We start from the raw sequence: 144,179 nt of genomic DNA, 5'->3' as shown, positions 1-144,179 counted from the left end.
TGCTATTTGCTAGATGGCAATAGCCAGGTAGAAATATTGTGAAAGGGCACTAGTTAACTAAGAATATTTGATCAAAATTTGCTATTGAAGAATATTTTTTATGGGTGGGGTTTTATCTGCGGCTTGTTAATAGCTTCTGCTGTGAACGTTTTTTGGACCTTCAGCCATTAAGTCCTGGACACAATTGTGCTTCATTAATGATTCTGCTACAGCTTTATTATCAAAAGGAAGAGGAAAATGAAGAAGTGCAGAAGGGTCAGAGGAAGTTGTGACTCAATTTTAGGAAGCAGTTACACAGGAAAACCTGCTGCTGGTGGCCTTCCATCTGCTGTAAGAAGAAATTTGAAGTCTCTATGGACTCAATGTTTAATGGTTAAAGCTGATTTAATATTGGTTAACAGTTATGATTTTATTGAAGCATAAATGAGACTTAATACATTACAGAACTTGAGCAGCAGTTTACAATGAACAATTGAGAGTTATGTTATCCATTATTGCCCTTTAAGTCATAGTTGTGGCCCATTCCTCATCCCTTCTACTCACATATGCATCTATATCTGTCCGGATCAGTACCTTTGCTGGCCCACTGCACTGAGAATGACCCAAACCTCCCAAGATATACCGCAAAAACTGGAACTACAAAAAATCCACCCAATCATGTATCTTCCATAGCCTCCATTCTACCCAGTCATGGTTCTGGCATGTTCTTTGTCCAGGCACAGGTCTTGGATAACTCTCATCTGCTTTTGATCCTTAGCACAAACATTCTCTCTTTCCATGGTAATGTCGCAGTCAAGGACGTTGAGGACCTTAAATTTGAATCAATTTTTTAATCTGCTTTTCCCCAATTCTAACCGAGGGAAAATAAGACTAACTTAATAAAGCTGTACTAACTGAAAATTTTTAGCTGGCAGAAACTACTGTCGATTTGCCAGAGAGTGTTGCTGCACTTTCACAGACAGGGAAGAGTTTTAGGTGACCTGCCCACACAAAGGCTGCAGCAGTATGGGGGCCGCAGAGGCAGTGTCTTTGGGTCTGCAGGACAATAGGGAGATGGAGTAGATACTGCGGACTGGTCAAACTTAGAGTTGGCCTCCTCCATTCTCCTTGACAGTGACAGGAGGTTGTCTGGCATGACTCCGGTATCTCGGTGTGCATACCAACCAATGCTCTCCTGTATGCCACTTGATCGAAATTCTCATCTGAGTTCTCTTTCGCAGAACTCATCTCTGATCTCGCCCTCTGGGGATATGGCAAATGAACCATGCTTAATCATTGTAGAGAGATACAGTTCACATTTCCGATCGATGACCTTTTATCAGAACTGGGAAAAGTTAGAGATGTAATAGATTTTAAACAAATGAAAGGTGTGGAGGGTGGTGGGAAAAATAACAATAGGGAAGGTCTGTACTAGGGTGGATAGCAGGAGAAATTAAATGACAAAATGTTTGGTGATACAAAGTCAAAGGGAGAGATAATGAGACAAGTAATGAAACAAAATATGTACTGAAAATCTATTGCATCTCTAACTTTTCCCAGTTCCGATAAAAGGTCATCAACCTGAAATGTTAACTCTTTTACTCTCTCAGAAGCTGCCAGTGAATTTTATGGGCCCCTCTGAGGCGGGTTTTGAGTTGGAGGGACCATCGCCTTCCCATCACCACGGAATTTTGTCAGGGATGGGATAGGCCGAAGACAGCCTTCCTGCCGGAAGCCAATTGAGGCCCTGAAGAAACCTATTAATGGGCACTTATGGGCCTCTTCAACCTGCCTCTCGCATTAAACTTGTGGCAGGAAGTGCCTCCGCCATCTGATTGGTAGAGGTGTTGCCATTGCGAATGCACCAGTTAACGGTGACTGATAGCTATTTCACCTCTGCCCCACCTTAGCTCTTCTGCGGCTGAGACTCTCATTCATGCCTTTATTACCTCCAGAATAGTCAGCATGGATTTGCAAAAGGCAGATCATGATTGACTAATCTAATTGAATTTGTTGATGCAGTAATGGAGAAGGTTGATGACCAGAATGTGGTGGATGTTGTTTACATGGATTTTAAGAAAGTATTTGAGAAGATGCCACATAAAAGGCTGGTTAAGAAAATTGAAGCTTATGGAATAGGCGAATCCGTGTCCAATTGGATAAAAAATTGCCTTATGGACAGATAACAGTGCATTGCAGTAAATGGTTGCTTTTCAGACTGAAGGATGGTAGACAGGAAAGCATAGGGTCTACCAGATATGTACAAGGGAACTTATGCTTGGATGCAGAATATGTGGGCAGCGTTCTTATAATAGAATAGAACATTACAGTACAGTACAGGCCCTTTGGCCCTCGATGTTGCGCCGCCGACCTGTGAAACCATCTGACCTACACTATTCCATTTTCCTCCATATGTCTATCCAATGACCACTTAAATGCCCTTAAAGTTGGCGAGTCTACTACTGTTGCAGGCAGGGCGTTCCACGCCCCTACTACTCTCTGAGTAAAGAAACTACCTCTAACATCTGTCCTATGTCTATCACCCCTCAACTTAAAGCTATGTCCCCTCGTGTTTGCCATCACCATCCGAGGAAAAAGACTCTCACTATCCACCCTATCTAACCCTCTGATTATCTTATCTGTCTCTATTAAGTCACCTCTCCTCCTCCTTCTCTCCAACGAAAACAACCTCAAGTCCCTCAGCCTTTCCTCAGTCTTTCCTCGTAAGACCTTCCCTCCATACCAGGCAACATCCTAGTAAATCTCCTCTGCACCCTTTCCAAAGCTTCCACATCCTTCCTATAATGCGGTGACCAGAACTGCACACAATACTCCAGGTGCGGCCTCACCAGAGTTTTGTACAGCTGCAGCATGACCTCGTGGCTCCGAAACTCGATCCCCCTACTAATAAAAGCTAAGACACCATATGCCTTCTTAACAGTCCTATTAACCTGGGTAGCAACTTTCAGGGATTTATGTACCTGGACACCAAGATCTCTCTGCTCATCTACACTACCAAGAATCTTCCCATAAGCCCAGTACTCTGCATTCCTGTTACTCCTTCCAAAGTGAATCACCTCGCACTTTTCCGCATTATACTCCATTTGCCATCTCTCAGCCCAGCTCTGCAACCTATCTATGTTCCTCTGTACCCTACAACATCCTTCGGCACTATCCACAACTCCACCGACCTTCGTGTCATCCGCAAATTTACTAACACACCCTTCTACACCCTCTGCCAGGTCCTTAATAAAAATGACAAACAGCAGTGGCCCCAAAACAGATCCTTGCGGTACACCACTAGTAACTAAACTCCAGCATGAACATTTGCCATCAACCACCACCCTTTGTCTTCTTTCAGCTAGCCAATTTCTGATCCAAAGCTCTAAATCACCTTCAACCCCATACTTCCGTATTTTCTGCAATAGCCTACCATGGGGAACCTTATCAAACGCCTTACTGAAATCCATATACACCACATCCACTGCTTTACCCTCATCCACCTGTTTGGTCACCTTCTCGAAAAACTCAATAAGGTTTGTGAGGCACGACCTACCCTTCACAAAACCGTGCTGACTATCTCTAATGAACTTATTCTTTTCGAGATGATTATAAATCCTATCTCTTATAACCTTTTCCAACATTTTACCCACAACCGAAGTAAGGCTCACAGGTCTATAATTACCAGGGCTGTCTCTACTCCCCTTCTTGAACAAGGGGACAACATTTGCTATCCTCCAGTCTTCCGGCACTATTCCTGTTGACAATGACGACATAAAGATCAAGGACAAAGGCTCTGTAATCTCTGGCTTCCCAGAGAATCCTAGGATAAATCCCATCTGGCCCAGGGGACTTATCTATTTTCACACTTTCCAAAATTGCTAACACCTCCTCCTTGTGAACCTCAATCCCATCTAGCCTAGTAGTCTGAATCTCAGTATTCTCCTTGACAACATTTTCTTTCTCTACTGTAAATACTGACGAAAAATATTCATTTAACGCTTCCCCTATCTCCTCTGATTGCACACACAACTTCCCACTACTATCCTTGATTGGCCCTAATCTAACTCTGGTCATTCTTTTATTCCTGATATACCTATAGAAAGCCTTAGGGTTTTCCTTGATCCTATCCGCCAATGACTTCTCGTGTCCTCTCCTTGCTCTTCTTAGCTCTCCCTTTGGATCCTTCCTGGCTAGCTTGTAACTCTCAAGCGCCCTAACTGAGCCTTCACTTCTCATCCTCACATAAGCCTTCTTCTTCCTCTCGACAAGCGCTTCAACTTCTTTCGTAAACCACGGCTCCCTCGCTCGACAAATTCCTCCCTGCCTGACAGGTACATACTTATCAAGGACACGCAGTAGCTGCTCCTTGAATAAGCTCCACATTTCGATTGTGCCCATCCCCTGCAGTTTCCTTCCCCATCCTACGCATCCTAAATCTTGCCCAATCGGATCATAATTTCCTTTCCCCCAGCTATAATTCTTGCCCTGTGGTATATACCTGTCCCTGCCCATCGCTAAGGTAAACCTAACCGAATTGTGATCACTATCACCAAAGTGCTCACCTACATCTAAATTTAACACCTGGCCGGGTTCATTACCCAGTACCAAATCCAATGTGGCATCGCCCCTGGTTGGCCTGTCTACATACTGTGTCAGAAAACCCTCCTGCACACACTGGACAAAAACTGACCCATCTAAAGTACTCGAACTATAGTATTTCCAGTCAATATTTGGAAAGTTAATGTCCCCATAACAACTACCCTGTTACTCTCGCTCCCATCTAGAATCATCTTCGCTATCCTTTCCTCTACATCTCTGGAACTATTCGGAGGTCTATAGAAAACTCCCAACAGGGTGACCTCTCCTCTCCTGTTTCTAACCTCGGCCCATACTACCTCAGTAGACGAGTCCTCAAACGTCCTTTCTGCCGCTGTAATACTCTCCTTGATTAACAATGCCACACCCCCCCCTCTTTTACCATCTTCTCTGTTCTTACTGAAACATCTAAATCCCGGAACCTGCAACATCCATTCCTGCCCCTGCTCTCCCATGTCTCCGAAATGGCCGCAACATCGAGATCCCAGGTACCAGCCCATGCTGCAAGCTCACCCACCTTATTCCGGATGCTCCTGGCGTTGAAGTAGACACACTTTAAACCAAGTTCTTGCTTGCCAGTGCCCTCTTGCGTCCTTGTAACCTTATCCCTGCCCTCACTACTCTCAACATCCTGTACACTGGAACTACAATTTAGGTTCCCACTCCCTTGCTGAATTAGTTTAAACCCCCCCGAAGAGCACTTGCAAATCTCCCCCCCAGGATATTGGTACCCTTCTGGTTCAGGTGAAGACCATCCTGTTTGTAGAGGTCCCACCTACCCCAGAGAGAGCCCCAATTATCCAGGAAACCAAAACCCTCCCTCCTACACCATCCCTGCAGCCACGTGTTCAACTCCTCTCTCTCCCTATTCCTCGCTTCGCTAGCATGTGGCACGGGCAACAACCCAGAGATAACAACTCTGTTTGTTCTCACTCTAAGCTTCCACCCTAGCTCCCTGAATTTCTGCCTTAAATCCCCATCTCTCTTCCTACCTATGTCGTTGGTGCCTATGTGGACCACGACTTGGGGCTGCTCCCCCTCCCCCTTAAGGATCCCAAAAACACGATCCGAGACATCACGAACCCTAGCACCTGGGAGGCAACACACCAACTGTGAGTGTCTCTTGTTCCCACAGAACCTCCTATCTGTTCCCCTAACTATGGAGTCCCCAATGACGAATGCTCTGCTCCTCTTCCCCCTTCCCTTCTGAGCAACAGAAAGGTCTTAATTGGTTTTTCTTCTGTCTTCAGAAAGGAGAGGGTTGATGCAGACATTGTAGTTGAAGAGGAGGAGTGTGAAATATTAGATGCGATAAGCATAATGAGAGAGGAGGTACTAGAGGGTCTGATGTCCTTTAAAGTGGATAAATCACCAGGGCTGGATGGATTGCATCCCTGGTTGTTAAAGGAACCCAGGGAGGAAATAGCGGATGCGCTGAGGATCATCTTCAAATCCTCACTGGATACGGGCGAGGTGCCAGAGGATTGGAGATCTGCGAACGTTATGCTATTGTTTTAAAAAGATGTGAGGGATAGGCCAAGTAATTATAGGCCAGTCAGTATGACCTTGGTTGTGGGTTAATTATGAGGATCAATTCTGAGAGACAGGATAAACTGCCACTTAGAAAGGCACGGATTAATCAGGGATAGCCAGCATGGATTTGTTAAGGGAAGGTCATGTCTTACTAACATGATTGAGCTATTTGAAGAAGAAACAATGAGGATTGATAAAGCTAATGCAGTGGATGTGGTCTGCATGGATTTTAGTGAGGCATTTGACAAGGTCCTGCATGGCAGACTGGTCAGTAAAATGAAAGCCCATGGGATCCAAAATTGGCTCAGTGACAGGAAACAAAGGGTAGTAGTCGACGGATGTTTTGTGAATGGAATGCAGGGCTGAGTGTTGGGTTCCTTCCTGTTTGTGGTATATGTTAATGATCTGTACTTAAATGTGGGAGGCATGATTGGGACATTTGCTGATGACACAAAAATTGACGGTGTAGTTGATAGTGAAGAGGATAGCTGCAGACTCCAGAATTATATCAATGGTTTGGTTGAGTGGGTGGAAAAGTGACTAATGAAATTCAATCCAGGGCGGCACAGTGGCGCAGTGGTTAGCACCGCAGCCTCACAGCTGCAGCTACCCAGGTTCAATTCTGGGTACTGCCTGTGTGGAGTTTGCAAGTTCTGCCTGTGTCTACGTGGGTTTCCTCCGGGTGCTCCAGTTTCCTCCCACAGCCAAAAGACTTGCAGGTTGATAGGTAAATTGGCCATTATAAATTGCCCCTAGTATAGGTAGGTGGTAGGGGAAGGGACAGGTGAGGATGTGGTAGGAATATGGGATTAGTGTAGGGTTAGTATAAATGTGTGGTTAATGCTCGGCACAGACACAGTGGGCCGAAGGGCCTGTTTCAGTGCTGTACCTCTAAATCTAAATCTAAATCTAAGTGTGAGGTAATGCATTTGGGGAGGTAAAACAAAGTGAGGGAATACACAATAAACAGGAGGATATTGGGAGGGGTAAAAGAAGTAGGGACCTGAAGATGGCAGGACAGGTAGATAGAGCGGTAAAGAAGGCATATGGAATGCGTTCCTTTATTGGCTGAGGTATGGAATACAAAAGCAGGGACGTAATGCTGGAACTGTATAATATGCTGGTTAGGCAACAGCTGGAGTATTATGTACAGTTTTGGTCACCACATTACAGGAAGGACATAATTGCTCTGAAGAGAGTACAGAGGAGATTCGCAAGAATGTTGTCAGGGCTTCCAAGTTGCAGCTATGAGGAAGGATTGGATAGGCTAGGATAAAAACAAGAAATGCTGTAAATACTCAGCAGGTCTGGCAGCATCTGTGGAGAGAGAAGCAGAGTTAAAGTTTCAGGTCAGCGAGGGGAACGGCCACAGGGGATCCCTGCACTGTGCGCCTATTCCCTTTCCCTCCCCTGACGGTTACTCAGCTACCTTTATCCTGTAACTTAGGTGTCACTACTTCCCTATAACTGCTCTCTATCACCCCCTCATCCTCCTGAATGATCCAAAGTTCATCCAGCTCCAGTTCCCTAATTGAGATGCGCAAAATTATAAGGGGCCTAGATAGAATAGACAGGAAGGACCTGTTTCCCCTGGCGGAGAGGTCAATTACCGGGGGCACAGATTTAAGGCGATTGGTAGAAGGATTAGAAGGGACGTGAGGAAAAACTTTTTCACCCAGAGGGTGGTGTCTGGAATTCACTGCCAGGAATGGTGGTGGAGGCAGAAACTCTCAACTCATTTAAAAGGTACCTGGACGTGCACCTGAAGTGCTGTAACCTGTAAGGCTATGGACCAGGTGCTGGAAGGTGGGATTAGATTGGGTGGCTAGTTTTTCCGGCCAGCATGGACATATTGGGCTGAATGGTCTCCTTCTGTGCTGTAATTTTTCTATGGTTCTACAGTGGTGTTCACCAAGGATCAATGTGGGATCACTACTTTTCTTGTGTGTGTATATATATATATATATACATATAAATGTAATACAAAATAGAATATCAAAATTTGCTGATGACACCAAACATAGAGGTGTGGCAAACTGTGAGTATGATATGAACTCCCTGCAATAGGGCATAGGTCGACTAGCAGAATGGGCAGACTGGTGGCCGATGGAGTTGAATATTGACAAGTGTGAGGTGATGCATTTTGGCAGAAGGAGTAGGGAGAGGCAATTTATACTTAATAGGCCTGTTCTACTTAGTGTGCAAAACAGTGGGACCTGGGCGTGCGTGTGCATAGATCTTCAAAGATGGCAGATCATATTGAGAGAGTGGTTAACAATGCGTATGGATCTTGGCTTCATAAATAGAGGCATTGAGTACAAAAGCAAGGAAGTTATGCTGGACTTTTAGAAAGCTCTGGTTAGGTCTCAACTGGAATATTGTTCCAGTCTGGTCACCACACTTCAGAAGGATGTGAGGGCCCTTGAGAGAGTGCAGAGGAGATTTACCAGAATGTTTCTAGGGATGGAGGATTTTAGTTACAAGGTTAGGTTGGAAAAACAGTGTTTGTTCTCCTTCGAACAAAGGAGATTGAGGGGAGATTTAATAGAAGTGAACAAGATTATGACAGGCTTAGATAAGTTAGACAAGGAAAAGCTGTTACTATTAACAAGTGTTTCAAGGATTTGGAGTCACTGATTGAAATTTTTGGGCAAAAGGTGTAGGGGGAATATGAGGAAGCACTTTTTTACGCAGTGAGTGTTAATAACCTAGAACAGGCTGCCCATAAGGGTGGTAGAAACGGAGACGATCAATGAATTTGAAAGGAAGTCAGATGGCCAGCTGGGCTACAGGGATCGAGTTGGTGAGGGGGACTGACTGCATAGCTCTGTGGAGAGCCAGCATGGATGGGCTGAATGGCCTCCTTCTGTGCTGTACATGACTCTACGACTCTATGAGTTGACTATTATAATGCATTTCTGGCTGGCCTCCCACATTCTACCCTCCGTAAACTTGAGGTCATCCAAACTTCTATCCTGACTCCCACCAAAACTCATTCACCTATCACCCCTGTGCTCACTGCCTACAGTGGCTCTCGGTTAAAGAACAACTCAATTTTAAAATGCTCCTCCTTGTTTTTAATCCCTCCATGGTCTGGCCTCTCACTGGCTCTGTAATCGTTTCCAGCACGACAACCCTCCCAGACATCTGCACTTCTATATCTCCAATCTCTTGAGCATCCCTGATTTAATAATTGGTGGCCTTTCCTTCAGCTGCCTCAGCCCTAAGCTCTGGAATTCCCTCCCTAACCTCTCCACCTCTCTATCTCTCATCCTTTCAGACACTCCAAGAAACCTACCTTTTTGGCCAAGTTTTTGGTCATGTGCCCTAGGTGGTTCGGTATCATATTTTGCCTTATAATGATTCTCTGAAGCGCCATGGGACGTTTTATTACATTAAAACATTATATAAATAGAAGCTTTTGTTGTATTATATCAGTACTTTGCATTGGTGTTTTTCAAGAAAGAGGACTTTGCCAATTGACGTTTGGGCAATAAATTCTGGCCTTACTAGTGACGCGCACATCCTATGATGTATAAAAAATACTATGGTCAATTAGGAGCTTGCCATGATACTGTATGAGATAAAAATAGATAAATACAAGGTACTAGAAAGGCTGGTAGTACTTGAAGTGATTAAATCACTCAGTTGGGATGCATCCCAGGTTGCTGAGGGAAGTAAGAGTAGAGATTGTGGAGGCACTGACCACAATCTTCCAAACATTCTTAGATCCAGGGGTGATGTAATAGGACTGGAGGAGTGCAAATGTTCCATCCTTGTTCAAAAATTAAGTGAAAAATAAACCTAGCAATTGCAGAGTTTAATGTCAGTGGTGGGAAAGGTTTTAGAAAAAATAAACTGGGAGAAAATTAACAGTCACATGGACAAAAATGGACTAATAAAGGAGAACTAGTCCATATTTGTTAAAGGTAAATCTTGTCTGACTAACGATTGACTTTTATTTGAGGTAACAGGGTGGATGAAGGCAGTACAGTTGTATATATGGGCTTTCAAAAGCAGTTTGATAAAGTGCCACTTATTAGGCTTGTTAGAAAAATTGAAGCCATGGGATAAAAAGGGAGAAGCAGAATTGACGAAGGGACAGAAAATGGAGAGTTGTCGTAAATGTCTATTTTTCAGCTCAGAAGTTCAGTACTCGAACCATTGCTGTCTTTGATGTACATGTATGGCTTTGTTTTGGAGATACAGGTATTTTTATGACCGAGGCAGGAGAAGTGCACTGTTAATTCAGCCCCACGTCTCCACAGGGCACAGCATATCAATACATTTTCCCACTTACTGAAACTTACTGAAGGCAACAGGAACCACACTTGACACAGGATTTGCTTTTCAAGAGAAAGAAGGGCTGGCTGAATATCCTGAACTCTGGCAGTTCAATAAGGAAACTTCTCAGAACTCCTGGCAGTTCCATATCAAATTCCAAGTTCCTGCTTTAGTCCAAATCCGCTGGCTCTTAATAGTTCAAAATGATACCAACTGTTCAGTATCAATCCTGCAACAGTCATAATTGTCTTGTCAATGAGCACAAAACCCCTTGTGGTGTTTGCTTGAAATCACTTAGTTTCTAGTATTTGTTTACTGGTCAGAACTAGGAGCCTCTTGTTGACCTTGTTTTTTGAAAAAAATCCAGAAAGTTCAGCTATCTCCAGATGTTTCAATGTCCATGAAACCCTTTTTTAGTTAAAAAAAAATATAGATTCCCATGTTTTAACAAAAAATGGAACTCTCGTAACACCTCTGTCCTTGGCAAAATGAAATGCATTTTTGAATGCCTTTCATTACAATGTAATAAAAGCAGAAATTGAAGGCCTTTTTAAACACTTTTTCCACACTCATGCCCTCCCCATTCATTCTACTTGTAGTGAATACAATTTTGCTTTGTACCATCTTTACTCATAACTCAATAAATCCACATAATCCACAACAAAGCTTCGGCAATAACATTTTTTCCCGAAATGAGGGCAGTTTTTAAGTGATATGATTGTAACTGTAAACTCCATTGGAATATTCTGGCATTCTGCATTTTAAACATTTCCACCAAGGTTAATGGGTTATAAATTGGCTACGTGGCAGGAGGCAGAGGGTGATGGTCGAGAGTTTGATTTTGCGAGTGAAAGCCTGTGACCAGGGATCGGTGCCGGGACGCTTGCTGTTTGTAAATCATTAATGATTTAGATGTGGATATAGGAGGTATGATCAGTAAGTTTGCAGATGACACGAAAATTCGTGGTGTCGTAAATAATGAGGAGGAAAGCCTTAGATTACAGGACGATATCGATGGGCAGGTAAGATGGGCGGAGCAGTGGCAAATGGAATTTAATCCTGAGAAGTGTGAGGTGATGCATTTTGGGAGGACTAACAAGGCAAGGGAATATTCAATGGATGGTAGGACCGTAGGAAGTACAGAGGGACCTTGGTATACCTGCCCAAAGATCACTGAAGGCAGCAGCACAAGTAAATAAAGTGGTTAGGAAGGCATATGGGATACTTGCCTTTATTAGCCAAGGCATAGAATATAAGAGCAGGGTGGTTATGATGGAGCTGTATAAAATGCTAGTTAGGCCACAGCTGGAATACTATATACAGTTCTGGTCACCGCACTATAGGAAGTTTGTGATTGCACTGGAGAAGATGCAGAGGAGATTCACCAGGATGTTGCCAGGGCTGGAGCATTTCAGCTATGTAGAGAGACTGGATAGGCTGGGTCACTGACCCGAAACGTTAACTCTGCTTCTCTTTCCACAGATGCTGCCAGACCTGCTGAGTGGTTCCAGCATTTCTTGTTTTTATTTCAGATTTCCAGCATCCGCAGTATTTTGCTTTTATTATACTGGATAGGCTGAGGTTGTTTTCCTTATTTGTGAGCTCCAGTTGCTTTGACTAGGTTCAATTGTTTTCCAGCAAGTATTGGATTTCTACTTTTACTTGTGCCGGTTTGTCTGGATTTAAGTGATAAGGATGCTGTTTTATAGGAACAGTTTCCCCTACATACACATCATCAGTGGCGAAGGTTGTACATCTTGGCTTATCCCTATAGCCTCTTTTAAATGCTTTGTTAGGTCTTCTCATTGTTCTGCATTTGAATATGAAAGCATGGTATCCAATCTTGCTGTCAATTCCGTATTAGCTAACTGGATAGTAGGAGGTTCAATTTGAATATTGTCTCGGCCTCCTTCTGCCTCATCCTCACTATCCGCTTGAGTCTTAATGGGCCCGATTACCTGCCATACCTGTGCTTGCTTATCCTCCTCCCTGTAATAATATTGTTTAAGCATATTGATATGACAGTCAATTCTTTTTCTGTTGATCTGGGGTGTCAGTCAAATAATTTACCTTACCAATTCTTTTAACCACTTTATATGGCCCTCTGAACCGTGCTTTTAATGGTTCACCCTGTAAAGGTAATATTACTAATACCTCATCACCTGGTTGAAATGTTCAGGTCTTTGCATGCTTGTCTGTCAATTTTTCATAATGGTTTGGGATATGTTAAGATGTTCCTGAGCCACATTGCAAGCTTTTGTGAGCCATTCCCAGAACACGGATACAGAGCCTAGTGCAGAATATTCATCCCTCTGTTCGAAAAACTTTTCTTCAATTAGTGTTATGTCCATAAATGAATTCAAAAGGACTGAAACCTGTAGACTCATTTGATAATTCTCTAGTGGCAAATAAAAGAAAGTCCAACCCTCTATCCCAATCATGGGGATATTCATGACAGTATGCTCTGATCATTGTTTTGAGAGTCTGATGGTACCTTTCTTAAGCTACCTTGTCTGTGGGTGATATGCTGAAGACTTTAACTGTGTTATAGCCAAATTACCCGTAACTTTTTGAAATACCTGAGACATAAAATTGGAACCTTGATTCGACTGAACTTCAATTGGTAATCAATATCTCGCAAAGAATTCGGTTAGCTTCTTTACTACCTTAGCAGTAATTGGCCTCAAGGGAATGGCCTCTGGCACTCGAGTAGTCATATCCATGTGTCATGCAAGCCCCAACCTGCCAAGATTGAGGCACACATTATTTTGCCACATGTACATTAAAACTTAAAATTGGTGCTGGGAAGAAAAGAGGGCCTATCATAAGGAATTGCCAGGCCCCTCGCCAGAAAGATCTTTTCTGCATACTAGCAGACAGTGTTGGAACAAAGGAACCACTTCCTGCTTTTCCAATATACAGAAGAAGTGGTCAGACTAACTGACTGTTGGAGGTTTTTGAATTTGAACTTGCAACAGAATTGGAACTCAGAAAGCTGTTTGCTCCTGGACTGAGAATATCTCTCTCCTGTCTGCTCTCATGGAACTGAAGACCCATTAAAGACACATGAACCCTAATAGAGAAAAGCCTCCTAGAGTGAACAAGGTTTAAGAAGCATACTGGGACCCAACGAAAAGCAAGACTACTTACAAAAGCACAGTAGCAAGAAATTCTTCTGATATTGCCTCAAACCTCCCTACTTTATTTTTTCTTCTGCTCTTTTCTGTCTCTATTCGCATGTGCATATCATGTTTGCATGCTAGTGTGGGGCACGGCATGTATCCATAGGCGTTAACCGAATTAGAGTTTAAGTTTTAATAAATTTCACTTTTCTTCTTTAAACCTGAGAAAACCTGGTTGTGCTCATTTCTTTGCCTTATAGTTGGAAAGCAGTGAATAAAGATTCACCAAGGGGGAGCTCAAAACAGTGTGTTTAGAATTAAACCCTGTAACAATAAGACCAGGTAAAGACAGTAAAAGACCCCTTGACACCTTTCTCACCTGGTCATAACACATAATAGTGAATATATATTGGTAACCTGCTTTTGTTTTTGGCAAGGGTCCCACGCAGTCTACCAGCACCCTACTAAATTGTCCTCCAATAACTGGTATGGGAACTAAAGGTGCCAATTTTATGGCAGGTTGCAGTTTTCCCACAATCTGGCATGTGTGGCATGTTTTACAAAACTGCACCATGTCCTTGGTAAGACCTGGCCAGTAATAATGTTGACATATATGTGATTTGGTTTTCCAGATCCCCATATGTCCTGCTATAGGAATTTCATGCACGAACCTTAATAATTCCCGGCGACACTTAGGTGGTACCACTATTTGTCGAACAACCTTCCATTCTTCGTCTGCAGGTGGTGTCCGTTTCCTCATCTGAACCCCATCTTCAATATAATAGCCTTCTGGAACTAATTTTACCTCAGCTTCTGTCAGAGCTGATTGTGATTAGAGAAGATTTATTAAACATTTCATTTGGATTATCTAAATGCCGAAAGAAAGTATCAGATACTAAGCTAACTGTCTGTGGTGCCAACTTTACCTCTGATAATGGAACTTGTTTAGCCATTGCTCGGGTTACTACACACGAAGGAAAAATTCCTGGAACTTTTTTCTGTAACTGTTCTGTTTCTTCAACTTCATTTGGTTTCTTGGTGACTACAGGAGAAACTTATTACTTTTGCTTTGGCGAAATCATTCCCTAGGAGTAGGTCATTCCATCTACCAGCAAAGTATTGACAACTCCTATAGTTACTGTCCTAGATATTAGGTCACACTCCAGGTGCACTCAATACCAAGGTACGGGTATATACTCCCCACCAACACCATTCACTAGAACCTTAGCATTCAGTGAGCTTTTTGGTGGAAAAGTTATACCTTTCTCCAGGAAAAGTGTTTGGGTTGCTCTGTATTGCTAAGTATAATGATAAGTTTGCCTGCCTCACTTAAAGGATAAGGAGTTACTTTTCCTTTCGACAAGAATTCCCCATAACTTTCAGGTATCTTATTCTTAACCCCGACACTCATATTGGTTTTTGTGTCTGATTTTACAGCCGCTATCAAAGCTACAGCCTGATCTGCTGTACTCTCAGTCAGAATCCCTTTCTCTGCATTAACTTTGTTTATGCCATAGGTCCCAGGGGTTTACCTCGCAACTTCTAGCATTCTGAACGAAGATGTCCACCTTGTGACAATGATAAAACTTCAGCTTTTGGATCTCACTTGCACCCTATTTTCTGTCCAGAGGAGGGGATCCTGGGGCATTCTCAGCTGTCCCTTCTTGTCCCCGGCTACTTGCCTTCCTTTCACTCGCCCACCATCTATTCTTCTCGGGTTTGTGAGGGTGACTGACAAAGGGTTTGGGCTTATACAAAAACTCCAAATTATCATCGATTTCCACTGCTTGTTTAGCTCTTGAAACTTTCTGGTTCTCTACAGGAGTTCTCACAACTGGAGGGATTGAGTTTTTAAACCCTTCCAGGAGAATCAGTTCTCTAAGGTTCTCATATGTGCCGTCCATTTTTCATGCCCATATCCAATGATCAAATTTATTTGCTTTACCCTCTCAAATTCTACATAAGTCTGCCCAATCAATCTCTGGAATTTCCAGAACTTTTGTCGGTAAGCTTCTGGGACTAACTCATACAATAACATTTTTTGCCATCTCATAATCTGCAGAACCCTCTTCAAAAAGCATGGCATAAACCTCATAAACTCTGTCTATCAACATGCTTTGCATAAGCAGTGTCCAGCTTTCCTTTGGCCATTTCATTTGTTTGGCTATCTTTTCAAAAGAAATGAAAAATGCCTCTACGTCCCTTTCCTCAAACTTCGGGAGAGCTTGTATAAATTTAAACAGCTTTTCGTTGGGTCCTGAGCTGGATTCAGATCTTCCTGACCAGAACTTTCCCTGGGCTCAAGAACCCCCCCCCCCCCCCTTTGTCTTACTTCATCTTTCTTAATTCGAATTCCCTTCCTTCTTTTTCACTGAATCATTGAGATTCAAATCTAAGTCTTTACTATTCTATTTCCTTTTCTTTTCACCTGTTGAAGCTCAGGTTTTTCCAATTTTACTGCTGTTTCTTTTTCCTTCTCAAGTTTTCTTATTGCTATTTCTTTTTCTGTTTCCTGTTGAAGCTGAAGTTTTCCCATTTCTTGTTCCTGCTCAAGTTTTTTCAGTTGTAATTGAATTTTAGCTAATTCTACCACATTACCCTCTGACTTACTGGCCTGAATTTTATGAGCGTGCCGCAAATCGCGGCGGCGCGCTGTGATCTTGGTGGTCTTCCGGCACTGATGCGCTGTTACTGAGCCCTGCAATATTTTGCGCGGAGGCTCATTTAAATGGAGGAGGCAGAGGGCTGATATAGAGAGGGTGGCCACTACATCCACTGCAACGGCATCTGGCCACACCTCACAGGCCCTAGCACTATTTTTAAAAGGCTTCAAGCCTTTTGAATTCATTTGAATTCAGTGACATTTGAATTTTTAAAGGCATATCATTGTGAATGTGATTTAAAAGTTTGAATAAAAGCTGGAGTCCCTTTCAACTCCCCCCCCCCCCTTCCGATATTTGTTTTGGGACCACCAATCATTAAACTTTATTGCCAACGCAAACATCCCCCCCCCCAACCTCATTACCTTTGCCCTTCAATGCCTTTCCACCATCCCCACAGCCAATACAAAGTGTTTTCCCTGCTCCGTCCCCGCTCCCGCCCTGATAATTTCATTCCTCTCCCCTCCCCACCAGTGTCACGCCGCGACCCTTTGATTGGAGTTCTGAAGGCACAGGAGTTCCGGCCAGTGGCTGGAATACCGTCGTGGGACGACCGCCGGGACAAGGTGAGTTGATTTGCATCTTTTAAATTTGATTTTAATATTGAAATGAAGGCCCCACCGCCGAGCGGCGGGGGGAGCCACACTGAGACTTTGCCTCTGCCAGTAAAAAGTGGTGAGGCATCGGGGGTCATGGAGTGCCAATCCTGGAAGAATCTTCCAGGTCTCCCCGCCACGAACCCTGAATTCAGCCCACTCTCTTCTTCCGTTTCAAGTGTTGGGTTATTACTTCAATTAAGTCTGTTTTTTTTAGGTCTGTATTTCAGTTCTAACCCCAATTGTGCCGCCAAATCCTTCAGTTTAGCCTGGGTTAAATTTTTCAAGTCACTGACGGATATTTCCTCCTTCCCCCAAAAAAGTCACAACAATTGCTAAAGCCATTCCGATGGTCTAGTCTTTACCCTATTATACAAGAAACCTGGTTCTTTTATTTTCCTTTTTCAATTATTATTACTCCACTTACAATTAAACATAATCAGCGTTGTGTTTAATCCCAACAAGAGGCCCCAATTAATATGTTAAGATCGAGACGGGAGGAGTGCACTGTTAATTCAGTCCCATTTCTCCATAGGTCACAGCATATCAATAAATTTTTCCACTTACCAAAACAGGCAATTAGCTACTCTATTTGTCCCGAGAATAAAGCACACCAACCAGGTTTAGAACCATAGAAAAATTACAGCATGGAAGGAGGCCATTCAGCCTGTCATGTCCATGCCAGCCGAAAAAACTAGCCACCCAATCTAATCCCACCTTCCAGCACCTGGTCCATAGCCTTGCTGGTTACAGCACTTCAGGTGCATGTCCAGGTAACTTGGAAAAGAATTGAGGGTTTCGGCCTCCACCACCATTCCTGAATTCCAGAAACCCACCAACCTCTGGGTGAAAAGGCTTTCCCTCATGTCCCCTCTAATTCTTCTACCAATCATCTTAAATCTGTGCCCCCTGGTAATTGACCTCTTTGCTTGGGGAAACAGGTCCTTCCTGTCGACTCTACCTAGGCCCCTCATAATTGTGTACTCCTCTAATAAATCACCCCTCAGCCTCCTCTGTTCTAAGGAAAACAACCCTACAACTTTCAAGCCCTGGCAACGTTCTTGTAAATCTCCTGTGTACTCTGTCCAGAGGAATTATGTCCTTTCTATAATGTGGTGACCAGAACTGTATGCAGTACTCCAGCTGTGGCCTAACCAGCATTTTATACAGTTCCAGCATTACATCTCTGCTTTTGAATTCTATTCCTCGGCCAAAAAAAGAAAGTATTCCATATGCCTTCTTCACCACTGTATCTACCTGTCCTGCTGCCTTCATGGACCTGCGGACATACACTCCAAGGTCTCTCACTTTTTCCACCCCTCTCAATATCCTCCTGTTTATTGTGTATTCCCTCACTTTATTTGCCCTCTCCAAATGCATTACCTCACACTTCTCTGGATTGAATTCCATTTGTCACTTCTCCACCCACTTAACCAAACCATTGATATCTTTCTGGAGTCTACAGCTATCCTCTTCACTATTACTCCACGGCCAATTTTTATGTCATCAGCAAATATCCCAATCATGCCTCCCACATTTAAGTCCAAATCATTAATAAATACCGCAAACAGCAAGGGACCCAACACTGAGCCCTGTGGAATGCCGCTGGAAACAACATTCCATTGGCAAAAACATCCGTTGACTACTACCCTTTGTCTCCTGGCTCTGAGCCAATTCGGGATCCAACCTGCCACATTTCCCTGTATCCCATGGGCTTTCATTTTACTGGCCAGTCTTCCATGTGGGACTTTGTCAAATGCCTTACTAAAATCCATGAGACCACATCCACTGCACTACCCTCATCAATCCTTCTTGCTACTTCCTCAAAAACTCAATTATTGTATCTTTAATAAACAAGATTATCTGTTTAATATAAAACCAAGTCTTAACCAATAATGAAGTAAAAAAATACACAAAGCAAAATATTAAAGCGCCATCTTATTTATATCCTAGCCCTCACACACATCCCATTCATCCAAAAAATGGTTAACCATGAAAAAAATGATTTTTTGTTTACAGCCATTTCAAAGGAATAAAAAAAAATCTTTTACCGAGAAGATATAGAAGGAAGTCCTTTGGTTTGGTGAGGTGTCCCAAAGTTGGCGGCCACTTGGAGTGTTTCCAGGCAAGGTTGATGAACAGTCTGTTTTGGATAGACACTCAAAGATATTCAACTTCAGAAGCTTCACATAGGTCTTCCATCAGTTATCAGCAACAAGGGTCTTCTTAGGTCTTACAACAACAGTAAAGCAGTAAAAGGTTTATTCAAATACAGAAGGCAACAGGAACAACACTTGACAAGGCATTTGCTTTTCAAGAGAAAGACCGGCTGGCTGAATCTCCCGAATCCTGGCAGATCAGTGAGCTGTTACGACCAGGTGAGAAAGGTGTCGAGGGGTCTTTTTCTGTCTTTACCTGGTCTTATTGTAACAGGGTTTAATTTTAAACACACTGTATTTTGAGCTACCCATTTTGTGAATCATTGTTCACAATTTTGAATTACAAGGCAAAGAAATGAGCACAAACAGGCTTTCTTTGGTTTAAAGCAGAAAGATGAAATTTATTAAACCTTAAACTCAAACTCTAATGTGGTTAACACCTATGGATATACGACACAACCACGCTAGCATGCACATGCTTTACACACATACAAATAGGGACTGAAAAGAGCTGAAGAAAAGATAAGTAGAACAGTTTGAGGCAATACCTTGTTACTGTTTCTCAGGCTCGCTGCAGTCCTTGATTGAAGATATGGTCTTGTATTTCGTTGGGACCCAGTATCCTTCGTCAACCTTGTTCACGTAGGAGATTTTTCTCTCTCTGAGTTCATGTGTCTTCAATGGTTTCAGTTCCCTGAGAGATGAGCAGGCAGAGAGGAGAGGTCTTCGCAAACCAGGATCCAGGAGGTTTCTGAGTTCGAATCCTTTGTTGGAAGTTCAAATCGCAACAGCCAGTTAGTCGTGTGACTAAACCTGGTCTGACCACTTCTTCGGCATACTGGGGAAGCAACGACTGGGTCCCTTTTGTTCCAACACTGCAAGTACTATGCAAATATCCTTCCAGTCAGGGTCTTGCAATTTTAAGTTTCAATGTTCATGTGGCGAAATAATGTGTGCCTCAGTCTTGGCAGGTGGGGAGCTTGCCTGACAAAGCAAACTTCTTTTGAACACTTGGCAGTTCCATATCAAGTTTCAAATGTCTGCTTTAGTCCAAACTTTTTAATAGTTCAAAATGAAGCTGACTGTTCAGCATCAATCCTGTGACAGTCATCAATTGTCTTGTCAATAAGCAACTGGCTCTTGAGGTCAAAACCCCCTGTGGTGTTTGCTTGAAATCACATGGTTTCTAGTATTTGTTTCCTGGTCAAAACCAGGAACTTATTGTTGACCTTTTTTTAAAAAAAAAATCCATAAAGTTCAGCTTTCTCCCGATGTTTTAATGTCCATGAATTTTTTTTTTTAGCTTTAAAAAATATAGAATCCCAAGTTTTAACAAAAAATGGAACTCCTGGAACACCGGGCACAATTGGGCGGCACAGTGGTGCAGTGGTTAACACCGCAGCCTCACAGCTCCAGCGACCTGGGTTCAATTCTGGGTACTGCCTGTGTGGAGTTTGCAAGTTCTCCCTGTGTCTGCGTGGGTTTTTGCCAGGCGCTCTGGTTTCCTCCCACAGCCAAAGACTTGCAGGTTGATAGGTAAATTGGCCATTCTAAATTGCCTATAGTATAGGTAGGTGGTAGGGGAATATAGGGACAGGTGGGGATGTGGTAAGAATATGGGATTAGTATAAATGGGTGGTTAATGGTCAGCACAGACTTGGTGGGCTGAAGGGCCTGTTTCAGTGCTGTATCTCTAAATAAATAAATAAATTTGCAAATGGCATGAAACTTGGAATCGTCATTAACAGTGGGGAGGATAGGGACACATTTCAAGAGGACGTAGACAGGCATTGGGCACACACATGGCAGATGAAGTTCAATGTAGAAGAGTGTAGGAGGAATAAATGGTAGAATTTTTGAAAGAGGTGCAAGAATAGAGAGATGTGGAGTTGTGTGTTCACAAATCTTTGAAGGTGGCAGGACAGGTTAACAAAATTATTAATAAAGCATATGGGTTCCTAGGCTTTGCAAATAAAGGCACAGAGTGCAAAAGCCAGGAAGTTATACTAAACCTATATTTAACACTGGTTAGGCCCCAGCCGAAGCATTGTATCCAGGTCTGGGCTCCACACTTTAGCAAAGACGTGAAAGCTTTGTCGAGAATATAGAAGAGATTGACGAGAGTGGTTCCTGGGATGAGGGATGACAGTTATGTGGATAAACTGGAGAAGCTGGGTTTATTTTCCTTAAAGCAGAAAATGCTAAGAGATTTGAAAGAGATGTTTAAAATCATGAAGGGTTTTGTTAAAGGAAATAAAGAGAAATAGTTTCCAATGACTGAAGGGTCGCTCACCAGAGATTTAAGGTGATTGGCAAAAGAGCCAGTGGTGACATAAGGAAAAGCTTTATTATGCAACAAGTGGTTAGAATTTGGAATGCACTATCTGAGAGGGTGGCAAGTACAGATTAAATTGTAGCCTTCAAAAGAAAAAAAATTGCATAAATACTTGAAAGAGAAAAAAGTTGCAGCATTATGTGAAAAGAGCAGAGGAGTGGTCCAGCTGGATTGCTGTTTGGAAGAGCCAGCACAGATGCAATAGGCCAAGTGGTCTCCTTCTGTGCTGATCCATGAAATTTTCAATGAATAACCCCAGTCCTTGCCTCAAAATGGTGAAAAGGTGAGTGATGAAGCAGTTGAAGATGATTAGGCCAAAGATACCGCCCTTAAGAAATACTGCAATGATGTCCTGGGGCTTCGCTGATGGGTTATCTGCAACTACAATCATTCCTGTGCATCTGGTATGAGTCTAGCTAGTGGATGGTTTTCCTGTGACCTCCCCACAAACCATCCCACCCCCCAACCCCGCCAATTAATCTCAGTCTTGCAATTGCTTGATAGCACTATCGTTGACTCCTTCCATCACACTTCTTAGAATTAGAGGTCAATACCCAGGGAACCTAGATTTAAAGAAATTAGTATAAGGATTAGAGGGCAGTTAAGTAGAACTGTTTTCACCAAGAGGGTGGTGAGGGTCTGAACGCATTGTCTGAAAGGATGGTAGAGGCAGAAAACATCACATTTAAAAAATACTCGGCTATACATTTGTAGTGCCATAACCTACAAGCCTACGAATCAAGTTCTGCTTTGGCCGACACAGACATGATGGTCTAAATGGCTTCCTTCAGTGGTGTGCATTTCTATGATTCTATGTTTAAGAGGAGACTTATGGAGTAGTAATTCACCATGTTGTGTTTGATGAGAGATACGTGGGAAAATATTCAGTTACTGCTAGCATTGATTCTGCATTTGAACAATTCTGTTGGGACCTTGTCATTAAGAACCAGCATAGTGTGAGCTAGAGTTACATACAGGCTAAACTTTGTAAAGGTAGCATTAGTGAACCATATATGTTTTTCTGACCATCAGAAGCTTTCATGTCATTTTCCAGGTGTTAGCCAATATTTATCAGAATTTGTACTTAAGACCTCTATAGTGTTATCATGGCCCTCCTTTGGCAATTACATCAACTATTTTTTGTTGCTTTTTAGCACTGTTCCACATCTATCAATTCTCCCATTTGGAATACTTTTTGCCAGCAATTCCCCCTCTTTTCACAAATGATTCTGCACTTATCCCAACTTTGCTAAAAAAATTGTTGGAAAATAAATCTGTTGGTCGGCCTTCCTACTGTTTCTTTTTTGACAGCCTGACCCCCTTATTGTTTCCAATGTTGTGTCCTTTCTGACCTAACCTCTTGCCTCTCCTTAATTACACCCAGTGGAAAGAGATTCTAAAGTGACTGACTAATGCTTTTCAGCGTTTGCTTTAGGGTATTAAATTAACACTCATGTGTTATTGCCTTTGGACTGTTTTCTCCTTTAAAAAGAAAAGGTGGACTCTTATCATCATAACATAAACATTTCTTAGGGTGATTACTTGTGCAGAAAATGAGATAATGTATATCTTGATCTTTACAAATCCTGCAAGGAAAAAGAGATGGAGTTTACAAGGATGAATATCAGAAGTTGTAGAACTTCGATAAAAGGGGTATAACAGGAGCAGTCTGAGAACAAGTCACCACTGCAGATGTAAGTCAGAGAAGATGTGAGAATCAGAAAAATTACAAGTGGATTGAAACTGGAGAACAAATATAAAATAGTTAGCTTACTGAACAATTATTTCCTTCAACTTCACAAAGCAAACTATGAGCAAAGTGTCCTCCTCAAACAATTAACCCAGACAAACATAATTACTTTGATATAAATCAGATATACTGGATGAAATGCTTTCAGAACTCAATAACAATCTGGGGGCAATTTTAACCTAACTCGCCCATCAGGAAACTGATGGGAGTGGGTTCAATGCTGGTTTAACAACAGATGTGAATGGAGAGTAATCATAGATTCATAGTTTATGGCACAGAAAGAGGCCACTTGGCCCATCGTGTCTGTGCTGGGTAATATTGGACAGAGTGTAAAACTGGTGTTCCACACAATCCCCTGGGTTTCCCTCCCACTGGTTAGGTTAAAATTACAAAGAACAAAGAACAGTACAGCACAGGAACAGGTCATTCGGCCCTCCAAGCCTGCGCCGATCTTGATACCTGCCGAAACTAACACCTTCTGCACTTCCGGGGCCCATATCCCTCTATTCCCTTCCTATTCATATTACACTCAATATGTATTTAAAAGTCCGTGCTGCTTTGGCAATTTTCCAAGCAAAATTGGGTTTTTTTCCCCTGGTCAGCAAAATGGGACAGAAATAGTTCCGTTTTTCTTTTCTATTCCAATATCAATCCATTCCCACAATTTACCAAATGTTATTTGATCTTTCCCATGATTCTCCCAATATGACCCCAGTTATCTAATTTAAGTATAGTTAAATGTATGGTGCTGTAGGCGAATTTTCTGTTTTAACTCTTGTAATGTACCTGAAGTAAGAAAGAGGGGAGAAATATAAAATGCAATTGTTGTCAGGATCAACTGACACTGGTGAGGTTTTTGATCCTGGAGGTAACTGAAGAAAGATTACTAAAATTGAAAATAACTTGCTTCTCCCTGCTTCTTAGTATGAGACGTCAGATTTCTATTCCCGCCCCATCATGACCACAACCTAATTTACAGTGAGGGCTTCACAGAAGCAGGTATGCACTTCTAATGAGCATATTGTATATCAATCATAAAAAGTTTAAGGCATGGACAGAGGCCACTTGGCCCATTATGTCTGCGCTGGCCGAAAAACGATGCACCTATTCTAATCCCACCTTCCAGACTATGGCCCATAGCCCTGCAGCTTACGGCACTTGAGGTGCATATCCAGACTCCATTTGAATAAGTTTAGGGTCTCTGCCTCAACTACCCTTTCAGACAGTGAGATCCAGACCCCCACCACCCTCTAGTTTTTCTATCAATCACTTTAAATCTATGCCCCCTAGTCACTGACATCTCTGCTAATGTGAATAGACCCTTCACTTCCACTCTATTCAGGCTCCTCAAAATTTTGTATATTTCAATTAGATCTCCCTTCAACCTTCTCTGATCCAAGGAGAACAACCTCAGCCTATCCAATCTTTCCTCATTGTTGCATTTTTCCAGTCCTGGCAACATCCTCATAAATCTCCTCTGTACCCTCTCTAGTGCAGTTACATCCTTTCCGTAATGAGCTGACCAGAACTGCACACAGTACCCAATTTGTGCCCTAACCAATGAGTTATACAATTCCAGCATAACCTCCCTGCTCTTGTATTCTATACCTCAGCTAATAAAGGAAAGGATTCCATATGCCTTCTTAACCACCTTAACGACCTGTCCTGTTACTTTCAGGGATCTGTGGACTGAGACTCCAAGGTTCCTCACTTCCTCTACACGTCTCAGTATTTTCCCATTTATCGTGTATTCATTGCCTTGTTTGACCTCCCCAAATGCATCACCTCACACTTCTCCAAGTTAAATTCCATTTGCCACTTTACTGCCCATCTGACCAGACCATCAATATCTACCTGCAGCATACAGCTATCCTCCTCGCTATTTACCATACAGCCAATCTTTGTTTCGTCCACAAACTTCTTGATCATGCCCCCTACATTTACGTCCAAATCATTAATATACACCATAATATATATTGTTAATATACACCACAAAAAGCAGGGGAACCAGTACTGAGCCCTGACCTGAACCACTGGAAACAGCCCTCCAGTTGCTAAAACAGCCATCAACAATTACCCTTTGCTTCCTGCCACTGAGCCAATTTTGTATCCACCTTGCTGCATTCCCTGGATTCCATAGGATTTTTTTTTTAACCAGTCTGCCACGTGGGACCTTGTCAAAAGCCTTGCTAAAATCCATGTAGATCACATCAACTGCATTACCCTCATCTATCTTCTTTGTTACTTCTTCAAAAATTTCAATCAATTGGTGAAACAAGATCTTCCCTTGACAAATTCATGCTGACTATGCTTGATTAACCTGTGTCTTTCTAAGTGACAGTTTATCCTGTCGCTCAGAATAGATTCCAATAATTTGCTCACTACTGAGGTTAGACTGACTGGCCTGTAGTTATTTGGTCTATCCCACGCTCCCTTTTTAAACAGAGGTAGAATATTAGCAATTCCTTAATCCTCCGGCACCACATCTGTATCCAGTGGGGACTGGAAAATGATGGTCAGACTCTCTGCTCTTTCCTCTCTTGCTTTCTTTAGCAGCCTACGATACATTTCATCTGGCCCTGGTGATTTATCAACTTTTAAGGATGCTAATCCCTTTAATACTTCCTCTCTCCCTATGTTTATAACATTCAATGCTTCACACTTTTCCTCCTTAACAACTACAATATCTGCATCATCCCTCTCTTTTGTGAAGACAGACCCAAAGAATTAATTAAGAACCATACTAATATCTACCGCTCCTACACATAGGTTACCTTTTTGATCGTTTATGGGCTCTACTCTCTCCTTAGTTATCCTCTTATTCTTAATGTATTGATAAAACATCTTTGGGTGCACCTTGATTTCGCTTGCCAATATTCTTTCATGACCTCTTTTTGCTTTCTTAATTTACTTTTTGATTTCACTCCTCCACTTTCTATACTCCTCTTGGCTTTCTGGAGTATTGAGTTCTCTTTGTCGGGCAGAAGCTTTCCTTTTCTACCTTATCTTACCCTGTAGGCTCCTTGACTTCCATGGGGCTCTAGATTTGGCCATCTCACCCTTTTTCTTTGTGGGAACATGTTAACTCTGAACCCCTTGAATCTCCCCTTTGAATGCCTCCCAGTGTTCTGTTTCCAGTTTCCAGTCAACTTTCGCTAAATCACTCCTCAGTTTAGTAAAATTGGCCTTGCCCCAATTGAGAATCTAACTCCTTTTCTATCTCTGTCCTTTTCAATAATTATGTTAAAATTGACTAAAATATGATCACTGCCACCAAAATGCTCTCCCACTGCCACTCCTTCCACCTGCCCAGCTTCATTTCCTAAAACTAAGTCTAAAACTGCACCCTCTCTTGTTGGACTTGCTACATACTGGGCAAAAAAGTTTACCTGAACGCACCTCAAGAATTTTGCTCCCTCAATTCCTTTCAGTTAATACTGGGGTAGTTAAAATCCCCTACTATTACTACCCTATTGTTCTTGCACTTCTCAGAGATTTGCCTACATATCTGCTCTTCTATGTCCCTCTTACTGTTTGGGGGTCTATAGTAGACTCCCAGCAGTGTGATTGCCCCTTTTTTGTTCATTAGCTCAATCCATATGGCCTCATTTGATGAACCTTCCAACATACCATCCCTCCTCACAATTGTAATAGGTTCCTTGACCAAAATTGCCACTCCTCCCCTTTCTTATTTCCCTCCTTATTGCAGCTGAACACCCTGTAACCAGGACGATTGAGCTGCCATTCCTGTCCTTCCTTAAGCTATGTTTCTGTAATAGCTATGATATCATACTGCCACATGTCTATCTGTGCCCTGAGTTCATCTGCTTTATTTGCTATACTCCCTGCATTGAAATAGATACCCTTGAGCACTGCCAAACTCATTTTTAAAAATTTCTAACCCTCATTTCCTCCGTCTTCCACACTCATCCATTATTTTTCGCCTTCCATTTTAATTCCTGATTTTGACCTAACTGAGTCTACCCTCAGGTCCTCATTCCCCTGCCAAACTAGTTTAAATCCTCCACAACAGCACTAGCAAAACGTCCCGTAAGGAACTCAGCCCTGGCTCTGTTCAGGTGCAACCCGTCCGGCCTGTACATTTCCCATCTCCCCCAGAGCCGGTTCCAATGTCCCAGGAATCTGAAGTTCTTCCTCCTGCACCATCTTTCCAGGCATGCATTCGTCTGTCTTAGCTTTCTATTTCTATACTCACTTGCATGTGGCACTGGGAATAATCTGGAGATTACTACTTTTCAGGTCCTGCTTGCTAATTTCTTACCTAGCTCTCTAAATTCAGACTGCAAGACCACATTCTTCTTTCTACCAATGTTGTTGGTTTTGATGTGGACCATGTTGGTTCTGCTGTTCATCCTCCCCCTTCAGCGTGCTCTGCATTCGCTCAGTGACAACCTTGACCCTGGCACCAGGGAGGCAACATGTCATCCTGGATTCATGTCTGCTGCCACAGAAACACCAGTCTGTTCCCCTGACTATTGAATCACCTACCACTATGGCTCTTCCAGTCTTCCCTGTACTCCACTGTGCAGCTGAGCCACCTGTGGTGCCATGGACTTGGCTCTGGCTGCACTTCTCAGGTGAAGCATTACTTTCCTCCGTATTCGGAACTGAATACCTGTTGGAGAGTGAGATGCGCTCAGGGGTCTCCTGCACTACCTGCCTGATTTGTTTTGACTGCCTAGTGGTCACCCACTCCCTCTATCTCAGCATACTTTTAAGCTGTGGGGTGATCACATCTATAAATGTGCTATCCACATAGCTCTCATCCTCATGAATGCACCGCAGTGTCGCCAGCTGCCGCTCAAGTTCCAAAACCCGGAGCTCAAGCTGCTTTAATTGATGACACTTCCTGCACAATGGTTATCAGGATACGAGAAGAATTCTGGAGTTCCCACATACCACAGGAGGAGCACTCTTGAGGTTGAAGCAACCATGCCATACCTTTATTTATTAGTTGACCCTTTGCTACTGCTATAAAAACCTTACCAATACTACAACAGCTTAGAATTATTAATAAAACCGTACTAGTACTGATAAATCCTGCTAAAAATCAATACAGTTCACCAGTTAAAATAAACCTTACTCAAAAAAAAAGCTACTCACTTGTTCCTTATTATTAAGCTATTTACAAACGCACCCTCACAGCTATTTACTGATACTCCCTAACAGCAGTTACTCACCAACAAATCAACTTACACCTTTCCTGTGATGTCACTGTTCACTTTGTTTTCAAACTCCGGCATGCCTGCACTCCTCTCCACTGCTCACCTGGAAGATAAGTGCTGTATGCCGCGATCCTCAGGCTGTATTTATTGGCTCCCCGCTTCCATGTTCTTCCTGCAGGTCCGCTCCTCTCCGCTGCTCTCGTGGAAGGTAAATGCTGTAGCCTGTGATCCTCGGACTGTATTTATCAGCTTCCCGCTCCGTGTTCTCCCCACAGGTCCGCTCCTCTCTGTTGCTCTCTTGGAAGGTGAGTACTGTAGGCTGCGATCCTCAGGCTGTATTTATTGGCTTCCCGCTTCCATGTTCTTCCTGCAGATCTGCTCCTCTCCGCTGTTCTCTTGGAAGGTAAATGCTGTAGGCCGCGATCCTCGGGCTGTATTTTTTGGCTTCCTGCTCCGTGTTCTCCCCGCAGGTCCGCTGTTCTCCTGGAAAGTAAGTGTATTGTATGCCATTATCAAGGATGAGGAGCATGAGGAAATAGAATGGGAGGAGTGAGGCAGGATCTCACCAGATATTACCTCCCACCCCTAAATGATCCAAGTAACACACATCCAACGGGTTGGATTTTTTGGGCTGCCCTGAGGCAGGGTCGGAGGTGGGGGCTCATAGAATCACAATGGGTTGCGGGGCTTGAGGGCCCAATGCCGCCCCATTGCCAAGTGATTTTTCCAGGGGCAGGATAGACCAACAACGGCCTTCCCACCCAGAGGCCAATTAAGGTCTCTTCCTACCGCTGCTGGTATCTAACCAGTGGTGGGAGCTGCCTCCGCTACATGGGGAGGGTGCCTTGTAAATTGAGGTGCCCCCCCACCCCCTTTATGGGATTGATGAGAGAGGGGTTCCTCCTTCGTGGACACTCTAACTCATGGAGGACCCTGTCACCTCCCTGGACTCCCCCCCCCCCCCAAGAATTCATGTCCATCCTCTCACGTCCCCTCGCCAAGACCTTGTGGACTTGTCCTGGTGACCCCGCCCCACTTACTAAGGTCCAAGTTTCCAGTGCTGAGCTTGGGTCAAAGGTCTCTGCAGTGGTGGCGCTGCCGATACTCCTGAGCTGCCAACTGTGTGACCGGCAGCTCTTGGACGCTGGATCCCTGTCTTTAAAGGGACAGACATCCTGGCGCAGAACACTTAGGCGGCAAAACGACAGAGGATCACTGCGGAATGGGTGGTGGGTGGAGGGGGCACAAAAAGGCCAAGGTGGAGTTTCCCTTGCCTTTTCAGTCTGGTGCTGGAAGTCCCACCTTGTCTACAAAATCCAGCCCAATGAGATGCCAGTAAGAAGATGCCCAGAGAAAGCATGCAATTCATCAATGATACAGTCAGGGAGCTCTGCCAAATACTGTACTTCCAGCCCCAGTCATCTGCCCAAACACGTCTGCCTGTGGCTACTGCACTCAACTTCTTTGGCATGGGGAATCTCTGTAATATCAGCTGGGTGTAGTATAGGTCGGCATCCGTTAGGTGATGACAGAAGTACTTTATGCGAAACCTAAGGAATTCATTAACTTTGACCTCACAGCAAGACAGCAAAGAAATAGAACTATCCAATTTTTAGAGGTTTTTGGCTTTCCTAATTTCCCAAGGTGCAATGGAAGGCTCCCAAATTCTTTTTAAGCTCCTCCAGTCAACTCTCAACTTCCTCTACAGGAAAGGCTTCTGTTCCCTATATCCCCAGATTGTGTGAGACAACATACAAAGAATCCTTCCTGCATATTAACACAAGATATGTTGGTAGTTGTCATAGTGCATTCATCCCATTAAATTCAGACCAACTTGCCCTCTTCAGGGAAGAACATTATCAGTAAATAACATGTGAGTGATCAGTGGTGTCCCCTGCTTCTATGTATATTGATCCCACAAAGAACTGTCTGGACAGTAACAGAGGAGTGCAGATGCCTTCCACAGTGGTCATCAAAAGGCTAATTGAGACAGCACAGAAATTATAGAATATGTAGGACAAACCAGATAAGCAACAGCAAATGGCAGATGAAATTTAATACAGATAAATGTAAAATTTTTCATAAAGGAAGGAAAAATGAGCAACACACGTACTCCATGAATAGTGTTCAAATATCTAAGAAGGAAGTTGGAAAAGACCATAATAGACTCAACACTTAACATGTCCAACTAATACAGAACAACAATCAACAATAAATGTTAACTACATAACTAAAACAATAGAATGAAACTGTAGATGTACATTGGCCAGATCATATCCTGAATGTTATGGCCATTTTTGTTTCTTGACATATACAGGAGACATTCAAGCATTGGAGAGGGTACAGAGAACAGCCATAAGTTAATCACTGGCTCTAGAAATCTGAGTTATGAAGAAAGGCTGGAGAAATGTAAGCTTTTCATTCTGGAAAGGAGATATATGTGAGGTGATCTAATCTTGGTATCTAAGATTTCAACAGTTTGGAAAAGATATATCTGGAGAATTGCATTAAATTAAACTACAGGATTCGGGCAAGGAGCCATGGGTTCAAACAAGTAAACGTAAAATTTAGGCCTGATATCAGGAAGTTTTTATTCAGATTAGGAGAGGTCAACACGTTGAATGGACTCCTGGATAAAGAAGTGAAGGTCAAAAGCCTGAAATCATTGAAGAACCAATGGATGCTGAAATGGGAGGAATTTAGGAACATGGATAGATAAACAAAGACCAAGTAGTCCGGAATGGGGTGTAGAGAATTGTGGTAAATTCTTATTGCTGCTAAGTTGTAGTTGATGTTCAATGTGATGAGGGCAAGGTGTCTACAACTGGGAAATGCTTATTTCTGTATATTGTTACTAATATAACTGCATGCCATGAGCTTGACCACCCTGGAAAGGACAGTTAACTTCTTGCAGGGCTTTTGGAAATAGCACATGTGACAAGGTCATTTTATACCATTATGTTTGTATCTTATTGAAACATATAAGATCCTGAGGGGACTTGACAGGGTGGGCGTTGAAAGGATGTTTCCCTAGTGGGATAGACTAAAATGAAGGGTCACAGTTTAAGAGTAAGAAATCTCCTATTTAAGATAGAGAAGAGGAGAATTTTTTTCTCTCAGAGGGTCGTGAGCCTGTGAAACTCTCTTCCCTGGAGAACGGTGAAAGCAGGGTTGTTGAATGTTTTTAAGGCAGAAGTAGACAGATTCTTGACAAACAAGGGAATCAAAATATATCAGGGTAGGCAGGAAAATGGACTTGTGTCCACAAACAGATCAGGCATAATCTTATAGAATGGCAAAGCAGGCTGAAGGGGCTGAACAGCCCATTCCTGCTCCTAGCTTGTATGTTAAATGTATGCTCATATGACTAAGAATTCTACTGAATAGTCTGCAAATGTGGCAAGTCAATGCTCTTAAGAAGCAGCAACTCAGAAATTGCAATGAGCCACATTATTAGAGACATGAAATGGCTCTTTCAGCTGCTGCAGTCTATTTAATGCTACAGTAGCACTAGATTTTGCTCCTGCCTGCCAATTCCCCACAAAGGTAGGCCCATAGTTGAAAGTGCAAATAGCACGATAAACTTGCCCTCAATATTTAATTAAAGATCAATGGTGTTGTAGTAGGATCACAACAGTGGAGGGGTCACACTTCCATCAGTAAACCCACCGTGGAAGAAAGTCTAGCCCATAGAGTTCAGTCACAACCATAATTGTGATGAACAAAAAGAAAATACTGCAGGTGCTGGAAATTTTGTTTTTATTGTGATGAACACTTGGTTTAACAATTTTACCAGATACATACCAGCTACAAAGATACATAAAGGACTAAAAGACTTAAGTTGCACAATAAACCTGCCCAGCCAAATCATGCCACTAACAATTAGCAAAGACATTACAGGAACACTGTCCAAAGAGCATATCCAATCCATTCCTGTCAGTTGCTTGTTTATCCTCAGGTTGCTAGTGACCTACTGAGCCATTTTTTGGCAATGTTCTCAACTTTACAACTGAATTCTCACCTCTAGGAACAACATTGTGCTAGTTCTAATCTTTTGTCTGTTTTGCAAAGACGAACAGTGAAGAAGATAAAAGAGAGCAGGAGCCACTGGGGGAAGAGGGAAGAGGGAAGAGGGCGCTGCACAAGAGCCCTTTTCCAAAGTGGGACTTCTCTATCAACTTCACCATGGAGCAATGTGTGAAGTGCCTACACTTCACTAACTCCAAGCTCTATCACCTGCTGTAGCCATAACTATAGACCTAAACAAGGCCATGGAGAGGACTGCCTATGGTTGTCAAGGTCCAAGGTGGCCCATAACTTTTATGCCATGGAGGTTGTTTGATGTTGCAAAAGGTGACATCAATGATATATTACAGTTTTCTGTGCATCATTGTATCAGGGCAGTCACTGAGGATCGCAGCCTACAGGAATGCTTACCTCTCTTGTCCTATGGACAGAGCAAAGAAAAACAAAGGAGCAGTAGGCTTTGCCTGCACTGCAGGCTTTCTCAGGTGTCATAGACTGCACCTTGTGATAGAATCCTTATGTGTGTACTGTGTCCTGTGCAGCTGACATGTTGGATGCTGTGACTTTGGATTCAAAGCATGTTTTTTGAGACAGACCCTGATTTGAAAATGAAACTAAAAGCTTTAATGTTGGGGGAGATCAGAATCAGGTTAACAGAGCAAAGTTTTTTTTTACCAGAGACATGTGATTGGGGCTTAGGTGTCAGTTTTCACACGAAAACCCTGGAGGGCGGAGGCCACCTGCAAAGCTGGGGTTGTTTTTAAAAGTTTGCCAGAGCTGCTGAATTGAAACAAGCTGGGAACTGTTGGTTTATGAAAACAGGGAAGATCTTTGAATTGGAACCTTTTTCCTGGGATTGGACCCTTGGAAAATATAAGCTGCTACCGTTGTTTTTGGTGCCTTAAAAAGTTACATAAGGTGGGACCAGTGAAGCTACACCACCAGGACTGCTGTGCACAAAACCATGGAAATTCTGGAAGGCTGTGCAGTTTTGGTGGAGATGGTATCTATGGCGTTCAGATTGCAGAGAAACTCCCATCGAGTGGAAACCTGTGTTTGCAACTTGGGAAACGAGAATCTGGAGATCTATTTGAAAAGTTAAAAGACCTGAAAGACTTTGTGATGGTTCGGCATCATCCTGCTGATAGGACTGCCAAAAGACTTGTGAGATATATCCTTACTGCATCTAATAGTTAATGTGTAGCCTTTAACATATACACACATCGAATGTGGTTTAAGTGTTAGTTCATTCTTCATTTTGTTGGTATCAGTTTGAATGCTCAAGTAAAACTTCTAAAAATGAAATCTTGTCTGGTTTTTATTTGCTAAATTGGGATCAGTCAGTGGATTCAATTCTTCTGGTTTGTTGGTGGTCTCTGGGAGGATCATAACAAAATACATTGCCTTACGTCATGTAGATCTCCGTCCTATTTTATGGCAGTAGTTCTCTATGTTTTTTTTACTCCAACCAGACCATCAGGTGACAAGCTGGCTACTGGCAACGTGGAATGTACCTTCCAGATAGGGCTCATTTCTCCTGCCAGGAACCCAGCCGCAGTTGTAAAGCTGAACGCCAACAAGGGTCATGCTACAACCAAATATATAATTGATCATACAGTCAGTGTGCTCAAACAATATATCTAATGCCTGGACCATTTGGGCGGAAATCTGCAGTATAGCCTTGACCCGGTTTCTAGACTTGTGGTCAAATGTTATTCCCTTGTTCAAGAAAGGGAATAGGGATAACCCTGGAAATTACAGACCAGTCAGTCTGACATTGGTGGTGGGCAAATTATTGGAGAGGATTCTGAGAGACAGGATTTATGATTATTTGGAAAAGCATAGTTTGATTAGAGATAGTCAGCATGGCTTTGTGAGGGGCAGGTCATGCCTCACAAGCCTTATTGAATTCTTTGAGGATGTGACAAAACACATTGATGAATGAATGTGGTGTATATGCATTTTAGCAAGGCGTTTGATAAGATTCCTCATGGTAGGCTCATTCAGAAAGTAAGGAAGCATGGGATACAGGGAAATTTGGCTATCTGGATACAGAATTGGCTGGCCCATAGAAGACAGCGGGTGGTAATAGATGGAAAGTATTCAGCCTGGAGCTCGATGATCAGTGGTGTTCTGCAGGGATCTGTTCTGGGACCTCTGCTCTTTGTGATTTTTATAAATGACTTGGATAAGGAAGTGGAAGGCTGGGTTAGTAAGTTTGCCAATGACGCGAAGGTTGCTGGAGTTGTGAATAGTGTGGAAGGCTGTTGTAGGTTGCAACGGGATATTGACAGGATGCAGAGCTGGGCTGAGAAGTGGCAGATGGAGTTCAACCTGGAAAAGTGTGAAGTGATTCATTTTGGAAGGTCGAATTTGAATGCAGAATACAGGCTTAAAGATGGGATTCTTGGCAGTGTGGAGGAACAGAGGGATCTTGGGGTCCACGTCCATAGATCCCTCAAAGTTGCCACCCAAGTTGATAGGGTTGTTAAGAAGGCATATGGGGTGTTGGCTTTCATTAACAAGGGGATTGAGTTTAAGAGCCGCGAGGTTATGCTGCAGCTCTATAAAGCCCTGGTTAGACCACACTTGGAATATTGTGTTCAGTTCTGGTCGCCTCATTATAGGAAGGATGTGGAAGCTTTAGAGAGGGTGCAGAGGAGATTTACCAGGATGCTGCCTGAACTGGAGGTCATGTCTTATGAAGAAAGGTTGAGGGAGCTAGGGCTTTTCTCATTGGAGCGAAGAAGAATGAGAGGTGACTTGATAGAGGTGTACAAGATGATGAGAGGCATAGATAGAGTGGATAGCCAGAGACTTTTTCCCAGGGCGGAAAGGGCTATCACCACGGCATAATTTTAAGGTGATTGGAGGAAGGTTTAGGGGACATGTCAGAGGTAGGTTCTTTACACAGAGAGTGGTGGGTGCGTGGAATGCACTGCCAACGGTGGTAGTAGAAGCAGATACATTAGGGGCATTTAAGCGACTATTGGATAGGTACATGGATGATAGTAGAATGAAGGGTATGTAGGTAGTTTGATCTTAGAGTAGGTTAAAGGGTTGGCACAGCATCATGGACCGAAGGGCCTGTACTGTGCTGTACTGTTCTATGTTCTATGTTCTATGCTGCATACAGTGTAACTGCGATACTGAGGGTTGGGCTCTTACCATCACTTGGGCAGTACGAATTGGAGAAGGAGGAGAAGTAGGAAGAACAGCACAAAGGGCAGGAGCAGCATAATCCATCAATGCCTGTAGCTGCCAGAGCTCTCAGAGGAACTCATCCAAGAGCGCTTCACCTAAAACATCTCTCCCATCCCCCATACACCAACAGTGCCACAATCCTTATCACGATTATCCGATTGCTTTCCAGTCCAGTCTATGTGTCTTGCTGACACTTGTAGTAATAAGTATTAATACCAACACCAAATTCAGCAAAAAACTTGAACAACTCTATTCCACATGTATATAATAGTTAACAGGAATGATTAAAAGTCACCCTTGTGCAACGCTTGTGCTTGACTTCTGTGATTATTTACCTATATTACTGCTCCTATGGAATGCATCCCCAGTGGCCACCGCTTGCGAGGTAAAAGGCTGTAGAGTTTCCATTGGGCACGCTTCAGGTAGCCATGGTGGTAATCTTGAGCCTCTCTGGGTCTTGAGGACTTGGCTGCAGACTCGCTGCAATGCCCGAGTGGTCCAGCCCCCCATTGGTGTGTGGTACTGGCAACAGCACTGACTAAGTGGGTCATGGGAACACACTCCTGCTGTTGTTTTGAAAGAGGACAGCAAGTGACTCTCCTGTGAAGTCAAGGCCACTTTCCTGGGACCTCACCTCATTCTTCCTAGCACTCTGCCTGTGAACAAAGTGCAGGATTGCTGAGATGTTTCCAGAACCAAGATGGTAGACATCTGAGCTTCCATGGCAGTACAATGAACTGCCATAATAGCTGTCAGCAGAGACTCCATAATGGTGAGTGCCACTACCATGCTGTTGAAGGTGATTTTTCAGTCCATGTTGGACAGAATGGTCTCCATACTCTGAACAAATCCTTGAGACAAAATGCAGCTGCACTCTTCTGTGCTCTGTGACATTGTGCATATCTCGCTGGAAGGCTGCTCAGTGCGCCTAGTATTTTTTCATATATGCCCATCAGCCTTCTTTGGTAACCTGGGTTCAAGAACTCAGCAGCTCAGTGCTCTGCAGCAAAACTACTATATGACCTCACCGCTTCAGCAAGCTACATCTGTTGTATCCTAACTTCCTCTCTTAGCTTCTCCACGTAAATGCCCATTGATTCGGCCTCTCGATATGCATGGTGCTAGTATCTGAGCTGGTGCTTGAGTGGGTGAGATCTAGTGACAGTGTTCCTAACAAAAGGCTAGCCTTCTCTTCCTCAGTTGGCATAGAAGTTACATATTTCAGCACTTAAAATGAAAGAAAGGAACATGGGTTAGCTTGCAGTGTGAAGGGTGAGCAGGGAGAGCAAAGTTGGTGGTGAAAGCATCTGAAGCTTGTCTTGCAGAGTGTGTGAAGTAAGCTAGAAGTCAAAAGGGATAGTTATGAAGAAACCCGATGTGACATCTCCTCCAGCACTGCTATTTGCGATAACTATGATTCTCCTCCTCCCCATCATGGCTGACAATGTTCTAGGTGATAAGCCCCTGGCATTGACATGCTCTGCGATCCCCTCCCACTCTCGGTGGAGTTGATGCCTGAAGGGCTTCCTGTAGAGGGTGTCCCACTTCCTGCCCTTTTCTGGGCTCACCTGCATATGCAAGTATCTTTCAAAATGATGTCTGATGTGAGAAAATCTAATTTTCTCTTTTTTTTGTTTCGGTTTAAGTAGCAGTCTTAATTACCCTACTCAACTAAAAGCTAATGGTCTAGAAGTCTGATCTTGCCTGGAAATACTTGTGCTGGGAGTGCATGCACCTGTTATTTTATTGGTGCTGCCTGGTCATTTTGGTTGATATGCGCTGTTAAATGGTTGCATACCCATATAGGATCAATTTAACTGAACGGAGCCCCAAGTCGCGCTGGTTACTTCAGGCTAAACCAGTCTTGGAAAGGGAACTTAAACAGGTGTTAAAACCCTTATCTGCATATGCAAAGGGTCTAACAGCTGCTTCAGTCATGGGTAGCGGATAACTCTTGTCTGTCCTTACCCATATGGTACCAATACATTTCCAGCTGCAAGTGTCTGTGTGCTTCCTGCCCATCATTTTATGGATTTAGTAGGTCACTTAGCACTTAAAAATGGACTCAACACAGCCCAATATCTAGGCTATGAAGTGCAATAAGGATATTTTACATAGCATTACATAGAATTACATAGAATGTACAGCACAGAAACACGCCATTCACCCAAGCAGCCCAACTGGTTTGTCCGTGTTTCAGCTCCACATGAGCCTTCCACCTTATGTCATCTCACCCAATCAGTATATCCTTCTATTCCTTTTTCACTAATGTACTTATCTAGCTTCCTCTGAAATGCAACTATGCTATTCCTTATGTTACCATGGGAGTGCAATTGTCACTTGCACTGATGATCAGGTTAGTCTGTTTGCGCTGAATATCTCATTGTTCCACCTGCTCCTTCCCTCTTAAACTTAGCAAACAGCTGGAACATCAGGGTAGATACTTAACTCCCTAAAATAAACTATTTTTCCAGAGAAGTTAAACTTTTTTTTACAGTTGCATAGGTGTACAACAATGACTCATTAAGAAATGCAGTTCATGACCTACAAATTTAAGGATGCTACACCTGATTTTTGTCTGCAAAACAGGTGCCTAAGCCTCCAAAAAGGCAGGCAGGATGCATGCACACATTACACGCCAGGAGGCTGCTTCCTGCCATGTTGGTACAGGCATAAAAATTAGACGTCAGTGCCCACGCCTGAAACAGGCATGTGCAATTAGTGGTCCACTTGTTGAATTAGGCTACCCTGAACACAATCAGGGTCAGGCAGACTGCATTCAGAAAAAGGGGGCTGCCTGCAGCCTATCCAGCCATTCTTAAATAGACTGTTGTAGACCAGAAGGGCAAGTTTTTAAAAAATAAAAACTTACCTGAATGTGCAGCTGGGAGGTACAGGATTTATTCTTCTGGATCGGGGACTGTTTCTGGCCTTCACTCAGCCCCATACCCAGTAAGTCCCTCCTCCTCTTGACTGCTGCCTCTTCCCCTTCTAATTGCCCCTCTCCATCTCTTGATTACTGCTTTTTCTCTTACACCCGATTCCTGTCACCCCTACTCTTGAACTCCTCCCCCCTCCCAATTTGCTGCTGCGGTCTTCCTCCTGATTGCATCCTCCTCTCCTGGTTTCCTCCCCTTCCTCTTGATTGCATTTCCCTCTTAAGGCCGATGCCCTCTCCCCCCTCTACCTTCTGAATACATTCCATCCTCTTCCAGTTGCACCCTCTTTCTCACATTCAAATAGATCTCCCCCTCATTCAGTTACCTCTTCCTGATCATATCCAACCCCCGCTCCAATTACCTAGCCTTCTCTTTTAAGGACCTACCTGAGGACTGCTGCTTGCCGCAACGGTGACTTGAAATTCAAACCCTCTTTGCCATTGAGGTGCTAAGGGATTCCAGCTGGTGTCCGTGGCTTGCTTGTCTCATTTAAAGGATAAACATTTGATAGGATATTGGAAGAACTCCCCTGCTCTTCTTTGAATAATGTTTTGGATGCAGATGGGGCTTCGGTTTAAAGTTTTATTGGAAATGCTGACAGTGCAGCACTCAGTAACTCCATAGAAGTTTGAAACAAAAGCTCTGTATTTCTTGACACAAGTTGTTCTACTTTAGTTGAATTTTTAAAATTATCTTTTAGATTTTGAATAATATGTCAATTTAAAGAAATGAAGTTAAATTAAATGCACTCTATTTTGTTTTGTTCTTTATTTGTAGATGAAGATCAAAGGAAACTAATATGGAAATCTCTGAATGAGATTAGTTCCTTAACATGCCTGAAGTTTTATTATAAGCGAAGTAATGAACCTGGCTATATTTCTATTCAGTCAGCAGGCGGGTAAGTTGAAAAATTCAGGAATAAAAACAGAAAGTGCTGGAAATATTCAGTAGGTCTGGCAGCACCTGTGGAGAGAGAAGCAGAGTTAACATTTCAGGTCAGTGACCTTTCATCAGAACATAAAGTACATAAACTGTTGCTGGGTATATTATGTATATTGAACTTAAGCATCATCACAGGATGTGATGTCACAAATCTGAACCTTATGTTGCTCAGGGTTAATGTCGATACCTTAGAGATAAGACTGCTCTAAATAAACTCCTGTTACTTTGACTCAAAGTCTACTCTCATTTAATATTAATGGCACACTGACCAACATAGTGCATAAAGCAGGGCTAGATTATATCAAGGGAAAATAAAATTACACAGAGGTAATTTATTTGCTGATACCCAGTGAATTAGTGCCTCCTTTCAACAGGGAATGGGTATATCAAATACCAAGAAATCTGGATATATTGGAAGGGTGAATGGATGAATGACAAACGCATTTTAATGTGGACATATGCTAAGAAATGAGACTAAGGAAGAGAAATAAATAGCGGGAATCTAAACAAAATGACATAGGCTGCGAGACACACACACCATGGAGTGATCTGAGAATATTAGTGAAAAGTTCAACAACAACAGACCAATAACATTGCATCACATTAATAAGAAAAAACTAGCCAAGTTTTGGGATGTCTAGCCAGAGGAATAGAGAACAAATCCTAGAAGATGATAAAGGGGGTAATGTTAACATTTGCAATCGTGCAAAACAGATGATAGCGAATTGGCAACCCATTTTACATCTGTAACGACCAGGTGAGAAATATGTCTGGGGGTCTGTTACTATCTTCACCTGGTCTAATTGTAACAGGGTTTAATTTTAAACACACTGTTTTGAGCTCCCCTTTTTGTGAATCCTTGTTCACAGTTTTCCAATTCTAAGACAAATAAACCAATTCACACAGGCTTTCTCAGGTTTAAAGAAGAAAGATGAATTTTTATTGAAACTCAAAACTCAAACTCTAATACGGTTCATGCCTATGGATATACAATGCACCCACGCTAGCATGCACACGTGATACACACATGCAAATAGGGACAGAAAAGAGAAGAACAGATAAGGTGGAACAGTTTGAGGCAACATCTTGTTACGGTGCTTCGCGCTCACTGTAGTCTTTTTGTAAGTAGTCTTGCTTTTTGCTGGGGCCCAGAAGTCTTCTTAAAACCTTATTCACATAGGAAATCTTTCTGTCTTTGAGTTTCACATGTTTTCACAAGATTCAGTTCTGTGGGAAGGAGATGGAAGCAGGCAGGAGAGAGGTCTTCTTGCTTCAATTCCAGGAGAGATCTTTATTCCATGAGCACATGGCTTTGTCTCTTCAAAATCTCTTTTTTCTGGTTTAAAACTCCCCTAGTTGGCCAGTAGGTGGTCATGTGACTGACTGGTTTGGCCAGGTCTCTTCTGTGTATTGGGGCGGGAACTGGTTCAACATTGTCTGGTACTATGCAAATGTCATTCCAGTCAGGGCTTGCAAATTTAGTGTGGCGAAATAATGTGTGCCTCAGTCTTGGCAGGTGGGGGGGGGCTAGCCTGTCACATCCCTTACCTCCATGGTCAAATGACAAGGTTCAACTTAAGCCAATGGAAATAAAAATTTGGAGATGTAACTGCAATGAGTCTGCCAATAAGGCTACACTTAGAGTTATGGGTATAATTCTACAGCAAAAATGACCAGACATTAGAGGTAAAGCCCGGGCTACCCGATCCGAACCCAACTAGACTCGACTACGTTTCGAGTTTGGGTCGGGTCGGGTCAAAATTCCGAGGCCAGCATTTGGGCTAGGGTCGGGTCGGGCTGGACGCTGCTTCCGGGAAGTCATGGGATCAGGCTTACCCATGATTCCCCACAATTCCAGTTGCAGGAATCGCCTGCTGCCAGAACAGATGAAGGAGATTCCTGTTGGGTCGAGTCGGGTTGGGCGCGAAAAACAATTAAAGGGCGCGGGTTCGGATTGGCTGTGGTCGGGTCAGGCCCAGGTCGGGTTTTAATTTTATACCCGAGCCAGGCTTTAATTGGAGGCATTGCAGAAAGGAACGAAGATACTGATGCCTTTTTTAAAATTCTTTCATGGAATGTCAGTATTACTGGCAAGACCACCATTTGTTGCCCATCCCTAATTGGCCTTGAGAAGCTGGTGGCTTGCCACTGATTTAGTTTAGTTTAGTGATACAGCACTGAAACAGGCCCTTTGGCCCACCGAGTCTGTGCCGACCATCAACCACCCATTTTATACTAATCCTACACTAATTCCACATTCCTACCACACCCCCACTTGTGCCTATATTTCCCTACCACCTACCTATACTAGGGACAATTTATAAAGGCCAATTTACCTATCAACCAGCAAGTCTTTGGCATGTGGGAGGAAACCGGAGCACCTGGAAGAAACCCACGCAGACACAGGGAGAATTTGCAAACTCCACACAGGCAGTACCCAGAATTGAACCCGGGTCGCTGGAGCTGTGAGGCTGCAGTGCTAACCAATGTGCCACTGTGCCGCCCTGTCTTGAAACACTGCAGTCCATCTGGTGTAAGTACACCCACAGTACTGTTAGGAAGTGAGATCCAGATTTTTGACCCAGTAACAGTGAAGGAACGGCAATATAGTTCCAACTCAGGCTGGTGTAAGGCTTTGAGGGGAACTTGCAAGGTGTTCCGTGCATCTGCTGCCCTTGTCCTGCTAGGTGATAGAGGTTGTGGGTTTGGGAGGTGCTGTCGAGTTGCCGCAGTGCATCTTGTAGATGGTACACACTGCTGTCAATGTGTGCTGGTGGTGGAGACAGTGAACGTTTAAGGTGCTGGATGGGGAACTGATCAAGCGGGCTGCTTTGTCCTGGATGGTGTTGAGTTTCTTGAGTGTTGTTGGAGCTGCACTCATCCAGGCAAGTGAACAGTATACACAAGGCCACACCTGGAGTGCTATGTGCAGTATGGTATCCTTACCTAAGCAAGGATCTACTTGCCCGAAAGGGACTGCAACGAAGGTTCACTAGACTGGTTCCTGGGATGATGGGATTGTCCCATGAAGCGAGATTGAACAGACTAGGCCTATATTGCCTGTAGTTTGGTGATCCACTGCAACCACATCTGCAGTTAAGTTTCTGCAACTCGAAGAACTTTGGCTCAGAGTTGATGAGCTGAAGTCCAAGTTTCGGACATGGTGATGCATATGAGAGGGAGAAAGTTATCTGGACACTGTTCCAGGAGGCAGTCTCACCCCTTAAGTGAGGTACTTCAGATTTGGTCCATGCTCAGGGACAGGAGGCTGTGACTAGGAGTAAGGCATGTATGAGGATCCGGAAGGTACCCCTGGAGGAGCCTCAGCCCTTGCACTTGTCCAACTGGTTTGAGGTTCTTGCAGCCTGACGAGAGCAGGGGCTGCAGGCAGGATGAGTAAATTGACCACAGCACCGTGGCATGGAGGTCATTCAAGTGGAGAGAGAAAATAAGGATGCAGTAGTAGTAGGGGACAGTATAGTTAGGAGATAGGTACTGTTCTCTGCAGCCTAGAATGTGAGTCCCGAAGGCTATGTTGCCTTCCTGGTGCCAAGGTTAAGGATATCTTCTCGGGGCTGAAAAGGAGCTTGGAGTGGGAGGAGAAGAACCCAGTTGTTGTGGTCCACATAGTTACTAATGACATAGGTAGGACTATGAATGTGGTTTTGCTAAGGGAGTATGAGCAGCTAGGGGCTAAATTAAAAAGCATAACCACAAAGGTAATAATCTCTGGACACTACATGAGCCATGAGCAAATTGTCATAGATCAGAGAGTTGAATACGTGACTCAAAAATTGGTGTGGGAGTAATGGATTTTGATTCATGAGGCACTGGCACCAGTACTGGGGAAAAAAGGAGCTGTACCATTGTGATGAGCTTCACTTGAATCGTGCTGGGACCAGTGTCGTGGCACATAATATAAATAGGGCTGTAGTGAGGGCATCAAACTAAATTGTGGGAGAGAGGGTTCATGTGAGAGGAGACTTAGAGAGTTAATGAGAAAGGACAATGCAGTAGTGCAGGGTAGCGATACAGGTAATGATAACCAGAGTGTGACAGGAAGGGACAAAGCGTACAAACATAAGAGTGCACCAACAAATAGGATCAGACAATGGAAACATGGTAAGAAGACAGAATTAAAGGCTTTTTATCCCAATGCGTGCAGCATTGGTAACAGGATGGATGAATTGATAGCCTAAATAGAAATAAATGGGTATGATATAACAGCTGTTACAGAGACATGGGACTGACTTTTACGCCACCCCAACGGGCGGGACAGTGGTGGAGGGGTGGTGTAAAGCGGAGCGGGAGGCTCCGGGAGGTCTTCCCGACCCGATCCCGCCTCTGCCGCCACCTTATGTAGGGCGGCGGAAATGATAAACGGCCCACCATCCCCAGGCCAATCAAGGCCCTTGAGTGGCCACATAACGGCTACTTAAGTGCCTTCGCCCACATTCACGTGAACTTTACGTGCGGCTGGTCAGGTGGCTGAGGACCGACAGAAGGTTTGTGATAGGGCATACCGGTGGGGGGGGGGGGGGGCCTTAATGTTCGGGCACCCTGTACCTGATGGAGGGCCACTCTCACTACCCCAACCACCCCCAATACGCCCCCCCTTCCCCCCAACCGACCATCCGTACCTCACTGGGACCCAACCGATTACCCCCAGTGAGGCAACCAAAACTTACCTTTCTTCCTGGCTCCATGTCATCTTCTGCGCACATTGGGCTGCAGTCCCAGCAGCGGCCACCGCTCCCGGTGACGCTGCTGGGACTAAGAGCTTCTGGCCTGCTGATTGGCCGACAGCTCAATGAGGCGGGATTTCCTACCTCAAGGGGTTGGAAGTCCTGCCTCAGAACACTTAAACCCTGGGGTCAGGTTCCCAGGCGAGTCAGAAGCAGGTTCACCACCGACTTTTGCGTCATTGGCCGGCTCCCGTCCACCCACCTTTAAATCCTGGCCATGATTGCAGATTGCAGAGGGAACTGAATACACAAGGGTATCTGAAATTTTGGAAGGATAGGAAGAAAGGAAAAGTATATGGGGTAGTTCTGTTACTAAAGGATGGGATCAATACACTCATGGGAAATGATCTTGGCTCAGAAGATCAAGATGTAGAATCAGTTTGGGTGGAAAGAAGAAATAGCAAGGGAAGGAAGTCACTGATGGAAGTAGTTTATAGGCCACCTAACAGTAGTCACATTGTGGGATGGGGTATAGATCAAGAAATAGTGAGAGTTTGTAAGAAAGGTACTGCAATTATTGTGGGCGATTTTCATCTTCATATCGATTGTCAAATTAAATTAGCAAAGGTAGCTTGAAGATGAGTTCACGAAGTGTAATTGGGACAGTTTCTTAGAACAATCCAATTTGGAACCAACCAGGGAATAGGCTATTTTAGACCTGGTAATGTATAATGAGACAAGAATAATTAATGATCTCATAGTAAGGGATCCTCTAGACAAGAATGATCATAACATGATAAAATTTCACATTTAGTTTCAGGGTGAGAAATCTGGGTCTGAAACTAGTGTCCTAAGCATAAATAAAGGCAATTACAAAGGTGTGAACTCAGAGTTGAATACAATGGACTGGGAAAATAGGTTAAAAGGTAAGACCATAAATAAGCAGTGGCAGACATTAGAATTAGAATTAGAACATTACAGCGCAGTACAGGCCCTTCGGCCCTCGATGTTGCACCGACCTGTGAAACCATCTGACCTACACTATTCCATTTTCATCCATATGTCTATCCAATGACCACTTAAATGCCCTTAAAGTTGGCGAGTCTACTACTGTTGCAGGCAGGGCGTTCCACGCCCCTACTACTCTCTGAGTAAAGAAACTACCTCTAACAACTGTCCTATATCTATCACCATTCAACTTAAAGCTATGTCCCCTCGTGTTTGCCATCACCATCCGAGGAAAAAGACTCTCACTATCCACCCTATCTAACCCTCTGATTATCTTATATGTCTCTATTAAGCCACCTTTCCTCCTCCTTCTCTCCAATGAAAACAACCTCAAGTCCCTCAGCCTTTCCTCGTAAGACCTTCCCTCCATACCAGGCAACATCCTAGTAAATCTCCTCTGCACCCTTTCCAAAGCTTCCACATCCTTCCTATAATGCGGTGACCAGAACTGCACGCAATACTCCAGGTGCGGCCTCACCAGAGTTTTGTACAGCTGCAGCATGACCTCGGCCCATACTACCTCAGTAGACGAGTCCTCAAACGTCCTTTCTGCCGCTGTAATACTCTCCTTGATTAACAATGCCATACCCCCCCCCCCTCTTTTACCATCTTCTCTGTTCTTACTGAAACATCTAAATGGTTAGAACTCTGGTTCAGGTGAAGACCATCCTGTTTGTAGAGGTCCCACCTACCCCAGAAAGAGCCCCAATTATCCAGGAAACCAAAACCCTCCCTCCATTTAAGGAGATATTTCATAACTCTCAACAAAGATATATACCATTGAGAAAGAAAGACTATGAGAAGGATGCACCACCCTTGGCTAACAAAGGAAGTTAAAGACGCTGTCAAATTGACAGAAAAGGCATAAGATGCTGGGAAGATTAGTGATGGGCAAAAAGTTGGGAACATTTTAGAAACCAACAAAAAAGGGAAAAATTAGAATATGAGAGTAAATTAGCAAGAAATATAAAAACAGTTAGACCTTCTACAAGTATATAAAACTGAAGGGAGTAGCTAAAGTAAATGTTGGTCCCTTAGAGAATGAGACTGGGGAGTTAATAATGGGAAACAAGGAAATGGCAGAGACTGAACAAGTATTTTGCATCTGTCTTCATGGAAGAAGGCACAAAAAAGATCCCAATAATCATAGAAAATCAAGGGCAAAAGACAGGGAAGAAACTTAAAACAATCAGTCATTAGAGAAAAAGTACAAGGCAACCTAATGGGATTAAAAGCTGACAAATGCCCTGGACCTGATGGCCTGCATCCTAGAATCATAAAAGAAGTGGCTGCAGAGATAGTGAATGAATTGGTTGCAATCTTCCAAAGTTCCCTAGATTCTAGAAAGGTCCCAGTGATTTGGAAAACCACAAATGTAATACCTCAATTCAAGAAAGGAGAGAGACAGAAATCAGGAAACGCAGGAACTATAGGCCAGTTAGCCTAACATCTGTCATTGAGAAAACGCTGAATCTATTCTTAAGGAAGTAGTAGCAGAACATTTAGAAATTTATAATACAATCAAGCTGAGTCAACATGGCTTTCTGAAAGGAAAACTGTGTTTGACAAATTTATTAGAGTTCCTTGACGATGTAGCAAGCAGGGTAGATAAAGGGGAACCAGTTGATGTAGAGTATTGGATTTCAAAAGGCATTTGATAAGGTGTCACATAAAAGATTAGTGCACAGGAGAAGAAGAACTCAAGGTATTGGGGTAATATATTAGCAATAGATAGAGGACTGGCTAACTAACAGGAAACAGAGAGTCTGGACAAAGGATCATTTCCAGTTTGGCAAATTGTAACAGGTGGGGTGCTACCCAGATCATTGCTGGGGCCACACTATTTACAATCAATATTAATGACTTGGATGAGGGGATTCTTTGTTGAGAGTTATGAAATATCTCCTTAAATGTTTGCCACTGCTTGTTTATGGTCTTATCTTTTAACCTATTTTGCCAGTCCACTGGAGCCAACTCTGTCTTCATACCTTTGCAATTGTATGTGTCTTGTCGATAAATTTGCTGACGAAACCAAGATAGGTAGGAAAGCAAGTTGTGAGGAGATCACAAAGAGTCTGCAAAAGAATATATTTAGGTTATAGGAGCAGGCACAAATTTGACAGATGAAGTATAATGTGGGAAATGTGAGGTTGTCCACTTGGTGGGAAGAATAGAAAATTAGAATATTATTTAAATGGAGAGATAGTAGAATACTGCAGTACGGAGGGATCTGGGTGTGAATCAAAAACCGTTAGCATGCAGGTACAGCAAGTAATTCAGAAGTGTTATGACCAAGGTGGGAGTAATGCACTGTTAATTCAGTCCCACTACTCCACAGGTCACAACTAATCAAGATACTTTCCCACCTACCAAAGAATAGCCAAATTAGACACTCGATTTGTCCCCGAGAATAAAGCACACCAAACCAGGTTTCTTTAAACAAAACCAACATTAACTATTTATTAGGGAAGAAAAAAATAAATGTTAATTACTAACAAGATAAATCTGTATGTATGAAAAACTCCTTACTTCCTTAACCCTCATGCACACACACATACATTTAAAAAAAAGTGAACCGGGAAAAAGGATTTTTTTGGTTTACAGATGTTTCCTAGGAATAAAAGGGAAAAAATAAAATGATTGAGTTTATCACATTCTGGTAGGATGTTTTCGGTACGGTGAGGTGTCCCGGAGTTGAATAGTCAGATGCCACTTGAAGTCTCTCCAGATGAGGTTGATGAACAGTCTGTGATGGACAGGCATTCAAGGCAATTTGTCTGCAGCAGGCATCACACAGGTCTTCCAGCAAAGATCACAGTAATAGGTCTGCTTGGGTTTTAAAAAGGAGCATTCCAGCAGTAGAAGCTTTCCTGAGATTTCAGGATCTCCCAAAACACAGGAGGCAACAGGAATCTCACTGGATGCAGGACTTGATCAGATACAGGAGGCAACAGGAATATGCTACCTCTGACATATAGGGGTTTCTTCTCTGAAAAGCATTCTTCCTCTACAGAGAGAAGTGACGTTTTTTTCTGGGTCTTTTTTCTCTGGTCTCCAGGGGGATCACTGCCAGATTTCAATTGCCTGCTCCTTTTCCAGCTCACTGGTCTTTTCAAAATCCAAAAGTGAAACTAACTTCAACAATTAAGTCACATGACAATCATAACTCTTGACCTGTCATTCCACTGCTGAGTTGTTTGGAAACAGGTGCCTTGCAGTCTGTGTATTTCACTCAGTTCCAACCTACCTAGATTCTGTAATCAATATCCACAAAGAAAAATCCTTTCCTCAGTATTTAAAAACCCACTGAATGCTAAGCTTTCAGTACTAAAACAAAACTCTTGTAACAGAAGGCAAATGGAATGTTTTCCTTTACTGCAAGGGGGATGGAGTACTAAAGTAGGGATGTCTTACAACAAATGTACAGGGTATTGGTGAGACCATTGTCACAAGAGTTTTAAAATAAAAACAAGAAATGCTGGAAATACTCAGCAGGTCTGGCAGCATCTATGGAGAGAGAAGCAGAGTTAACGTTTCAGGTGAGTGACCTTTCACCAGAACTGGCAAAGGTTAGAAATGTAATAGGTTTAAGCAAATAAAGTGGGGGTGGGGCAAGAGATAACAAAAAGATGTTGATAGGACAGGGTCACAGAGAATAACTGACCAGAAGGTCATGAAGCAAAAGCAAATGGTATGTTACTGGTGTGCTGAAAGACAAAGCATTAGTGCAGAGAGGGTGTTAATTGACAGAAAATTGAACAGCCCTGGCCCAAAGCACAAACATGAAAAAAAGTGATAAACAAAAATGAATGATGAAACAAACTAAAATTAAATGCCCATGGCACAGTGGCACAGTGGTTAGCACCGCAGCCTCACAGCTCCAGGGACCCGAGTTCAATTCTAGGTACTGCCTGTGCAGAGTTTGCAAGTTCTCCCTGTGACCACGTGGGTTTTCGCCGGGTGCTCCGGTTTCCTCCCACTACCAAACTTGCAGGTGATAGGTAAATTGGCCATTGTAAATTGCCCCTAGTGGTGGTAGGGAATATGGGATTAGTGTAGGGTTAGTATAAATGGGTGGTTCTTGGTCGGCACAGACTTGGTGGGCCGAAGGGCCTGTTTCAGTGCTGTATCTCTAAATTAAAAAAAACAAATAAAAAAGAAAAAATAGCTAAAATAAAAAGAGGGGCCTGTCATGCTCTGAAATTATTGAACTCAATGTTCAGTCCGGCTGGCTGTTGTGTGCCTAAACGGTAAATGAGATGCTGTTCCTCAAGCTTGCATTGATGTTTACTGGAACACTGCAGCAAGCCCAGGACAGATATGTGGGCATGAGAGCAGGGGGGATTGTTGAAACAGCAAGCAACTGGGAGCTCGGGCTCAGACTGAGTGGAAGTTTTCCACAAAGTCACAAGCTTTTTGTTTATTGAAAGCTGAGAGTTCGGTGTACTTTTAAAAGAATGAGAAAAAAGGATTTTCTCTGAGAACAATGAATTCTGAACTGGGTTAGACAGAGACTGCAAGGCTATTTGTAACCAAGCAACTCAGCAAAGGAAAATATATGACTCTCTTGTGACCTCACTGTTGAAAAGGTAGTTTCCCTTTTGGGTTCTGTTGTTGTTGCTAGAGACTGGGCAGAAAGACAGCCCGGAAATTCTTTCTCTTGAAAATAATTCCTGTATCAAGTGAAATTCTAATTTCTTCATGAAGTTAAAAGAACTTTGTAGGAGTTGCAAATCTAATGAATGGGAGCTAAACCCCCTGTTGCTGTTTATGCCTGAAGACAGAGAAAAGACCCAAAAAAGAGAAGTTGCTATACTCTGTGGAGGAATACTGCTTTGCAGAGACAAAGCCCCTTGCAGTTTAAAGGTAACAGATTTCTACTGCCTCCAGTCTCTCAAGAATCCCTACCTCAAGAGTGAGTCCTGTTGCCTTTTGTGTTTTTGAAAGATCCTGAAATCTCAAGGCAGTTTCTACTGTTAGGCTGCTACTTAAAAATCCAAGTATACTTGTTGCTACACTTCTGCTGAAAGATCTGTGTGACACCTGCTGCAGATGAATTGCCTTGAATGCCTACACATCACAGACTGTTCTTTAATTTCACCTGGAGAGACTTTGAATGGCATCCAACTATTCAACTCTGGGACACTTCACCAATCCAGAATATCCTACCAGACTGTGACAACCAATTATTTCATTATTCCTAAGAAACTGTTACAACTCAAAGCACCCATTTTCCCCAGTTATCCGATTTTTGAATGGATGTGTGTGTGCATGAGGGTTAGGAAGAATAAGTTAAGGAAGAATGAGTAATAAAATCTTTTCATATATATAGATTTATCCCATTATTGTTTAACATTTTATTTTATGATTGAATAGTTAATTTTGTTCTTGTTTAAAGAAACCTGGTTTGGTGTGTTTTATTCTGGGAGATAAATAAAGTGTTTAATTTGGCTAGTCTCTAGCAGGTGGGGAACTTTATTGATATTCTGTGACCTGTAGAGCAGTGGGACTGAATTAACAGTGCATTACTCCCACCTTGGTCGTAATACCATACCTACAGTACTGTATTCAGTTTTGGTCCACTTAATTAAAGGGCTGAATTTTACACCCCCCCCCCACCCCGTCCCACAAAGAGTGGCATGGTGGCGGGGTGGGGTGAGTGGTGTAAAATGGAGCAGGAGGCTCTGGGAGCCCTTCCTGACCTGTTCTCGTCCCTGCCACCACTTTATGCAGGGCAGCGGCAGCTAAAAATGGCCTGCCCGCCCCAGGCCAATCAAGGCCCTTAAGTGGCCATAGGTCCTTAAGTGGCCACTTAACCAGTCTCTTCAGGGCCTTTGCCCGCCTCCACAGGGATTTTACCCATGGCTACTTGGGAGGCCGAGGCCCAAGAGAAGCCGTCTGACAAAAGCAGTCTGCTCTCTGATGTCCCGGCGGAGGGCCCTCATGATTGGGCACCCTATGCCCGATTGAGGGCTTCCCCTGCTACCCTAGGTACCCCCAATACCCAATATGCCACCCCCCCACCCCATCCTGTCCTCCCAATTGACCACCCTTGCTTCGCCGGGGCCCGACCGATTACCCCTGGTGAGGCCACCAAAACTTACCTTTGCTCCAGGCTCCCCGACATCTTCTTCTGTAGGTTGGGCTGTAGTCTCAGCAGTGGCCACCGCTCCCGGTAGCACTGCTGGGATAGTGAGCTGCCGGCCAGTTCGCGGGCCAGTGAAAGTGCTGCCTCACACCAATTAAAGCCCAGCGACTCGCAAAACTGGTCGGCTCCCCAGGGGAGGTGGAAGCTGGTTTGCCACCAATTTTTTAATTGGTGGCCAGCTCGCATCCGCCGAGGGTAAAATCCTGGCCAAACAGGTAGATGTTTGCATTGGAGGCAGTTGAGAGAAGTTCGCTAGCTTGGTTCCTGGAATGAAGGGGTTGCCTTTTGAGGAAAGGTTAAGCAGGTTGCACCTATACTCTTTGGAGTTTAGAAGAATGAGAGGTGATCCTATTGAAACATATAAGATTCTAAGGGGCTTGACAGGGTAGATGCTGAGAGGATGTTTCCCCTTGTGGGGGAATCTAGAATGAGGGGACAGTGTTTCAAAATAAAGGGTCCCCCTTTTAACATATAGATGAGGAGGAACTTCCTCCCTCAAGAGGTTGTTAATCTTTGGAATTCTTTGCCCCAAAGAGCAGTGGAGGTTGGGTCATTGAATTTATTCAAGGCTCAGCTATACAGTTTTTGATCTACAAGGGAGTAAAGGGTTATGGAGGGGGCGGGGGGTGGCGTGGGGTGGGGGCAGGCAGGAAAGTGGTGTTAAGGCCACAATCAGATCATCCATGATCTTATTGATGGCAGAGCAGGCTCGAGGGGCCAAATAACCTACACCTGCTCCAATTTCTTATGCATTTATGTTTTGTTCCTAATTGAAAGAAATAAAATTCTTAAGGGGCTTGACAGGGCAGTTGCTGAGAAAATGTTTTCCCTAGCTGAGGAATCTAGAACACCAAGTCACAGTCTCAGATTAAGCAGTCAGTGATTTTGGATAAAGATGCAGAGAAATTTCTTCACTCAGTGGGTTGTGAATCTTTGGAATTTTCCACCCCTGAGAGCCGTGGATACTGAGTCATTCAGTCAAGAGAGAGGTCAATATATTTTTGGGTATTAATGGAAATAAGAGATGTGAGGATAGAGCGGGAAGGTGGAGTTGAGATAGAAGCTCATCCATAATGTTGTTGAATGGGCAAAATTGCCTACTCTCGCTCCTACTTCTGATGTTCAGGAAGGCTGCTTACTACCACCTTCCCATGGACAGTTAGGAATGGGCAATAAATCGTGACCTTTCCAGTGATGGCCCATTTATGTGAATGAATGAAAAAAAACAAAAGTATGCTCATTATGTGCATCGGAGTAAGAGAGCAGCAGAAGCAATGGCGTGACGAAGAACCTGCAGAGGCCACCAAGAAGATAGTAACTGAGGGAGTATGCTCACAGAAGGCCTTACCCACCTTACAGGGCCTACAAGCAGAGGCTTACTTGCTTTATATTTCTGAGGAGAAGCACTTCAGGAGGCTCAGCTAGTCAAGGTTGGCCTTTGCCATCTCTTTGAAGAAGGCAACCCGCTTGCTTTACCGGGAGGCCATGCCATGCCAGTGGCAGTGAAAGTGACCAGTACTCTCAACCGTTAAGCATCTGAATAATTCCAGGCTGTCAGAGCAAATATACAAATCTTTCCAAGTCAGCCATTGGTTGGATCTGCACAAGTTCACAGCGGAACAGGTACAGCAGAGGTGAGTCATGGAGCTGGCCATTGGGGTGGTTAAGTTGAGGTTCAGGTACCTTAATCAGTTTAGAGGTTCATTGCTATACACGCCAGCCAGAGTCCAGAATAATTCCAGCCTGCTGCATTCTGAATAATATCACTCAACAAAGAAGAGTTAAGGAGGAAGAAGACTTGTAGGACTCACCATCTGATGAGGAAAGGGATAGTGAGGAGTAAGATAGATGTAAGATATGACGCACAGTGTGAGGAGCACCTTGAGTTCCCAGATGCAAGGGCTACTCTCGTAGCTCAGTGCTTCACATAGACATCTGTTGCTCCTACCACTCTTTCCTGACCAGGTCCCCTTACATGAATAGCCCTACCATCTTCACACAAAAGGTACCTGTACAGACTCACGTGTTCCTGTGCCTCAAGTATTCACCCTTTTGTGGCTGGCCCCCTTAGGCATGCATCTCTGTCCTGCTTTGCAGAGTTTGAAGGGGGCGGCAACCTCCGGAACATATTCTCAGCTGTCCCGACCACTGCTGTTGGCTCCTGCTTACTTGTGCTGTGAAACTGAATCGGTGCCAGCCTAACTATCTTGCTAAAATGTCCATTCGATGTGCCAGTTTCTTCACTGATTTCCTGCAGTGCATTTAATCATGAAGATATGTCCTCCAGAGGGATGAATTCCTCCGAGGAGTCTTCTTCCTCTGAGGGCTGGGGTTCATGATGTTCATGTGAGGTCCTTCGAGTAATGAGGAAATGGTAAAGATTTAGTTGTGGTAATGAGAAAACCTAAATGTCCATATGAAGCACTTAACCATACTGGTTGACATGTTGAGTGAATGTAAGATGAAGGACTGTGGTATGTGTGCCCTCAAAGATGTGTGTTTCTTTTGAATGTGAAGTTTGTATTGTTTTCATCTCTAGTGTAGGAAAATTCAATTATGTTTTTAACTTTTTACTTTCTTAGGTGTTATTCATATGTAGGATACGCAAGAAGAGAGCGAATGATATCACTGCAAATACCAGGTTGCGTACATTTCGGTGTGATAGCACATGAATTTCTACATGCAATTGGTTTTCAGCATGAGCATTGCAGGAGTGACCGTGACAAATATCTCAGGATCGCGTGGGAAAATGTTCCAGATGGTAAGAAAATTGAAAAGCTGTAGCAATTCAATACTGGGAGCTGCTTCCTGGTTGGCTGCCTGTGACAATTTTACTTTATAAATTTGTATTGAGTTGTGAGAAATCAATCTCAAACTGCATGAGGTCAGGAGAGAGTGTGGAGTTTAGTCTTGGCGAGAATTCAGGATTAGAGGAAGTTCAGGCTTGAAGTGCAGTTAGACAGGATTTTTTTGATATTTAATATTCTTATGGAGTAAGTGAGCAGAATTTGATTCCTGTGAGATTTTGAAGTGGGAGTTCAGGGGAATACTAGACATATATTTTAAGTATAATATGTAGAAATGGCAGTGTAGGGAATCTTCTTGATGTGCATAGTATATGAAGGCCATAATGGATATGCAGCGCATCCAGGATCACAGTGCTTAAGGAGTAAATGACTGCACGCTGCAGCATTAGAAAAAATGAGGGTTTCTGAATCATATTTTCTGAAATGTCATCACTCCAGAGACAGTACTATATAGTTCAGGGCATAGGGCTAATATAAAGCGAGAGAGAGGTGGGTGACAATCCGCAAGGGCAGCAGAGGGCGACAGGCCTCATTGGTGCAGAGGGCTGCTTAGTTACTGGAACAATCCAATGGATGAATAGTATTGGATAACTATACGGTGGAGAGTAACACTTACCCAAAGGAGGGTGCTTCTGAGCAACAGTGTGACATTGTGAAGTAAATAAACTACCCAGAGGAGTGAGAGGCAGGTACAGCAAAAGTATAGGAAAATGTACTGGTGCCAGATTCTATAGCCAGGTAAGAGAGACTTACTTGCAATCATGACTGGGGCACCTGCATTGTATGTTGCTTCACTGATGCCGCGATTTGGAATATAATCGGACAAATTGGAACATTACTGGAAAGCAAAAAAAAAAGAACGACTTGGATTTATATAATGTCTTTCATGACCTCAGGATGTCCCAAAGCACTTTAAAGGCAATGAAGTACTTTTGAAGATTGCAGCCAAAAGTAGTTGGAACCAATGAAAGATTTGAGATCTTGAAAAGTGAGGAGTGAGGCAATCGCGGCTGAATTTTGTTCATAGCCCGATGTCGCGTTTCATGGCGATGGGGGGGGGAGCCATGAATCAGAGCAGCAGAGGACACTACAGCGCCGATGCCAGAATTGCTGGGCCGAATCTTTGCAGTGGCGGTGTGGCTTCATGGCGGCACCTTCACAGGTCTGTGATGGGACCCTGCGTTCCAAATGGTAATTACCTCGTTGCATTCATTTAAATGTAATCTTCAGCGCTCTTACTTTCAGTTCCCTGCATGATTAAGTGCATGGGGGGAAGGGTCCTGAACTCAAGTTCAATCTTGAGTTCATCATGCAGTACGCACGCACGTTCACTTTCCCATCCAGGAGAAGGTTGCCCAACTGCGGTGGGGAAGGGGACAACAGTGCATGATTTAGTGTCTGAGGGAAGGGGGCAAGTAGGTATGATTTAGTGTATGGGGGAAGGGGGCAACTCTGCATGATTTAGTGTATGGGGATGAAGGGGAACCTCTGTATGATTTAGTACATGGGGGCAAGGGGGCAACTCTGCATGATTTAATGAATGGGGGGGGGGAAAGTCAGTATGATATAATGTATTGTGGGAGGGGGGGAAAGTCAGCATGATTTGCTGTATGGGGGAAGGGGGCAACACTGCTTGATTTAGTGTATGAGGGCAGGGGGCAAGACGGTATGAGTTAGTGTATGGGGGAAGGGGGCAACTGTGCATGATTTAATGTATGGCGGGAGGGGGGAAAGTCAGCATGATTCAGTGTATGGAGGGAGGGGGGAAAGTCAGCATGATTCAGTGTATGGTGGAGGGGTGAAATTCGGCATGATTCAGTGTATGGGGGAGGGGGGAAAGTCAGCATGATTTAGTGTATGAGGGGAGGGGGCAACTGTGCATGATTTAATGTATGGCGGGAGGGGGGAAAGTCAGCATGATTCAGTGTATGGGGGAGGGGGGAAAGTCAGCATGATTTAGAGTGTGGGGGGAAGGGAGCAACACTCTATGATTTAGTGTTTGGGGATGAAGGGGGAACCTCTGCATGATTCAGTGTATGGGGGGAGGGGGCAAGTCAGTATGCTTTAGTGTATGGGGGAAGTGGACAACTCTTTATGAATTAATGTACGGGAGGAAGGGGGCAACTATTTATGATTTATTGTATGGGGATGAAGGGGAACCTCTGCATGATTAAGTGCATGGGGGGAAGGGTGCAATTCTGCATGATTTAGTGTATGGGGAAGGGGGGAAGTTGGCATGATCTAGTGTATGGGGGAAGGGGGCAACGGTGCATGATTTAGTGTTTGGGGAGAAGGGGGAAACTTTGCATGCTTTAATGTATGGCGGGAGGGGGGAAAGTCAGCATGATTTAGTGTATGGGGGAGGGGTGAAATTCGTCATGATTTAGTGTATGGGGGAGGGGGAAAAGTCGTCATGATTTAGAGTATGGGGAGAAGGGGGAAACTCTTTCTGAATTAATGTACGGGGGGAAGGGAGCAACTCTTTCTGATTTAGTGTTTGGGGATGAAGGGGGAACCTCTGCATGATTCAGTGTATGGGGGAGGGGGCAAGTCGGTATGATTTAGTGTATGGGGAGAAGGGGCAAACTCTTTATGAATTAATGTACGGGGGTATGGGGGCAACTATTTATGGTTTATTGTATGGGGATGAAAGGAGAACCTCTGCATGATTTAGTGTATGGGGGGAATGGGGCAACTCTGCATGATATAATGTATGGGGATGAAGGGGGAACCTCTGCATGATTAAGTGCATGGGGGGGAAGCGGGCAACTCTGCATGATATAGTGCATGGGAGAGGGGGGAAAGTCGGCATTATTTAGTGAATGGGGGATGGGAGAAAGCCTGCATGATAGTGTATGGGGGAGGGGGAAAGTCGGCATGATTTAGTGCATCGGGGAAGGGGGAAAGTTGTCTTGATTTAGTCTATGGGGAGGGGGGAAAGTCAGCATGATTTAGTGTATGGGGGGGAATTTGGCAAAATCTAGTGTATGGGGGACGGGGCAAGTCATTTTGATTCAGTGTATGGGGGAAGGGGGCAACTCTTTATGACTTAGTGTATGGGGATGAAAGGGGAAACTCTGCATGATTTAGTGTATGGGGGAAGGGGGAACCTCTGCATGATTTAGTGCAGGGAGCAGGGGGCAAGTCGGTACGATTTAGTGTTTGGGGAGAAGGAGGAAATTGTGCATGATTTAATGTATCGGGAAGGGGGGAATGTCGGCATGATTTAGTGAATGGGGGGAAGGGGGAAAGCCAGCATGATATAATGTATGGGGATGAAGGGGGAACCTCTGCATGATTAAGTGCGTGGGGGGAGGGGGCAAGTCGGTATGATTTAGTGCATGGGGGAAAGCGGCAACTCGACACGATATAGCGTTTGGGGAGAAGAGGGAAATTCTGCATGAATTAATGTATCGGGGAGGGGGAGATTGATTGGGGAGAACGGGTAAAGTCTGCATGATTTAGTGTATGGGGGCAGGGGGGAAGTCAGCATGATTTAGTGTATGGGGGAGGGGGAAGGTTGGCATGATTTAGTGTATGGGGGAGAGGGGAAAGTCGCAAGATTTAGTGCATGGGGAAGTGGGAAACTGCATGATTTAGTGTATGGGGATGAAGGGGGAATCTCTGCACGATTTAGTGCATGGGGGAGGGGGCAAGTTGGTATGATTTAGTGCATGGGGGAAGGCGGCAACTCATCATGATTTACTCTTTGGGGAGAAGGGGGAAATTCTGCATGATTTAGTGCATGGGGGGGAGGGGGGAAGTCGGCATGATTCAGTGAATGGGGGAAGGGGGAAATACTGCATGATTTAGTGTATGGGGAGGGGGGAAAGCCGGCATGATTTAGTGTATGCGGAGGGGGAAAGTCGGCATGATTTAGTGTAGGGGGGAGGGGGAAATGTCGGCATGATTTAGAGCACGGGGGAGGAGGGAACGTCGGCAAGATTTAGTGTATGGGGGAGGGGGCAAGTCGGCATGATTTAACGTATGCGGGAGGGGGGAAAGTCTGCATGATTTAATGAATGGGGGAAGGGGGAAATTCTGCATGATTTCGTGGAAGCGGAGGGGGAAAGTCGGCATGATTTAGTGTAAGGGGGAAGGGGGAAATTCAGCATGATTTAGTATATGGGGAGAGGGAAAGTCGGCATAATTTAGGGTAGGGGGGAAGGAGAAAAGTTGGCATGATTTAGAGCACGGGGGAGGGGGGAAAGTCGGCAGGAATTAGTGTATGGGGCGAGGGGGCATGTCGTTATGACTTAATGTATGGGGAAAGGGGGCAACTATATATGACTTAGTATATGGGAATGAAAGGGGAACCTCAGCATGATTTAGTGGATGGGGATGCAGGGAAAATCTCTGCATGATTTAGTGTATGGGGATGAAGGGGGAATCTCTGCATGATTTAGTGTATGGGCGGAGGGGGCAAGTTGGTCTGATTTAGTGCATGGAGGAAGGCGGCAACTCGGCATGATATTGGGTTTGGGGAGAAGGGGGAAATTCTGCATGATTTAGTGCATGGGGGGAGGGGGAAAGACGGCATGATTTAACGTATGGGGGAGGGGGGAAAGTCAGCATGATTTAGTGTATGGGGAGGGGGAAAGCCGGCATGATTTAGTGTATGCGGAGGGGAAAAAGTCGGCATGATTTAGTGTAGGGGGGAGGGGGAAAAGTCGGCATGATTTAGAGCACGGGGGAGGGGGGAAAGTCGGCAAGATTTAGTGTATGGGAGGAGGGGGCAAGTCGGCATGATTTAACATATGGGGGGTGGGGGGAAAGTCTGCATGATTTAATGAATGGGGGGAAGGGGCAAATTCTGCATGATTTCGTGTAGGGGGAAGGAGAAAAGTCGACATGATTTAGAGCACGGGATGGGGGGAAAGTCGGCAGGAATTAGTGTATGGGGCGAGGGTGCATGTAGTTATGACTTAATGTGTGGGGAAAGGGGGCAACTATATATGACTTAGTATATGGGAATGAAAGGAGGACCTCAGCATGAGTTAGTGGATGCGGAAGCGGGAAAATCTGCATGATTTAATGTATGGGGATGCAGGGAAAATCTCTGCATGATTGAGTGTATGGGCGGAGGGGGCAAGTCGGTATGATTTAGTGCATGGGGGAAGGCGGCAACTCATCATGATTTACTGTTTGGGGAGAAGGGGGAAATTCTGCATGATTTAATGTATCGGGGGAGGGGGGAATGTCAGCATGATTGAGTGAATGTGGGGGAGGGGGTAAAGTCGGCATGATTTAATATATGCGGGGAATGGGAAAGTCAGCATGATTCAGTGAATGGGGGAAGGGGGAAATTCTGCATGATCTAGTGTATGCGGAGGGGGAAAGTCGGCATGATTTAGTGTTTGGGGGAAGGGGGAAAGTCGGCATGATTTAGTGTTTGGGGGAAGGGGGAAAGCCGGCAAGATTTAGTATATGGGGGGAGGGGGCAAATCTGCATCATTTAACGTATGGGGGGAGGGGGGAATGTTTGCATGATTTAATGAATGGGGTAAGGGGGAAATTCTGCATGAGTTAGTGTATGGGGAGGGGGGAAAGTCGGCATGATTTAGTGTATGGGGGATGGGGAATGCTGGCAAGATTTAGTGTATGGGGGAGGGGGAACGTCGGCATGATTTAGTGAATGGGGGGGGGAGCAAGTCGTTATTATTTAGTGTATGGGTGAGGGGGCAAGTCAGTATGATTTACTGCATGGGGGAAGGTGGCAACTCTGCATGATTTAATGTTTGGGGAGAAGGGGGAAATTCTGCATGAATTAATGTATCCGGGAGGGGGGATGTCGGCATGATTTAGTGTATGGGGGAGGGGGAAAGTTGGCATGATTGAGTGTATGGTGATGAATTTGGAATCTCTGCAGGATTTAGTGTATGGGGGGAGGGAGCAAGTTGGTATGATTTAGTGCATGGGGGGAGGGGGGAAAGTCGGCATGATTTGGTGAATGTGTGAAGGGGGAATTTCTACATGAGTTAGTGTATGGGGAGGGGGGAAAGTCGGCATGATTTAGTGTATTGGGGATGGGGGAAAGCCAGCAAGATTTAGTGTATGGGGGGAGGGGGCAAGCTGTTATTATTTAGTGTATAGGGAATGGGGCAACTATGACTTAGTGTAGGGGGATGAAAGGGGAACCACTACATGATTTAGTGTATGGGGGAAGGGGGAAACTGCATCATTTAGTGTATGGGTGAGGGGGCAAGTCAGTATGATTTAATGCATGCGGGAAGGTGGCAACTCGGTATGATTTAATGTTTGGGGAAAAGGTGGAAATTCTGCATGATTTAATGTATCGGGGGAGGGGGGAAAGTCGGCATGATTTAGTGCATGGAAGGATGGGGGAAAGTCGCAATGAGTACCTGATGGGGGAGGGGAGAGGGTGGCATGATTTAGTGTATGGGTGGAGGGTGCAAGTCGTTATGATTTAGTGTATGGGGAAGGGGACAACTTTTTATGACTAAGTGTATGGGGATGAATGGGGAACTTTTGCATGATTTAGTGTTTGGGGGAAGGGTGAAACTCTGCATGATTTAATGTGCAGGGGGAAGGGGGAAACTCTGCATGATTTAGTGTATAGGGAGGGGGAAAGTCGGCATGATTTTGTGCTTGGGCGAGGGGCAAAGCCGGCAGGATTTAGTGTATGGGGTGAGGGGGCAATTTGTTATTATTTTGTGTATGGGGAAGGGGGAAACTCTTTATGACTTAGTGTATGGGGATGAACGGGGAATCGCTGCATGATTTAGTGTATGGGGGAAGAGTGCAACTCTTTATGACTTCAAGTATGGGGGGGACAGTCAGCATGATTTAGTGTATGGGGAGGTGGAAACGCGGCATAATTTAGTGTGTGGGGGAAGGGGAAAGTCAGCATGATTTAATGCATGGGTGAGGGGGAAAGTCGGCATGATTTAATATATGGGGGAGGGGGTAAGTTGGCATGATTTAATGTATGGGGGAAGGGGGAAGTCGGCAAGATTTAATAGATGGGGGAGGGGGAAGTCCGCATGATATAATATATCGGGGAGGGGGAAAGTCGACATAATTTAATGTATGGGGGAGGGGGAAAGTCGGCAATATTTAATATATGGGGAGGGGAAAAGTTGGCATGATTTAATGTATGGGGGAGGGGGAAGTCAGCAAAATTTAATACATGGGGGAGGGGAAGTCGGCATGATTAAATATATGGGGGAGGGGTAAGTCGGCATGATTTAATGTATGGGGGAGGGGGAAGTCGTCATGATTTAATGTATGGGGGAGGGGGAAAGACGGCATGATTTAATATATGGGGAGGAGGAAAGGCGGCATGATTTAATGTATGGGGGAGGGGGAAGTCGTCATGATTTAATGTATGGGGGAGGGGGAAGTCCGCATGATTTAATATATGGGGGAGGGGGAAAGTCGGCATGATTTAATGTATGGGGGAGGGGGAAGTCGTCATGATTTAATATATGGGGAGGGGGAAAGTCGGCATAATTTAATGTATGGGGGAGGGGGAAAGTCGGCAATATTTAATATATGGGGAGGGGAAAAGTTGGCATGATTTAATGTATGGGGGAGGGGGAAGTCAGCAAAATTTAATACATGGGGGAGGGGAAGTCGGCATGATTAAATATATGGGGGAGGGGTAAGTCGGCATGATTTAATGTATGGGGGAGGGGGAAGTCGTCATGATTTAATGTATGGGGGAGGGGGAAAGACGGCATGATTTAATATATGGGGAGGAGGAAAGGCGGCATGATTTAATGTATGGGGGAGGGGGAAGTCGTCATGATTTAATGTATGGGGGAGGGGGAAGTCCGCATGATTTAATATATGGGGGAGGGGGAAAGTCGGCATGATTTAATGTATGGGGGAGGGGGAAGTCGTCATGATTTAATATATGGGGAGGGGGAAAGTCGGCATAATTTAATGTATGGGGGAGGGGGAAAGTCGTCATGATTTAATATATGGGGAGGGGGAAGTCCGCATGATTTAATATATGGGGAGGGGGATGTCGGCATGATTTAGTATATGGGGGAGGGGGAAATTCGGAATGATTTAATGTATGCTGGAAGGGGAAATCGGCATGATTTAATATAAACAGATAGCAAAAGTTTCTATGAATATATAAAACGAAAAAGAGTGGCTAAAGTAAACGTTGGTGCTTTAGAGGATGAGAAGGGGAATTTAGTTATGGGATATGATGAAATGGCCGAGGCATTGAACAGGTATTTTGTATCAGTCTTCACAGTGGAGGACATTAATAACTTGCCAGTAATTGACAAAGAGACGCACTTAGGTGAGGACCTGGAAACAATCATTATTATGGAAGAGGTAGCGTTGGGTAAGCTAATGGAGCTAAGGATTGATATGTCTCCTGGCCCTGATGGAATGCATCCCAGGGTACTAAAAGAGATGGCGGGAGAAATAGCAGGTGCACTGGCAGTAATTTTCCAAAATTCGCTGGACTCTGGGGTAGTCCCAGCTGATTGGAAAACAGCAGAGGTGACACCACTGTTTAAATAGAGAGGTAGACAAAAGATGGGGAATTATAGACCGGTTAGCTTAACCTCTGTAGTGGGGAAGATGCTTGAGTCTATTATCAAGGAAGAAATAGCAGGGCATCTCGATAGAAATTGTCCCTTTGGGCAGACGCAGCATGGGTTCATGAAGGGCAGTCCATGCTTGACAAATCTTTTGGAATTCTATGATGACATTACGAGCAAGGTGGACAATGGGGACCCAGTGGATGTGGTGTACCTAGATTTCCAAAAGGCCTTCGACAAGGTGCCGCACAAGAGGCTGCTGCATAAGATAAGGATGAATGGCGTTAGGGGTAAAGTATTAGCATGGATAGAGGATTGGTTGACTAACAGGAAGCAGAGTAGGGATAAATGAGTGCTATTCTGGTTGGCAATCAGTCACTAGTGGTGTGCCTCAGGGATCGGTGTTGGGACCGCAATTGTTGACAATTTATATAGATGATTTGGAGTTGGGGACCACGTGTAGGATGTCAAAGTTTGCAGATGACACTAAGATGAGTGGCAGAGCAAAGTGTGCAGATGACTCTGAAACTTTGCAGAGGAACATAGATACATTGAGTGAGTGGGCAAAGGTCTGGCAGATGGAATACAATGTTAATAAATGTCAAGTCATTCATTTTGGTAGGAGTAACAGTAAAAAGGACTATTACTTGAATGGTAAAAAGTTACAGCATGCTGCTATGCAGAGGGACCTGGGTGTCCTTGTGCATGAATCGCAGAAGGTTGGTCTGCAGGTACAGCAAGTAATTAGGAAGGCAAATGGAATTTTGTCCTTCATTGCTAAAGGGATTGAGTTTAAAAGCAGAGAGGGTATGTTGCAGCTGTACAAGGTACTGGTGAGGCCGCACCTGGAGTACTGTGTGCAGTTTTGGTCTCCTTACTTGAGAAAGGATATACTGGCACTGGAGAGGGTGCAGAAGAGGTTCACTAGGTTGATTCCGGAGTTGAGGGGGTTGGCTTATGAGGAGAGACTGAGAAGATTGGGATTATATTCATTGGAGTTCAGAAGAATGAGGGGGGATCTTATAGAAACATATAAAATCATGAAGGGAATAGATAAGATACAAGTAGAGAGGATGTTTCCACTGGCAGGTGAAGCTAGGACAAGGGGACATAGCCTCAAGATTAGAGGGAGCAGATTTAGGACTGAATTAAGAAGGAACTTCTTCACCCAGAGGGTTGTTAATCTATGGAATTCCTTGCCCAGTGAAGCAGATGACGCTTCTTCAGTAAACATTTTTAAAGCTAAGGTACATATCTTTTTGAACAATAAAGGAATTAAGGGATACGGTGAGAGGGCGGGTAAGTTGATCTGAGTCCACAAAAAGATCAGCCATGATCTTATTGAATGACGGAGCAGGCTTGAGGGGCTGGACGGTCTACTCCTGCTCCTAGTTCTTATGATCTTATGAATATATGGGGGAGGGGGAAAGTGAGCATGATTTAATGTTTGGGGCAGGGGGAAAGTTGGCATGATTTAATATATGGGGGAGGGGGAAGTCAGCATGATTTAATGTATGGGGTACGGGGAAGACAGCATGATTTAATATATCGGGGATGGGGAAAATGAGCATGATTTTATATATGGGGAGGGGGAAAGTCAGCATTATTTAATGTATGGGGAGGGGGAAAGTGAGCATGATTTAATATTTGGGGAGGGGGAAAGTCAGCATGATTTACTGTATGGGAAAAGGGGAAAAGTTGGCATGATTTAGTGTATGGATGAAGGGGGTAAGTCAGCATGATTTAGCGTATGGGGAAGGGGGAAAGTCGCACTGATTTGGTGTATGGGGGAGGGGGATAGTCGGCATGATTTAGTGTATATGTGAAGGGGGAAAGTCGGCATGATTTAGTGTATGGGGAGGGGGAAAGTCGGCATGATTTAGTGTATGGGTGAAGGGGAAAGGTCGGCATGATTTAGTGTATTGGAGAGGGGAAAATCGGCATGATTAAGTGTATGGGAGAGGGGAAAATCGGCATGATTTGGTGTATAGGGGCAGGGGGAATGTCGGCATGATTTAATGTATGGTGGAAGGGGAAATCAACTTGATTTAGTGTATGGGGGAGGTGGGAATGTGGACATGACTTAGTGTTTGGGTTTTGGGGTACATTCGGCATGATTTAAAATATGGGGGAGGGGAAAGTCGGCATAACTGAATATATGGGTAGGGGGAAAGTCGACATGATTTAATGTATGGGGGAGGGGGTATTCGGCATGATTTAATGTATGGGGGAGGGGGATGTCGGCATGATTTAATATATGGGGGAGGGGAAAGTAGGCATGACTGAATATATGGGTAGGGGGAAAGTCGGCATGATTTAATGTATGGGGGAGGGGAAGTCGGCATGACATAATATATGGGGGAGGGGGAAAGTCGGCATGATTTAATGTATGGGGGAGGGGGAATTTGCCATGATTTAATGTATGGGGTAAGGGGGAAGTCGGCATGATTTAATATATGGGGAAGTGGGAAAGTCAGCATAATTTAATGTATGGGCGAGGGGGAAGTCGGCATGATTTAATATATGGGGGAGGGGTAAAGTCAGCATGATTTAATGTACGGGGGAGGGGGAAGTTGGCAAGATTTAATATAAGGGGGAGGGGCAAAGGCGGCATGATTCAATGTATGGGGGGGAAGTCGGCATCATTTAATATATGGGGGAGAGGGAAAGTTGGCATGATTTAATGTATGGGGGAGGGGGAAAGTTGGCATGATTTAATGTATGGGGGAGGGGGGAAAGTGGGCATGATTTAGTGTATGGTGGGAGGGGGTCAAACTCTGCATGATTTAGTATATGTGCGGTGGGGGAAAGTCAGCATGATTTAATGTATGGGGTGGGGGGAAAGTAGGCATGATTTAATGTATGGGGGAGGGGGGAAAGTAGGCATGATGTAATGTATGGGGGAGGGGGGAAAGTGGGCATAATTTAGTGTATGGTGGGAGGGGGTCAAACTCTGCATGATTTCGTGTATGTGCGGTGGGGGAAAGTCGGAATGATTTAATGTATGGGGAAGGGGGAAAGTTGGCATGATTTAATGTATGAGGGAGGGGGGAAAATGGGCATGATTTAGTGTATGGTGGGAGGGGGTCAAACTCTGCATGATTTAGTGTATGTGCGGTGGGGGAAAGTCAGCATGATTTAATGTATGGGGTGGGGGGAAAGTAGGCATGATTTAATGTATGGGGGAGGGGGGAAAGTAGGCATGATTTAATGTATGGGGGAGGGGGGTAAGTGGGCATGATTTAGTGTATGGTGGGAGGGGGTCAAACTCTGCATGATTTAGTGTATGTGCGGTGGGGGAAAGTCGGCATGATTTAATGTATGGGGGGGGGAGAAAGTGGGCATGATTTAGTGTGTGGGGTTGGGGGAAATTCGGCATGATTTAGTGTATGGGGTGGGGGGAATGTTGGCATGATTTAATGTATGGGGGACGGCGGGGGAAGTTCTGCATTTTTTTAATTCTTTCATGGGATGTTGGCATCACTGGCTATGCCAGTATTTATTCCCCATTCCTAATTGCATTTGAGAAGGTACTGGGGAGCTGCCTTCTTGAAATGCTGCAGTCCATGTGAGGTAGGTGCACTCACAGTGCTGTTAGGAAGGGAGTTCCAGGATTTTGTCCCAGCGACAGTGATGGAACGGCAATATAGTTCCAAGTCAGGATGGTGTGTGACTTGGATAGGAATTTGCAGGTGGTGATGTTCCCATGCATCTGCTGCTCTTGTCTTCGAGGTGGTAGAAGTTGCGGGTTTGGAAGGTGCTCTCTAAGGAGCCTTGGTGCGTTGCTGCAGTGAAGCTTGTGGATGGTACACACTGCTGCAACTGTACGTCGGTGGTGGAAGGAGTAAATGTTTGTTAACAGGGTGCCAGTCAAGCGGGCTGCTTCGCTCTGGATGGTGTCGTGCTTCTTGCGTGTTGTTGGAGCTGCATCCATCCAGGCAAGTGGAGAGTATTCCATCACACTCCGGACTTGTGCCTTGTAGCTGGTGGACAGGCTTTAGGGAGTCTGGAGGTGAGTAACTCGCCTCAAGTTTCCAAGCCTCTGGCCTGCTCTTGCAGCCATGGTATTTATATGGCTACTCCAGTTCAGTTTCTGGTCAATGGTAGCCCCTAGGATGTTGATTGTGGAGGATTCAGCGATGGCAATGCCATTGAATGTCAAGGGGACACGGTCATTGCCTGGCAGTTGTGTGGCGCAAAGGTTATTTACCACTTATCTGCCCAAGCCTGGATATTGTCCAGGTCTTGCTGCATTTCTACACGGACTGCTTCAGTATTTGAGGAGTCATGAATGGTGCTGACTATTATGCAATCATCAGCGACATCCCCACTTCTGACCTTATGATTGAAGGAAGGTCATTGATGAAGCAGCTGAAGATAGTTGGGCCTAGGACACGACCCTGAGGAACTCCTGCAGTGATATCCTGGAGCTGAGATGATTGACCTCCAACAACCACAGCCTTTGCACTAGGTTCCAACTAGCAGAGATTTTTTACCCCCTGATTCTCTTGACTCCAGTTTTGCTAGGGCTCCTTAATGCCATACTCGGTCAAATGCTGCCTTGATGTCAAGGGCAGTCACTCTCACCTCACCTCTTGAGTTCAGCTCTTTTGTCCATGTTTGAACCAAGGCTGTAATGAGGTCAGGAGCTGAGTGGCCCTGACGGAACCCAAACTGAGCATCACTGAGCAGGTTATTGCTAAGCAAGTGCTGCTTGATGGTACTGTTGATGACACCTTCCATCACTTTACTGATGATTTAGAGTATAGACTGATGGGGCGGTAATTGGCCGGGTTGGACTTGTCCTGCTTTTTGTGTAGAGGACATACCTGGGCAATTTCCACATTGCAGGGTAGATGCCAGTGTTGTAGCTATACTGGAACAGCTTGGCTAGGGGTGCAGCAAGTTCTGGAGCACAGGTCTTCAGTACTATTGCCAGAATATTGTCAGGACCCATAGCCTTTGCAGTATCCAGTGCCTTCAGTCGTTTCTTGATATCACGCGGAGTGAATTGAATTGGTTAAAGTCTGGGATCTGTAATGATGGGACTTCAGGAGGGGGCCGAGATGGATCATCAACTCTACACCTCTGGCTGAAGATTGTTGCAAATGCTTCAGCCTTATCTTTCGCACTGGTGTGCTGGGCTCCCCCATCATTGAGGATGTGGATATTTGTGCAGCCACCTCCTCCAGTTAGTTGTTTAATTGTCCACCACCATTCACAACTGGATGTGGCAGGACTGCAGAGCATAGTTCTGATCCGTTGGTCATGGGATTGCTTAGCTCTGTCTGTTGCATGCTGCTTATGCCGTTTGGCATGCATGTAGTCCTGTGTTGTCGCTTCACCAGGTTGACACCTCATTTTGAGTTATGCCTGGTGCTGCTCCTGGCATGCCCTCCTGCACTCTTCCCTGAACCAGGGTTGGTCTCCTGGCTTGATGGTAATGGTAGAGTGGGGGATATGGCGGGCCAGGAGGTTACAGATTCTGGTTGAGTAGAATTCTGCTGCTGCTGATGGCCCACAGTGCCTCATGGATGCCCAGTTTTGCATTGCTAGATCTGTTAGAAATCTATCCCATTTAGCACGGTGATAGTGCCACACAACAAGATGGACGGTATCCTCAATGTGAAGGAGGGACTTCGTCTCCACAGGACAGTGTGGTGGTCACTCCTACCAATAGAGTCATGGACAGAAGCATCTGCAGCAGGCAGATTGGTGAGGACAAGGTCAAGAATGTTTTTCCCTTATGTTGGTTCCCCCACCACCTGCCGCAGACCTAGTCTAGTAGCTACTTGGCCAGCACGGTCAGCAATGGTGCTACTGAGCCACTCTTGGTGACGGACATTGAAGTCCCTCACCCAGAGTACATTTTGTGCCATTGCCACCCTCAGTGCTTCCTCCAAGTGGTGTTCAACATGGAGGAGTACTGTCTCATCAGCTGAGGGAGGGCGGTAGATGGTAATCAGTAGGAGGTTACCTTGCCCATGTTTGACCTGATGCCATGAGACTTCATGGGGTCCAGAGTCGATGTTGAGGACTCCCAGGGCAACTCCCTCCCTACTGTAGACCACTGTCCCGCCACCTCTGCTGTGTCTGTCCTGCCAGTGGGACAGGACATACCAGAGATAGTGATTGCTGTGTCTGGAACATTGTCTGTCAGGTATGATTCCGTGAGTATGACTATGTCAGGCTGTTGCTTGACTGGTCTCCCAACTTTGGCACAAGCCCCCAGATGTTAGTATGGAAGACTTTGCAGGGTCGACAGGGCTGGGTTTGCCGTTGTCGTTTCCGGTGCCTAGGTCGATGCCGGGTGGTCCGTCAGGTTTCATTTCTTTTTATTGACTTTGTAGCAGTTCGGTACAACTGAGTGGCTTGCTCGGACATTTCAGACAGCATCTAAGAGTTAACCACATTGCTGTGAGTCTGGAGTCACATGTCGGACAGAACAGGTATGGACAGCAGATTTTCTTCCCTCAAGGATATTCGTGAACCAGATGTTTTTTTTTACAACATTTGACAATGATTTCATGGCCATCATTAGACTAGCTTTCAATTCCAGATTTATTAATTAAATTCAAATTCCACCTTCTGCTGTGGTGGGATTCGAACGCATGTCTCCAGATCAATACACTGGGTCTCTGGATTATTAGTCCAGTGACAATACCACGACGTCACCGCCTACCCTGATTTAATGTATGGGGGAGGGGAGAAAGTCGGCATGATTTCGTGTATTGGGGAAGGGGGGAAGTCGGCATGATTTAATGTATGGGGGAAGTGGAAAAGTCTGCATGGTTTATTCTATGGGGAAAGCGGGGAAACTGAGTTGATGTATGCCGGGGAGGGGGGAAACTCTGTATTATGTTGTAATGTGTGCAGAGCTGACAATCTTTTAAAAATGCCACCAGCACCGGCTCCTGCATCAGGTGACTCCGTGAACAGCGCCAGCAATTCCACCCCTATCACGAGATTGAGGGGGATGGCTGCCATCAATATTTAAGTGGCTGCCTGTCGCATGGGTCCCGTGAGGATTGGCCGCCATGTTCTGCGCCCGCCACCACTCCTGGCAGCGGAACAGAAAAATCCAGCCGAAGGCCAAAATTGATTCTTATGCCATGTGCCGGACAGGTTAAGGGGAAGAACTTGATGAAGGTCAATGTGTTGATGCAGAATTCACATTCTTCAAGTTTTAGAGTGAGGGAACAAGGGAAGATGATACTGAAACACAAATCTGATCCTGGATGGAACTGGCAGCAATAGCATTGCAGAGAAGTTAAATAGAGCAGTGGGAAGGATGTAAACTAACACAACAAAGATGTGGAAATCTAAGTTTGAAGTGACAGGAGCAAGATTAATAAAGCTATTCAAGTAGAAGTAAATAATTTAGATGAAATATTGAGAAAAAGTGAGAAACATCAAAGGAAAAAGAGAAAGCAAGAGTCTGTGAGGTGGTGTCAGGCAAGCCCCCACTGAGGCACATATTAGTTTGCCAAATGAACATTAAAACTTAAAATTGCAAGCCCCTGACTGGAAAGAATTTGCATAGTAACAGACAATGTTGGAACAATGACGAACCAGTCCCTGCCCCTGTATGCAGAAGAGATCTGGTCAAACCAGTTGGTGACATGACCACCTGCTGGCCAACTCGGGGAGTTTTAAATTGGTATAACAGAATTTGAACTCAGAAAGCCGTGTACTCCTGGAACTGAAGCAGAATCCTCGCCTGTCTGCCTGTTCATCCCTCGGGGAACTGGGTCTTGTGAAAATACGTGAACCTCAAAGAGAGAAATGTCTCCTACAGTGAACAAGGTATAATAATACTGTGCCTCAATGAAAAGCAAGATTACTTACTAAAGGACTACAGTGAGCTCAAAGCACAGCAAACCAGTACTCTTCTGAAATTGCCTCAAACTTCTCCATTTTATTTTTCTTCTCTTTTCTGTTCCTATTTGCATGTATGTATCGCAGGTGCATGCTAGTGTGGGCACATCGTATATCCCTAGGCCTTAACCATATTAGAGTTTAAATTTAACATTTAATAAATTTCATTTTTTCTTCTTTAAAGCTAATGAAAACCTGGTGTGCTCATTTCTTTGCTTTGTAATTGGAAAGCTGTGAACAAGGATTCACAAAGGGAGAGCTCAAAACACAGTGTGCTTAAAATTAAACCCGGTCACAATATGAACAGGTGAAGACAGCAAAAGACCCGTAGTCAAATTTCTCACCTGGTCGTAACAGAAAATTGGGTGCTAGCATCTGGATTTTTACCCACAGATGAATGAGAGAAATTGGAATTGGGAAGCCAAATTGTTCCCAATTAGAAACAGGAAGTTTTCAATACAGATTTTCTTGTGGTTGTGTGTGATTGAATACTATCATGTCTGCAACTGAAACAAGTAGCACTCCAAGCCAGGGCGATGTAACTTGGGATAAGTTAAAAGCATTGTCTATGGAGGATTGGGAAAAATGGCTGAGCACTGTGGGATCATTGTTTGTGGCAAGACTAGGAAGTCCGAACTCCTAAGGCTAGTGACCAACCATTTCTCCCTTGAATCAGAAGAAGCAGAAGCAGTAGAAGCAGTGTTAGAAACAGAATCTGACAGGGTATTGTTAGCAAAGATATAATTGGAACAAAGGAAAACTTCAATTTGAGGAAACAGAGAAGGAGAAAGAAAGAGCCTTCCAGCTAGAATTTGAAGAAAAACAAAGACAGAAGAGAGAGAAAGAATTTTCCAGAAAGAATCTGTAGAGCGAGAGCTGAAGCTGCGTGAGTTGGCGACAGAGTAACCCTAGTGAAAACATGGCCAATGTAGAGGAGCAGAATTCAGGACTGGGTACAAGATTGCTAAAACTCACTCAATTAATTCCAAAATCCAATGAGGAAGATGTGGAAACGTTTTTCGTGTCCTTCGAGAAACTGGCAAGGCAGCTAAAATGGTCAGCCTAGACCTGGTCTCTTTTACTGCAAAGCAAACTAACTGGAAAAGCCCATGAAGTTTATTCCTGGCTGCCAGATGAAAGTTCATCAAATTATTAACAAACCAAAAATGTTATCCTCGGGGCATATGAATTAGTACCCACAGCCTACCACCAAAAGTTTAGAATCTGCAAAAAGCAGGCCAATCAAACTTATCTGGAGTTTGAAAGAAGTAAGCAGTTGGCTTTTCACCAGTGACTGAGTGCTTTAAAAATACAGCTCAGCTATGAGACACTCAGAGAAGTAATCCTGTTAGAGGAAATCAAAAACTCTCTCCCATTCTCAATAAAAACTCATGTGGAGGAGCAGTGGGCTCAGGGAGCCCAGCAAGCAGCTGTTTGGCCGATGAATTTGCTTTAATTTATAAGTCGGTTTCCCAGGGGAATACTTTTCCTAATCACCCCCACAAACCCGAAAAGGACAAAGAATGGGAAGGTAATAGAACCCAGGCAGTCCTGGAAGAGAAAGGGAAGCAGGGGACACAGGGGGACCTCTTGCAGTCAAAAAGGAAGGTGCTGTGAGCAAGAGTGAGACCCAGAGACCTGTGTGTTTCCATTGCACTAAAGCAGGGCATTTCAAAGCTGACTGCTGGAAACTAAAGGGGAAACCGGTAGGGTTAATCAGGGCACACCCACTCAGTGCAGACAGGACCCTGACGGAAAACACAGAACAAGCCATGGCTTTAACGGCAGTAAGAATGCAACCCAGGAAGATTACGGCCAGTGCAGGAAGAGTTAATAGGATTCCTGAAGGTTATCAGGGGTTTTGTATTTGCAGGGAAAGTAGCCCCACATCCCTCGAGTGGTGCAGGCAAGCTCATAGTGAATCTCAGGGACAAAGGGGCGACAAATCCCTTTTACTGGAAAATGCCTGATCTTTCCCCCAGAGAGTGCAGTGAACACCAAAATGGTGGTGGATGGCATTTGAGGGCAGTGTATGCCTGTACTGGTACACCGGCTGCACCTGGAGTGCGACCTAGTTTCGGGACTGGTGACTGTAGGGGTTGTCCCTTGTTTGCCTGTGGATGGGGTTGACCTGTTCCGAAGAAATAACCTGGCAGGGGTGAAGGTGGAAGGCCCCCCAGTGGTGAAAGAAAGACAACAGGAGGTCAGAGAGACAGGGCGGTGGCAGGGGACAGTCTCCTGCAGAGTCACTGAATGTGTAATGAATGAGGCCATGATCAAACGAGTTCCCCCAGAGGAGACTGCATTGACACTGCAGGCAAATGACCATGAGGTCTGCCTGTCCGAGACTTTCTTTGGAAAGTTAGGAAACCCAGGGAATTAATTAAATGGATTTTCCCTAGGTGAGGCTCAGCAAGCCGACCCAGTATTGAAAGAGTTAGCACAGGCTGCCCAGTCTGAAGGTGAAGCAGAGGGAGTCTTGCTACTATTTAAAGAATGTGGTACTGATGAGGAAATGGAGTTCTTCTTGCAGATCTGAGGGGAAGAAGTAGACAATAGTTCACTTGTTAGTGGTGCTGTAGAGGTACCCAGGAGAAATATTAAGAGGGGCCCACGAGACTACAGTAGCTGTATGTGCCACTATATGAAAGACCAAAGCCCGTATAAGACAGCAGTTTGACTGGCCAAAACTCCACAAGGATGTGGTGGAGTACTGCAGGAGCTGCCACATGTGCCAGGTTGAGGGGAAACCTCAACCTACAATGAAACCTGCACCCCTAAGTCCTGTACCGGTATTAGGAGGACTCTCCAGCAGAAGGCTGATGAACTGTAAGGGTCCCCTGCCGAGAACAAAGGTGTCAGGCAGGCACACAGCTGGCAAAAATTTCGAAAGAGAAGGGGAAATAGTGACCAGGAAGGCAGGTTAAAAGAAGTCCAGGAAGAATCCCTGATGAAAACCCCGAAAAATGTGAAAAGTTAGACCCCACATCCTCCTATGTAAATGCAGACTCTAGGGGCACCCCACCAGAGTTGCTAACAGCATTTACAGGAACCTGCAGAAACAAAGAGAGACCTCTAGGGAACACAGAAACCACGAGGGTGATGCCTCACCTAGTGGGAGTGTCACAGTAAAATGCTGTTAAGTCTGCACAAATACCTGCTGGTAGGAGTGTCCCAGAGAACAAAGGGAAGAGTAACAAAGACTCCTCTCCCACAATCAGAGGAAAAGGCAACCACCCATCCCCTGAAGCCAAAAGTCTTGCATGAATCAGGTAGTTCAGGATAGACCACCCCCCCTGCCCCACCCCCACCACCCCGCTAACTCTCCTGAGAAAAAAATAAAGAAAATTAAAGCAGCCCTGGCACCCAGAAAAGATAATTTTTTTTAATAGGTTTTAAGATTGGTGAATGAATGGAAATGAATGAGAGAAATGCTTGGCTTTTTTTCTGTATCTTATATTTCTCTCAAACTCTGTAATGAAATGTGCTGTTTTTCTTCAAATCGCATTTCATTCCCCTGCGTGTGGAGGTATCAGGCAAACTCCCTATCTGCCAAGACTGAGGCGCACATTATTTTGCCAAATGGACATTAAAACTCAAAATTGCAAGACCCTGACTGGAAGGGCATTTGCATAGTATTAGCAGTGTTGGAACAAAAGAAGTCATTGCTTCCCCAATACGCGAGGAAGTGTTCAGACCAGTTTTAGTCACATGACTAGCTGGCTGTTGAGATTTGGACTTCCAACAAAGAATTCAAACTCAGAAACCTCCTGGCTCCTGGTCTGAGATGACCTCTTCTCTCCTGCCTGCTCATCTCTCAGGGAACTGAAACCATTGAAGACACATGAACTCAGAGAGAGAAAAATCTCCTACGTGAACAAGGTTTACGAAGGATACTGGGTCCCAACGAAATACAAGACCATATCTTCAATCAAGGACTACAGCGAGCTTGAGAAACAGTAGCAAGATATTGCCTCAAACTGTTCTGCTTATCTTTTCTTCTCCTTTCTGTCCCTATTTGCATGTGTGTATTGTGTGTGCATGCTAGCATGGGTGCATTGTATATCCGTAGGTGTTAACGGTATTAGAGTTTACGTTTAAAGTTTAATAAATTTCATCTTTCTTCTTTAAACCAAAGAAAGCCTGTTTGTGCTCATTTTTTGCCTTATAATTGGAAACTGTGAACAAGGATTCCCAAAAAGGGGAGCTCAAAATACAGTGTGTTTAAAATTAAACCGTGTTACAATAAGATCAGGTAAAGACAGCAAAAGACTCCTGGACACCTTTCTCACCTGGTCGTAATAGCTTATTGATCTGCCAGGATTCAGGAGATTCAGCCAGCCGGTCTTTCTCTTGAAAAGCAAATGCCATGTCAAGTGTGGTTCCTGTTGCCTTCTGTATTTGAATAAACCTTTTACTGCTGTTGTAAGACCTAAGAAAATCCTTGTTGCTGATAACTGATGGAAGACCTATGTGAAGCTTCTGCAGCTGAATATCTTTGAACATCTATCCAAAACAAATTGTTCATCAACCCTGCCTGGAAACACTCCAAGTGGCATCCAACCATTCGACTTTGGGATACCTCGCCAAACCAAAGGACTTCCTTCTATATCTTCTCAGTAAAAGTTTTTTTTTATTCCTTTCATATGGCTGTAAACAAAAATAATTTTTTTCACAGTTAACCGGTTTTTGGATGAATGTGAGTGTGTGTGAGAGCTAGGATATAAATAATACGGAGCTTTAATATTTTATTTCGCGTATTTGTTTACTCCATTATTGGTTAAGTCTTGGTTTTGTAAGAAACAGATAATTTTGTTCTTTATTAAAGAAACAATAATTGAGTTTTTGAGGAAGTAACAAGAAGGATTGATGAGGGTAGTGCAGTGGATGTGGTCCACATGGATTTTAGTAAGGCATTTGACAAGGTCCCACATGGCAGACTGGTCAGAAAAATGAAAGCCCATGGGATACAGGGGAAGTGGCAGGTTGGATCCCGAATTGGCTCAGGGACAGGAAACACAGGGTAGTAGTTGACAGAAGTTTTTTGTGAATGGAAAACTGTTTCCCATGGCATTCCACAGGGTCTCTTGCTGTTTGTGGTATCTATTAATGATTTGGATTCAAATGTGGGAGGCATTATTGGGAAATTTGCTGATGACACAAAAATTGGCCTTGGAGCTGAAAATGAAGAGGATAGCCATAGACTTCAGAAAGCTATCAATGGTTTGGTTGAGTGGATGGAAAAGTGGCAAATGGAATTCAATCCAGAGAAGTGTAAGGTAATGCATTTGGGGTGGGCAAATAAAGCAAGGGAAAACACATTAAACAGGAGGATATTGAGAGGGGTAGAAAAAGTGAGAGAGCTTGGTGTGCATGTCCACAGGTCCATGAAGGTGGCAGGACAGGTAGATAGAGTGGTGAAGAAGGCATACGGAATGCTTTCCTTTACTGGCCAAGGTATAGAATACAAAAGCAGGGATGTAATGCTGGAACTGTATTAAATGCTGGTCGGCCACAGTTGGAGTTTTGCGTACAGTTCTGGTCACTACATTACAGAAAGGACATAATTGCTTTGGAGAGAGTACAGAGGAGATTTTCAAGAAATTTGCCAGTGCTGGAAAGTTGCAGCTATGAGGAAAGATTGGATAGGCTGGGGTTGTTTTCCCTGCAACAGAGGAGGCTGAGGGGCGACTTAATAGAGATGTACACAATTATGAAGGGCCTGTTTCCCCTAGCGAAGAGGTCAGTTACCAGGGGGCTTAGATTTAAGGTGATTGGTAAAAGGATTAGAGGGGACATGAGGAAAAACGTTTTCACCCAGAGGGTCGTGGGTGTCTTGAATTGACTGTCAGGAATGGTGGTGGAGGCAGAATCCCTCAACTCATTTAAAAGGTACCTGGATGTGTACCTGAAGTGCTGTAACCTGTAAGGCTGTAGACCAGGTACTGGAAGGTGGAAATGACTTGGATCTTGGAATACAAAGTAGAATCTCAAAATTTGCTGATGACACCAAACTTAGAGGTGTGGCAAACTGTGAGGATGATATGAACGACCTGCAATAGGACATAGGTAGACTAGCAGTACGGGCAGACTGGTGGCCGATGGAGTTGAATACTGACAAGTGTAAGGTGATGCATTTTGGCAGAAGGAATAGGGAGAGGCAATTTATACTTAATAGGCCTGTTCTAATTAGTGTGCAAAACAGTGGGACCTGGGCGTGCGTGTGCATAGATCTTCAAAGATGGCAGGACATATTGAGAGAGTGATTAGCAAAGCATATGGATCTTGGCTTCATAATTAGAGGCATTGAGTACAAAAGCAAGGAAGTTATGTTGACCTTTATAAATCTCTGGTTAGGCCCCAACTGGAATATTGTGTCCAGTCTGGTCACCACACTTCAGAAAGAATGTTTGTGTCCTTGAGAGGGTGCAGAGGAGATTTACCAGAATGTTTCTAGGGATGGAGGATTTTAGTTACAAGGTTAGGTTGGAAAAACTGTTTGTTCTCCTTAGAACAAAGGAGATTGAGGGGAGATTTAATAGAAATGAACAAAATTATGACAGGCTTAGATAAGTTAGACAAGGAAAGGCTGTTACTATTAACACGTGGTTCAAGGATTAGGAGTCACTGATTGGAACCTTTGGACAAAAGGTTCAGGGGGAATATGAGGAAGCACTTTTTTACGCAGCGGGTGTTAATGAGCTGGATCAGGCTGCCCATAAGGGTGGTGGAAGCGGAGACGATCAATGAATTTGAGAGGAAGTCGGATGGCCAGCTGAGAGAAATATACTTGCAGGGCTACAAGGATTAAGTTGGTGAGTGGGACTAAATGCATAGCTCTGTGGAGAGCCGCCATGGATTCGGTGGGGTGAATGGCCTCCTTCTGTGCTATAAATGCCTCTATGACTTGACTGTTATAATGCATTTCTGGCTGGCATCCCATATTGCAGGCCAGTGGGTTTAACGTCAGTGGTGGGAAAGGTTTTAGAAAAAGTAATCTGGGAGAAAATTAAGAGCCACATGGACAAGAATGGACTAATAAAGTAGAACTAATCCATATTTGTGAAAGGTAACTCTTATTTGACTAACGATTGACTTTTTGATGAGGTAACAAACGGGGTGGATGAAGGCAGTACAGTTGTATATATGGGCTTTCAAAAGCTGTTTGATTAAGTATTAGTATTATCACTTATTAGGCTTGTTAGAAAAATTGAAGCCTTGGAATAAAAAGGGGAGAAGCCGTATGGATACAGAATTGACTAAGGGACAGAAAATGGAGAGTTGGCTATTTTTCAGACCAGAAGTTCAGTACTAGAACCATTGCTGTTTTTGATATACATGTATGGCTTTGTTTTGGAGGTACAGGTATAATGACCGAGGCAGGAGAAGTGCACTGTTAATTAAGTCCCACTTCTCCACAGGGCACAGCATATTAATAAATTTTCCCATTTACCGAAACAGCCAATTAGATACTGTATTGGCTCCCAGAAAAAAGAACACCAACCAGGTTTCTTTAACAAACAACAAAATTATCCGTTTATTATAAAATCAAGTCTTAACCAATAATGAAATAAACATATACGCAAATCAAAATATTAAATCCCTGTATTATTTATATCTCGCCCTCATGCATACTCACATTCATCCAAAAAACATTTAACCAGGAAAAGATGATTTTTTGTTTACAGCCATTTCAAAGGAATAAAAAAAAACTTTTACTGAAAAGATACAGAAGGAAGTCCTTTGGTTTGGCCAGGCGCCCCGAAGATGAATAGTTGGATGCCACTTAGAGTTGATGAACCGTCCGCTTTGGATAGGCGGTCAAAGATATACAACTGCAGAAACTTCACATAGGTCTTCCATCAGGTCTCAGCAACAAGGATCTTTTTAGATCTTATAGTCGCAGTAAAGCAGTAAAAGCTTTATTGAAATACAGAAGGTAACAGGAATCACACAGGGCGGCACAGTGGCGCAGTGGTTAGCACCGCAGCCTCACAGCTCCAGTGACCCGGGTTCAATTCTGGGTACTGCCTGTGTGGAGTTTGCAAGTTCTCCCTGTGTCTGCGTGGGTGTCCTCTGGGTGCTCCGGTTTCCTCCCACAAGCCAAAAGACTTGCAGGTTGATAGGTTAATTGGCCATTATAAATTGCCCCTAGTATAGGTAGGTGGTAGGGAAATATAGGGACAGGTGGGGATGTGGTAGGAATATGGAATTATTATAGGATTAGTATAAATGGGTGGTTGATGGTCGGCATGGGCTGAAGGGCCTGTTTCAGTGCTGTATCTCTAAACTAAACTTGACACAGGATTTGCTTTTCAAGAGAAAGAAGGGCTGGCTGAATATCCTGAATCCTGGCAAGTCAATAAGCAAACTTCTCTGAACTCCTGGCAATTCAATATCAAATTCCAAGTTCCTGCTTTAGTCCAAAACCGCTGGCTTTTAATAGTTCAAAATGAAACTAACTGTTCAGCAACAATCCTGCAACAGTCATAAATTGTTTTATCAATAAGTCACTTGTTCTTGAGGTCAAAACCCCCTGTGGTGTGTGCTTGAAATCACTTAGTTTCTAGTATTTGTTTACTAGTCAAAATTAGGAGCCTCTTGTTGACCTTTTTTTAAAAAAAAATCCATGAAGTTCAGCTATCTCCAGATGTTTCAATGTCCATGAAAACTTTTTTTTAGTTTTTAAAAATAGATTTCCAAGTTTTAACAAAAAATGGAACTCTCGTACCACCTCTGTCCTTGGCAAAATGAAATGCATTTTTGAATGCCTTTCATTACGATGTAATAAAAGCAGAAGTTGAAAACATTTTTAAACACTTTTTCCACACTCATGCCCTCCCCATTCATTCTACTTGTAGTTAATACACTTTTACTTTGTACCATCTTTACTCATATAACTCATTAAAGTTATATCTGCAACAAAGCGTCGGCAATAACATTATTTTTTCCAGAAATGCGGGCAATTTTAAAGTGATATGATTGTAACTGTAAACTCCATTGGAATATTCTGGCGTTCTGAGTTTTAAACATTTCCACCAAGGTTAATGGGTTAGGATCTGTATATATCAGTGTTTCACTGTTGTCGTAGCAGACATATACTTCAAAGATGTTAAAGTGCCAATAATAGATCTAATGTTTCTTTTTCCACGGTGGAATATCTATTTTAGCGATTTAATTTTTTGAAAAGTATCCCACTGGTCTTTAGAACCATAGCACCATAAAAAAATTATAGCACAGAAGGAGGCTTTTCAGCCCATCGTGTGTGGTCTTTCTATGCCGAGTTAATCATCTTGTATCAGGACAGCACCAACGCCCAGCCACAAGCATCAATCACTACCTTGAAGGGCTTAGTGAAATTTGAAGCAGCCAACACTGGTTCTTTAGTCAAAATGGCATTCAGCTTTTCAAAAGATGCCTGACACTCCCCTGACTACACAACCGAGGTTTTCTTTTTCTGCAGCAAATCTTAGTGGAGCAGCTATGGTGCTGAAATTTGGTACAAACTTTCTGTAGAAACCACACATCCCCAACAACCTCATGATTTCCTGCTTAGTCTTTGGATAGGAAATTCCACCAAGGCTTGTACTTTCGCTGTTCTTTGCAACATGTGTCCTTGCCCCACTATATGACTAAGGCACGTCACTCTCACTTTTGTACCTTTTGTACAGATGTAATCAGTTTTGAGCAAGTGAAAGAGGGAGGAGGGAAGAAGAACAAAAGGAAAAATGTGTGATAGGGCAGAGGGCAGGGGAGATTAAATGACAGAGATGTCACGGAACAAAAGGCAAAGGGAGTGGTAATAGTTGTAGTAAAAGTCAAAGCATTAATCCAGAGAGAGTGCTAATGGCAGAATAATGAACAGCTGCATCCAAAAGCAAAAACACAGAAAACAAGTTTAACAGAGGCACATAGTTAAAAAATAAAGAGAAGTTTGTGTTGAAAGATATGATCAGAACATCACTGAGTTCTCATGGTACTATCAAGTCCCTGTGACATCGCCAGGCCTGTGATCTCATTTCACCACCATGTTGTCATATACTGCCTAATTTAAAGTCAACAAACTAGCTTCTGATATCCATTGTCATGCTCATGTTATCTCTATACTTCTGGGAGTCCTTCAGATGCTCATTAGAGGTAGAAACCCTTGGCAATTACCAGAGATAAATGACCTGCATCTGCAGTCTGTGTGACATTGAGCACACTGGACTGGCAAAGTCTTTTCTTGCACGTATATTTCTGTTCTCCCTGTAACCCCATGAACCCTGTTACAAGCACTCTGATCTGTAACAAATGGGAGCCACTTAGTTGTGTAGGTGATGGACTGCCTGATCCTGAACTAGGAAGTTCTAGAATATACAGGTTTTGCTTACTATATCAAGTATGCCAGCTGTGATTCATAGGAACACAGGAGCTGGAGTAGGCCATTCAGCCCATCAAGCCCGCCCCACCATTCAATACGATCATGGCTGATCATCCACTTCAATGCCTTTTTCTCACACTATTCTCATATCCCCTTATGTCATTTGTATTTAGAAATCTGTCAATCTCTGCTTTAAACATACTCAATGACTGAGCTTTCACAGCCCTCTGGGATAGAGAATTCCAGAGAGTCACAACCCTCTGAGTAAAGAAATTTCTCCTCATCCCTGTGTCTGCGTGGGTTTTCTCCGGGTGCTCCGGTTTCCTCCCACAAGCCAGAAGACTTGCAGGTTGATAGGTAAATTGGCCGTTATAAATTGTCACTAGTATAGGTAGGTGGTAGGGAAATATAGGAACAGGTGGGGATGTTTGGTAGGAATTTGGGATTAGTGTGGGATTAGTGTACGATTAGTATAAATGGGTGGTTGATGTTCGGCACAGACTCGGTGGGCCGAAGGGCCTGTTTCAGTGCTGTATCTCTAATCTAATCTAATCTAATCTCTGTCCTAAGTGGCTTCCCCCTTATTTTGAAATTGTGTCCCCTGGTTCTAGATTCCCCAACCAGGGGAAACATTTTACCTGCATCTACCCTGTCTATCCCTTTAAGTATTTTGTAGGTTTCAATGTGATCACCTCTCATTCTTCAAAACTCTAGAGAATACATGCCCAGTTTCCCCAATCTCTCTTCGTAGGACAGTTCCGCCATCCTGGGAACAAGTCTGGTGAACTGCCATTACATTCCATCTATGGCAATTATATCCTTCCAAAGGTAAGAGGACCAAAACTGCACCCAGTACTCCAGGTGTGGTCCAACCAAGGTTCTATACAGTTGAAGCAAGACTTCACTGCTCCTGTACTTAAATCCTCTTGCTATAAAGGCTAACATACCATTCGCCTTCCTGATTGCTTGCTGCACCTACATGTTAGCTTTTAATGACTTATTGACAAGGACACCCAGGCCTTTGTACATCTACACTTTCTAGTCTTTCATTCAGTGGGAGGACACTTGCCTCTGAGTTAGAATTTGTGGCTTCAAGTCCCATTCTAGAGACTTGAGCACAAAATCTACACAGACATTTCAGTGTTGTTCTGAGGGAGTGTTGCACTGTCACGTAAACAAAGGGCTAGATTTTATAAGACAGCCGCCAAAATCGGCAGCAGGTGAGAAAAATGGCGGCCAGCTCATGCAGGCCGCACGCCAACTAGCCACCGTGATTCCAAGTGCGGCTGCTCATTTAAATAGTCAGGGTGGGCCGGCCTCCGATCACGTGGCTGTCCGTCCCCAGCAGTAGTGTTAGCTGTCTGTGTGCAGGTGCTGATGCCATTTTTAAAGGTTTGCCAGCCCTACTGGTAAATTTAAATATTTAAAGGAAAATGGAATTAAAATAAATAAATACATTTTGCCCTTCTCCTACCCCCCCCAATGACAGTTAAATTAGTTATTTGCCCTTCCCCCCAAAACATTTACCTTTACCATCTGATTCCCCCCAAACTAAACAAACTTTCAACTACAACAGTTCCCACCATCCCTACACCCATGATGCTAATTTGACCCCGTTTTGCTCCGCCCCCGCACTGATAAATTACCTCCCCCACCCCCCTCTTCTCTGCGAATGTTCTACTTTGTTTCCCCAGACCGGGATCCGAAGGCGCGGCAGTGCCAGCTGCCGGGGTGAAGATGGTGGCGGGTCATCAGGAGGTGACGTGAGATTAATTAATTCACTTATTTAAATTTATTTAAATATTTAAATTGCTGTCCCATCGTCGAGCGGCGGGGGGACCGCCACAAGGCCTCACTGCCGCTGGTCATATTGGGTTGGGCCCTGCCGGCATCGAGGTCCATTGCGGGGCTCATCCAGGGCCATCTTCAGGCACCCCATCCCCCCCACCACCACCCCCCCAGACCCCCACAACGGATTTCGATATCAAGGGCTCCTTAAAATTCAGCCCAAATTGTCTGCTTATAACGATCACATTGCTGTTTGTGGGACCTTGCTGTGCACAAATTGGCTGCTGTGTTCCCTATCCCCAACAGAGACTACACTTCAAGAATAGTGAAGAACAGGCTGTATATTGTGCCTTTCTGATGTCGTGAAAGATGCTGTATTAATACAAGTTCTTATTAGTTCTGATCCCAGGAATAGACCTGGACCCTGATATACTTTTAAGGTGTTACAATGTAGGGGAATCAGTCAGCAATGTGGATAGATTAGGATATTTTACCAATTAGTGAGAAACAAAAAAATGGCTCAATTTGTATGTCTGTTGATCTTATCTTATTTTCTGTTTTGAGGTGTCCAATTGCCTTTCCATTTTTGCTAATTTCACCATTTGGTGTACTGTCTAAATACTCTAGTGTCTTCTAGTGACAGAATCTGGTACTGCACAACTGTTTTACAGTGAAGGTGTGTAGGAGTCCAGGGTGATTTTAGTTTGTGGGTATATATGAAGCATAATATGCTGTGGGGTGATGTTAGGTTTCAAATTGTATTTTGTTCAGAATGTCTAAGTGAAGATGGCAGTGAATAACTGGCCTTTAATCTCTGCAGTTATTTCATTTAAAAATGTGTGATTTAACAGTTCCCAACGTAATAATATTTCACATTGCTGGGGAAGAAGATCAAGACAATGTGCAGGTCAGTAGTATGCCTCTCACTCCAGGTGCACTCATGAGGATGATGCAAGAGATGATGACTGGCAAAGAGTGAAAGAGAGAGAGCTGCTCCCCTGGTGTAGACCAGCACAAGCTGACCTTTATAGCCACCATCCTGTTTGTTTCACAGGTGGAGCTACTGCAGGGTTGGTTTCAGTCCCCCAAACAAAACTCCTCCCTCTCATTTGTTGGACACAATGAGTTGAACTTTTTGTAGATTAGTGGTGTGAGCGATTAGACACAAACAGCATAGAAATGTCAAGAACCAGCATCATCACGCTAGGAGAATCAGTATTTTTAAAGAGACAGGCCTCCTTGTCAACACAGTGGTTTGGGCAGGACAATTCACCCCAAATAGCTTGGTCAGAGTTGTATCATTGAAGCTGTTGTCCTCTGTCACCAGTCAGCATGGAGCCCTTGCAGACTGCACCTGCAGCCCACAGAATGATACACTGGTTTTGCACACTTGACAGCTGTTGTTTCTTTTTATAAAGCTCTTAATTTGTGCTGAGTTTACCGCCGACAGCACTGGAACTGCTGATTTAAAGGTTGGCAGTTCTCGAGCAATTGGCCCGTGAATCAGGATTGTTATTCAAACCACTGTACTATGTCCTTGTACTCTTTGCTGTTTAACCTACTCCCTCTGATTGAATATATTCCATATGTTCAGGAATCAATCACTGGATATATTCTGTAGGTACAGGAATCAATCCTTTTTTATTCATTCACGAGATATGAGCATTGCTGGTAAGAGACAGGCCCCCTTGTCAACACAGTCGTGGCTTGAGCAGGGCAACTCACCCCAAATAGCTTGGTCAGGGTTGTTTTGTTGAAGCATTTATTGCCCATTGCTAACTGCCCTTGAGAAGGTGGTGGTGAGTCACCTTCTTGAATGAAACTGAGTGAGTGGCTTGCTAGGCCATTTCAGAGGGCAGTTAAGAGTCTGTGGGTCTGGGGTAACATGTAGGCCAGACCAGACAAGGACAGCAGATTTCCTTCCCTAAAGGACAATAGTGAACTATATATATATATATATATATACATGAGCACAGAGGAGTCCCCAGTTAATACCCACCACCTGAATACAATTATTGATATACAATTAGCTCCCTTAGAGTCCAAAAATTTATTGATCTCTTTCTTGAATATATTTAATGATTGAAGAAATTTCTCTTCATCTCAGTTCTAAATGATTGACCCCTTACTCTAAGACTATATCCCCTAGTTCTAGACTCTCCAGCCAGGGGAAACAACCTCTCAGTACCTACTCTGTCAAGCCCTCTCGGAATCATATATGTTTCAATGAGATCACCTCTCATTCTTCTAAACTCCAGAGAGTATAGGCCCAATTTACTCAATTTCCTATCATAGGACAATCCTCATGCCATGAATCAATCTAGTGAACCTTTGTTGAATCCCCTCTAAGGCAAGTATATCCTTAGGTAAGGAGACCAAAACTGTGCATAGCACTCAGGTGTGGTCTCACCAAAACCTTGTACAATTTCAGCAAGACTTCTTCACTGTTGTGCTCTTTGACGGGTTAATGAAGCAGATGGGATCCTGGCCTTTATAAATAGAGGCATAGAGTACAAAAGCTCGGAATTTATGGTAAACCTTTATTAAATACTAGTTTGGTACCAGTTGGGGTATTGTGTCCAATTCTGGGCACCACAATTTAGGAAGAACACAAAGGCTTTTGAGATGGTACAGAGCAGATTTACTGGAATGGAAGCAGGGATGACGTTAGTACAGTTTTCTGGATAGACTAAACAAACGAGGGTTGTTCTCCTTAGAGCAGAGAAGGCTAAAAGGAGATTTGATAGAGGTGTTTAAAATCATGAAGGGTTTAGATAGAATTAATAAAGAGAAACTGTTTGCAATGACTGAAAGGTTGATAACTCGAGAGCGCACAGATTTAAGGTGATCGGCAAAAGAACCAGAAGGGACAGAAGGAAAACCTTTTTTCTTTAAATGCAACAGTTGCATAGGATTTGAAATGCACTACCTGATAGGCTAGTGGGTACAGCTTCATCAGGAATCTTTAAAAGGGGGTTGGATAAATCATTGCAAGAGAAACAATTTCAGGGATTTGGGGAAAGAATGAATGGGACTAACTGGATGTGTCTTTGAGAGAGCCAGTGCAGACTCAATAAACTGAACCTACTCCACTGTTCCATTCAAGATTCTATTGCAACTCCTTTGCAATAAAGACCAACAGACCATTTGCCTTCCTGATTGCTTACTGTGCCTGCATGTTAACTTTCTGTGTTCCGTGCACAAGGGCACCAAAATCCCTCTGACCACCAACATTTAATAATTTCTCACCATTGAAAAACAATTCTGTTTATCTATTCTTTCTACCAAAGTGAATAACCTCACATTTCCCCACATTATACTCCATCTGCCACCCTCTTACTCTCTCACTCAACTTAGCTATACTGCTTTGCAGACTCTTTGTGTCTTCCTCACAGTTACTTTTCCACCTAGCTTTGTATCATCAGCAAACCTGGACACATTACACTCAGTCCCTTCATCTGAGTCATTAATATAGATTATAAATAGCTGAGGCCTCAGCAATCATCCTTACGTCACCCACCAATAATAGCTTGCCAACCTGAAAATGACCCATTTATTCCTGTTCTCTGTTTTCTGTCATTTAACCAATCCTCTGTCCATTCTAATCGATTACCCCCAATCCCTTAATGATCCCTTATCTCATGTTGGTTTGTTGACATCCTTCCATTTACGAAAGATGATGGACATGCAGCAAACAATCCATTTCAGTGGGGTGTCTTCTCTTGGTGCACCTTTGCTGATGGGTGTGAAGGCCAATCCTTAAGAGACAGGTTCTACCACATATGAAGCTGTCAGGTGACGCTGTGAGTTGCTGTTTTCAGCATTGGCGCCAGTTGTAATGGTAGTGCACACCAGTCCACAGGATATGTCACCATTTCCCTCTTTCACCAGCTAGTGACTCCCAGGTGTAATAGTCGACATTTAGGGCCTTCATGTCACGCTTGCAAGCATCCTTGAAGTGGAGCTTTGGACACTCCACTGGTCGTTTCGCCCTGGCTCCCTCACCGTAAAGAAGGTCCTTGGGTATGCGACCATCTTCCATCGTGCGGACATGTCTGACCGCCAAATCTGCCTCTGCTTGATTAGTGCCAACACACTTGGGAGCTCTGCCTTAGAGAGGACTGCTACATTTGTAATTTTGTCCTGCCAGGATGTACCCATAATGTGCCGCAGACAGTGAAGATGGAAATTATTGAGCTTCTTTTCCTGGTAGATGTAAGTCACCCATGTTTCACAGCCATACAGCAAGGTGCTGAGAACACAGGCCTTATAAACCAGCAGCTTGATCCTAAGGGCCAGTTCAGTGTTATCCATGTGCCTTTTGCAAGTCGGCCAAAGGTGGTAGCTGATTTCCCTATGCGTGTATCGAGCTCTGCATCAAGGGACAGATTGTCTGTCACCATGGACCCATGGTAGCAGGATTTTCTAACCACTTCCAGTGGTGTGTTATTTAGTGTGAGTGGGGCGGAGATGACCACAGTTTTCTTGACGCTTATTGTCAAGGAGAACAAGTTACAGGCAGGGGAGAGACAGTCCATGAGTCTTTGTAGCTGGGTTTCCATGTGAGCGACTAGCACAGCATCATCAGCACAGAGGAGTTCTCTGATCAGGACGTGATGTGTTTTTATCTTCGCTTTCAGCCTTGATCGATTGTAGAGCTTGCCGTCTGACCTAGTGTGCAAGTAGACTCCTATTGGAAAATCCAAGTATACTACATCCACTGATTCCCCTTTATTTACCCGCTAGTTACATCCTCAAAAAAACTTCAATAAATTTGTCGAACACAATTTCCTTTTTGTAAAACCAGGTTGACTCTGCCTAATTATACTATGATTTTCTAAGTGGACTGTTACCACTTCCTTAATAATGGATTCCTGCAATTTCCTGACAACTGTCAGGCTAACTGGTCTGTAGTTCCCTGTTTTCTCTTTCTGCTCTTTCTAGAATAGCAGTGTTACATTTGCTACCTTTCAATGCACAAGGGCAGTTCCAGAATCTAGGGAATTTTGGAAGATCACGACCACTATATCTGCACTCAACTCTTTTTTACAACCCTGGGATATAGGCCATCAGGTCCAGAGGATTTGTTGGCTTTTAGTCCTATTAAATTCTCCAGCACGTTTGCTTTACTTTTGTACAACTGTAGCATAACCTCTGTGTCTTTTTACTTCAATCCTCTAGATATAAAGGCTAGCATTCCATTAGCCTTTTTGATTATTTTCTGCACTAGCTCGTGGCATTAAAGATCTATACACCTGAACCACCCCCCCACCCAAGACTTTTTGGACGTCCACAGTACTTAACCTGTTCACATTTAGAAAGTACCCTGCTCTATCCTTTTCTGGTCCAAAATGGATAATCTCACACTGCCCACATTGAAATCCATCTGCCACAGTTTTGCCCACTCACCTAGTCTGTCAATATCTCTTTGCAATTTTATGCTATCATCGGGACTGTCTACAATGCCGCCTAACTTTGTATCATCAGCAAATTTGGATATATGACTGACTATGCCATCATCCAAGTTGTTAATGAATAATGTGAATAATTGAGGCCCCAACACAGATCCCTGTGGGACACTACTACTACTAGTCACATCCTGCCAATCGGAGTACTTACCCATTATCCCCACTCTCTGTCGCCTACCACTCAACCAACTTCCTAACCATGTCAATAATTTGCCCTCAACTCCATGGGCTTCTACCTTAGTTAACAGTCTCTTATATGGGACTTTATCAAATGCCTTCTGGAAGTCCATATAAATAACATACATAGACATTCCCCCTGTCCACTACCTTAGTCACCTCTTCAAAAAATTCAGTGAGATTTGTCAGGCATGACCTTCCTGTCATGAATCCATGATGGCTGTCCCTGATTAACTGACATTTTTCGATATCAGGTCACTCATAGGTAGTGGATTGGCAGAATGATTTAAAATGCTTATTTTTTGTGATCACCCCATTTGCAGCTGTATGAATCAAACTTTACTAAGTTACCACACTGAAATATATCAAGGTTTTAAAACACTGCCCAATTGGGCTGGTTAGTGGAAGATTTTTTGTTCAGTAATATGTAAATGAGTTTGTGCGGAATCCTGGGAAAATCATCATTTTTGAAAACAGATGCAACATTGGACATGATTTGCGGCAAAATTGTCGACTGTGTCCAAAGCGGAAACTCTAGCCCATAAAGTACAAAATCCTGGAAATAATCTAAATTTGTAGTTTGGTCCCAGCTGGAGTATTGCGTCCAATCCTGTGCTCCACTCTTTCAGAAGGAAGTGAAAGCTTTGGAGAGGATACAGAAGAGGTTTACTAGAATGGTCCCAAGGATGAGGGATTACATTTACTGGGTAAACTGGAGAAGCTAGGGTTGTTCTCCATAGAGCAGAGAAGGTTAAGATGAGATTATTAGGAGTATTTAAAATCATGAACGATTTAGATACAGTAAATAAAGAGAAATGGATTATGGTGGTTGAGGGGACGATAACGAGACAGCACAGATTAAAGGTGATTGACAAAAGAAGCGGATGTGACATGAGAAAACACTTTGATACGCAATGAGGACTTCGAATTCGGAATGCATTGCCTGATTGGGTGGTAGCTATAGATTCAATGGTAGCCTTCAAAAGGATATTGGATAAATACTTGAAGGAAAAAAAAGCCTTAGGGATAAGGGGAAAGAGCGGGGGAGTAGGTTTAACTAGATTTCTCTTCAAAAGACCTGACAAAGAGAATATGGGTCGAGTAGCTTCCTTCTGTGCTGTAAGATTCGATGATTCTATGACTCTAAGTTATGTATTGTATGGACATATGAACTGTGTCAGGCAAACCCCCCACCTGCCAAGACTGAGGCACACCTGATTTTGCCACATGAGCATTAAAACATAAAATTGCAAGCTTCTGACTGGAAGGACATTTGCATAGTACCAGACAGTGTTGAAACAAAGGAACCAGTCCCCGCCCCAATACACAGAAGAGACCAGATCAAACCAGTCAGTCACATGACCACCTGCTGGCTAACTAGAGGAGTTTTGAACTAGTAAAACAGAATTTGAACTCAGAACGCTGTGTGCTCCTGGAACTGAAGCAGAACTCTCTCCTGTCTCCCTGCCTCCATCTCTTACCCGCAGAACTGAATCTTGAACCTCAAAGAAAGAAAAGTCAGCGACATGGACAAGGTTTAAGAACATTGGGCCCCGACGAAAGCAAGACTACTTACAAAAGGACTACAGTGAGCTCGAAGCACACTAAACCAGAAACTCTTCTAATATTGCCTCAAAAAGTCTCTAATATATTTTCCTCTCCTTTATTCTGTCCCTATCTGCATGTGTATACCGTGTATGTATGCTAGCATGGGCATGTCACATATATGTAGGCGTGAATCATGTTAGAGTTTAAGCTTAAAGTTTAATAAATTTCATCTTCCTCCTTTAAACCTGAAAAAACCTGATGTGTTAGATTCTTTGCCTTATAATTGGAAAGTTGTGAACAGGATTCACAAAAGTAGGGAGCTAAAAGCACAGTGTGTTTAAATAATAAAACCCTGATAAAATAAGACCAGGTAAAGACCACAAAAGGCCCCTAGACACATTTCTCAGATGGTCATAACAAAAATTTGTGTGCTAGCTTCCATCTTCATACCCACAGATGAACGAGTGAAATTGAAAGTGGGAAGCCAAATTGTTCCCAATCAAAAAGAGGAAATAAATACAGGTTTTCTTGTGGTTGTGTATGATTGAATATTAACATGTCTGCAACTGAAGCGAGTAGCTCTCCAAGCCAGAGTGAAGTAACTTGGGATAAGTTAAAAGCACTGTCTATGGAGGAGTTGAGAAAAATGGCTGAACAGTGTGGAATCACTGTACATGGCAAGGCTAGGAAGTCTGAACTCCTAAGGCTAATGGCCAACCATTTTTCCCTTGAATCTAACAAAGCAGAGGCAGTGTTAGAAGTAGACCCAAGAGGGTACTGCTAGAAAATTGGAACAAAGGACATTTGAATTAGAAGAGAGGGAGAGAGAGCCTTCCAAAAGGAACATGAAGAAAATGAAAGGCAGGAGAGAGAAAGACCGGAGAAGGAACGAGAGAGAGAGAGGGGAGAGAGAGAAAGAATATTCCAGAGGGAATGCAAAGAAAGAGAGTTAAGGTGGCTAGGGGGTCATAGATAACCCCAGTGAAAGCATGGCCAATATGGAGGAGCACAATTCGGGGCTGGGTACAAGATTGCTAAAACTCGCTCAATTAATTCCAAAATTCAATGAGGAAGATGTGTAAGTGTTTTTTGTGTCTTTTGAGAAACTGGCAAGACAGCTAAAATGGCTACTCGAGACCTGGTCTCTCTTATTGCAAAGCAAACTAACCGGAAAAGCCAATGAGGTTTATTCCTTGTTGCCTGATTAAGAGTTCATCAAATTATGAACTGACCAAAAATGCTATCCTCGTGGCATATGAATTAGTACCCGAAGCCTATCGTCAAAAGTTTAGAATCCTCAAAAAGCAAGCCAATCAAACTTATCTGGAGTTTGAAAGAAGCAAGCTGCTGGCTTTTGATCAGTGGCTGAGGGCTTTAAAAATAAAACTCAGCTATCAGACTCTCTGAGAATTAATCCTGTCAGAGGAATTTAAAAAACTCTCTCCCATTCTCAATAAAAACCCATGTCGAGGAGCAGCGGGTTCAGGGAGCCCAGCAAGCGGCCGTTCTGGGCGTTGAGTTTGCTTTAATTTATAAGTCAGTTTCCCAGGGGAGAACCTTTCCTAATCACCCCCACAAATCCAAAAAGGACAAAGGGTGGGAAGGTGATCGAAGCCCAGAAAGAGAAAGGAAAGCAGAGGACACAGGGGGCCCTCCTACAGCCAAAAAGGAATGGTGCTGTGAGCAAGAGTGAGACCCGTGTGCTTCCATTGTAATAAGGCAGGGCATTTAAAAGCTGACAGCTGGAAACTGACGGGAAACTGGTAGGGTAAAACAGGGCAACCCGCTCAGTGAAGACGAGGTCCTGATGGAAAACATAGAACAAGCTGTGCCTTTAACGTCAGTAAGAGTGCAACCCAGGAAGATTACTACAGCCAGTGCAGGAAAAGTTAATAGGATTCCTGAAGGTTATCAGGGTTTTGTTTTTAAAGGGAAAGTAACCTCATATCCCTCGAGTGGGATAAGCAAGCCCATAGTGATTCTTAGGGACACAGGGGACACCAGATCTCTTTTACTGGGCAAAGGCTTGACCTTTCCCCCAGAGATTGCAGTGAATACCAGAATGGTAGTGAATGGTATTGCAGGGCAGTGTGTGCCTGTAAATGTACATCGGGTGCACCTGGAGTGTGACCTAGTTTCGGGACCAGTGATTGTAGGGATTGTCCCGAGTTTGCCTGTGGACGGGGTAACCTGCTCCTCGGTAATGATATGGCAGGAATGAAGGTGGTAGCCACCCCCCCACCCCCCAGTAGTAAAAGAAAGAACGCAGGCCGTCAGAGACAGGGCAGTGGCAGGAGACGGTCCACTGCAGTGTCCCTGAATGTGTAGTGGGTCAGGCCATGATCAAGCCAGCTCCCCCAGAGGAGACTGAATTGGCACTGCAGGCAAATGACCATGAGGTCTGCCTGTCTGAGACATTCTTTGCAAAGTTAGGAGACTCAGGGAATGAATTAAATGGATTTTCCCTAGCTGAGGCTCAGCGAGCCTACCCAGTATTGCAAGAGTTAGCACTGGCTGCCAGTCTGAAAGTGAAGCAGAGGGAGTCCCTGATTGCTACTATTTAAAGAATAAGGTACTGATGAGGAAATGGAGTTCTCCTCACAGACCTGAGGGAAAGGGGTGGACAGTAGTTCACCAGTTAGTGGTCACAAAGGGACAGGGGAGAAATATTAAGAAGGGCCCATGAGTTTACAGTAGATGTACATGTCAGTATACAAAAGACCAAAACCTGTATAAGACAGCAGTTTGACTGGCCAAAACTCCACAAAGATGTGGTGGAGTACTGCAGGAGTTGCCACATGTGCCAGGTTGAGGGGAAACCCCAACCTACAGTGAAACTTGCACCCCTAAGTCTTGTACTGGTGTTAGGAGGACCCTCCAGCAGAGAGCTGGTGAACTGTAAGGGACCCCCACCGAGAACAAAAAGGGACAGGCAGGCACACAGCTGGCAAAAGGTTCGTAAGAGAAGGGGAAAGAGTGACCAAGAGGGCAAGTTACAGGAAGTCCTGGGAGAACCCCAGATGAAAATACCTGCTGTCTAGTCAATCAACCCCGAAAAATGTGAAGTTAGATCCCACATCCTCCTGTGAATGCAGACTCTAGAAGCACCCCACCAGACTGGCTAACAGCATTTACAGGAACATACAGAGACAAAGCCAGACCTCTATGATGCACAGAAACTGTGAGGGTGATGGCTCACCTCATTGAAGTGTCACAGGAGAAGATAGTTAGGCTTGCACAAATATCTGCAGGCAGTAGTGTCCCAGAGAACAAAGAGGAGAGTAACAAAGACTCTTCCCCCACTGTCAGCGGAAATGTCTTTGCATGACTCAGAGTTCAGGATCGATCCGCCCCCTACCAACACCCCTGAGAAATAAAAAAGGAAAATTAATCAGCCCTGGCACCCAGAACAGACCATTTTTAATAAGCTTTAAGACTGGTGGATGAATGGAAATGAATGAGAAAAATACATGGTTTTTTCTTTCTGTATCTTATATTTCTCTCAAACTCTGTAATGAAATGCACCATTTTTCTTAAAATCACATTTCATTCCCCTGGATGTGGAGGTGTCAGGCAAACCACGCCCACCACCTGCCAAGACTGAGGCAATCATGATTTTGCCACATGAACATTAAAATTTAAAATTGCAAGCCCCTGACTGGAAGGACATTTTCATAGTACCAGACAGAGTTGAAACAAAGGAACCAGTCTCCGCCCCAAAACACAGAATAGACGGGGTCGAACCAATCAGTCACATGACCACCTGCTGGCCAACTAGGGGAGTTTTAAACTGGAAAAACAGAATTTGAACTCAGAATGCCATGTGCTCCTGGAACTGAAGCAGATCCCTCTCCTTTCTGCCTGTCTCCATCTCTTTCCCACGGAACTGAATCTTGTGAAAACATGTGAGCCTCAAAGAGAGAAAAATCTCCCACATGAACAAAGTTTAAGAAGAATAATGGGCCACAATGAAAGCAAGACTACTTATAAAAGGACTACAGTGAGCTCAAAGAAACTCTTCTGATATTGCCTCAAACCCCTCTCTACTATATTTTCCTCTCCTCTTTTCTGTCCCTATCTGCATGTGCATATCGTGTGTGCATGCTAGCATGGGCATGTCATATACCCATAGGCATGAACCATATTAGAGTTTAAGCTTAAGGTTTAATAAATTTCATCTTTCTCCTTTAAGCCTGAAAAAACCTGGTGTGTTGGTTTCTTTGCCTTATAATTGGAAGTTGTGAACAAGGATTCACAAAATGGGGGAGCTCAAAACACAGTGTGCTTAAAAAATAAAACCCTGTTATATAATACGACCAAGCAAAGACCACAAAAGACCCGAGACACATTTCACACCTGGTTGTAACAATTGCTGGACAGAAGGAGACCAAGGTCCATGTAATTTGCATGATACAATGATGACAGAGTTGTTGTCTAATCATAGCAATCAATATCTCTAAATTAGTTGACAAGAGACACAGACATGAAGCAAAGAAAATCCTAGTGCTGGAGAGCTTTGGGAACCATGGCCACAAAATTCACCAGTGGTGCAGGTGCATAGGAAACTGAAACTTCAAAAATGCCAACTGAACCTCTTCCAGACATTCTAGTCTGGCCTGCATAGGCTGAGGACATTCTTCATTGTGCTGTGTGGCCTTACCACCGTGCTAAATGGAATAGATTCAGAACAAATCAAGCAGCTCAAAACTGGGCATCCACAAGGCACTGTAGACCATCAATGGAAGTAAAACTGTACTCAACCACAATCTGCAACCTCATGGCACAGTACATCCTTCACTCAACTATTATCATGAAGCCAAGGGACAAAGCCGGTTCAAGGAGAAGTGCAGCAGAGCATGCCAGGAATAGCACCAGGCAAACCTAAAAGTGAGAGGCCAACTTGGTGAAGCGACAAAACAGGGCTACATCTATGTTAAACAGCAGGAGCAGCATGCTATAGACAGAGCTAAGCGACCCCACAACCGAAAGATCAGATCAAAACTCTGCAGTCCTGCCATGAATGGTGGTGGATAATTCAACAACTAACTGGAGGGGGAGGCTCGACGAACATTCCCATCCTCACGGATGGAGGTGGCCAGCATTTCAGTACAATATACAAGGCTGAAGCATTTTCAACCATCTTCAGCAGGAAGTGTTGAGCCAATGATCCATCTTGGCCTCCTCCTAAGGTTCTCGGCATCACAGATGCAAGTCATCAATCGATTTGACTCATTCCACATGATACCAAGAAACATCAGAATATGCTGCATACAGCAAAGGCTACAGGTCCTGATAACATCCCAGCTGTGGTACTGAAGACTTGTGCTGCAGAACTAGCTGTACCCCTAGTTAAGCTATAACATTGGCATCTGCCCAACAATGTAGAAAATTGCGCAGGTATGTTCTATCCACAAAAGCAGGACAAATCCAATCCAGTCAATTCCCACCCCATCGGTCTACTCAATCATCAAAGTGATGGAAGGTGTCATCAACAGTGCTATCAAGCAGCACTTAATCAGCAACAACCTGCTCACCGATGCATAGTTTGGGTTCCACCAGGACTATACGGCTCGAGACATCATTACAGCCTTGATACAAACATGGAAAAGAGCTGAATTGCAGAGTTGAGGTGAGAGTGACTTCCCTTGATATCAAGGCAGCATTTGACCAAGTGCGGCATTAAGGAACCCTAGGAAAATTGAAGACAATGGGAATTGGGGGGAAACTCTCCACCGGTTGGAGTCATACCTATCAGAAAAAAAGATGGTTCTGATTGGTGAAGGCCAATCAGTTCAGCCCCAGGACATCGCTGCAGGAGTTCTTCAGGGTAGTGTCCTAACATATTCAGCAGTTTCTCAATGATTTCCTTTCCAACATAAGGTCAGAAGTGGGGATGTTCACTGATGGTTGCACAGTGTTCAGTACAATTTGAAACTCCTTGGATACTGAAGCAGTCTGTGCCTGCATGCAGCAAAACCTGGACAACATTCAGGCTTGGGCTGATAAGTGGCAAGTAATATTTGCACCACAATAGTGCCAGGCAATGACCATCTCCTATACAAGATAATCTAACCATCTCCCCTTAATCTTCAACAGCATTACTAACGCTGAATCACCCACCATTAACACCTTGGGGATTAAGATTGACCAGAAACTTAACTGGACTGTCCCTACGACTACTGTGGCTACAAAAGCAGGTCAGAGGCTGGAAATTCTGCATTGAGTAACTCACCTCCTGACTCCACAAAGCCTGTTCACCATCTACAAGGCACAAGTCAGGAATGTGATGGAATATTCTCCATTTGTCTGGATGAGTACAACTCCAACAGCATTCAAGAATCTAACCATCTCCCCTTAACCTTCAACAGCATTACTAATGCTGAATCCCCCACCATTAACATCCTGGGGATTAAGATTGACCAGACACTTAACTGGACTGGCCCTATGAATACTCAAAACCATCCAAGAGAAAGCAACCCACTTGATTGGCACCCCATCCACCACCTTAAACATTCACTCAATCCACCACCAGTGCACAGTGGCAGCAGTGTGTACCATCTACAAGATGCATTGTAGAAAGTCACCAAGGCTCCTTTGACAGCACCTTTCAATCCCATGCCCTTTACCACCTAGACGGTAAAGGGCAGTAGATGTATGGGAACAGCACCACCACCTGCAAGTTTCCTTCCAAGTCACACAACATCCTGACTTTGGAAATATATCACCTTTCCTTCATTGTCACTGTGTCAAAATTCTGGAACGCCCCTCCCTAACAGCACTGTGGGCACACCTATACCACACAGACTGCAACAGTTTAAGAAGGCTGCTCACCCCCACCTTCTCAAGGGCAATTAAGGATTGGCAATAATTTCTGGCTTGACAGCGATACCCACATCCCATAAATGAATTTTTAAAAAGGTGATGTTGGGCATTTGACTTTTAGGCATGAGTCCTGATTCCTAATGAGAGTGTAGTGCATTTGAGCAGTGTGAGAGCTTAGTGGTGCAGTGGGTAGGAGATATAATATGAAGACGCATTCATTGATTAACCTTGACCACAATGCAAGGTCGTTGAACTTTTTCCAGCACTACAGTCAAGCCCTCAGGGTCAGACTCTGGGAATTGACCCCACGGCCACCTGTGGAAACATCACCTCTCTCCTCTTCTCCCTCCTCCTCCTCACTCAGGCCTCTAGCACTGCAACCAAGAACCTGGGAGCTCTCTTTCTGGCCTGTTGCTCCATTTCCAGTCTTCTTCCTTCCATCAAAGCCTTTCTGAGATTGTTGCACAAGCTGCTGTAGCCTCAGTGCACCTCCCCTATAAGAGGGAAAGGCTACCTTTAAAAAGTACAGGCTAGCTGTACATGTGCTAGTCATACACATTGTTGGGCTCCCTACTGAAAGTTCAGCCAGTCAACAGGGTGTTTCACATTGGGCCACATTCCACATTCTTGTTGATGAACAGGCTGCACAAAATTAGCATGCCGCCTGCCTCAAAGGGACCAGACTCGGGGTAACCCCACATCGTATTTCCTGCTGCAGAAAATGGGCCTTATAGAATTTACTACCCCGCACCCCCTACCTCTGCCTTCCAGGTCCAAAGTCACCTGTTCTTCACAAGCATGATAAACCTTATTACATGTCATATCTCAAGTTACTCATGCACCATATCAGAAAATGTAATGTTCTTAAAGAAATCTGTGGAATATGCATTTGAATGACTCAATATTAACTGTTTTCCTCAGCCTCCCTATGGCATTTGTTCCTCAAATTGACCATTGACTTTCTAAAATATTATTTCCACAGATTCGTTTTGAACTTACATTCCTTCACATCAGGTTGTATAGAGTCCGGCCATCCAGCACTCAACTATTCTAATCCCATATTCCTGCACTTGGCCCATAGCCTTGTATGCTATGGTGTTTCAAGTTCTCATCTAAATACTTTTTAAATGTTGTGAGGGTTCCTGCCTCCACCACCTCTTCATACAGTGCGTTCCAGATTCCAACCACCTTCTGGGTGAAAATATTTTTCCTCAAATCCCCCCTAAACCTCCTGCCCCTTACTTTAAATCTATGCTCCCTGGTTATTGACCCCTCAGCTAAGGGAAAAAAAATTCTTCCTATCTAACCTATCAATGCCTCTCATAATCTTGTACACTTCAATCATGTCCCCCCTCAGCCTTCTCTGCTTCAAGGAAAACAACCCTAGCCTTTTCAGTCTCTCTTCATAGCTGAAATGCTCCAGCCCAGGCAACATCCTGGTGAATCTTCTCTGCACCCTCTCCTGTGCAATCATATCCTCTGGTTCTACTGTTCTGGAAAAAGCGAAATAGCTTGACATGGTCTACATTATCTAGTCCTTTCAGAATTCTAGTAGTAGTAATCATATCACCTCTCAAAATTCTCTTTTCCAGTGACCGCGCCTAATTTACATGATTGCTCCTTAATCCAATCCCTCCATCCCCTATGTCATTCTGGTTTCTTTCTTGTGTAGCCTTTCAGTTGCTGCAATATTCTTTTTTTACTATGGTGACCAGTACTGTACACAGTATTCTAAGTGTGGTCACAACAGTGATTTATAAAGTGACAGAATTCCCCAACTATATTGGCTTAATTCGGCAACTTTTTTTTAAAACATAGGTGTAACATCTGCCTTTCTCCAGTCCTCAGGCACCACTTCAATATTCAGTGATTTCTGGAAGATGCTTGCCACAGTTAGAATCACAGATTTATACAGCACATGAAGGAGGCCATTTTTTCAGTTCCTGCAATTTCTTCCCTTATTTCTTTAAGAATCCTTGCATGCATCATACCTGGGCCCTGTGATTTATTCACCTAAAGTTTGCACAGCTGTTCAGTAACCAAGCTGGTAGTTATCTGAATAATGGCAAAACTCTCTGCAACACGCTCTAGTATTTTTTCCAGATCAAATGTCACTTGTCTCCTCCTAGAGGGACCTAAATAGAGGATGCCCAGGTTTTCCAATATGGAAATGGTTGGATTAGATGTTTTGTAGCGTGTCGCGGCATTGCAGAGAAAGTTATTGACTCCGGTAACTGTTAACTAACAACTCTATTATTTACAGTAACTACATATAAACATACTCCTCAAGCTGAACAGAAAGTGCCTGAAATACTCAGCAGGTGTGGCAGCATCTGCGGAGAGGGAAAAACAGAGTTAATGATTAAGGTTTGCGACCCTTCAACAGAACTGGCAAAGTTAGAAATGTAACACTTTGAGCAAGTGAGAGGAGGAGGGTGGAGAACAAGAAGGAAGGACTATGATAGGACAGAGAGGGGAGAAGTTAAATGACCGATGTCACGGAACAGAATGTAAATGGAGTGCTAAATAGTTATAGTGAAAGACAAAGCATGAGTCCAGAGAGAGTGCCAATAGCAGAATAATGAACAGATCTGTACAAAAGCAAAGGCATGAAAAATACGTTTCAGATTTGCACATGGTGAAAAAAGCACATGGTTTGGCATGGATCATAGCTATGCCTGTTCTTTTGTGGGATATGTCGAACGTTCCTTGTTTCGGTCCGACTTAGGCTCCCTTCCCCAACTCTTTTTCCGGTGAGGCCCAACCAGTCTCCATCCACCCCACTCTGTTCCGTCTGGCTGAACTTGTTCTCATATTGAACAACTTCTCCTTCAACTCCACTCACTTCCTCTAAATAAAAGATGTTGCTAGAGGTAGCTGCATGGGTCCTAGCTATTCCTGTCTTTTTGTGGGATATGTTTAACATTCCTTGTTCTCGTCCTACTCAGGCCCCCTTCCCGTGTTTTACCAGTACATTGATGATTATATCAATGCTGCTTCCTGCTCTCGCCCTGAACAGGAGAACTTCATTAACTTTGCTTCCCATTTCCACCCTTCTCTCACCTTCACATGGTTCATCTCTGACACTCCCTTTCTCTTCCTCGACTTATCTGTCTCCATCTCTGGGGATCAGCTGTCCACTAGTATTTATAAGCCCACTGACTCCCACGGCTACCTTGACTAAACTTTCTCACACCTAGCCTCCTGTAAATGATTACATTCCATTCTCCCAGTTTCTCCATTGCCAATGCATCTGCCCTGATGAGGCAACCTTCCACAATAGCGCCTCTGATATGTCTTTCTTTTTCCTCAACCGAGGATTCCCCCGCAGTGCGGTTGACAGAACCATCGACTGTGTCCGACCCATTTCCCGCACATCTGCCCTCACCCCTTCCCCTCCCTCCCAGAACTGTGACAGGGTTCCCCTTGTCCTCATTGTCCACTCCATCAGCCTCCACAGACAAAGGATCATCCTCCACCATTTCCACCACCTCCAGCGTGATGCCACCACCAAACACATCCTCCCTTCCCCTTCCCTGTCAGCATTCCGAAGGTATCATTCCCTCTACAACACCCTGGTCCAATCCTCCATCACCCCCGTCGTTCCATTCCCACAGTACCTTCCCATGCAATTGCAGCAGGTGTAATACCTGCCCTTTTACCTCCTTGCTCCTCACCATGCAAGGCCCCAAACACTCCTTCCAGGTAAAGCAGCGATTTACTTGCACTTCTTTCAACTTAGTATACTATATTCGCTGCTCACAGTGCAGTCTCCTTCACATTGGGAAGACCAAACGCAGATTGGGTGATCGCTTTGCAGAACATCTCTGCTCGGTCTGCAAGCATGATCCCGAGCTTCCAGTTGCTTACGATTTTAATTTTCCACCTTATTCCCATACCCACATTTCTGTCCTCAGCTTGCTGTAGTGTTCCAGTGAATATCAAGGCAAGCTCGAGTACAGCACCTTATTTTCCGATTAGGCACTCTACAGCATTCTGGACTCAACATTGTGTTCAATAATTTCAGACCATGAGCCCCATTAATTTTTGTGTATTTATCATTTTTATTTTATGTACATACTCTTCTTTTTAACTTTTATTTATTTGTTTAATTTTTTTAACCATGTGCTTGTCTTAAACTTATTTTTCATATTTTCGTTTTCATACAGACCTGTTCATTGTTCTGCCATTAGCACTCTCTCTGGACTCATGCTTTGACTTTCACTACAACTATTTAACACTTCATTTGTATTCTGTTCCATGACATCTGTCATTTACCCTCTCCCTCCCTCTGTCCTATCACAGTCTTTCCTCTTGTTCTACGTACCCCCTCCCCCCTCTCACTTGCTCAAAGATGGTTGCATTTCTAACTTTTGCCAGTTCCGATGAAGGTTTGCAAACCTGAATCGTTAACTCTGTTTCTGTCTCCCCAGATGTTCCCTGACCTGCTGAGTATTTCCGGCACTTTCTGTTCTCATTTTCAGAGTTCCAGCATCTGCAGTATTTTGCTTTTATTATACTCCTCAAGCTACCTGGCTAGCATCATGCGTGCTGCTCTACCTTCTTCTTCTCAAGCCTAACTCATTTGACATTACATCATCGCTCGTACAGTGGGAGGGGTCTCTCTACTGTCTTCGGTATTAACTCTTTATATCTTTATACTACAGCAATGGAGATCCTGGTGAAGGAAGTATAGAGGAGGAGTAATGTTCTCTACCCACAGGAGTGAATGCTGCTATAGAAGCTGCTAATGCAGACATGTGGAAGGTGAATTCCTCGGAGATGACAACCAGGAGCTGTGGCCACAGGATATGGCTCCAGTGCCACCAGAAATATAATGATGAGTGGTGAAGGTACAATTCCATCTCACAAACACACTGCTCAATAACTGCACCACCACCAGCACCACAACTTCAACACACTTCATCCACTATGCACTGACATTCACTCATCCCAAACTATTACATCCTTCACTAGCACTACCCACAACTTAGATATATCTCACAGCTCTGAGGCATGTACACAAATAATCCTGTAATGCACTCACTCACAATCACCACTCTTTTTTTTCCAGGAAAACAAGCACATAATAGATGATAGGAGGATAACATGCACCAGCGGAACCTGACCCTTGGTGCTCAACCACGTCTGCTTGAGTTCACTCCCTTTGAGGAGACAGTGCTGACTGTGATTGGGAGAGGTGTGGGAGACATTTGGCCAGAGGCAGAACAGTAGGCATTTTGCCTATAGGTATGTGGCCACTCCAGCTTCCTTACAGTTACACAACTATTTTTGAGCTCTAATCGCTCAAAGCTATCCTCACTCGCAAACTCCATATGGCCTCAGCATATCTTTGTATAGTGGCTATACGCACTGCATGGTAACTATTACAGCTTTTTCATTGCAGGATCCAAGGACCAAGAACCACCTCCCCTCCCTGGAGCAAGTTCAAGATGAGCAACAGCCACCTCACTCCCGTTGGAAGAAGTGAAGAAGAATGCACTGTGTCAGTGGCAACCAGTGTCGCGTGTAGCAGCTGACAGACCAGCATCATGAGGAACTTAGAGGTTAGGTTAGAAGAGGGATCCTTACAGTGAGATGCACTGGGCACTACTGGTAGCAACCATGCAGGGTGCAAGGGATACCACAGGTTGCATACTGTAGAGGAGTCAGATGATGATCTTACAGGGCCAGACTTCAGAAGAAGGCTGATAAGTACAACAAACCAAAAGCTTGGAGTAATGGAGAGCCTGCCTGAACCTTACGGGCTTTGACTAGGGGGACGGAGGAATCTGTTTCCACCTTAATCCTTGGCTTGATGCAAAGCCTGGAACCTATATTCTCCAGCATCGAGTGGCTAGTCAATTCCAGCCAGTGACAGATGGAGCACAGCATCATACACTATCTGATAACTGAGGGTGCAACTTCCAATACAGTTACTGCAATTTGCATGGAATGATGAAGTGCAGCAATAGAAGCTCAGGCAGCTGCCATGGTGGCTTTGGACTCCTTGATTAAAAAGAATTTCCAGAGTGTCTCTGATGGCAAGAGGTCTATGTTCCATCAAGTAACTGGTCCAGGTGAACAGAGGCCTTGAGATAGCAACATATTAAACACGGAGCAGAATGCCAGCACTGCTGCTCTATCTCACTAGTCTACCATTGATTGCCCTTGTTGTTACCTGTCAGGCAGATGCCCAATGCTGCTGAAGCCCATGCTGAGATGGTCCAGTCTCAGAACAGTTCATCATGGCCCACAGCCACGTGAGAGCGTCCCAAGAAGATATCTTAACTGCCCTCCCCAAATTCTCAGCAGCCATCCACCTCACCTATTGAAGCCACTGGGGCTGCACTTTGTAGAAGCACCAGATTTTGTTGTGTAATGTTTTCCTTGTATGTTTTTGATGTAAATAAAGAGTGATGATGGTAATTTGGTTGTGGTGGAATCAGTGGTCCTTTTTTGTTGTGATCTTCATAGGAAGGGGTTGAAAGAAATGAGTGCAGATGATGGACTGCCTGATGCACTGTAAGTTGTAGAAGGGATATCATGTGGTATCAGTGCTCAGGGACTGGATTTTCAAAGCGGGGTCAGGAACGTGAAACACTGATGAATTCTGGGTCCCAATCCCATGCTTCAGCTGTGTCACTCTCACGACACAATCTTTAAATGCTAATGCCCTAATTGGGCAGGAGGCATGTTGGGCACCCAATTAGAGGCACCAAGCACCTCCAGAGGTGGGAGCTGCCTGCCTGGTGCCAGCGACAAAGGCAGGTGGCAGATATGTTTGGGGCTGCCACTGCCTTGCCAAGGAGAGCAGGCAGCTCATGAAAGGGCCACGGATGCCAAGGAGAGATATAGTGTTCAACCCAGCACTAGTTGGCCCCTCAAATTTAATCTCAAAACATATGCAAACAAACTTGCCCATGGTGACCCCGACAGCTGTGCACTAACGTACACCAGATTGGTTAGGATAGGCAAAATCGGATTTAAAAATTGCCTTCCCAAACCCCCCAGCCCCTTAACAAGCTCCTAAAGGAGCTTAATGGTCCATTAATTGACTGAGTGCGTGTTCCTCATTCCCTGCCCCACACCAACCGCCTCCTCCACCCCACCCCGTCGCACTTTGAAAATTTAAAACCGCCCCGGGATCCCGAGACAACTTCTGGGATAAGGATTTTCAAATGGCACCTGCACCGGCTCCTGATCCCATAGCCCTTCGAAAATCTGGCCCCTGGAGTCTGATGGAGGCGCATCTCTCAAAAGCACTGTTCAATTAGATGGAGGCGAGCACCCCACTCAGGTGTGGGCTGTCTACCTTGAAACCTGTGCTACGCCCCCTGGCCTCTCCTTTCTCTTCCTCTTCCTTCAATTGGAGCTCCTCAGCTTGATTCTCTGGCACAATTACTGGTGGTAAAACCTGGTCTGTCATGATCATCAAATTGTGAGGCATGCAGCAAATCACCACAAATCTGGACATTTTCTTGACCAGGTCCTGCAGGGCAACCCCGAACCAGCCTGGACATCTAAACCTCTGCTTCAGGAGCCCCAATTATCTATTCAGTGATATTTCTGATTTGCAGAGTCACTCACCAGAGAATTACAAGTTTTTGACCTGCTCTTGCAGCCACAGAATTTATATGGCTGGTCCATTTAAAATGGTAACCACCATGACGTTGATGATGAGGGAGTCAGCAATGGAAATCCCATTGAACACCAAGTAATTAAGAAGATGGGCAAGGAAGAACCTGTGGATGTAGTGTATTTGGATTTTTATGAAGCATTCAATAAGGTGCCATGCAAGAGGTTAATATACAAAATTAGGAGTCATGGGATTGGGGGTTGGTGAGGTAATATATTAGCATGGATTGAGGATTGGTTAATGAACAGGAGACAAGAACAGGAATATACAGGACATTTTATGGTTGACAGGCTGTAACTAGCGAGATACTGCAAGCGTCAGTATTTGGGTTTCAGCTGTTTACAATCTATATTAGCAACTTAGATGAGGGGAGTGAGTGTAACGTATCCAAGTTTGATGACGATACAAGTTAGGTGGGAAAGTAAACGGTGAGGAGGACACAAAGCGACTGCAGAGGGATATAGACAGGTTGGGCGAGTGGGTAAGAACATGGTAGAGGGAATACAATGTGACAAAGTGTGAAGTTATCCACTTTGGTCAGAAAAATAAAAAGAACAGAATATTTTTTGAATGGTGAGAGACTGAGAAATGTTTTCATTCAGAGGGACCCTGGTTGTCCTTATGCATGATTCACAGGAAGTTAACACACAGTGATGACAAGCAATTAGGAATGCAAATGGTATGTTAGCTTTTATTACAAAGGGATTGGAGTAAGAGTAGGAGTAAGAATAGCTAAGCATACAAAGATCAATGAAGAGCAGCACAACTATATTAGCTAGCTAGCAAGCAAAATAGTATGCAATGCCAATATGAATTACTTTTGCAACTAATTTTGTTGCTAATTTATTGAAAAACGTAAGGTTAAAGGCTTGAAGCAACATTTTTGCATGGGGGGGGACACATTACAATTTTACAATTACAAAGGTGATGGGTGAGAGAATTTCAGAAAGATAAAGGCATTAAAAATTTATCTTACTATTGATCAAAACAAAAACAAATGTATATTTTTGTGAAGAAGCTTTAAATAAAACAAATAATTTATTGACTTACTTTCCAGGCACAATGTTGGACACTGATTTAGTGAGACACCTGGCATTTTTTGCTTGCACAAGTAGACAATATTTGCCTGCACACTTGTTGTAGTGATGCGGAGTAATCCGGATAGAAAGGCATTTGATACAGTGCCACACAGGACACAAACAGGAGTGGTTAATGAATGTTTTTCGGGCTGGAGAAAGGTTTTTAGTGGAGTTCCCCAGGGATCAGTGTTGGGATTCTTGTTTTTTCTAATATATATTAATAACCTGGACATTGGTGTACAGGGCACAATTTCAAAGTTTGAAGATGATACGAAACTTGGAAGCATTATGAACTGTGAGGAGGATAGTGTAGAACTTCAAAAGGATGTAGACAAGTTGGTGGAATGGGCAGACAGGTGGCAGATGACGTTCGATGCAGAGAAATGTGAAGTGATTCATTTTGGTAGGAAGAACATGGAGAGACAATATAGAATAAAGGGTACAATTCTAAAGGGGTTCAGAAGCAGAGACCTAGATGTATATGTGCATAGGTCATTGAAGGTGGCAGGACAGGTTGAGAATGTGGTTAATAAAGCATACAGTATCCTGGGCTTTATTAATATGGGCATAGAGTACAAGAGCAAGGAAGTTATGTTGACCTTATATAAGACACTAGTTTGGCCTCAGCTAGAGCATTGCGTCCAATTCTGGGCACGCACTTGAGGAAAGACATGAGATCATTGGAGAGAGTACAGAAAAGATTTACGAGAATGGTTCCAGGGATGAGGAATTTCAGTTATGAAGATAGATCGGAGGAGTTAGGACTGTTTTCCTTGGAGAAGAGAAGGCTGAGAGGTGATTTGATAAAGATATTCAATATCATGAGGGGTCTGGACAGAGTAGATAGAGAGAAACTGTTTCCACTTGTTACAGGATCAAGAATGAGAGGGCACAGATTTAAAGTATTTGGTAAGAGAAGCAAAAGTAACATGAGGAAAAACTTTTTCACACAGCGAGTGATTAAGGTCTGGAATTCACTGCCTGAGAACATGGTGGAGGCAGGTTCAACTGAAGCATTCAAAAGGGAACGAGACAGCTATATAAAAAGGAAGAATGTGCAGGGTTTATGGGGAGAAGGCAGGGGAATGGAACTGAGGGAGTTGCTCTTTCAGAGAGCTGGTGTGGACACGATGGGCCAAATGGTCTCCTTCTGCGCTGTAACAATTCTGTGATGTCCATTGTCAGAAGTGATCTTGATCACTCCCTCTCCCACTTCTCTGTCTGTCTGTCTCTCTCTCTCTGTTGCTCTGTTCCCCTCTCTGTTCCATTCCCACTGTGTCATCTTCCCCTCGCTCTCTGCACCTCCCTCTCCCTCTCTCGCCTCTCTCTCTCCCCTCTCTCGCCTCTCTCACCCCTCTCTCTTCCCTTTCCTTCACGTTCTCTCCCCCTCTCTCTCTGTCCCTCTCTCTCTGCCCCCATTTCTCTCTGTCTGCTCTCCCCTTCTGTCTCTCTCTCTGCCCTCTTTTTCTGCGCCCTCTTCCCTCCTTCCCTCTCCCTCTGTCTCTCCCTCCCTGTCTCTCTCTCACCCTCTGTCTCCTTTCCTCCCTCTGTCCCTCCCTTTCTCTCTCCCTCCCTCATTCCCTCTCCCTTCCTCCCTCTCTCTCCCTGCTTCCCCTCCCCACCCTCCATCTCTCTGTTTCTCTTTCTGATAGTTGCAGCGAGCGGACACTCTCAGCTTTGTGATTGGTCAGTTTTAAAAAGAAATCACAAGTGTCAGTTTCACAACTTACAGGTACTCAGAGTGGGAACAGCGCTTCCACTCTTAGGAGTTTTCCGGCGGCTTTTAAAAAATAATCGGAACCCACTGGAAAACACCAAGCTTGTCCGAATTGGAAGCACTGATCCCACTCTGAGCACCTGTCAGCTGTGCAACTGACACTTGCGATTTATAAAAAAGCCATCTGAAGAAGGCAATGGGAAATTTCTCATCCGTGGAATTACCAGTCACGGACCTCAAAATTTTTACCATGGACACTTGTGTCCGTGTATGGACACGTTGCCAACCCCTAGCTCTTGGTTACCCTCCTTTAAGTTACCATTTTTGTCTGCATCACTGATACCTAAACAGGTATACCCTATGAGACAAGTCCATCTCCATAGATGATCTCCTTTATATCCTCATCTGTTGCATCCTGTCCAGTTTCCTTTACTAGCTTTGCTATTCCTGGGAATGCCTAGAGAAACTTCTGGAATTTCTACTGTAGAAAACGTTCTCTTTCAGAATGTTGCGGATTGTACCCAATTGACTGTGCATCTTACTGTCCAAGGAGGACAATACTACCCACTTCATCTTTATGCATTAACCTTGTATAATCCAAGCAGGTCCACAATATGCATGTTGCATATATCACTCTGCCATACCTATTTATGTATTTAAAGTAATATATATTCTTTTTTATTGCTTATTGAATTATTTTTATTTGCTTACTCTAATTTGTCATTGTTACAACATGTTTTTGCAGTTTCTTTCTGTCAATCCCATGAAGCTATTGCATAGTAAAAAAATGTCAGAGTTCAGATGAACCATTAATTAAAGAAATAATTAATTCTTGCTTAATTCTGTTATTTTTTTTAGGTAATTGGAGAAAGAATACAGTTATGAATTGTTGGCACTATTAATACATAAAACTGCATACACTTGTAATTGACTGTATGCAGAAGATTTGCAGAGTGTTGCTGTATTCTCATATGTAAATCTGTGTGTTAAGGAATAATTCCAATAATCATCCATTTTCATCCATGGGGCAATGGGAAGAGTGAGACTAATAATCAGTAAGAATACAATAGATTGCAACTTCCAGACAGTCAGGAAGAGAACAAAACTTCCATTCCTGTATTCCTTTTTACATGTAGTTGGGGGTTCCACCAAACCTCCACCAACGTTACGGCAGCGGAATGGGAGGAGCTCCAAGGAAATTCCTGGTACCTATCTTCACCTGTCGTCAGGCCGATAGCTAGGGCTGTTTTTAGTGTATCAGCTTTTTCAGGACAGTGGGAGATTTTTTAAGCTTGATAGTCAGCTTCTGTCAGTTTTCTAGGTTGACCAATGCAAAACAGTTCTATTTGAATTAATTCTGGATGTGTTATCTTTACAGATCAAAGACATAATTTTAATCTCCTGGACACAAATAATCTGGGCGTAACATATGATTATGGCTCAATCATGCATTATGGCAGGTGAGTCTAAGACCAGTTGTTTGCATCAATGTAAAACATACCCATCCATCTGTCCACTCATTTGATGCATGAAAATCATTTAACTGGTAAGTCTCACATAGGATTGATCGATGTGCTAGGCATATGGCTATTTGTAAGGTCCAGTGAGACTTGGGTGTCCTTGTGCACCAGTCACTAAAAGTAAGCATGCAGGTGCAGCAGGCAGTTAAGAAGGCAAATGGTATGTTGGCCTTCAAAGCGAGAGGATTCGAGTACAGGAACAAGGATGTCTTGCTGCAATTATACAAGGCCTTGGTGAGACCATATCTGGAGTATTGTGTGCAGTTTTGGTCTCCTTATCTGAGGAAGGATGTTCTTACTAGGGAGGAAGTGCAGTGAAGGTTCACCAGACTGATTCCTGGGATGGCAGGACTGATGTATGAAGAGGGATTGGGTCGATTAGGCTGGTATTCACTAGAGTTTCTAAGAGTGAGAGGGGTTCTCATAGAAGCCTACAAAATTCTAACAGGACTGGACAGACTAGATGCAGGAAGGATGTTCCCGATGGCCGGGGAGTCCAGGACCAGGGGTCGTAATCTAAGGATAAGGGGTAAGCCATTTAGGTCTGAGATGAGGAGAGATTTGTTCACCCAGGGAGAGGTGAACCTGTGGAATTCTCTACCACAGAAAGCAGTTGAGGCCAAATCATTAAATATATTCAAGAAAGAGTTAGATTATAGTTCTTAGAGCTAAAGAAATCAAGGGATACGGGGAGAAAGCGGGAACAGGTTACTGAGTTTGGACGATCAGCTATGATCGTATTGAATGGCGGTGCAGGCTCGAAGAGCCGAATGGCATACTCCTGCTCCTATTTCCTATCAACAGCTGTGAATATCAATAAACATAGCTTTTGTTGAGTTTTTGGCTCAGTGGAAACTTAAGTTTGTCTTCTGAGTCCTCACAGAGATCGAATTTTACAGGTAGCTGAAAAGGCACCTTTCCAAGGCTTGTAATATGCAAATTTCCATTACTACATTTTTTTCTTCATTCATGGGATGTGGGCGTCACTGGCCAGGCCAGTATTTATTGCCCATCCCTAATTGCCCTTGAGAAGGTTGTGGTAGGCTGCCTTCTTGAACCGCTGCAGTCCATGTGGGGTAGGTACACCCACAGTGCTGTTAGGAAGGGAGTTCCAGGATTTTGACCCAGCGACAAGGAAGGAACAGCGATATAGTTCCAAGTCAGGATGGTGTGTCACTTGGAGGGAACCTGCAGGTGATGGTGTTCCCATGCATTTGCTGCCCTCGTCCTTCTAGTTGGTATAGGTCGTGGGTTTGGAAGGTGCTGTCTAAGGAGCCTTGGTGCATTGCTGCAGTGCATCTTGTAGATGGTACACACGTCTGCCACTGTGCGTCGGTGGTGGAGGGAGTGAATGTTTGTGGATGGTGTGCCAATCAAGCGGGCTGCTTTGTCCTGGATGGTGTCGAGCATCTTGAGTGTTGCTGCAACTGCACCCATCAAGGCAAGTGGACAGTATTCCATCACACTCCTGACTTGTGCCTTGTAGATGGTGGACAGGCTTTGGGGAGTCAGGAGGTGAGTTACTCGCCTCAGGATTCCTAGCCTCTGACCTGCTCTTGTTGCCATGGTATTTATATGGCTACTCCATTTCAGTTTCTGGTCAATGGTCACCCCTAGTATGTTGATAGTGGGGGATTCAGTGATCATAATGCCATTGAATGTCAAGGGGAGATGATTAGATTCTCTCTTGTTGGAGATGGTCATTGCCTGGCACTTGTGTGGCACGAATGTTACTTGCCACTTATCAGCCCAAGCCTGGATATTGTCCAGGTCTAGCTGCATTTCTACACGGACTGTTTCAGTATCTGAGGAGTCATGAATGGTGCTGAACCTTGTGCAATCATCAGAGAACATCCCCACTTCTGACCTCTAACAACCACAACCATCTTCCTTTGCGCGAGGTATGACTTCAGCCTGCAGAGGGTTTTCCCCTGATTCTCATTGACCTTAATTTTGCTAGGGCTCCTTGATGCCATACTCAGTCAAATACTGCCTTGATGTCAAGGGCAGTCACTCTCACCTCACCTCTTGAGTTCAGCTCTTTTGTCCATGTTTGAACCAAGGCTGTAATGAGGTCAGGAGCTGAGTGGCCCTGGCGGAACCCAAACTGAGCGTCACTGAGCAGGTTATTGCTAAGCAAGTGTCACTTGATGGCACTGTTGATGACACCTTCCATCACTTTACTGATGATTGAGAGTAGGCTGATAGGGTGGTAAGTGGCCGGGTGGGATTTGTCCTGCTTTTTGTGTACAGGACATACCAGGACAATTTTCCACATTGCAGGTTAGATGCCAGTGCTGCAGCTGTACTGGAACAGCTTGGCTAGGGGCGCGGCAAGTTCTGGAGCACAGGTCTTCAGTACTATTGCTGGAATATTGTCAGGGCCCATAGCCTTTGCAGTATCCAGTGCCTTCAGTCATTTCTTGATATCACGAGGACTGAATCGAATTGGCTGAAGTCTGGCATCTGTGACGCTGGGTACTTCAGGAGGAGGCCGAGATGGATCATCAACTCGGCACTTCTGGCTGAAGATTGTTGCAAATTCTTCAGCCTTATCTTTCGCACTGATGTGCTGGGCACCCCCATCTTTGAGGATAGGGATATTTGTGGCGCCACCTCCTCCAGTTAGTCGTTTAATTGTCCACCACCATTCACGGCTGGATGTGGCAGGACTGCAGAGCTTAGATTTGATCTGTTGGTTATGGGATCGCTTAGCTCTGTCTATCGCATGCTGCTTACGCAGTTTGGCACGCAGATAGTCCTGTGTTGTAGTTTCACCAGATTGACACCTCATTTTGAGGTATGACTGCACTCTTCATTGAACCAGGGTTGGTATCCTGGCTTGATGGTAACGGTAGAGTGGGGGATACGCCAGGCCATGAGGTTACAGATTGTGGTTGAGTACAATTCTGCAGCTGCTGATGGCCCACAGCACCTCATGGATGCCCAGTTTTGCATTGATAGATCTGTTCGAAATCTTTCCCACTTAGCATGGTGGTAGTGCCACACAACACGATGGAGGGTATCCTCAATGTGAAGGCGGGACTTCGTCTCCATGATGACTGTGCAGTGGTCACTCCTACCAATACTGTCATGGACAGATGCATCTGTGGCAGGCAGATTGGTGAGGATGAGGTCAAGTATGTTTTCCCCTCTTGTTGGTTCCCTCACCACCTGCCTCATACCCAGTCTAGCAGATATGTCCTTTAGGACTCGGCCAGCTCGGTCAGTAGTGGTGCTACCGAGACACTCTTGGTGATGGACATTGAAGTCCTCCACCCAGAGTATATTCTGTGCCCTCACCATCCTCAGTGCTTCATTCAAGTGCTGTTCAATATGGAGTACTGACTCATCAGCTGAGGGAGGGCGGTAGGTGGTAATCAGCAGGAGGTTTCCTTGTCCCTGTTTGATCTGATGCCTTGAGACTTCATGGGATCCAGAGATGATGTTGAGGACTCCCAGGGCAGCTCCCTTCCTACTGTATACCACTGTGCCACCACCTCTGTTGGATCTGTCCTGCCTGTGGGACAGGACATACCTGGGGATGGTGATGGCAGCCTCTGGGAAATTGTCTGTCAGGTATGATTCCATGAGTATGACTATGTCAGGCTGTTGCTTGACTAGTCTGTGGGACAGCTGTCCCAACTTTGGCACAAGCCCCCGATGTTAGTAAGGAGGATGTTGTCGGGTCAACAGGGCTGGGTTTGCCGTTGTCGTTTCCGGTGCCTGGGTGGTCCATCTGGTTTCATTCCCTTTTATTGACTTCGTAGCGGTTAGATACAACTGAGTGGCTTGCTAGGCCATTTCAGAGGGCATGTAAGAGTTAACCACATTGCTGTGGGTCTGGTGTCACATGTTGGCCAGACCAGGAAAGGACAGCAGATTTTCTTCCCTGAAGGACATTAGTGAACCAGATGGGTTTTGATAACAATCGACAATGGTTTCATGGCCATCATTAGACTTGCTTTTTAATTCCATATTTATTAATTAAATTCAATTTTCACCTTCTGCTGTGGTGGGATTTGAACCCATGTCCCCAGAGCAATACCCTGGTTCTCTGGGTTACTAGTCCAGTGACAATACCACTATGCCACCGCTTCCCCTACATTGTTCCTGGCTATTTATAAATTGCACTGCCTGTAACCCTTTACTACTTCTTCCACAACACATGACTTCAGCAGTTCACGTTCTGGCACATTGACAATTCCTATGTCTAGGATGAGAGTGACCGAGGATGGAGGCGTGCACTGTCTTTCTCTAGTTTCACTTTTCCATGGGTCGCAACATATATTTAAATGTTTTACCCAGTTACCGATATGGTCAATTATATTTTATCTATTCTGGTTTCATAATAAAAATCCACCAACCGGGTTTCTTTAATAAACAACAAAATTATTAACAAAGAAAAACGTTGGCCAAATACTTGTTAATTCTTGAAGAAAAAGGATAACATACAGAATGTTCCCAAATGGTCATTTGGTCTGGTATCCAGGTACACGGAGATGGCTGTCACTGGGATCTTTCTGGGGCAGTTCTTGTGAGGCAACGTTGAGGATTAGTCTGGCAGGCTTTTCAGGAGAAATATGGCATCAGTTTCTCTATTTCTTACACTGGATTCTCAGGGTTTCTCAAAGAGGTGGCACAAGATGAGCTGGGTGCTTCTCTCAGCAGGCTACATTCTCAACTAACATTCAAAACAGTCCGCACCCCAACTGAACCAAAACAATATCCAAAAACAAAACCAACTCTTGACCACCATAAATCTTGACATGTCACTTCTCTGGAAACAGCTCCCATTGTCAGCAAAGTTCCTGCTGTTTGCTTAGGTTAAGACATGCGACTTCCAGTAAGTGTTTGTTTTTAAACACAGCCCCAAGTGTCCTTCCAGTGACCCTTTTTTAAAAAAAGTCCAGCATTTCCTCAGGTATTTCCGCAGGCGTTTACACATGAGTCCTCAAAATACTTTTTTAAAAAATGGAAGCACCTTCATAACAACAGACAACCTTCAAGCATTTGCCAGTAAGCCCTGTTAACAATCTTATGGTATTTGTTCTGCTTTTGGGTGGCATCTCTATCACTTTTCTTGCTGCTTTTCCTCTGCAATTGTATTTCCTCCATTTTCAACTGAAATTCTCTTTCCTCTTTTTCCTTCTGAAACTGCATTGCCTCTCTTTTCAATTGCAACTGTATTTCTTCCCTTTTCAACTGCAACTGAATTCTAGCTAGAGCTACCTTTTCAGACTCAGATTCCAGGCTTTCTTCTGGTTTGAGGGTAAATTTAAAATGGTTAGCTAGACTTTTCACTATTTCAGTTTCTTTGTTTTTTTATTTAAAAATGACTCCCACCTCGGTAGCTGGGGTTTTTAATTCTTCAATGCTTAATTTATTTAATTTATCATGGGATATATCCCTCTGCTGTACAATGTCCTCCGCATGAGATAGTGGAATGTCCAAAGGTACCCCCATTATGATTGCCTTTTTGTACCTGTCTATTGGCTTTTAATGATGTGTTTACTTAGACTTGCCAATATCTTTGCTGCACTAAAGTTCCTAGTTTCTTACCATTAAGAAAATGCATTGATTTATCTTTCTTGGGTCCACAGTGAATGTTTCATTCTTGCCCATTTTGAATTTCATCTATTCATTGAAGATCAAATTAAAAACAATAACAATGATATGTCACTGACTTTGTTATTCTTTATTGCAGAGGTTCTTTTAGCAAGAATGGTAAGGATGTTCTGATACCAATACCAGATCCACATGTTCAAATTGGACAATATCACGGGCTTTCCACAAAAGATGTTATAAAGGTTAACAGGTTGTATAACTGTGGTATGTGTAAAATATACACTCATTTGAGTAGATTTTCTGTGAGTTCTCCATAACTGGTGAAATTTCCATATAACCAATTATAATGCTTTCTGAAGTCAAGCAGAGCTGACCATGCACCATTTTACAAATTTAGTTTACTTGAATAAATATTCAGAGCTCCATGAACGGATCCATCTTTATGCAAGGAGCACACCTTAAGATTTATAGTGGGCAGATGTGAAGACATAAATTTTGTGAGCTTTTATAAGAGCTAATACCAAATTCAAAAGTTAGCATCCTGTATGAAGGCTGTATGGGAAGAATGTAGGCAAGAATTGTCTAGCAAAAACAGTGGAAGCAAATACAATGTGGAGGAAAGAAACAAAAGAGTCTGTTGGTAAATGATGGAAAGGTACAACAGTTTGATGACTGGTAAAGTGCATGTTCCATTGCATGAAGTAGGTGTGAAGAGGGTTCACTTGTTTGGCACTTAAGAATATCCTCTTCAGAGGGTAACTATGCATTATACCTCTACATTGTGTACACTATCTGCAGGATCTAATAACGGATATGGGAGAAAACAGCACATAAAGGAATCTGGCAAAGTAGATGATTTAAAAATACCATATATCTGTTATGTGGTCCAAGACCATATGCTTAAAAGTGTTGCCTATCAGCCTGTTCTATATTTACTGTTTGTTCAAATCTGATATAACTCTTCATTACAGATAAGCAAAAAATTGAAAGCAACGCCATACATGTTCCAAGAGCTTCAAATGTCAAATCATTGAATTATTGTACCATAACTTACCTGCTTAATGCATAGTCACTTACTGATACTTCGGACAGTCTGCAGCATGGCATATGTCTGTCACAATGAGGGGAATTTTAACATGGCGTAGTGCATTGGTTTGGGTGTGGGTTGGGGGGGTTAAAATCGGGGAAAGTGACAGTGTGTTGGGGGGTTGGCTCCAACCCGCTGACTTCTGCATTTTACTGGAGTGCATTAGGCTGTGAGCACACAACCTCACCGGGAAACATGTGTTGCCAATTAACATTGGTTAATCATTCAATTACAGCAATATTTACACACACTTTTAAGTTTAACATTGAATCCATGGTTTTCCCTCGCTGCCTGAAACTTACCAATGAAAGGAAAAGGAGAACACAGTGGCAATTGAGGGGGGTCAATCAATATCTTACCTGAAGACAGGAGCAGCGGCGGCTGGCGGACCTGGGCGGAAACTGATCCGGAGCGGGAGCTGTAAAAGAGAGCATGGGGCTCGAGGCCCTCACTTACTTGAAGACAGGAGCGGCGGCGGCTGGCAGACCTGGGCGGAAGCTGATCTGGAGCGGGAGCTGTAAAAGAGAGCGTGGGGCTCGAGGCCCTCACTTACTTGAAGACTGGAGTGGCGGCAGCTGGCGGACCTGCTCTCTCTCTCTCGCGCACGCTGAGACTCGAAAAAATAAACTAACAGTGACATCACGGGAAATCTGCACAGTGATTGATTGGGTGAGTAGCAGCTGTTAGTGCATTTCAATAGCTTAAAAAAAGGGAAAATTTTTTTTGCTGAAAAAGAACCTCTGGTGATAAGGTGAGTACTACTAAAGTGTTTTTTTTAATTCAGTGTAACTTATTAAGGACTTTAGATTGTAGTGGGTAGAACAAGGCCCCTAGTATAATTAGTATTTTTTAATTAAGGGAGTAACTAATTAATCTAAGGGTAAGTCATGGCAGGAGAGCTCAACCCCGTGATATGCTCCTCCTGCGCTATGTGGGAAATCAGGGACGCTTCCAGTGTCCCTGGCGACCATGTGTACAGTAAGTGTATTCATCTGCAGCTACTGGCTACCTGTATTATGGAGCTGGAGTTGCGGGTGGATTCACTGTGGAGCATCCGCGATGCTGAGAACATCGTGGATAGCATGTTTAGCAAGGTGGTCACACCGCAGGTAATGGCTGCACAGGCAGAAAAGGGATGGGTGACCGCCAGGCAGAGTAGTAGGCGCAGGCAGGTAGTGCAGGAGTCCCCTGTGGCCATCCCCCTCTCAAACAGACATACCGCTTTGGATACTGTTGTGGGGGGGATGAGCTCCCAGGGGAAAGCAGCAACAGCCAAGTTGTGGCACCACAGAGGGCTCTGCTGAAGATCAGGGGAGGAAAAGGGGTGGAAGAGCGATAGTGATAGGGGATTCTATCGTAAGGGGTGCAGATAGGCATTTCTGTGGCCGCAAACGAGACTCCAGGATTGTATGTTGCCTCCCTGGTGCTAGGGTCAAGGATGTCACTGAGCAGCAGCAGGACATTTTGAAGGGGGAGGGTGAACAGTCAGAGGTCATGGTACACATTGGTACCAACGACATAGGTAGAAAGAGGGATGATGTCCTGCAACAACAACTTAGGGAGCAAGGTAGCAGATTAAAAGGCAGGACCTCAAAGGTTGTAATCTCTGGATTACTCCCTCTGCCACATGCTAGTGAGTATAGGAATAGGAGGATAGAGCAGATGAATGGGTGGCTGAGGAGATGGTGCAAGAGGGAGGGCTTTAAGTTCTTGGATCACCATCTGTTTCTAACAAAGCTGGCACCTGTAAAGGTTGGACTGTTTGCACCTGAACCAGAACAGGACCAACTCCCTTGCTGGGAGGTTTGCTAGTGCTGTTTGGGGGGCTTTAAACTAATTTGGTGGGGTGATGGGATACAGAGTGGAGGTACAGTAGGGGGTGATGCGCAGCCAAAGATAGAAGAGAAACTGAGTCAGTCTGGAAGGCAGAGCAAATATAGGCCTATTAAGGCACAAGTGAAAAATGCAAGGCTGGATTGCATTTACTTTAACGTAAGGAGTCTTACTAATATGGTAGATGAATTGAGGGCATTGATTAGCACATGGGATTATGATATTACTGCTATCACAGAGACATGGCTGAGGGGAGGGCAGGACTGGCAACTCAATATTCCAGGGTATAGATTCTTCAGGCATGATAGGGGAGGGGATAATAGAGGAGTTGCTATTGCATTGTTGGTCAAGGAATCAATTACTGGATTGTAATCCCAAGGAGGGATGATATCTTAGAAGGTTCCCCAAATTAGGCCATATGGGTAGAAATTAAGAACAAAATGGGGGCAATCACTTGGCTGGGCATGTACTACAGGCCTCCAAACAGTCAGGGAGAGATAGAGGAAACGATATGGAGGCAAATCTCAGAGAGGCTTAAAATTAACAGGGTAATAATAGTCGGGGACTTCAATTTACCGAATATCAACTGGGATAGTCTTAGTGCAAAAGGCTTAAAGGGGGAGGAATTCTTAAAATGCATTCAGGAGAGCTTTTTGAGCCAGTGCATAGAAAGTCCTACAAGAGAAGGGGCAGTACTGCACCTAATCCTAGGGAATGAAGCCATATGGACTTCAGTAAAGCCTTTGACAAGGTCCCTCATGGCAGACTGGTACAAAAGATGAAGTCACACGGGATCAGAGGTGAGCTAGCAAAATGGATACAGAACTGGCTTGCTCATAGAAGACAGAGGATAGCAGTGGAAAGGTGCTTTTCTGACTAGTACTGTTCCGCAGGGATCAGTGCTGGGACCTTTGCTGTTTGTAGTATATATAAATGATTTGGAGGAAAATGTAGCTGGTTTGATTAGTAAGTTTGCAGACGACACAAAGGTTGGTGGAGTTGCAGATAGTGATAAGGATTGTCAGACGATACAGCAGGATATAGAACGGTTGGAGACTTGGGCGGAGAAATGGCAGATGGAGTTTAATCCGGACAAATGTGAGGGAATGCATTTTGGAAGATCTAATATTGGTGGGAAGTATACAGTAAATGGCAGAACCCTTAGGAGTATTGACAGGCAGAGAGATCTGGGCGTACAGGTCCACAGGTCACTGAAAGTGGCAACGCAGGTGGATAAGGTAGTCAAGAAGGCATACGGCATGCTTCCCTTCATCAGTCAGGGCATAGAGTATAAAAATTGGCAAGTCATGCTGCAGCTGTACAGAACTTTCGTTCGGCCACACTTAGAATATTGCGTGCAATTCTGGTCGCCACACTACCAGAAGGATGTGGAGGCTTTGGAGAGGGTACAGAAGAGGTTTACCAGGATGTTGCCTGGTCTGGAAGGCATTAGCTATGAGGAGAGGTTGGATAAACTCGGATTGTTTTCACTGGAACGACAGAGGTGGAGGGGCGACATGATAGAGGTTTACAAAGTTATGAGTGGCATGGACAGACTGCATACTCAGAAGCTTTTTCCCAGGGTGGAAGAGTTAGTTGCTAGGGGACATAGGTTTAAGGTGCGAGGGACAAAGTTTCGAGGGGATGTACGAGGCAAGTTCTTTACACAGAGGGTGGTGAGTGCCTGGAACTTGCTGCCAGGGGCGATGGTGGAAGCAGGTACGATAGCGACATTTAAGAGGCATCTCGACAAATACATGAATAGGATGGGAGTAGAGGGATACGGTCCCCGGAAGTGCAGAAGGTTTTAGTTTATGCAGGCATCAAGATCGGCGCAGGCTTGGAGGGCCGAATGGCCTGTTCCTGTGCTGTACTATTCTTTGTTCTTTGTTCTTTGACAAGTGGTAGAAGTATCAGTGGGGGAGCATTTTGGGGGTAGTGACCATAACTCTGTAAGATTTAAGGTAGTTATGGAAAAGGACGAAGACAGGCCAGAAATAAAGGTACTGAATTGGGGAAAGGCCGATTTCAAATTGATAAAACAAGATCTGGCCAAAGTGGACTGGGAGCAGCTACTTGTAGGAAAGTCTACATCAGGCCAGTGGGAGCCATTCAAAGATGTAATAGTGAGGGTTCAGAGCCAACATGTACCCGTTAAGGTGAAGGGTAGGACCATCAAGCCGAGGGAACCCTGGATGTCAAGGGATATAGAGGATTGTATCAGGAAAAAAAAGAAGGCTTGTGGCAGATTCAGAGTGCTGAAAACAGTGGAGGCATTAGAGGAGTATAGAAAGCGTAGGAGGGTACTTAAAATAGTAATTAGGACAGCGAAGAGGGGACATAAAAATACATTGGCAGGCAAGATAAACGAAAATCCTAAGGCGTTTTATAAGTATATTAAGGGCAAGAGGATAACCAGGGTAAGACTAGGGCCCATTAGGGACCAAAGTGGCAATGTGTGTGGAGCCGGACGACATAGGTGAGGTTTTAAATGATCACTTTTCATCTGTTATCACTGTGGAGAATGACGATGTAGGTGTAGAGATCAGGGAGGGGGATTGTGATATACTTGAACATATTCACATTGAAAAGGAGCAAGTATTAGATGTTTTAGCGAGCTTAAAAGCGGATAAATCCCCAGGCACAGATGAGATGTATCCCAGGCTGTTATGTGCGGCAAGGGAGGTCATAGCAGGGGCTCTAACACAAATTTTCAGATTCTCTCTGGCCATGGGAGAGCAAATATGGTGCCATTATTCAAGATGGGTAGCAGGGATAAACCAGGTAATTACAGGCCGGTGAGTCTAACACCAGTGGTTGGGAAACTATTGGAAAAAATTCTGAGGGACAGGATTAATCTCCACTTGGAGAGGCAGGGAATAATCAGGGATAGTCAGCATGGCTTTGTCAGGGGGAGATCATGTCTAACAAACGTGATTGAATTTTTCAAGGTGGTGACTAGATGTGTAGATGAGGGTAAAGCAGTTGATGTAGTCTACATGGACTTCAGTTAGGCTTTTGATAAGGTCCCACATGGGAGATTGGTTAAGAAGGTAAGAGTCCATGGCTTCAAGGGCAATTTGGCAAATTGGATCCAAAATTGGCTTACAGGCAGGAAACAAGGGGTGATGCTCAAGGGTTGTTTTTGCGATTGGAAGCCTGTGACCAGCGGTGTACCACAGGGATTGGTGATGGGACCTATACTGTTTGAAGTGTACATTAATGATTTAGACGTGAATATAGAAGGGATGATAAGTAAGTTCGCAGATGACACAAAAATTGGTGGTGCCGTAAATAGTGAGGAGGAAAGCCTTAGACTAGAGGATGATATAGATGGGCTGGTAAGATGGGCAGAGCTGTGGCAAATGTAATTTAATCCTGAGAAGTGTGAGGTGATGCATTTTGGGAGGACTAACAAGGTAAGGGAATATACAATGGATGGTAGGACCCTAGGAAGTGCAAAGGGTCAGAGGGACATTGGTGTACTTGTCCATAGATCACTGAAGGCAGCGGCACAGGTAGATAAGATGGTTAGGAAGGCATTTGGGATATTGCCTTTATTAGCCGAGATATAGAATATAAGAGCAGGGATGATATGATGGAGCTGCATAAAAAGCTAGTTAGGCCACAGCTGGATTTCTGTGTACAGTTCAGGGCACCACACTATAGGATGTGATTGCACTGGAGAGGAGATTCACCAGGATGTTGCCTGGGCTGGAGCATTTCAGATATGAAGAGAGACTGGATAGGCTAGGGTTGTTTTCCTTCGAACAGAGAAGGATGAGGGGGGACATGATTGAGGTATACAAAATTATGAGGGGCATTGATAGGAAGAAGACTGTTTTGCTTAGCGGAGGGGTCAATAACCAGGGGGCATAGATTTAAGGTAAGGGGCAGGAGCTTTAGAGGGGATTTGAGGGAAAAAATTTCACCCAGAGGGTAGTTGGAATCTGGTATACACTGCCTGAAGAGGTGGTAGAGGGAGGAACCCTCACAACATTTAAGAAGTATTTAGATGAGCACTTGAAATGCCATAACATACAAGGCTATGGGCCAAGTGCTGGAAAGTGGGACTAGAATAATTAGGTGCTTGATTGCCAGCACAGTCATGATGGGCTGAAAGGCCTGTTTCTGTGTTGTACAACTCTATGACTCTAATATCATGGAACAATAAATACTCTACTCACAGCTGCTTTCTTACCTGCTAATGAGAAAGGATTTTCACAATGCTGTGCTGAAAGTTTAATTTCTACAGTTTGGAGGTTTGTTCTATCAAATTAGGATGGGTGGGGCTTTGTCTGCCTTCGGCTGGACCTCAAATAAGGAAGAACATGACCAGTAGCAGCAATAAGAACCTTCTGGTCACAGACCTATAGCTGCAAATATTTAATACTTTAACACTTAAAGTATTCCGTCTATAAATACTGTAAAGACTTTGAAGACTTCTTTCAACATTGCCTGGTTTGCATCTTCTTTCTTGGGAAAGACAGATGCAAAGTATTCATTTTATACGTCAGCTATGCTTTCTGCCTCCATGTGTAAATCCCCTTTTACCACCCTTTTACTATTTATATGCCAATAGAAAACTTTGGGATTTCCTTTCCTGCTAGCTGTCAGTCACTTTTCCTGCTCTCTATTTGCTTTTCTTATTTGCTTTTCCAATTGGATTGTCGGCAGCAGCTTACAGGAAGAACTACCAGTGACATAGGGTTTTCAGGCAAGGCTTTCTTTCCTTGACATGTCTGAACAGCAGTGTCTCAGGAGGCTCAGTTTTTGTTTTATGTAGTAGCAAGTATCTGCAACCAGCAAGAAGACCCTTCTGGACCTGGTGGCTACACATTACCACTGATTGTCAACATTTTTGCTCTGGATTCTTCCAGGGCGCTGCAGAAGCACAAGTCAGCTGCCCACAAATGCATTGGACATGTCTGTAATGTTTGCCTCAACTGAATCACAGAATCGTTACAGTGCAGAAGGAGGCCATTCAGCCCATCGTGTCTGCACTGGCGCTCCGAAAGAGCAACTCCCTCAGTTCCATTCCCCTGCCTTCTCCCCAGTTTTGCTTTTCATTTAGCTGTCTAATTCCCTTTCGAATGCTTCAATTGAACCTGCCTCCACCACATTCTCAGGCAGCACATTCCAGACCTTAACCACTTGCTGCTTGAAAAAGTTTTTCCTCTTATCACTTTTACTTCTCTTGCCTTAAATACTCTAAATCTGTGCCCTCTCATTCTCAATTCTTTCATGAGTGGGAACTGTTTCTATGTACTCTTTCCAGACGCCTTATGGTTTTGAATACCTCTATCAAATCACTTCTCAGCCTTCTCTTCTCCAAGGAAAATAGTCCTAACTTCTCCAATCTATCTTCATAACTAAAATTCCTCATGGAGTTATACAGCACAGAAACAGGCTCTTCGGCCCACTGTGTCTGTGCCAGCCATCAAGCCTATCTATTCTTATCCCATTTTCCAGCACTTGGCCCGTAGTATTGTATGCTATGGCGTTTCACGTGCTCATCTAAATACTTCTTAAATGTTGTGAGGGTTCCTGCCTCTACCACCCCTTCAGGCAGTGTGTTCCAGATTCCAACCACCCTCTGGGTGAAAAATCTTTTCCTCAAATCCCCTCTAAACCTCCTGCCCTTACTTTAAATCTTTGCCCCCTGGTTTTTGGCACCTCCGCTAAGGGAAAAAGTTTCTTCCTATCTACCCTATCTATAACTGTACACAGTACTCCAGCTGTAGCCTAATTAGCATTTTATACATCTACCAGTTCCCCTTTATCCACCCTACTTCCTACATCCTCAAAAATCTCTAATAAATTTGTCAAACACTAAATCCCTTTCGTAAAACCATGTTGGCTTTATCTGATCATACCATAATTTTCTAAGTGCATTGTCAAGACTTACTTAATAAAACATTCCAGCATTTTCCTGACAACTGATGTCAGACTAATTGGCCTTGGAACTATTTTGGTTAATCTTTTCTGTACTCTCTCCAATGTCCTCATGTTTTTCCAAAAGTGCAGTGTGCAGAACTGGACGCAATACTCTAGCTGAGGCCAAACTAGTGTTTTATACAAGTTCAACATAACCTCCTTGCTCTTGTACTCTGTGCCCCTATTAATAAAGCCCAGGATACTCTCTGCTTTATTAATCTCACTCTCAACTTGTCCCACCACCTTCAATGACTTATGGATATATACACCTAGGTCCCTCTGCTTCTGGGCCACCCTTAGAATTGTGCCCTTTATTCTATATTATCGCTCCATGTTCTCCGCACCAAAATGAATTACTTCACATTTCTCGCATTGAATTTCATTTACCACCAGTCTGCCCATTCCACCAACTTGTCCATGCCCTTTTGAAGTTCTACACTATCCTCCTCACAGTTCACAATGCTTCCAAGTTTCGTATCATCTGCAAACTTTGAAATTTTACCCTGTACACCAACATCTAGGTCACTAATATGTCAGGAAAAGCAAGGGTCCAAACACTGATCCCTGGGGAACTCCACTACAAACCTTCCTCCAGCCCAAAAACATCCATTAACCACTACTCTTTGTTTCTTGTTAATCAGCCAATTTTGTATCCATGTTGCTACCGTCCCTTTTATTCCATGAGCTACACGTTTACTCACAAGTTTGTTGTGTGGCTCTGTATCAAATGTCTTTTGAAAGTCCATGTATACCACGTCAACAGCATTGTCCTCATTAACCCTCTCTATTATCTCCTCAAAAAACTCCAGAAAGTTAGATAGTTATGATTTTCCCTGAAGAAATTTATGCTGGCTTTCCTTAATTAACTAACATTTGTCCATCTGACTCTTGATTTTGTCCCGAATTATTTTTTCTCGAAGTTTTTCCATTACTGTAGTTAAAGTGACTGGCCTTTAGTTGCTTGGCTTATCTTTACACCCTTTTTGAACATTATTTCTTTCAATGACTATGTTGCAATTCTCCAGTCCTCTGGCACCCCCCCTGAGTCTAAGGAAGACAGAAAAATTATGACCAGTGCCTCTGTGATTTCCACCTTCATTTCCCTCAATATCCTTGGATGCATCTCATCCGGTTTTCTTCTTCCTTGGTAAATACATATGCAAAGTATTCATTTTATACCTCAGTTATGCCTTCTGCCTCCAGTGTAAATCCCCTTTCTGGTCCCTAATTGGTCCCACTCCTTTTACCACCCTTTTACTATTTATATGCCTGTAGAAAACTTTGGGATTTCCTTTAATGCTAGCTGCCAATCTCTTTTCATGCTCTCTCTTTGCTTTTCTTCTTTGCTTTTTCAATTGGATATATAATGATGCACATTGCAGATACTGATCTTTGACATACTTCTAAGACAAAAATTATAATGTGGCCCCCACACAAAAAGGTTGGACACCCCTGCTGCAAGCATTTAACCGTATGTCTTAAAATAACCTAGCAGCTAGGTGATTTTAAAACACATGTTTAAATGCTTGTATTATGTAAACACATTTTAAATTGGCAATTCACTTCTGTACTGTCTCAATTTCTATGCTCTGGCATGCATTATTTTCACTTGTGACAGAAGCTCAGTGGCATGTTGAAAGTTACTGGGCTACTCCTTCGATATCAATGTTGCAATTTCACTACTATCCATTTAGAATCACATTGTTCCAGAACTTTTATTGAGGGGAAAACAGGCAGGAAAATCCAAGTAATCTCCAGAAGTCAGTACTGCACATTCCTCATGAATACAAGAGAATAGTGTTATGGGGCTGAATGATATTGACAAAAATAAGATGCTGCTGACCCATATACAATAGTTAACAAATGCTATGTAATGGATAGCTTTAATAAACGTTAATCTATGATGAAATATCTCCGATTATTTAACAAAAACCATGCTGCATTTGTAGTTTTAAAAACTGTCAGGGAAGACATAGTAAAAAAATATTTGTTTCAATGACTATGTTAGAAACAGTCATTAATTGATATTTTTGATGCAAGTTAGTTAATTAGATTAATAGAAAAGTTTTACAAGTATGTCAAAGATCAGTAACTGCAATGTGCATCATTTACTACCTAGTTCAATCGAGGCATTCAAGAGAGAATTGGATTGTTGTCTGAAAAGGAAGAATGTGCAGGGCTACGGGGAGAAGGACAGGGAGTGGCACTAGGTAAACTTCTATTTTGGAGAGCTTGTGCAGACACGATGGGCAGAATGGCCTCCTTCTGTGCTGCAACAATTCTGTGATTCTGTGAAAATTCTGAAATTCCCTCTCGAAAAGCACTGCAGGTGTAGAATCACCGGATGGACTGCAGTGGTTCAAGAAGGTGGCTCACCACCACCTTCCCAAGGCCAATTAGGGTTGGGCAGCAAATGCTGGCCTTGCGAGTGATGCTTATACTCCAAGAATGAAAAAAAAGATTTGGCTGAAAACAGCCAACAGAAAACTGAATGCAGCCCCACAGCACTACAATGAATGCCATACGGCCACCAGGTGTGTTATTGAACAAGCCATCAGCATGCTGAAGATGCATTTCAGGTGCCTAGACATATCTAGGGGTGCCCTTCAGAATGCACCAGAATTATTGAGGTTTGCTACATTCTATGCAACACTGCACAGCAGTGAGGATTAGACCTGTAGAAGGCACAAGGGGAAAGCTCAAATCCTCCTGAGATAATTTAGAAGAGAATGAGGAAGAAGATAAGGCAACATTTCTGTCAGGGATGACTTTATTAATGCAAGCTTCACTTAGGTTGCATTTAACAACTACATGCAGCGGTCACTATTCCCACACTCCCCATGCCAATGACACCATGCAGACCTGGAGACAGCCAACCACCCCTTGAACATCCACCCATTGGTCCCTATCAATTCATGTCTTCCCATTCATCATCAAAAAAGTTCACCTCTGACTTGCTACCCAGCACACAAGAATGGAAAAGAGGGAGAGCTGGTACTAAATAATAACATTTATGTGATCTATCCTAAACTACAGAATATTAACGATGCAACATTTTTTCATATACCCATATGCAGACCCTTGTGCAACTACAAAGCCTTACTCTTCCTTCTCCTACTATTATGTTCTGCAACCTCTGTGACTTGAGCTGCAGAGCTAACAGCACTGTGTGTGTGTCTGCACCACACAGACTGCAGCAGTTCAAGAAGGTAACTCACCACCATCCTGTCAAGGGCAGCTCGGGAAGGGCAGTTATGTTGACCTGCCCAACGATACCCACATTCCATAAACGACTGATGAAATTTTTTGGCTGATGACCTCTGGATTTTGTAGCCATGATGGCCCTTCCAAGGACTGCTCCACCTGCATCTATGTGGGGGTAGACTCAATTGATAGTCACATTTAATTATCTGGGAAGTTGACTACTCTATCCATGCAAAAAGACATCATCACAATGCTCAGCGATATCAACCCACTTATGCTTGATGCAGACCCTCTATTCTCTTTGCAGTCATGACCAGTCTGCTTGGAAGGTCTGCCAGTGCATCACATATTGAGTTGAATTTGGTGTTCCCGTCATGGGTCCCAGGGTGGACCTGGAAGTGGGTGTTGTCACTGCCCGTGACGTATGTAGCTGGCCAACTGCAATTATGCAGCAGGCGGCACATATCATGTAGATTTGGGGCCCATCCTGTTATGCAACAGGAGCGGGCTCTGAAGTGCTGAATGCAGCGTCAGATGACTCCAGAGCAGGTGCTGGCACCATATTTAAAGCCCTGCTTGCATTGCAGCCTTTGAGAGATTTACTGAATCCGGATTGCTGCCGGGCCCGGTATTGTAACTCCTGGATCCCATCCCGCATAAGGGCAGTGCACTATGGCAGTGGAAAGACACTGGTTGGTACCACAGTTTTGCAATGCCTCCCTGGAGATTCTCCTCCAGACTGCAACGAAAAGACTTTAGGTCCTCTTCCCCAGGGATGGCAAAAAGAGGTCCTCCCACCTGACCAAGCATACCTGCATCGAGATCACAGAGGAGGTAAGCAGCTGTGGAGTCATCCCTTGAGCAAGGATGCAGTGCAGAAAGAGAGTCAATGACTTCTTTCATTCTGCCAAGGTGAGTGCTCCAAACCTCTCTTCTCTTTGGGGCTTTCATGTGGCTACTCGGAAGGCAATGCAAAATGGGGAGGGAGTGGCCACAAAGGTACTGGCAAAAAGGGTTAGGCATCACCACATCCTACCAAATGTATGGCTGCAACTCGACCACAGGTCACCTTCTTTCACAGCTCACCCCAGAGAGTGGGCGTGGGGAAAAGACATGTCGGAAACCCCAGCAGGGAACGAGGGCCTTCCACTAGCTGAACTGTTCCCTCGTTCTTCCTGCGAGATCTTACTATCGCCCTCTTTCCACTTGGAGGGCAAGCAGGCCTATAACAGGGAGAGCTCAAGGATTGGTGGAAGAACTCTAAATATGTAGCCTCTGTTGATGGCTGAGGAGGAGAGACTGGAGCTGGCGGGGACAGAGGATGGCTACTCAATAGTGGATGGCGAGACCGGAGTTGCCGCGTAAGAGAGTGATTGTCTTCATTCGACATCCAACATACTTCTGGAGATTCACATCACACGTAGTTGACATGACAAGATCTGCACTGCCTAACCCACGCATGTTTGCAGTCAGTTTCTGCAGAAGGCACAAACTGAAGGGGAACAGCATCAACCACTGAGGAGAAGCAGTCAGAGGATGCACCATCACATGACTCTCCTTCACCTTCCACCAGCGCAGATATGTTCACCTTGGTGGATTTATGCTCAACCTGAGAATCAGGGTCACAGGCTGGTGAGAGCACTGTACTTACGTCTGAGCAACTGGCTGAGGCTGTGACAACCGAGATCACTGACTGTCCAAGGTCTGTGGGTGGCCAGGTTCAAGATGAGTCTCAGGCTGATGATGAGGCTCTGGAGTTGCAGAGAGAGGTTTGGCAACGTCTGGCAGAGCTACCATAGGCTATGCGCAGCCATGAGCGGAAGATGGAGGAGTCCATCCATGCCATGAGTGCTGCCTTGTCTCAGGCTTGCAAGCACATGGCTTCCTCCATCAAGAGGTTGGCGAGCCTCATGGAGAGCCAGATCCCACAAATGCATGCAGACTTGCATACCTTTGCCTTGGTCTGAGCTCAATGTAGCAGTAGCAAGGCAAGAGAAGGATGGGGTGCTTGGACTTTTCTCCAGGTCCTCTGGTTAGCATGGAGGTTCAAGTAAGCTTTGAAAGGGATGAGGAGAGGCTGACCTCCACAGCTGGGGGATCTCCTCAGAATCTGGACAGCAGCTCCATAGACCCTCCGCCAGTGAGCCCAGTTCCAGTAGCCGCAACACCTTCGTAGAGTCCTGCACCTGTGCAGGAAACCTTCAGGCAGATGGGGCCCTCCAGGCCTCAGCCACCCAGAGGACAGCTGCCAAAATAATCACAGATCAAAGGGCAGCCTTCCTCCATCCCAGCTGCTATTGCAGGGGCCACACCTTGTAGAAGTACTCATAAATGTATTAAGAAAAGCACCTAGACACATTTGGGGTTTCACAAGTGTTTGACATTTGCTATTGTGTTATTATGTTCTATTGTTATTACAGTTCAAATTCATTGTTGAAAAATGCTTTTTCTTTCATGCCTTAATTGTGAGGTGCTGCCTTCACCCTTCCTTCCTCATTGAGCTGCAAGTGTAGGCACAGCCCTCCATTGGTAAGCATCTCAGATATGCCAGAGTACTTGGTTAAACTGGGCACTTGGCACGAAATCCAGATAGCAAGGAGACGACAGATTGAATCTATTGAGGTAAGTATTCACTGAGTTCACTTTGAGAGGCCATATGGTGGCCAGAAGCGTGTAAGTGTGAGATTGTTTCTTGCCTCCCTGACCCGTTGCTCAATGTGCTTGGCCTTTGGTGCAAGGGGTTCAAGATCCAGTGCTGCCTGCTCATTAGCCTCCCCCATGTCCTCCTCATCAGTTGTGGACTGACAATCAATCATGCCCTCTTGATGTAGTGCTAGGTTGTACAGAGCGCAGCAGACCGCACTACGATACGCAAGACTCTCGCTGCGGCATACTTCAGGGATCCACCAGATCAATCGAGGCACCGGAATCTCACCTTCAGCAACACAATGGCCTGCTTAATGGCGGCTCAGGTGGAGTCGTGGCAAGTGTTCTACCTCTCCTCTGCTGCGTCAGTCGCCATGTCTTCAATTGGTTGTCCCGAGAATCAATTGCTGAAGGTGAGTGGGAGCCTGAAAAGCTGTGGCACCTGGGACTGCCAAAGTATGTAGGTCATGGCTGCTTCCTGGAAAGCAGGCACACATCTGCAGGCAATGCTTTCGGTGGTTGCAAACCATAAACATTGATGGATTGGAAGTTCTTCCTGTTGATGAACATATTTGGCTGCTCTATTGGAGCCTTGATGGCCACATGCGTGCAATCTATCATATTTTGCAACTGGGGGAATCCATTGATGGCCCTGAAACCAATGGCCCTCATAGCCTAACTGTCATGGTTGGTCTGGTAATGCACATAGTCGCCAGCCCTTTTGAACAGGGCTGATCACTGGGAGACCCAACATATGTCCCCGGTGGATCCCTGAAAAGATCCAGATGCATAAAAAATTGAATGCCATGGTGATCTTCAGGGCTAATGGCCTCCCTGGAGAGTGCAGTCTCGCTGACAATGCCACTGACATTTGGAGGTAGCGGAGTCGTGTCCAGTACACTTTCTGATGCAGGTAGGCCCTTCTTGTCATGGCCAGCTGCTGTTGCTCTCTTTGTGGAGCTTCTTGGGCAGGCACTGCTGCATCCTAGTCCTCCTTCCATTGAAGGTGCTGCATCACACCATGGGGGTCCACAAAGACAGGGTTTATGAGACTCATGTCAGCGGATCAGTAGGCCTCCTCTGCTATCCTTGCAGAGACAAAATTGCTTTGGCATCTTTGCCTTTGCTGCTCCCCTTGGCTTCTGCACTGATTGCCCTCAATATCTACCCTTCCTGAAAACCAGACTAGCACAAAATACTATGGCCACCCTACCCTCACACCCAGTAATATGCCCACCCGACCCTCTCACCTAATAGTATGGCCATCCGACCCTCATACCCAGTAGTTTGGCCAACCAACCCTCACACCCAGTAGTATAGCCACCTGACCCTCTTCCCCATTAGTATAGTCACTTGGCCCTCACACCCAGTAGTATAGCCACCTGGTTCTCTCACCCGAGACCAAACCCACCCGTGTAGTGTGGACAGCACTGCAGGCCAACCATGGCCTCCACACCCTCCTCTTCCCCTATCCAGTGCTTGTCATGGCTGCCTTCCTGTTGCGACACTGAGGCCTCGCCTTGGTGTTGCCACCTTTCAACAACCAGGGATACAAAGGCACGCGAGGGCTGCCTGCCGTTCACTTAATTCCAACCCCTACTCCGCCCCCCCCGCCCCCCCCATTGAATCATGATCAATTGCATGCGAATGTATTACAACGACCAGTTCAGCAATTCAAGTGGCAGTCCCGTCATGTCAGGGGGGTTTCCTGCTGCTGATTAAATCCGGAACTGATGTCACAACATTGGATTTCTGGGGGGACTCATCTCACGCTATTCTCTGGCTCCCCATGCCTACATTCCCGCTCCAGACAGCCTCACAAAATTCTGCCATTGTCTTCTGCCTCCCTCGGGATATAGCACCTGTCTCCAGCTGAGCAGAGTTTGAAGGGGGCTGTGCAATCCAATGTGTCCTTTCCACTGTCACCACCATCTGCTCTTGCTTCTTTGTGATGTGAAAATCCAACTATCTTCCTTCATGGTCCCACCAAAATACTTGAGTCCTGTGACACTGCACCCTCAGAAGAACTGAGTACCTCTGAAAGATAATCATTAGCGACCTTCATCAACATACTGCTACATGGATGAAGGCCCTATCGAAGATAAAAGAAATAAATTAGTCCTAATAAAATAAGAATATATGGATCATATTTCACTCACTGTTGACATAAATCCATTATCATTGAGTGCTGTATAAAGTGGGTCAATAATATTTAATTGTGTCCTCAGATAGCTGAGAAGTCCCCATCTTCCTTTCTGCTCATCAGTTGCAAGATTTTTGGAGTATCACCTCCAATTCTCTCCCTCGCACTCATCTTCTGTCCTCTCTTCTACAATAAGGATCAATGAGTTCAACTGATGGATGGAGTGCATTTTGTGAGGGTGAGTAATAGGCAGAGGTATAAAGTTCCATAAGAATGAGGGTGAGTGGCAGTCGTTTTGGATATTTGGGGGTGTGAGGAATTGTATAGACAAAGAAGTATGGGTGGGCCTGCAAGGTAAGTGGGTGTGAGGAGCGATGTGATGAAGTAGGCTTGAAAAGCAGATTAAGGGTAGGAACATAGGAGCAGGAGTAGCCCATTCAGTCCTTCGAGCCAGCTCCGCCATCCTAGATCATGGCGCATCGTCTACCTCAACGCCATATTCCCGCACTATCCCCATATCCCTTGGTGTCATTAACAACTAGAAATCTGTCTATTTCTGTCTAGAACTTACTCAGTGACTGCACTTCCACCACCCTCTGGGGCAGAGAATTCCAAGGATTCAGTACCTTCTGAGTGAAGAAGTTCTGCCTCATCTCAGTCCTAAAAGGCTTGCCCTTTATTTTGAGAGTGTGTCCCCTGGTTCTGAACCCCATAGCCAGGGGAAACATCCTTTCTGCATCTACCCTGTCTATCCGTTTAAGAATTTTGTAAGTTTCTGTGAGATTGCTTCTCATTCTTCTAAACTCCAGAGAATAGACACCCAGTCTCCTCAATCTCTTCTTATAGGACAATCCCACCATCCCAGAAATCAGTCTGATGAACCTCTACTTCATGCCCTCTATGGCAACTATATCCTTCCTCAGGCAAGGGGACCAGAACTGCACACAATATTCCGGTATGGCCTCACCAATGCTCTACACAAGTGAAGCAAAATATCTTTGCTCCTGTACGCAAATCCTCTTGCGATAAAGGCTAACATACCATTTGCCTTCCTAATTGCTTGCTGCACCTTTCCAATGTCTCACCATTTAAGAAACATTCTACACCTCTGTTCCTCCTACCAAAGTGAATAACTTCACTTATTCACATTATATTCCATTTGCCACATTCTTGCTCACTCCCTCAGTCTGTCCATATCCACGACGTCTCTTTGCATCCTCCTCACAATTCACATTCCCACCAACTTTTGTGTCATCTGCAAACTTGGAAATATTACAATTGGTCCTCACATTCAAATCATTGATATAGATTGTGAATAGCTCGGGTCCAAGCACTGATCCTTGCAGTACCCCACTGGTCAGAGCCTCCCAATCGGAGAATGACCTATTTAGTCCAGTCTCTGTTTTCTGCCTGTTATCCAATCCTCAATCCTTGCTGGCATATTACCCCCAATCCCATGTGCTTTAATTTTGCTTACCAAACTTCTATATGGGGACTTTATCAAAAGCCTTTTGTAAGTCCAAATACACCCCATCCACTGGTTCCCCCTTATCCACTCTGCTAGTAACATCCTTAAAAAAAGTTTTTCAAACATGATTTCCCCTTCATAAATTCATGTTGTCTCTGCCCAATCTGACCATTATTTTCTAAATGTCCAGTAATCACATACTTTATAATACGTTCTAGTATTTTCCCTACTCAGATGCCAGGCTAACAGGTCTGTAGCTCCCCGTTTTCTCTCTCTCCTTTCTTAAACAGTGGGGTTACATTTGCAACCTTCCAATCTGCAGGTACCATTCTCCTGTTTCTGTCTTTGTCCTTGCTATTTGTACTTATTTTTACATACCTATAGAAGCTTTTACAATTGTATTTATATTTCTTACTAACTTGCATTCATATTCTATTCTCTCATTCTTTATCAATTTCTTGGTCCTCCTTTGCTGAATTCTAAAATTCTCCCAATCTTCTGGCTTCTGACTTATTTGGCAACTTTATAAGCCTCCTTCTTTGATCTAATACTATCTTTAACGTCCTTTATTTGCCATTGCTGACTCGCTTTCCCTATTGGGTTATTTTGCCTTAAAGGAATGTATGTTTTTGAAAACCATGCATTAAGTCTTTGAATACGAGCCATTGCCTATCTACCGTCAAATCTTTCAATGTATTTTTCCAGTCCACCATGGCCACCTTTCTCCTCATACCTTTTTAATTGCCCTTGTTTAGATTGAGGACCCTAGTTTCGGATTGAACTACATCTTTTTCAAACTTAATGGAAAATTCTATCATACTGTGGTCACTTTTCCCTAACGGTTTTTTTATCACCAGTTTAATAATTAGTCCGTGCTCATTGCATAATACTCGATCCAAAGTAGCCCGTTCCCCAGATAGTTCTTCAAAATATTGCTCCCCAAAACCATTTAGGACACATTCCAGGAATTCTTCTTCCACAGCCCTGGTGCTCATTAGATTTACCCAGTCTTATTGTAGATTGAAATCACCCATGATTACTGCATTGCACTTGCTACATGCTCTTCTAATTTCTTGATTTATACCATGCCCTACATCACCATTACTATTTGGTGGCCTGTAAACCACTCCTACAATAATTGTTGCTCCTTGCTGTTTCTTAGCTTCACCCAAACAGATTCTATATCCTGTCCTTCTGATCGAAGATCCTCTCTCACTAATACTCTGATCCGATTCCTTATTATCATCACTACCCCACCTCCTTTTCCTTTTTGCCTGTCCTTCCTAAATGTCAAATATCCTTTAATATTCAGTTCCCAGTCTTGGTCACCCTGCAACCATGTCTCCGTAATGACAATTAAATCATACCTGTTTACTTCTACTTGTGCCATCAACTCATCTACCTTGTTGTGAATGCTGCCTTTAATTCTGCCTTTTTAGCACTATTCTGTATTTTGACCCTGGTTAATTCTAGCATTTGTTTCTGCTGCTTTCATCTTTCATTCATTTTTTTCTATTTCCCACACCAGCTTTGTTTTTTCTCCTATCTGAATTCCCTCACAGGTTCCCAATCCCCTGACAAGCGAATTTAAACCTTCCCCAACAGCACCAGCAAATCTCTCCATGAGGATATTAGTTCCGGTCCTGTAAAGGTGTAACCGGTCCATCTTGTACAGGTCCTACCTGCCCTAGAACCAGTCCCAATGCCCCAGGAATCTAAAGCCCTCCCTCCTACACCATTTTTCCAGCAACCTGTTGATTTTCTCAATCTTCCTATTTCTATACTCACTAGCATGTGGTACCAGAAGTTATTCCTGAGATTACTGCCTCAGATGTCCTGATTTTCAATCTCCTACCTAGCTCTCTGAATTCTACTTTCAGGATCTCATCCCTCTTTCTACCTATGTCGTTGGTGCCAATGTACATCGAAACTTCTGGATGTTCACCCTCCCAAAAAAGAATGTCCTGCAGCCGTTCTGTGACATCCTTGACCCTGGCACCAGGGAGGTAACATACATGCCTGGAGTTACGTCTCAGGCCACAGAAACATCTGTCTGTTCCCCTAGCTATCTCGCACTATCATCTACCACCTACCACTATTGCCCTTTCATTCTTCTCCCCCCCGGCCTCCACCTGTGCAGCTGAGCCACTCGTGGTGCACAAACTTGGCTGTTGATACATTCCTCTGATAAACCATTGCCCTCATCAGTATCCAAAATGGAAAACTGGTTAGTGAGTGAGATAGACTCAGAGGACTCCTGCACTACCTGCCTGGTCTTTCTAAACTGTCTAGCGGTCACCCATTCCCTCTTTGCCTGCACACTTATAATCTGTGGTGTGATCACTTTGTTAGATGTGCTATCCACGTAGTTTTCAGTTTTGTGGATGCACCACAGTGACTCCAACCTCCGCTCGAGTTCCAAAACACGGAGCTTTGCTGTGTTGTCATAGATTTTTTTCAAACTCAGCTCACGATGTGTGTCTCTCCGACTCCCAGGTAAGTCCCAGTGTTGGGGGAATGTGCACAGGGGGATGTAGGTCAATGTTTAGCTGTACTAACCTTTACAGATCTGGTTAGATCAATAAACGTCTTCCTGCATTTCATCCAGGAGCATAGCACTGCATTCCTGCTGCTCACCTCCTGGGCCACCTCCAAACACGTCTTCTTCCTTTCTGCCACAAATTTTCTCCTCCCATTGCTGGTGAAGAACATGTCCCCCCAGTTCCTCACAGTCCTCAGCAGCATATCAAGAGAGGCACTAATCAACTGGGGCGTGGCCTTTGAACATCTCAAATCCATTCTTGAAGTTGCTCCTCTCTTTTTCTCAACTCCAACTCTTCCATTGCATCTTTGGATTGGCCCTTTAAATACTGGAGTTCATATCACAACATGAAGATCCTCATTACGCCCGCTGCTGGGAAGAACATTCAGGGTTTCCCACGTGATATCGGAACCTCCAGCTACCAACACATCTCCCCATTAGTATTGGAGCCACAAGCATTTTTAACATACAAGAGCCAAGGTTTTCTGTTTGGTCTAAACCCATTCACAAATCACACTGGCTGAAGCTGTACTGCTCCTTGGTGCCACACTTGATCAAATGCTGTGCCATGCAAATTTCCATGGTCAGTCTATTTTAGATTTGATGGACAAGACCTACCTTTCCATGGGGGTGATAGGATAATTATCTGGAGCCTGGAGTGGGTTAGGGTGTTGTCAATGTAGGCTTGGCGAGTTGTTGCTGTGCAAATGAACATATGAATTAGGAGCAGGAGTAGACCAGTGAGCCCTCGAGGCTGCTCTGCCATTCAGCAAGATCATGGCTGATCTGGTTGTAACCTCAACTCCACATTCCCACCGACCCTGAGAACCTTTCACCCCCTTGCTTATCAAGAATCTATCTACCTCTGCCTTAAAAATATTCAACTACTCTGCTCCACCACTTTTTGAGGAAGAGAGTTCCAAAGACTCACGACCATCTGAGAGAAAAAAAATTCTCCTTATCTCTGTCTTAAATGGGTGACCCCTTATTTTTAAACAGTGACCTCTAGTTCTAGATTCTCCCGCAAGAGGATACATCTTTTCCACATCCACCCTGTCAAAACCCCTCATGATCTTATAAGTATCAGTCAACTGACCTCTTACTCTTCTAAACTCCAGCAGATACAAGCGTAGTTTGTCCAAACTTTCCTCATAAGACAACCAGCCCATTCCAGGTATTAGTTTCGTAAACCTTCTCTGAACTGCTTCTAATGCATTTACATCATTCCTTAAATAAAGAGACCAATATCATCCATAGTACTCCATTGGTCTCATCAATGCCCTGTATAACTGAAGCATAACCTCCCAACGTTTATATTCAATTCCCCTCGTAATATACGATAACATTATAGTCATAGAGAGATACAGCACCAAAACAGGCCCTTCAGCCCAATGAGTCCACGCCGACCATCAACCACCCATTTATACATTATACATTGATCCTATTTTCCCTCTCACATCCCCACCTTCCCTCAATTCTCCTACCACCTACCTACAATAGGGGCAATTTTTTTTACAATGGTCAATTTACCTATCAACCCGCAAGTCTTTGGCAAATGGGAGGAAACCGGAGCACCCAGAGGAAACCCACACAGTCACAGGGAGAACTTGCAAACTCCGCACAGGCAGTACCCAGAACCAAACCCAGGTCACTGGAGCTGTGAGGCTGCAGTGCTAGCTACTGCATCACTGTGCCACCCCTAATAGCTTTCCTAATTACTTACTGTACCTGCATATTAAACCTTTTGCAATTCATGCACTCTCACCATTTAGATACTATGCTTCTTTTTTATTTTCCTGCCAAAATGGACAATTGCAGATTTGCTAGAATTTTGCCCACTCACTTCACCTATCTATATCCCTTTGTAGCCTCCTTATGTGCTCTTCACAAGTTACCTTCCTACCTATCTTTGTGTCATCAGCAAATTTAGCAACCATACCTTCGGGTCCCTTCATGCAAGTCATTTATACAAATTGTAAAATGTTGAGGCCCCAGCAGTAATCCCTGCTGCACACCACTCATTATGTCTTGCCAACCAGAAAATGACCCATTAATGCCTACTCTCTGTTTCTGTTAGCTAGCCAATCTTCTCTCCATGGCAATATGTTATCCCCTAGTCAATGAGCTTTTATTTTCCACAATAACCTTTGATGTGGCACCTTAGCAAACACCTTCTGGAAATCTAAGTACTGCACATCCATCGGTTCTCCTATATCCACAGCACATGTTACTTCTTCAAAGAACTCCAATAAATTGGTTAAACATGATTTCCCTTTCACAAAGCCATGTTAACTCTGCCTGCTATAACGTCTTTAATAATAGCTTCTAGCAGTTTCCCTATGACAGATGCTAAGCTAACTGGCCTGTAATTTCCTGCTATCTGTCTTCCTCCTTTTTTGAATAGAGGAATTGCATTCGCTATTTCCAATCTATTGGAGCCTTCCTGAATCTCAGAAGTTTTGGAAAATTAAAATCAACGCATCAACTATCTCACTAACCACTTCTTTTAAGACTCTAAGATGAAGTCCATCAGGACCGGGGACTTGTTAGGCTGCAGCTCCAACAATTTGCTCAGTACCAGTTCCCTGGTGATTGTAATTTTTTTTTGAGTTCCTCCCTCCCTTCCATTTCCTGATTTACAGCTGTTTCTGGGATGTTACTTGTATCGTCTAGAATGAAGACCAATGCAAAATACCTGTTCAGTTCATCTGCCATCTCCTTATTTTCCCTTATTGATTCCCCAGACTCACTTTCTATCGGACCAGCACTCATTTTGTTAACTTTTCTTTTTCAAATATTTATAGAAACTCTTACTATCTGTGATTATGTTTCTTGCTAGCTTTCTCTCATACTCTTTTCCCTCCTTATTAACCTTTTAGTAATTCTTTGTTTTTTTTAAATATTCTATCAATCTTTTGACCTGCATTTTGTTTGTGGTGTACACTGCAACCACTGTGTGCTGGTGGTGGATTGAGAGAATGTTTAAGATGGTGGATGGGGTACCAATCAAGCTTTGTCCTGGATGGTGTTGAGCATCTTGAGTGTCGTTGGAGCTGCACTCATCCAGATCCACTCATCTGATATTGCAACAGTATTGCAGCAGTATCACAGGAGGGCAATGGCATGGAATTCAATGAAGAAAGAAGTGATGAAGGAGGATAGTGCAATTAACCATATTGAGCACTGAAGATAGATTCTTCAAGAAGGGAAGAATACACCAACTTTACAGCCACTGAGACATACGGCTGGATTTTACAGCTCCCCCACCTGATGTTGGGGATTGTGGCGGGGGGTTTGCTGGAAAATGTCTCCGGCAGAGGCCCGCCGTGGACCTCGATGCCGGGAAGGCCTGGCCCGATATTGCCAGCAGTGGCGAGGCCTCAAGGCAGCCGCCCTGCTGCTTTGCGATTGGAGCCAAATCTGCATATGTGAAAAAATTTAAACGAGCGATTAAATGACCTACCTGCTCCCGCAGCGATATTGGTGCCGGCACACCCGCGCTTTCAGGTTCCATTTCCGGGGATCCAAGGCGTGACACCTTGCCAAATTAAATGTTTTCAATTTTTTTTTCAAACATCTCTCTTTAAAAATTTAAATTAAATTAAATTTTAAAATGGCATCGGTGCCTGCACAATGGAGCCTGATTCCATTGCCGGGGATGGACCTTCCGCCCCCTCCACGTCGTTTAAGATCGCGTTGGCTCCGCGACATGCAGTCTTCCAGCCAATAATCTGTGAAATTTAGCAGGGGGTTTGGCTCTATGAACAAAGCAGATCTTTGCAAGAGATTTTATTCCGGCGGCAGCCTGGAAGGTGGTGGGAGACCCCACCTCGCCCCTCAGTCAGACCTCTGTTGCTATTTCACGGTAGGCAGCCAATTAGCTGCCTGATGTCCTTTTAAGGGATATGCTCCCACCTCCAGAGCTGTCGGCCAATTGGAAAGCTGGCAGCTCAGCAGAACTGACAGCGCCACCAGAAACAGTGGGCACTGCCGATACTGCAGGAGGTCCTACAGTCCCAAGGAATGGAAGAGACCCTGCGAGAGGTCGGCGGGGTCAGGGTTTCCAGGGCCATTCAGGCAGGCACTGGCGACGGGGTGGGGGTGGGGGGGTGGGTGGTGTTGGGTGGGTGGTAGAGAACCAGGATTTGAATGGAAAGTGAGAGAGGTGGAAAGGTGAGATTCTGAAAGGAGAGGAAAATCTCAGAGGAGTAGGGGGTCATGCCCAGGTGTGATTTGGTGATGAGCCACTCAGTCATTGTAATGGTCTTGACAGAGCAAGTGATGGAATGTATAGACTGGAGGGGAGGGTTCATATAGCGAGAAGGTGTCATCACCCCTCAGTCAAGGCTATGATGTTGATGCAGTCAACCAAAATAGATTCATAGATGGGAAGGAACCTGTTTGGAAGTGTACGGACATTCTGGAGGGAGATGCGGTGAGGGGTGGTGGGAGCTGATCTGCCGACAAAGTCCACAGGGTCAGTATTGGGAGGGGTGCGTTGGACAGGAAAGAGATTGGCAAAATTATCTCACAGTGGGTTCACTGGACGGGAAGTTCAGTGAGACAGCAGGATGAGATAATTGGGTCGTTGCTCGTAATGAGCTAGTGTCGAGTGCCTCGATAAGCCCTTTGGAGATGCCAATAGGGGCAGAGAGGGAAGCTGTAGGCTTATCTAAAAAGGAGTCTAGCCTGGGATGGTGCCAAGAGAGCAGGAAGGCTGAGGAGTGCTGGAAGGGTTGGGGTAGGGAATTCGGATGGCAGAGAACCTGAGAGGGGAGAAGTGAAAAGAGGTATCCTAATAGGGTCTAGAAGTGGCAAAGAGAAAAGAAGTAAAAGCAAGGGAGAAAAAAGTGGAAATAGAAGTGATGTGCTTGGATCTAAAGTGACAGCGAAAGTGCACACTTGAATAGCCACAGACAAAATTCAAAATACATAGCCTTGTTACATAGCAGTTATTAATATGCATAAAAACCTGATAGTAGACTGGTTTCTTCACTTTCCTGATCGGACAAAAATCATCCAATCAGTACCAATGTTGCACCATCCAGCAGTGATCCTTTCTCCTTTCTTCTTTCAGATCCCCAAGACGAGACATGGATCCAGGCCAGCCAATGGAGGAACAGCATGATGGCAGCAATGATGAAGGCATAGCACCCTCATTTAATTTCACACTTCCAACCACCAGCTCAGATACTGACAGTGTGTAATTTAGAGGATAGCACACAGATGGGATCTGAATGTGGTAAGACACTGGGCAGGAGTGGCCCACAGCCAGGGCAAGGATAGCACAGGTGCTGGCTCACTGAAGGGAGAGATCACACACAAGTTCTGCTGCAGAAGACTCGGAAGAGACTTTGCTGGGCAGCGTACAGAAGAAGGCTGATGATTATGCACAGCAAAATATTTGGTGCTTGAGAAGTCTGCCAGAAAGCCTGCAATCAATGTTAAGGAGCATGGAGGTGTTCAGCACCAACTTGACACAGGGCTATGCACAAAGCTTGGAGCCTATCCTTTCCAGCATGGAAGTGGTGCCCAAGTGCATCAGCACAGTTTTATATTCAATCACAATGTATAGCCTGATAGCCGATGTCTTAGCTTCCATTGCAGCGCAAACAACTACCACCAAAAGTTTGACCACTACAAGGAAAGTTCAGACTGCTGTCATGCAAGGTTAGCTTGCTGTCATGCAAGCTCAGAGTGTTGCATTCATGGCTGTGGATTACAGTTTACAAAGGTGCTTGCAGGGTGTCATAGCAGTCCAGCAATCTGTCCTCCAGCAATCATCCTTCAACCCTTGCCACTGCATCAGTGTCCTTGTTATTGATTTCAGTCTGCTAGCCCAAACTGCTGTCGCCGAGGCCAAGATGGTGCAGTCTGCTCTCAAGCTTTCCAGGTCTAGAACTGCTTAAGGATGTCCTCCAAGACCATCCCCTCTACTGAAAGTCAGCAGCCTTGCACTTGCCATGCTGCAGCCACTGGAGTAACACTATGTAGGAGCACTGGGACAGGCAAAAGTATACAGAAGACTGGCACTAAGGGATTGTTTGAGGGTGACCTTTGTATGCAGTATGGAATGATTTGATTGATAAATTTGATTTGGAATGTTTATGTTGTGGTGGCTTTTACTTTTGCATTGTAGCCAAGGGGATGCTGTGTTGATCAGTGACAGAGGGAAGGTAAAGTGTGGGATTGCTGGTGAATGGGGAATTGGGGTTGCAGTTACTGGTATCAAACCCAGATGAATTCTTCATGGATTGTCCAGCTAGAAAGGGGCTGTTGAGTAAACCTTCCATGAAAAAGGCACAAACGAAACTTGACATGGAGCATGGAGCAATTATTTTTGGAAAGTCAGTTGATCTGCAGTTTACCCAGTCAGGACATTATTCAATTCCCTTAACAATTTTCGATGTTTTTCATCAGAGTGTTAGGCAAGTAATAAAAAATGCAGAGAGAAAAAAAAAGTTTCACAGACAAATTTGCTTATCAAAGGTTAAAAATCTGCTAAAAGATGCAGGTGTAGTTGATGAAGAGTATACAAAATTAATAGAAGAGATTTGCGAGAATTGTGAAATCTTACAAAGGTATCAGAGAACGCTGCCACATCCTATTCTAAGCCTTGCATGTGACTTTAACAAAATAGTTGTCATGGATCTAAAGGTAGGGGACAATGGCAGAAATATTTTTATTCTACAAATTTAGGAAAGATGTAAAGAGTGCAAAAAAGGTTCACGAGAATGGTTCCAGGGATGAGGAACTTCATTTACGTGGCTAGATTGGAGGAGATGGGACTGTTTCCTTTGGAGAAAAGGAGGTTGAGAGGAGATTTGATAGAGGTATTCAAAATCATGAGGGTTCTGGACACAGTAGAGAAAGAAAAACATTGGTGGAGGGATCGAGAACAAGAGGGAACAGATTTAAGGTATATGGCAAAAGAAGCAATAGAAACATGAGGAAAAACTTTTTCATGCAGTGAGTGGTTAGGATCTGGAATACACTGCCTGAGAATGTGGTGGAGGCAGGGTTCAATTGAGGCATTTGAGAGGGAATTGGATTGTTGTCTGAAAGGAAGAATTTGCATGGCAATGGGGAGAAGGCCAGGAGTGGCACTAGGTAAATTGTTATTTTGGAGAGCTGGCGCAGGCACAATGGCTGAATGACCTCCTTCTGTGCTATCGTGATTCTGTGATTTTATAGACCTGGCAACAAGATTTAGGCTTTCTACAATAACTGATTGTGAGGAGAAAAGGGTTATTATAGACAACATCATGGAGAAATGGATAGGGGCCAGACTTGGGACAGCAACAACATTTCTGACTGATAATTGAAGATAATTTGCCAATGACGAGTTAAGACATGTGTGAAAACATGAACATTATGGTCATGAACAGTTGAAAGTGCATTCAGTTATGGACTGTGTGAAAGGAATCATGTGGTGATCAATGAAATCAATGAAATTTTAGCTGATCAACCAGACTTCAAGTTGACAACTACGTAACATGGGTACTTCATGCAAATAATTCACTGCAGATGATTGGAAGATATAGTTCCCATCAATTAAGGTGCATAAGGTGAGAGTATTAGACAGTACTACCAAGGTGCACAGAATGCTGGGAGAGAAATAGTATGTTATTAGGTGGGGGCTCAGTTGGGGAGGAAATAATAAAGTCTAAATCAGGGTTAATGTGCAGGTATGTGAATGCACAGAGTGTAGTTAATAAGACTAGTGAGTTCCAGACACAGATTGACATGTTGAAATATGATGTTGTGGCTATAGCTGAGACCTGGCTCAAAGAAGGCAGGACTGGGTGTTAAATATTCCTGGATACAAAGTGTCCAGGAAAGTTAGGAAAGGAAGAAAAGGGGGAGGAGTGGCAGTATTGATTAAGGAGAGCATTATAGTGCTTGAGAGAAAGGATAGCCCAGAGGGGTCAAGGACAGAATCTATTTGGATAGAGCTAAGGAACAACAAAAGATGCAATTACATTGCTTGGTGTAGTCTATAGACCACCAACTGGTGGAAAAGATGTAACGGAACAAATTTGCAAGGAAATTACAGAGAGGTGCAAGAATTATAGAGAAGTTATAATGGGGGACTTTAATTATATGAGTATTGTTTGGGATAGTAGTAGTGTAAAGGGTAGAAAGGGGCAAGAGACCCTCGAGTGTTTTCAGGAAAATTTTCTGCATCCGTATGTTTCCAGTCTAACAAGATGGGAGGCACTGCTGGACCTGGTTCTTGGGAATGAGGTGGGCCAGGTGGTTCAACTGTCAGTAGGAGAACATTTAGGGGACAGTGATTATTGTATCATAAGGTTTAGGTTGCCAGTGGGAAAGGACAAAGAACAACCTACAGTGAGCATAATTAACTAGGGAAAAGCCATCTTGAATGGGACAAGAATGGATCTGGACTGCATAGATTGGAATCAAAGGTTGGCAAGAAAAATGGCAGCCACACAATAGGCTACTTTCAAAGAAGAGATAGTTCAGGCACAGTCAAGGTATATTCCCTCAGAGGGGAAAGATAAGGCAAACAAATCCAGAGCTCCCTGGATGACAAGAGAGAGATGTGGTTCGAACACATGGGATCCAGGGTGAGCTAGCCAATTGGATTCAAAATTGGCTTGGTGATAGGAGGCAGAGGGTGGTAGTGGAGGGTTGTCTTTCAGATTGGAGGCCGGTGACCAGTGGTGTGCTGTAGGGATTGGTGCTGGGCCCTCTGTTGTTCGCCATATATATTAATGACTTGGATGTGAATGTAGGGGGCATGATTAGTAAGTTTGCAGATGACACCAAAATTGGTGGTTTAGTGGACAGTGAAGAAGGTTGTCTAAGGTTACAACAGGATATAGATAAACTGGGAAAGTGGTCAAGGGATTGGCAAATGGAATTTAATGGAGACAAGTGCAAAGTGATGCATTTTGGGAAGTTAAACCAGGGCAGGACATATACAGTGAATGGCAGGGCCCTGGGGAGTGTTGTTGAGCAGAGAGACCTTGGGGTGCAAGTACATTGTTCCCTGAAAGTGGCAACACAGGTAGACAGGGTGGTGAAGAAGGCGTATGGCATGCTTGCCTTCATCGGCTGAGGCATTGTGTACAAGAGTTGGGACGTCATGTTACAGTTGTACTTAACGTTGGTTAGGCCGCACTTGGAGTACTGTGTGCAGTTCTGGTCGCCACACTACAGGAAAGATGTGATTAAGCTAGAGAGGGTGCAGAAAAGATTCACAAGGATGTTGCCTGGTTTGGAGGGCTTGAGTTGTAAA

The 144,179-nt window shown here is 44.2% G+C and overlaps 1 protein-coding gene across 1 annotated transcript; it reads left to right on the top strand.

The window, feature by feature from the left end:
• Positions 1-52,397: 52,397 nt before the first annotated feature.
• Positions 52,398-115,123, top strand: LOC137376892 (low choriolytic enzyme-like). The gene is made up of 6 exons (XM_068045850.1): positions 52,398-52,570; positions 52,706-52,789; positions 53,738-53,916; positions 108,345-108,426; positions 114,194-114,318; positions 115,026-115,123. The coding sequence occupies exons 1-6, from the start codon at positions 52,398-52,400 to the stop codon at positions 115,121-115,123; spliced, it is 741 nt and encodes a 246-aa protein (XP_067901951.1).
• Positions 115,124-144,179: the final 29,056 nt, after the last annotated feature.

Source organism: Heterodontus francisci, chromosome 14 (genome assembly GCF_036365525.1).
Source record: "Heterodontus francisci isolate sHetFra1 chromosome 14, sHetFra1.hap1, whole genome shotgun sequence".
Classification (NCBI taxonomy): Eukaryota; Metazoa; Chordata; class Chondrichthyes; order Heterodontiformes; family Heterodontidae; genus Heterodontus; species Heterodontus francisci.
The sequence above is the reverse complement of the archived record's forward strand: the minus strand, read 5'-3'. Positions and strand labels throughout refer to the sequence as shown.

Coding starts and splice junctions, on each gene's coding strand:
- LOC137376892 (XM_068045850.1), top strand. CDS start 52,398: ATGTGCATCGGAGTAAGAGAGCAGCAGAAGCAATGGCGTGACGAAGAA. Junction 52,790..53,737: donor GCGGAACAGGTACAGCAGAG/GTGAGTCATGGA, acceptor TTACTTTCTTAG/GTGTTATTCATATGTAGGAT. Junction 108,427..114,193: donor TCAATCATGCATTATGGCAG/GTGAGTCTAAGA, acceptor TCTTTATTGCAG/AGGTTCTTTTAGCAAGAATG.